This window comes from Rhinoderma darwinii, chromosome 4, assembly GCF_050947455.1.
Source record: "Rhinoderma darwinii isolate aRhiDar2 chromosome 4, aRhiDar2.hap1, whole genome shotgun sequence".
Lineage (NCBI taxonomy): Eukaryota > Metazoa > Chordata > Amphibia > Anura > Rhinodermatidae > Rhinoderma > Rhinoderma darwinii.
The window spans coordinates 404,538,830-404,683,008 of NC_134690.1; the positions used below are offsets into that span (position 1 = coordinate 404,538,830).

The 144,179-nt window shown below is 45.6% G+C and overlaps 3 protein-coding genes and 2 long non-coding RNA genes across 5 annotated transcripts in view; 3 read left to right on the forward strand and 2 right to left on the reverse strand.

Annotated features, from left to right (window-relative positions):
* Nucleotides 1–13,734: 13,734 nt before the first annotated feature.
* Nucleotides 13,735–92,180, forward strand: KIF6 (kinesin family member 6). Its single transcript, XM_075863486.1, has 9 exons — nt 13,735–13,837; nt 18,405–18,460; nt 72,876–72,926; nt 74,389–74,473; nt 74,715–74,850; nt 76,346–76,404; nt 84,772–84,840; nt 87,691–87,797; nt 91,098–92,180. The coding sequence occupies exons 1-9, from the start codon at nt 13,743–13,745 to the stop codon at nt 91,112–91,114; spliced, it is 675 nt and encodes a 224-aa protein (XP_075719601.1). The 5' UTR covers nt 13,735–13,742; the 3' UTR covers nt 91,115–92,180.
* A 5,749-nt stretch (nt 92,181–97,929) lies between these two features.
* Nucleotides 97,930–114,327, forward strand: LOC142760330 (potassium channel subfamily K member 16-like). The gene is made up of 5 exons (XM_075863487.1): nt 97,930–98,142; nt 109,553–109,667; nt 112,088–112,254; nt 112,558–112,723; nt 113,693–114,327. Exons 1-5 carry the CDS (start codon nt 97,930–97,932, stop codon nt 113,908–113,910), a joined length of 879 nt encoding a protein of 292 aa, XP_075719602.1. The 3' UTR covers nt 113,911–114,327.
* LOC142760331 (uncharacterized) lies at nt 99,236–107,479 on the reverse strand. Its single transcript, XR_012883298.1, has 3 exons — nt 107,313–107,479; nt 102,009–102,133; nt 99,236–99,304 (listed from the first exon to the last, which is right to left on the reverse strand). It is a non-coding gene; the product is annotated as an uncharacterized LOC142760331 (long non-coding RNA).
* On the reverse strand, nt 112,497–115,621 carry LOC142760332 (uncharacterized). Its single transcript, XR_012883299.1, has 3 exons — nt 115,557–115,621; nt 113,728–113,820; nt 112,497–112,655 (listed from the first exon to the last, which is right to left on the reverse strand). It is a non-coding gene; the product is annotated as an uncharacterized LOC142760332 (long non-coding RNA).
* Nucleotides 115,622–139,718: 24,097 nt separating this feature from the next.
* The window catches only part of KCNK5 (potassium two pore domain channel subfamily K member 5), a 45,305-nt gene continuing 40,844 nt past the window's right edge, over nt 139,719–144,179 (forward strand). Inside the window, exon 1 of the mRNA XM_075863772.1 lies at nt 139,719–140,754. Coding sequence (XP_075719887.1) covers nt 140,494–140,754 — 261 coding nt within the window. The 5' untranslated portion in view covers nt 139,719–140,493. The remainder of the gene's footprint in view (nt 140,755–144,179) is intronic.

Here is a 144,179-nt window from a genome sequence, read left to right on the forward strand (position 1 = left end):
AGCAGTATTATAGTAGTTATATTCTTGTATATAGGGTGCAGTATTATAGTAGTTATATTCTTGTATATAGGGGGCAGTATTATAGTAGTTATATTCCTGTATATAGGGGACAGTATTATAGTAGTTATATTCCTGTATATAGGGGGCAGTATTATAGTAGTTATATTCTTGTATATAGGAGACAGTATTATAGTAGTTATATTCTTGTATATATGGGGCAGTATTATAGTAGTTATATTCTTGTATATAGGGGCAGTATTATAGTAGTTATATTCTTGTATATAGAGGCAGTATTATAGTAGTTATATTCTTGTATATAGGGGGCAGTATTACAGTAGTTATATTCTTGTATATAGGGGCAGTATTATAGTAGTTATATTCTTGTATATAGGGGGCAGTATTATAGTAGTTATATTCTTGTATATAGGGGGCAGTATTATAGTAGTTATATTCTTGTATATAGGAGGCAGTATTATAGTAGTTATATTCCGAATCCTGTATATAGGGGCAGTATTATAGCAGTTATATTCTTGTATATAGGAGCAGTATTATAGTAGTTATATTCTTGTATATAGGGGGGCAGTACTATAGTAGTTATATTCTTGTATATAAAAGGGAGTATTATAGTAGTTATATTCTTGTATATAGGGGCAGTATTATAGTAGTTATATTCTTGAATATAGGGGGCAGTATTATAGTAGTTATATTCTTGAATATAGGGGGCAGTATTATAGTAGTTATATTCTTATATATAGGGGGCAGTATTATAGTAGTTAATCTTATATATAGGGGCAGTATTATAGTAGTTATATTCTTGTATATAGGAGCATTATTATAGTAGTTATAGTCTTGTATATAGGGAGCAGTATTATAGTAGTTATATTCTTGTACATAGGGGGCAGTATTATAGTAGTTATATTCTTGTATATAGAAGCAGTATTATAGTAGTTATATTCTTCTATATAGGAGCAGTTTTATAGTAGTTATATTCTTGTATATAGGGGGCAGTATTATAGTAGTTATATTCTTGTATATAGGGGGCAGTATTATAGTAGTTATATTCTTGTATATAGGGGCAGTATTATAGTAGTTATATTCTTGTATATAGGGGGCAGTATTATAGCAGTTATATTCTTGTATATAGGAGCAGTATTATAGTAGTTATATTCTTGTATACAGGAGACAGTATTATAATAGTTATATTCTTGTATATAGGGGGCAGTATTATAGTAGTTATATTCTTGTATATAGGAGCAGTATTATAGTAGCTATATTCTTGTATATAGGAGCAGTATTATAGTAGCTATATTCTTGTATATAGGGGCAGTATTATAGTAGTTATATTCTTGTATATAGGGGGCAGTATTATAGTAGTTATATTCCTGTATATAGGGGGCAGTATTATAGTAGTTATATTCTTATATATAGGAGACAGTATTATAATAGTTATATTCTTGTATATAGGGGGCAGTATTATAGTAGTTATATTCTTGTATATAGGAGCAGTATTATAGTAGTTATATTCTTGTATATAGGGGCAGTATTATAGTAGTTCTATTCTTGTATATAGGGGGCAGTATTATAGTAGTTATATTCTTGTATATAGGAGGCAGTATTATAGTAGTTATATTCCGAATCCTGTATATAGGGGCAGTATTATAGTAGTTATATTCTTGTATATAGGGGGCAGTATTATAGTAGTTATATTCTTGTATATAGGGGCAGTATTATAGTAGTTATATTCTTGTATATAGGAGCAGTAGTATAGTAGTTATATTCTTGTATATAGGAGCAGTATTATAGTAGTTATATTCTTGTATATAGGGGCAGTATTATAGTAGTTATATTCTTGTATATAGGAGCAGTATTATAATAGTTATATTCTTGTATATAGGGTCAGTATTATAGTATGTATATTCTTGTATATAGGGGCAGTATTATAGTAGTTATATTCTTGTATATAGGGGGCAGTATTATAGTAGTTATATTCTTGTATATAGGAGCAGTATTATAGTAGTTATATTCTTGTATATAGGAGCAGTATTATAGTAGTTATATTCTTGTATGTAGGAGCTGTATTATAGTAGTTATATTCTTGTATGTAGGAGCAGTATTATAGTAGTTATATTCTTGTATGTAGGAGCAGTATTATAGTAGTTATATTCTTGTATATAGGAGCAGTATTATAGTAGTTATATTCTTGTGTATAGGAGCAGTATTATAGTAGTTATATTCTTGTATGTAGGAGCAGTATTATAGTAGTTATATTCTTGTATATAGGGGCAGTATTATAGTAGTTATATTCTTGTATATAGGGGGCAGTATTATTGTAGTTATATTCTTGTATATAGGAGCAGTATTATAGTATTTATATTCTTGTATATAGGAGGCAGTATTATAGTAGTTATATTCTTGTATATAGGAGCAGTATTATAGTAGTTATATTCTTGTATGTAGGAGCAGTATTATAGTAGTTATATTCTTGTATGTAGGAGCAGTATTATAGTAGTTATATTCTTGTATATAGGAGCAGTATTATAGTAGTTATATTCTTGTATATAGGGGCAGTATTATAGTAGTTATATTCTTGTATATAGGGAGCAGTATTATAGTAGTTATATTCTTGTATATAGGAGCAGTATTATAGTAGTTAGATTCTTGTATATAGGAGCAGTATTATAGTAGTTATATTCTTGTATATAGGAGCAGTATTATAGTAGTTATATTCTCGTATGTAGGAGCAGTATTATAGTAGTTATATTCTTGTATGTAGGAGCAGTATTATAGTAGTTATATTCTTGTATATAGGAAAAATATTATAGTAGTTATATTCTTGTATGTAGGAGCAGTATTATAGTAGTTATATTCTTGTATATAGGAGCAGTATTATAGTAGTTATATTCTTGTATATAGGAGCAGTATTATAGTAGTTATATTCCTGTATATAGGGGGCAGTATTATAGTAGTTATATTCTTGTATATAGGAGACAGTATTATAGTAGTTATATTCCTGTATATAGGGGGCAGTATTATAGTAGTTATATTCTTGTATATAGGAGACAGTATTATAGTAGTTATATTCCTGTATATAGGGGGCAGTATTATAGTAGTTATATTCTTGTATGTAGGAGCAGTATTATAGTAGTTATATTCTTGTATATAGGAGCAGTATTATAGTAGTTATATTCTTGTATATAGGAGCAGTATTATAGTAGTTATATTCTTGTATATAGGGGGCAGTATTATAGTAGTTATATTCTTGTATATAGGGGGCAGTATTATAGTAGTTATATTCTTGTATATAGGAGGCAGTATTATAGTAGTTATATTCTTGTATATAGGGGCAGTATTATAGTAGTTATATTCTTGTATATAGGAGCAGTATTATGGTAGTTATATTCTTGTATATAGGGGCAGTATTATAGCAGTTATATTCTTGTATATAGGAGCAGTATTATAGTAGTTATATTCTTGTATATAAGAGGCAGTATTATAGTAGTTATAGTCTTGTATATAGGGGGCAGTATTATAGTAGTTATATTCCTGTATATAGGAGCAGTATTATAGTAGTTATATTCTTGTATATAGGAGCAGTATTATAGTAGTTATATTCTTGTATATAGGGGGCAGTATTATAGTAGTTATATTCTTGTATATAAGAGTCAGTATTCTAGTAGTTATATTCTTGTATATAAGAGGCAGTATTCTAGTAGTTATATTCTTGTATATAAGAGGCAGTATTCTAGTAGTTATATTCTTGTATATAGGAGGCAGTATTATAGTAGTGTATTCTTGTATATAGGAGCAGTATTATAGTAGTTATATTCTTGTATATAAGAGGCAGTATTCTAGTAGTTATATTCTTGTATATAAGAGGCAGTATTCTAGTAGTTATATTCTTGTATATAAGAGGCAGTATTCTAGTAGTTATATTCTTGTATATAGGAGCAGTATTATAGTAATTATATTCTTGTATATAGGGGCAGTATTATAGGAGTTATATTCTTGTATATAGGGGCAGTATTATAGTAGTTATATTCTTGTATATAGGGGGCAGTATTCTAGTAGTTATATTCTTGTATATAGCAGCAGTATTATAGTAGTTATATTCTTGTATATAGGAGCAGTATTATAGTAGTTATATTCTTGTGTATAGGGGCAGTATTATAGTAGTTATATTCTTGTATATAGGGGCAGTATTATAGTAGTTATATTCTTGTATATAGGAGCAGTATTATAGTAGTTATATTCTTGTATATAGGGGCAGTATTATAGTAGTTATATTCTTGTATATAGTGGGCAGTATTCTAGTAGTTATATTCTTGTATATAAGAGGCAGTATTATAGTAGTTATATTCTTGTATATAGGGGGCAGTATTCTAGTAGTTATATTCTTGTATATAGCAGCAGTATTATAGTAGTTATATTCTTGTATATAGGAGCAGTATTATAGTAGTTATATTCTTGTATATAAGAGGCAGTATTCTAGTAGTTATATTCTTGTATATAAGAGGCAGTATTATAGTAGTTATATTATTGTATATAGGAGCAGTATTATAGTAGTGATATTCTTGTATATAGCAGCAGTATTATAGTAGTTATATTCTTGTATATAGGGGCAGTATTATAGTAGTTATATTCTTGTATATAAGAGGCAGTATTCTAGTAGTTATATTCTTGTATATAAGAGGCAGTATTATAGTAGTTATATTCTTGTATATAGGGGCAGTATTATAGTAGTGATATTCTTGTATATAGGGGGCAGTATTCTAGTAGTTATATTCTTGTATATAAGAGGCAGTATTATAGTAGTTATATTCTTGTATATAGGGGGCAGTATTCTAGTAGTTATATTCTTGTATATAAGAGGCAGTATTCTAGTAGTTATATTCTTGTATATAGGGGCAGTATTATAGTAGTTATATTCTTGTATATAGGGGGCAGTATTATAGTAGTTATATTCTTGTATATAGGGGCAGTATTATAGTAGTTATATTCTTGTATATAGGTGGCAGTATTATAGTAGTTATATTCTTATATACAGGGGGCAGTATTATAGTAGTTATATTCTTGTATATAGGAGCAGTATTATAGTAGTTATATTCTTGTATATAGGGGGCAGTATTATAGTAGTTATATTCTTGTATATAGAGGGCTGTATTATAGTAGTTATATTCTTGTATATAGGGTCAGTATTATAGTAGTAATATTCTTGTATATAAGAGGCAGTATTCTAGTAGTTATATTCTTGTATATAGGGGGCAGTATTCTAGTAGTTATATTCTTGTATATAAGAGGCAGTATTCTAGTAGTTATATTCTTGTATATAGGGGGCTTTTTCCTTGTGTGTGGAGTTTGTTTGCCACCTGGAGAGCAGAAACCCCATACCCAGGGCTGAGAGACGCAGGCCGCCCCATGTACGTTACTCTACACCGGTTACGTCTGAGGTGGGTGACCCGTCCTGAGTGTTTTGACAGGAAGCTTCACCTGCGTCCTCTGAGGTGATCGCTGTGTCATGTACCAGGCTACTCGACCCAAAACTCTGCACCCCCTAATCCTTCTCACCCCAGTACGGACATACAGCCTGGTTTGCTTGTGCTACTATTTTTTATTATACTTGGGGGGAATTTATCATTCGCTTTGCACCAGTTTTTTGGCTTTAAGTCACAATTCATGGCGTTCAGTATATTTACGCCGCATTCGCTCATTTTCAAGTGGGGTTTACCGGGAGTGAACGTGGGCTCCACCTTTTCGATAATTTTTTTAATATCAAAGCCAGAAAATGGCAATTTATTTTGCGTCATTTTCTTTTCAGTTTCTGACTTTTAATTGCACCAATTACAGACCGACGTGTTTTCATAAATTTAGCGCAAATTGTTTCCAATACTTTTTGGGTTTTCTTGTCTGAAGGTTTGTTGCAGTGTTTTATTGTAGGAAAGCGCTGGAGCTCAGGATAGTAGAGAATTTTGTGCTGTGTTTGGAGGTTTATGTGAAGAGTCGTCTGAGATGATTGTTACCTACAGCGCCCCCGGTGGTCATCCGGAGCTTGTCACTCTGTTCGCTTTGCCTTTTTGCACATGAAATTGTGTATGAAGTGACGTCCCCTCAGATTTCCATCATCTTCAGCGGCCTGATGCTCTTTATACCTTGTTTAGCTTCATGTTTCTCTAGTTGGTGTCGGACTGTAAATACCATAATGCCCTCCTCATAGTTCATGTCATGGTCCGGGCATTGGACAGATAGTGCACCCTCTATATCACTATAATGGACCCTCTATATTACTATTAGATTTAGATTAAGGCTTTATTGGGGGTAGAGTCTAAGGGATTCTGCAATTTTCACGGGATCCCCAGGTTGTGTTCCCGGAGTATGCAGCTTGTTTTTCAGAAGCGAGGTACAATCATCGATCACACAGAAGAGTGGCCATACAAATCCTACGTCAGGGCTTTTAGAGTAAATTCAACTTAAGACAGGAGCAGGGCAGGCAGGCAGGCAAGCGGAGAGATGCAGGAGAGGGCAGGCAGGTAGACAAATGTACGGCAGGGCTGGCAGGTAGACGGCTGCTGGGGAGGGCAGGCAGGTGGACAGATTCAGGGGAGGGCAAGCGGGCGGAGAGATGCCAGGCAGGTAGATAGATGCAGGCGAGGGCACGCAGGTGGGCGGATGCAGGGGAGGGCAGGCAGGAGGACGGCTGCAGAGGAGGGCAGGCAGGTGGACAGCTGCAGGGGAGGGCTGGCAGGTGGACGGCTGCAGGGGAGGGCAGGCAGGTGGACGGCTGCAGGGGAGGGCTGGCAGGTGGACGGCTGCAGAGGAGGGCAGGCAGGTGGACGGACGCAGGGGAGGGCTGGCAGGTGGACGGACGCAGGGGAGGGCTGGCAGGTGGACGGATGCAGGGGAGGGCTGGCAGGTGGACGGCTGCAGGGGAGGGCTGGCACGTGGACGGCTGCAGGGGAGGGCAGGCAGGTGGACGGCTGCAGGGGAGGGCTGGCAGGTGGACGGATGCAGGGGAGGGCAGGCAGGTGGACGGCTGCAGGGGAGGGCAGGCAGGTGGACGGCTGCAGGGGAGGGTTGGCAGGTGGACGGCTGCAGGGGAGGGCTGGCAGGTTGACTGCTGCAGGGGAGGGCTGGCAGGTTGACTGCTGCAGGGGAGGGCTGGCAGGTGGACGGATGCAGGGGAGGGCTGGCAGGTGGACGGATGCAGGGCTGGCAGGTGGACGGATGCAGGGGAGGGCTGGCAGGTGGACGGCTGCAGGGGAGGGCTGGCAGGTGGACGGATGCAGGGGAGGGCTAGCAGGTGGACGGATGCAGGGCTGGCAGGTGGACGGATGCAGGGGAGGGCTGGCAGGTGGACGGCTACAGGGGAGGGCTGGCAGGTGGACGGCTGCAGGGGAGGGCTGGCAGGTGGACGGCTGCAGTGGAGGGCTGGCAGGTGGACGGATGCAGGGGAGGGCAGGCAGGTGGACGGATGCCGGGGAGGGCTGGCAGGTGGACGGATGCCGGGGAGGGCTGGCAGGTGGACGACTGCAGGGGAGGGCTGGCAGGTGGACGGCTGCAGGGGAGGGCTGGCAGGTGGACGGATGCAGGGGAGGGCAGGCAGGTGGACGGATGCCGGGGAGGGCTGGCAGGTGGACGGATGCCGGGGAGGGCTGGCAGGTGGACGACTGCAGGGGAGGGCTGGCAGGTGGACGACTGCAGGGGAGGGCTGGCAGGTGGACGGCTGCAGGGGAGGGCTGGCAGGTGGACGGCTGCAGGGGAGGGCTGGCAGGTGGACGGATGCAGGGCTGGCAGGTGGACGGATGCAGGGGAGGGCTGGCAGGTGGACGGATGCAGGGCTGGCAGGTGGACGGATGCAGGGGAGGGCTGGCAGGTGGACGGATGCAGGGGAGGGCTGGCAGGTGGACGGATGTAGGGGAGGGCTGGCAGGTGGACGGATGCAGGGGAGGGCTGGCAGGTGGACGGATGCAGGGGAGGGCTGGCAGGTGGATGGATGCAGGGGAGGGCTGGCAGGTGGACGGATGCAGGGGAGGGCTGGCAGGTGGACGGCTGCAGGGGAGGGCTGGCAGGTGGACGGATGCAGGGGAGGGCTGGCAGGTGGACGGATGCAGGGGAGGGCTGGCAGGTGGACGGATGCAGGGGAGGGCTGGCAGGTGGACGGATGCAGGGGAGGGCTGGCAGGTGGACGGATGCAGGGGAGGGCTGGCAGGTGGACGGATGCAGGGGAGGGCTGGCAGGTGGACGGATGCAGGGGAGGGCTGGCAGGTGGACGGATGCAGGGGAGGGCTGGCAGGTGGACGGATGCAGGGGAGGGCTGGCAGGTGGACGGATGCAGGGGAGGGCTGGCAGGTGGACGGCTGCTGGGGAGGGCTGGCAGGTGGACGGCTGCAGGGGAGGGCAGGCAGGTGGACGGCTGCAGGGGATGGCTGGCAGGTGGATGGCTGGCAGGTGGATGGCTGCAGGGGAGGGCTGGCAGGTGGACGGATGCAGGGGAGGGCAGGCAGGTGGACGGATGCCGGGGAGGGCTGGCAGGTGGACGGCTGCAGGGGAGGGCTGGCAGGTGGACGGCTGCAGGGGAGGGCTGGCAGGTGGACGGCTGCAGGGGAGGGCTGGCAGGTGGACGGATGCAGGGCTGGCAGGTGGACGGATGCAGGGGAGGGCTGGCAGGTGGACGGATGCAGGGGAGGGCTGGCAGGTGGACGGCTGCGGCGGAGGGCTGGCAGGTGGACGGCTGCAGGGGAGGGCTGGCAGGTGGACGGCTGCAGGGGAGGGCTGGCAGGTGGACGGATGCAGGGGAGGGCTGGCAGTTGGACGGATGCAGGGGAGGGCTGGCAGGTGGACGGATGCAGGGGAGGGCTGGCAGGTGGACGGCTGCAGGGGAGGGCTGGCAGGTGGACGGATGCAGGGGAGGGCTGGCAGGTGGACGGATGCAGGGGAGGGCTGGCAGGTGGACGGATGCAGGGGAGGGCTGGCAGGTGGACGGATGCAGGGGAGGGCTGGCAGGTGGACGGATGCAGGGGAGGGCTGGCAGGTGGACGGATGCAGGGGAGGGCTGGCAGGTGGACGGCTGCAGGGGAGGGCAGGCAGGTGGACGGCTGCAGGGGAGGGCTGGCAGGTGGACGGCTGCAGGGGAGGGCTGGCAGGTGAACGGATGCATTGGAGGGCTGGCAGGTGGACGGATGCAGGGCTGGCAGGTGGACGGATGCAGGGGAGGGCTGGCAGGTGGACGGATGCAGGGGAGGGCTGGCAGGTGGACGGCTGCAGGGGAGGGCTGGCAGGTGGACGGCTGCAGGGGAGGGCTGGCAGGTGAACGGATGCAGGGGAGGGCTGGCAGTTGGACGGATGTAGGGGAGGGCTGGCAGGTGGACGGCTGCAGGGGAGAGCTGGCAGGTGGACGGATGCAGGGGAGGGCTGGCAGGTGGACGGCTGCAGGGGAGGGCTGGCAGGTGGACGGATGCAGGGGAGGGCTGGCAGGTGGACGGATGCAGAGGAGGGCTGGCAGGTGGACGGATGCAGGGGAGGGCTGGCAGGTGGACGGATGCAGGGGAGGGCTGGCAGGTGGACGGATGCAGGGGAGGGCTGGCAGGTGGACGGATGCAGGGGAGGGCAGGCAGGTGGACGGATGCAGGGCTGGCAGGTGGACGGATGCAGGGGAGGGCTGGCAGGTGGACGGATGCAGAGGAGGGCTGGCAGGTGGACGGCTGCAGGGGAGGGCTGGCAGGTGGACGGATGCAGGGGAGGGCTGGCAGGTGGACGGATGCAGGGGAGGGCTGGCAGGTGGACGGATGCAGGGGAGGGCTGGCAGGTGGACGGCTGCAGGGGAGGGCTGGCAGGTGAACGGATGCAGGGGAGGGCTGGCAGGTGGACGGATGCAGGGCTGGCAGGTGGACGGATGCAGGGGAGGGTTGGCAGGTGGACGGATGCAGGGGAGGGCTGGCAGGTGGACGGCTGCAGGGGAGGGCTGGCAGGTGGACGGCTGCAGGGGAGGGCTGGCAGGTGAACGGATGCAGGGGAGGGCTGGCAGTTGGACGGATGCAGGGGAGGGCTGGCAGGTGGACGGATGCAGGGGAGGGCTGGCAGGTGGACGGATGCAGGGGAGGGCTGGCAGGTGGACGGCTGCAGGGGAGGGCTGGCAGGTGGACGGATGCAGGGGAGGGCTGGCAGGTGGACGGATGCAGGGGAGGGCTGGCAGGTGGACGGATGCAGGGGAGGGCTGGCAGGTGGACGGATGCAGGGGAGGGCTGGCAGGTGGACGGCTGCAGGGGAGGGCTGGCAGGTGGACGGATGCAGGGGAGGGCTGGCAGGTGGACGGATGCAGGGGATGGCTGGCAGGTGGACGGCTGCAGGGGATGGCTGGCAGGTGGACGGCTGCAGGGGAGGGCTGGCAGGTGGACGGCTGCAGGGGAGGGCTGGCAGGTGGACGGCTGCAGGGGAGGGCTGGCAGGTGGACGGCTGCAGGGGAGGGCTGGCAGGTGGACGGATGCAGGGGAGGGCTGGCAGGTGGACGGATGCAGGGGAGGGCTGGCAGGTGGACGGATGCAGGGGAGGGCTGGCAGGTGGACGGCTACAGGGGAGGGCTGGCAGGTGGACGGCTGCAGGGGAGGGCTGGCAGGTGGACGGCTGCAGTGGAGGGCTGGCAGGTGGACGGATGCAGGGGAGGGCAGGCAGGTGGACGGATGCCGGGGAGGGCTGGCAGGTGGACGGATGCCGGGGAGGGCTGGCAGGTGGACGGCTGCAGGGGAGGGCTGGCAGGTGGACGGCTGCAGGGGAGGGCTGGCAGGTGGACGGCTGCAGGGGAGGGCTGGCAGGTGGACGGATTCAGGGGAGGGCTGGCAGGTGGACGGATGCAGGGGAGGGCTGGCAGGTGAACGGATGCAGGGGAGGGCTGGCAGGTGGACGGATGCAGTGGAGGGCTGGCAGGTGGACGGATGCAGGGGAGGGCTGGCAGGTGGACGGATGCAGGGGAGGGCTGGCAGGTGGACGGCTGCAGGGGAGGGCTGGCAGGTGGACGGCTACAGGGGAGGGCTGGCAGGTGGACGGATGCAGGGGAGGGCAGGCAGGTGGACAGATGCAGGGCTGGCAGGTGGACGGCTGCAGGGGAGGGCTGGCAGGTGGACAGATGCAGGGCTGGCAGGTGGACGGATGCAGGGCTGGCAGGTGGACGGATGCAGGGGATGGCTGGCAGGTGGACGGATGCAGGGGAGGGCTGGCAGGTGGACGGCTGCAGGGGAGGGCAGGCAGGTGGACGGCTGCAGGGGAGGGCAGGCAGGTGGACGGCTGCAGGGGATGGCTGGCAGGTGGACGGCTGCAGGGGATGGCTGGCAGGTGGACGGCTGCAGGGGAGGGCTGGCAGGTGGACGGCTGCAGGGGAGGGCTGGCAGGTGGACGGATGCAGGGGAGGGCTGGCAGGTGGACGGATGCAGGGGAGGGCTGGCAGGTGGACGGCTGCAGGGGAGGGCAGGCAGGTGGACAGATGCAGGGCTGGCAGGTGGACGGCTGCAGGGGAGGGCTGGCAGTTGGACAGATGCAGGGCTGGCAGGTGGACGGCTGCAGGGGAGGGCAGGCAGGTGGACGGATGCAGGGCTGGCAGGTGGACGGATGCAGGGGAGGGCTGGCAGGTGGACGGCTGCAGGGGAGGGCAGGCAGGTGGACGGCTGCAGGGGAGGGCAGGCAGGTGGACGGCTGCAGGGGATGGCTGGCAGGTGGACGGCTGCAGGGGATGGCTGGCAGGTGGACGGCTGCAGGGGAGGGCTGGCAGGTGGACGGCTGCAGGGGATGGCTGGCAGGTGGACGGCTGCAGGGGAGGGCTGGCAGGTGGACGGCTGCAGGGGAGGGCTGGCAGGTGGACGGCTGCAGGGGAGGGCTGGCAGGTGGACGGCTGCAGGGGAGGGCTGGCAGGTGGACGGATGCAGGGGAGGGCTGGCAGGTGGACGGATGCAGGGGATGGCTGGCAGGTGGACGGCTGCAGGGGATGGCTGGCAGGTGGACGGCTGCAGGGGAGGGCTGGCAGGTGGACGGCTGCAGGGGAGGGCTGGCAGGTGGACGGATGCAGGGAGGGCTGGCAGGTGGACGGATGCAGGGGAGGGCTGGCAGGTGGACGGCTACAGGGGAGGGCTGGCAGGTGGACGGCTGCAGGGGAGGGCTGGCAGGTGGACGGCTGCAGTGGAGGGCTGGCAGGTGGACGGATGCAGGGGAGGGCAGGCAGGTGGACGGATGCCGGGGAGGGCTGGCAGGTGGACGGATGCCGGGGAGGGCTGGCAGGTGGACGGCTGCAGGGGAGGGCTGGCAGGTGGACGGCTGCAGGGGAGGGCTGGCAGGTGGACGGCTGCAGGGGAGGGCTGGCAGGTGGACGGCTGCAGGGGAGGGCTGGCAGGTGGACGGATGCAGGGGAGGGCTGGCAGGTGAACGGATGCAGGGGAGGGCTGGCAGGTGGACGGATGCAGTGGAGGGCTGGCAGGTGGACGGATGCAGGGGAGGGCTGGCAGGTGGACGGATGCAGGGGAGGGCTGGCAGGTGGACGGCTGCAGGGGAGGGCTGGCAGGTGGACGGCTACAGGGGAGGGCTGGCAGGTGGACGGATGCAGGGGAGGGCTGGCAGGTGGACGGATGCAGTGGAGGGCTGGCAGGTGGACGGATGCAGGGGAGGGCTGGCAGGTGGACGGATGCAGGGGAGGGCTGGCAGGTGGACGGCTACAGGGGAGGGCTGGCAGGTGGACGGCTGCAGGGGAGGGCTGGCAGGTGGACGGCTGCAGTGGAGGGCTGGCAGGTGGACGGATGCAGGGGAGGGCAGGCAGGTGGACGGATGCCGGGGAGGGCAGGCAGGTGGACGGATGCCGGGGAGGGCTGGCAGGTGGACGGCTGCAGGGGAGGGCTGGCAGGTGGACGGCTGCAGGGGAGGGCTGGCAGATGGACGGCTGCAGGGGAGGGCTGGCAGGTGGACGGCTGCAGGAGAGGGCTGGCAGGTGAACGGATGCAGGGGAGGGCTGGCAGGTGGACGGATGCAGGGCTGGCAGGTGGACGGATGCAGGGGAGGGCTGGCAGGTGGACGGATGCAGGGGAGGGCTGGCAGGTGGACGGATGCCGGGGAGGGCTGGCAGGTGGACGGCTGCAGGGGAGGGCTGGCAGGTGGACGGCTGCAGGGGAGGGCTGGCAGGTGGACGGCTGCAGGGGAGGGCTGGCAGGTGGACGGATGCAGGGGAGGGCTGGCAGGTGGACGGATGCAGGGGAGGGCTGGCAGGTGGACGGATGCAGGGGAGGGCTGGCAGGTGGACGGCTGCAGGGGAGGGCAGGCAGGTGGACGGCTGCAGGGGAGGGCTGGCAGGTGGACGGCTGCAGGGGAGGGCTGGCAGGTGGACGGCTGCAGGGGAGGGCTGGCAGGTGGACGGCTGCAGGGGAGGGCTGGCAGGTGGACGGCTGCAGGGGAGGGCTGGCAGGTGGACGGCTGCAGGGGAGGGCTGGCAGGTGGACGGCTGCAGGGGAGGGCTGGCAGTGAGTTCGAAAACAGACCAAGTCACATCCAAGACCACAAACAACTTCACAAATAGACTGAAACCGAGGTGTGGGAGTGCTGAGCAGGGTCATGTAAGGAGATCAGCTATAGGATGAATATCGACCATCTGATCAGCTCCTGGCCCTTTAAAATGATGCTCACCACTATAGAGAGCCTGGCATCAGAGGGGCAGTGAGGGGGGATATCAGCCGGAAAGGTAATCTGGTAAATTCCATCTATTGTCTCCAGCAGGGGAACAGATGTCGCTCGGCCGACAAGAAGCATTTGAAATTTTCAAGCGGGATTATCCGGACAGAGTCGGCATCGAAGACAACAAGGCGCTGCTGAAGCAGAGGTGGGTGGCATGAGCTGGCGAAGTGTTCAGTGCTGAAATGGTGCCAGGGATGGTGGTGCACCTGAGCTTTATATGGAGTCAATAGGATTAGAAGCGCACACTAAGGTATTGTCCTCTCCTGTCCTCGGATCCAGCGTCCTACTGGTAACACTTTCTTTCAGTCTATATGTAATATCGAACCCTTCAACTTACCCTATAGTGATGTGTTACATAATGTATTCTACTCCATTCACATCCAAAGCGGCACGTACAATTCTGCAGGTATCTTGTTGCCTCTGCTGGTTCGGAGCCTGCAATGATGCATTGTGCAATATGTCGTGTCCTCTCTAGATCTCCCGGGTCCTGCAGAGCTGCATTTACAGTTCTGCTTGTTTCCTAGTGCTGTATAGGGCCGAGCGCAGTAAAACTCTTACATCCTGTGTCTGATAAACCACAGTCTGTTTCCAAGGGCAACCTGAAGAATTGGGATTTGCAGCTTTATATGTAAATAAAAATATTTTTGTTCGGAATAATGGAAGAAGCGCGTGACTGGCAAATGTATTATTCGCATGGGGTAAGAAAAGGTGTGAGATCCAAAACTGCAACACCGTCATATCTCGTGGTTTCGGAGCCTAAATGTTTCATGTCGTCTGTTTCTGTATGTTGCGGCAATACAGACACAGTGGCCACTAGTGGGCGCCGTGAAGCTCTTATACCCCCAATACTGCACATAGGGACTGACCGGTTGAGGTGTTGCAGGTTTCGTCTTATGTGATATTCAGACGCTACAATAACGGACGCAATTTCTTGTGTAAATGTAAACATTTCATGAAAAAGTCTCACCTAGGGCTCGTCCACACGTAACGGAATTGCCACGTTTTTTCCGCCCGGAAAAAAACGCAGCAGAATACGGTAGCAGCAAAGTGGATGAGATTTAACAAATCCGCAATAGCGGCGAGGACTCGTCCATAGAAGTCAGTGCAAAATTGCGGACGGCTACGGATGTGCATCTTTAGCCGTCTGTAGCTGCGGAAGCGCTTCCGGATCCCTCCGATCACAACAAGTGCGGCTCCCGGATCCCTCCGATCACAACAAGTGCGGCTCCCGGATCCCTCCGATCACAACAAGTGCGGCTCCCGGATCCCTCCGATCACAACAAGTGCGGCTCCCGGATCCCTCCGATCACAACAAGTGCGGCTCCCGGATCCCTCCGATCACAACAAGTGCGGCTCCCGGATCCCTCCGATCACAACAAGTGCGGCTCCCGGATCCCTCCGATCACAACAAGTGCGGCTCCCGGATCCCTCCGATCACAACAAGTGCGGCTCCCGGATCCCTCCGATCACAACAAGTGCGGCTCCCGGATCCCTCCGATCACAACAAGTGCGGCTCCCGGATCCCTCCGATCACAACAAGTGCGGCTCCCGGATCCCTCCGATCACCACAAGTGCGGCTCCCGGATCCCTCCGATCACCACAAGTGCGGCTCCCGGATCCCTCCGATCACAACAAGTGCGGCTCCCGGATCCCTCCGATCACCACAAGTGCGGCTCCCGGATCCCTCCGATCACCACAAGTGCAGCTCCCGGATCCCTCCGATCACAAGTGCCACTTCAAAATATAATATTCAAATGTGTGGGGTCCTTCAGAGCTAAAATTGCATTCTTGCTCCATCTATTAACTTAGATTACCCTAATAGGGCATATAAAAGGGGAAGGTGGTGTAAACTAGACAGGCCCTTTAAAGGGATGGTACAGGATAAAAATACATGGTTGCTTTCTTCTAGAAACAGCGCCACATTTGTCCGCAGGTTGCCTGTGGTATTGCAGCTCAGCCTCATTCACATAAATGGAACTGAGCTGCAATACCAGACACAACCCATAGGCAGGTGAAGCGCTGTTTTTAAAAGACAGCAACCATGTTCATGTAATCCTTAGCAACCCCTTTAAGCACGATTATATACATCACAAATGTCCCCATGAACGCGGCTTTATATGCGTTCTTCTCCCAAATGTTGAATAAATTGTTCATTAACTTACAAGATGTCAGGAGGCTGAAAACCGCTGTGATGTCACCCTATAAGAATACATGCCGCCTCTCTGTAGGGGTAATTATGGGATCATGTATAATACAGGACATTCCGGGTGGAGCAGGAGAATGTGGAGGGTAGTAGTGGAAATGATTGCCTTTCTGGACATCGGACTCGTCAAGGTTTTTCCTGCATCCTCTCATTCTCATCTTGCTGTTTGCGGGTGGCGAGGATTAGCTGGCGCCAGTCACTATGATCCTGCACATGTATCGTACCTTTTACTAAAGCAATTCTTAGAACTTGAAGCCTGAGGCCGTGTTCACATCTGCGTCAGGGCTTCATTCCGTCAGAACGGAGGCCTGACTGACAAACTGAAACCGTAGGTTTCCGTTTCCATCACCATTGATGTCAATGGTGACTGATCCGGTGCCAATGGTTTCAGTTGGTCTCCGTTGTGCAAGGGCTCCATCGTTTTGACGGGATGAATAGCACAGTCGACTACGGTATTGATCCGGTCAAAACAACAGAACCCTTACACAACGGAGACCAACTGAAACCATTGGCACCGGATCCGTCACCACTGAAATCAATGGTAATGGAAACGGAAACCTACGGTTTCAGTTTGTCAGTCAGGGCTCTGTTCCGATGGAACGCAGATGTGAACGAAGCCTAAGTTCAGTGACCAACCTTGGACAGGATTTGCTCTATATAAAGCCTTCCCTGGGGGCGGCCATATTGGAGGCACACGTTCTTCCTGTATTGTCTCTATAGATAGTTCTTCAGGATGTCTGTGCGTTATGGCAGCTTCAATGAATGGGGGGCATTTAACAGAGTCAAGGTCATACATTATCAGACTAGGGCATCATGGTGGCTCGGCACTATGGCCTTGCAGCGCTGGGGTCCTGGGTTCAAATCCAACCAAGGACAACATCTGCATGGAGTTTTGTATATTCTCCCCGTGCTTGCGGGGGTTTCCTCCCACACCCCATAAACATACGGATGGGGAATTTAGATTGTGAGCCCCAATGGGGCACAGTAAGTGATCACCTCTGTACAGCGCTGCAGAATATGTTGTAATAAATAATAATAATTATCACAGTCTCCAGGAAGAGATGAAGTACAGCCCCTCACCCAAAAACCAAGGAGTGACAGGAGTGCTGTATATAGAGCCTTATTTGTGTATATAGTTACTGTCATGCCATAACAGCTTTTTTTTGTACTGCTGGAGTGCTAGATATTACATCCCTCTAGCGATGATGAGATGACTCTGCTCATGCTCTCCCAATCTACACAGCAAAGTTGAGCAGTGAGCTGTAGGATGCAGGTAGTGCCAGCCTATTGTGTCTGCTCTAGTGGTCAGTTTGAAAACTTCAATATTTCAATATATTCTTACGTGGAAAGTCACATAAATATTTTTAAAAAATGTAAATATTCATAATAAAAACCTGATTTAAATAATATGTAATTTCCGTTTTTCCTTAAAGCTACCGATGCACATTAGATGAAAGTCGGACAAACCCAATTTCAGCAGGACTGGCCACTATTTAATGTATATGGTGTTGTCCCGACTCCCCTCGATGGTAGATGCGGGGACAGGGATCGGGCATGTTGGATTTTAACATGCCTAATCCTTTGTTCCCGCAGGAGATAAGCGGCTACCTGAGGAGTCTGGAGGGGTCAGGGTGGCCTGGCAGCGGCTTAGTCCCCTCTCCCCATTGGAATTAAATAAATATATTTTAATTGTGGAGTCGGGTGGAATAGCTGTCCGCAAAAGCTTTAGGTCCAATATCTGACAGCTCTGGATGTGACTGGAGTATAAACGTCTGTTAACACTGGGCAATTAATGTCAGTCATTAGTTTTAGAACAATTATGACCAGAAGTGCTCAGAAAAAGATAAAAAGAGAACTAGCATTTATTGTCAGTCTCCATCGCTCGCGCCTACATAAAAATCATCGCCAACAAAACACGATATGACTGCAGCGTGTGAATAGATCCTTATAGCCCCCCCGAAGAGTGCTGGCGACATCAGTCCCTCCTATATAAAAGGGGCGTTGTTACCCCCCCCCCGTTTATCTTAACCCAAACAATCGTCGGTCTTGTTAACGCAAAAATGTCACCTGATATCTGTCCAAAACCGAAAAAAGCACTCGTCCAGGCCGAGGGGGAATCGTATGTTCTTGTGTCATGGTTAGTGGACGGTCGGATGACCAGCGCTTTAATGGCGGACATTAGTGGTTGTCTCCCAGTTACCCGTGTGGGAGAGCGAGAGAACTGAAGCGTCTGAACACTGGTATAAATTTGCCATTCAGGAGCCTCATAAAGCTGGGTGATCCCTGTTGTTGCTGTTTTGGGGAAATCATTACTTGAACTCCTTTATTCTCTATACCCTGACGTGCTCCTCGCCTTCTGGGGCCCATAACCCTGCCTCGCTGCCCACTCCGGGTAAAGGGTTTTACGGCCGTTATAAATGTTTAATATGGGTAGAAAATCTTAATATTCCCCTTTCATATTCATTCCGGGATCCGGGTCCTGATGGGTATTTTTCATTTCTCTCCGTAGATTCGCTGAAGCTAAATCTTTGGGAGAAGACGTGAATGAGGTGCGGCAGCGTATCAGTGAGTACAGGGGTGGTGGCCGCAGATGAGGGAACACAAGTTATTACCCCAAAACTTCACCTGATTTTATGCCAAAATGCCGGCCAATAACGGTCAAAGGTCAATGTGGCACGGGGGGGGGGCATAGGTGAATGCAGGGGGGCTATGAGAAGCTCACTGGTGACTCCCATAGGTGAATGCAGGGGGGCTATGAGAAGCTCACTGGTGACTCCCATAGGTGAATGCAGGGGGGCTATGAGAAGCTCACTGATGACTCCCATAGGTGAATGCAGGGGGGCTATGAGAAGCTCGCTGGTGACTCCCATAGGTGAATGCAGGGGGGCTATGAGAAGCTCACTGGTGACTCCCATAGGTGAATGCAGGGGGGCTATGAGAAGCTCACTGGTGACTCCCATAGGTGAATGCAGGGGGGCTATGAGAAGCTCGCTGGTGACTCCCATAGGTGAATGCAGGGGGGCTATGAGAAGCTCGCTGGTGACTCCCATAGGTGAATGCAGGGGGGCTATGAGAAGCTCGCTGGTGACTCCCTTAGGTGAATGCAGGGGGGCTATGAGAAGCTCGCTGGTGACTCCCTTAGGTGAATGCAGGGGGCTATGAGAAGCTCGCTGGTGACTCCCTTAGGTGAATGCAGGGGGGCTATGAGAAGCTCGCTGGTGACTCCCATAGGTGAATGCAGGGGGGCTATGAGAAGCTCGCTGGTGACTCCCATAGGTGAATGCAGGGGGGCTATGAGAAGCTCGCTGGTGACTCCCATAGGTGAATGCAGGGGGGCTATGAGAAGCTCGCTGGTGACTCCCATAGGTGAATGCAGGGGGGCTATGAGAAGCTCGCTGGTGACTCCCATAGGTGAATGCAGGGGGGCTATGAGAAGCTCGCTGGTGACTCCCATAGGTGAATGCAGGGGGGCTATGAGAAGCTCGCTGGTGACTCCCTTAGGTGAATGCAGGGGGGCTATGAGAAGCTCGCTGGTGACTCCCTTAGGTGAATGCAGGGGGCTATGAGAAGCTCGCTGGTGACTCCCTTAGGTGAATGCAGGGGGGCTATGAGAAGCTCGCTGGTGACTCCCATAGGTGAATGCAGGGGGGCTATGAGAAGCTCGCTGGTGACTCCCATAGGTGAATGCAGGGGGGCTATGAGAAGCTCGCTGGTGACTCCCATAGGTGAATGCAGGGGGGCTATGAGAAGCTCGCTGGTGACTCCCATAGGTGAATGCAGGGGGGCTATGAGAAGCTCGCTGGTGACTCCCATAGGTGAATGCAGGGGGGCTATGAGAAGCTCGCTGGTGACTCCCATAGGTGAATGCAGGGGGGCTATGAGAAGCTCGCTGGTGACTCCCATAGGTGAATGCAGGGGGCTATGAGAAGCTCACTGGTGACTCCCTTAGGTGAATGCAGGGGGCTATGAGAAGCTCGCTGGTGACTCCCTTAGGTGAATGCAGGGGGCTATGAGAAGCTCACTGGTGACTCCCTTAGGTGAATGCAGGGGGCTATGAGAAGCTCGCTGGTGACTCCCATAGGTGAATGCAGGGGGGCTATGAGAAGCTCGCTGGTGACTCCCATAGGTGAATGCAGGGGGGCTATGAGAAGCTCGCTGGTGACTCCCATAGGTGAATGCAGGGGGCTATGAGAAGCTCGCTGGTGACTCCCTTAGGTGAATGCAGGGGGGCTATGAGAAGCTCGCTGGTGACTCCCATAGGTGAATGCAGGGGGGCTATGAGAAGCTCGCTGGTGACTCCCATAGGTGAATGCAGGGGGGCTATGAGAAGCTCGCTGGTGACTCCCTTAGGTGAATGCAGGGGGGCTATGAGAAGCTCGCTGGTGACTCCCATAGGTGAATGCAGGGGGGCTATGAGAAGCTCGCTGGTGACTCCCATAGGTGAATGCAGGGGGGCTATGAGAAGCTCGCTGGTGACTCCCATAGGTGAATGCAGGGGGGCTATGAGAAGCTCGCTGGTGACTCCCATAGGTGAATGCAGGGGGGCTATGAGAAGTTCGCTGGTGACTCCCATAGGTGAATGCAGGGGGGCTATGAGAAGCTCGCTGGTGACTCCCATAGGTGAATGCAGGGGGGCTATGAGAAGCTCGCTGGTGACTCCCATAGGTGAATGCAGGGGGGCTATGAGAAGCTCGCTGGTGACTCCCATAGGTGAATGCAGGGGGGCTATGAGAAGTTCGCTGGTGACTCCCTTAGGTGAATGCAGGGGGCTATGAGAAGCTCGCTGGTGACTCCCTTAGGTGAATGCAGGGGGCTATGAGAAGCTCACTGGTGACTCCCTTAGGTGAATGCAGGGGGCTATGAGAAGCTCGCTGGTGACTCCCATAGGTGAATGCAGGGGGGCTATGAGAAGCTCGCTGGTGACTCCCATAGGTGAATGCAGGGGGGCTATGAGAAGCTCGCTGGTGACTCCCATAGGTGAATGCAGGGGGCTATGAGAAGCTCGCTGGTGACTCCCTTAGGTGAATGCAGGGGGGCTATGAGAAGCTCGCTGGTGACTCCCATAGGTGAATGCAGGGGGGCTATGAGAAGCTCGCTGGTGACTCCCATAGGTGAATGCAGGGGGGCTATGAGAAGCTCGCTGGTGACTCCCTTAGGTGAATGCAGGGGGGCTATGAGAAGCTCGCTGGTGACTCCCTTAGGTGAATGCAGGGGGGCTATGAGAAGCTCGCTGGTGACTCCCATAGGTGAATGCAGGGGGGCTATGAGAAGCTCGCTGGTGACTCCCATAGGTGAATGCAGGGGGGCTATGAGAAGCTCGCTGGTGACTCCCATAGGTGAATGCAGGGGGGCTATGAGAAGCTCGCTGGTGACTCCCATAGGTGAATGCAGGGGGGCTATGAGAAGTTCGCTGGTGACTCCCATAGGTGAATGCAGGGGGGCTATGAGAAGCTCGCTGGTGACTCCCATAGGTGAATGCAGGGGGGCTATGAGAAGCTCGCTGGTGACTCCCATAGGTGAATGCAGGGGGGCTATGAGAAGCTCGCTGGTGACTCCCATAGGTGAATGCAGGGGGGCTATGAGAAGTTCGCTGGTGACTCCCTTAGGTGAATGCAGGGGGCTATGAGAAGCTCGCTGGTGACTCCCTTAGGTGAATGCAGGGGGCTATGAGAAGCTCACTGGTGACTCCCTTAGGTGAATGCAGGGGGCTATGAGAAGCTCGCTGGTGACTCCCATAGGTGAATGCAGGGGGGCTATGAGAAGCTCGCTGGTGACTCCCATAGGTGAATGCAGGGGGGCTATGAGAAGCTCGCTGGTGACTCCCATAGGTGAATGCAGGGGGCTATGAGAAGCTCGCTGGTGACTCCCTTAGGTGAATGCAGGGGGGCTATGAGAAGCTCGCTGGTGACTCCCATAGGTGAATGCAGGGGGGCTATGAGAAGCTCGCTGGTGACTCCCATAGGTGAATGCAGGGGGGCTATGAGAAGCTCGCTGGTGACTCCCTTAGGTGAATGCAGGGGGGCTATGAGAAGCTCGCTGGTGACTCCCATAGGTGAATGCAGGGGGGCTATGAGAAGCTCGCTGGTGACTCCCATAGGTGAATGCAGGGGGGCTATGAGAAGCTCGCTGGTGACTCCCATAGGTGAATGCAGGGGGGCTATGAGAAGCTCGCTGGTGACTCCCATAGGTGAATGCAGGGGGGCTATGAGAAGTTCGCTGGTGACTCCCATAGGTGAATGCAGGGGGGCTATGAGAAGCTCGCTGGTGACTCCCATAGGTGAATGCAGGGGGGCTATGAGAAGCTCGCTGGTGACTCCCATAGGTGAATGCAGGGGGGCTATGAGAAGCTCGCTGGTGACTCCCATAGGTGAATGCAGGGGGGCTATGAGAAGTTCGCTGGTGACTCCCATAGGTGAATGCAGGGGGGCTATGAGAAGCTCGCTGGTGACTCCCATAGGTGAATGCAGGGGGCTATGAGAAGCTCACTGGTGACTCCCTTAGGTGAATGCAGGGGGCTATGAGAAGCTCGCTGGTGACTCCCTTAGGTGAATGCAGGGGGCTATGAGAAGCTCACTGGTGACTCCCTTAGGTGAATGCAGGGGGCTATGAGAAGCTCGCTGGTGACTCCCATAGGTGAATGCAGGGGGGCTATGAGAAGCTCGCTGGTGACTCCCATAGGTGAATGCAGGGGGGCTATGAGAAGCTCGCTGGTGACTCCCATAGGTGAATGCAGGGGGGCTATGAGAAGCTCGCTGGTGACTCCCATAGGTGAATGCAGGGGGGCTATGAGAAGCTCGCTGGTGACTCCCATAGGTGAATGCAGGGGGCTATGAGAAGCTCACTGGTGACTCCCTTAGGTGAATTCAGGGGGCTATGAGAAGCTCGCTGGTGACTCCCTTAGGTGAATGCAGGGGGCTATGAGAAGCTCACTGGTGACTCCCTTAGGTGAATGCAGGGGGCTATGAGAAGCTCGCTGGTGACTCCCATAGGTGAATGCAGGGGGGCTATGAGAAGCTCGCTGGTGACTCCCTTAGGCATAGAAATTATAGTGACCTACAGGTGTGAAAGAGCAACTGGAAAGAAGAAGCAGCAGGTTTTACCCCTAAACAACAATGCAGCTGTGTAAGGCTCTGTTCACACCGGCTGTAAATACGGAGCTTTTCAAGGGAAAACAGCCTCTGATTTTCAGCCGTCTTTTATGCATCAAACGTTTTTTTGATGTGTTTTTTACGTCCGTTTTTGGAGCTGTTTTTCTATTGACACAATGAAAAACGGCTCAAGAAATGACACGCACTTCTTTTTTACGGGGCATTTTTTTACGCGCCGTTTGTCAAAAAAATAAAAATAAACGCACCATGGGAACTAAATGTCGTTTTTCCCATTGATATCAAAGGGCAGATGTTTGGAGGCGCTCAGCCCCCGTATTTTCAGCCGTTTTTTGGGGCGTTCACAGCACGAAAAAACGTCTGAAAATAAACCGTTTGAACATAGCCTAAGAGTTTCAGAGCTGCAGGAAGCCGGTTCCCACGGTGTAGATGCAGCGTACATTGTGGCCTATAGCTCTGTTCATCCTGTGCCTCCTGGTTCATGCATTAGAATGGTAAAGCTACAGTGACTGCTGCCACCTATACATGCAGATCTGTAGGGATCAGGAAACACTGTAAAGGTGGATTTCTGACAGGTAACGATCGCCGCACGTCGATCGCCGCACGATTAGCTCCATTTACATGGAGCAATGGTCAAAATGTGCGGGGAATGTTAAAATGCTTGTTTATCCCCATACATTTCCATTTTGACAGTAACACCTCCCCTGTTAAGGGCTCTTACACATGACCGTGTGCGTCACCCGAGTCCCGTCCGTGATCCGTGGAAAGATAAGACCTGTTCATGGATCGGAGAGTCGGGTCACTTTTCACAGACCTGATTCAACCATCGGGTGAAAACTATTGGGTGCCACTCAGATGCCGGGGGAAAAAAGGCCCAAGTGGCACCTGGTCGTGTGCAAGAGTCCTAAAACCTGGATCTAATAAAAGCAGGTGATGCCGATTTAGATGCAGAATGTATTGTGATCTAGAGATTTGTTCATCCTGTGCTTCCTGGTTCATGAATAGAATGGCACAACTACAGTGAAGACTGACATACAGGCAGAGTAGTAAGTAAGAAAGAGCAGCAGGTCTGAAGCTCCGTATAACAGGGCAGATCGTGTGCATTGGGTGAGCACGGTGCCATGCGAGATCCAGATTTTGGGTGCAGTGAGTGGATATCTTAAAGAATATTTCCATCCAAACGGTAAAAAAATTGTTACATTTAGGAGTTAGTGCAATAATTATTCTTTCCTAATTATATAGTGTCCAGTCTGCACAAGCAGAGCTGTAATGTAAAGCATGGGGGAGGGACAGTGCAGCCATCCGAGCCTCTGATGAGAACATATATGTAATATACGGTCTTCACTGTATACAGCCCGCCTCTGTATTATTTACTGGGCGTCTGCCGTGATTTATCCTCCTGTCTTTAGATTCACCAGATTTTGCTTTCAGAAGGAAAATTTATTTCAAGTGCAAAATTTTTCTACTTTAATATTAAAAAAAATATCTGGAGGATTATTGTTGTGCTGAATCTGGGGGTGTTTGATTTCTGGTGCGATGAAAGGAGGAATGTGGTAGTGTTCAGCCAGCTGGCCGCCACGTGCATTAGTCAACACGCCCCCCGAGGCCAATGATTGTGTGCGGACATGGTTTATCCAATTAGATCCCAATAAATGAGACTCGCTGTCCGGAGATGGACGCCTCGTGATCGGCACCTCCGTCTTCTGCTCTGATCTTATATGATCTATATCATATAACCTGTGATTACCGCATACACAGACTTCTAGAGCAGGGACAGATCTCCATCCAGGACGGCTGCAGAGGCTTCCAGTTCACCCCAGAGTCCCTCTCCTGCTGCAGATTGGGGTGACCTGATGCAATGCTCGTCCCTGGGATTGTAACCCGGATTAGATCTGGAGTTTTATTTTATGAAACCATTGGTTTGATAGGATTTCCTGGGGCAGGCAGGGGAGGCACGGTTTGTCTCTCCTGCATTTTACTATGTATAGATCACTTACACCAGACAGGGTTTGTCACCGCGCAGCCAATCACGTGTTCTTGCCTACCAAAACCCACCATGCCCCCCTTCACTCTACAATGAAAGGAGCCTTCAACCCATCCTGATTTTGTCTCTTGTTTCTCTGTCCTATCTTTCTTTCTTTTTTTATCCCCATTTCATCCACAAAGTTTCCTCCTCAGTCTTTTTGTTTTTAAAAATGTAATTGACATATTCTCAAGGAATATATTATGGCAGAAATTGGTATGGAAGTGCTATTTGAGCTCCACACTTCTGGGATAGGAAGTAGCTGTGTGATATCAACCATATTCACTCTGATGGGGCTAGTTTCTCTGTCACCCGGTCACCCAGAGGATCCTCATCCCATCCCTCCCACTATAAAGAGACACGCTTGAGACAAGTTCTGGTATCCGTGACCAAATGTTTATTTGTCCATCTGAGATTATGCCCCACCGGACGAAGCCTCCATCCTCCTTTATAGCCTAGAAGGTATTGATGGAAAGTGTCATTTAATGGTGACCTCAGCGGCGGAGGAAGTAGCTATCTTCTCCTATTCAATAGAAACCCATATGGCTGCACCTTGGACATAACTGCGGAAAGGCCTAGGTCACATGTAGCAGTTTTATTGTCCATCCCAAGACTCGGACCCCAAACAGTTTTTGTTCAGATATTTTGGATAACATTTTTCCCTGTATACCTCTCTCAAAGACTTCTAAACCGGGGTATGTGGTAGACTATGGACCTGAATTGATTAATTATAAGAGATGAGACGATCTGCTGCTCCAATTTATTTTACAGAAACCCTAAATGCAGATATTAAGGGTTTCCGCCTGCAGGGGAGCAGACTTTGTTGACACAATCCACTGTCCTTGTCCGCTCCTCCTCCTCCTCCTCATCACTGCTATGTGACATACAGCTCCACTAGGTGATACTGGGGTCACCTCTCCATTTTATAAATTGCTTTATTAGGGGGGATCAGAGCCTGAATCTTTCCACCATTTACTTATTATTTTTTTTAAATAAATAAGTCCAATTTCTGTGCTGATTAATTTCCTAATTAAATCTTTTTTAACAGTCAGAACTTAGTTTTTCCGATACAGAGTTCCAAATACCCTACGTAGAATTAAATGAAGCTGCCTTAAGCCACCACTAGAGGGAGCTGACTGCATACTGCACTATTATTGAGCTCTATGTATAAACAGTATGCAGTCAGCTTCTAAGCTCCCTCTAGTGGTGGCTTCAGGCAGCTTAATCATTTAATTCTATGTCTATGCAGTGGATTTGGAGCTCTGTATCCGAGAAAAATAAGCCCTGACTGTTATAAAGATCTATTGAGAAATTAATCAGCACAAAATGTTGGACTCAAAACCCACGTGGTGTTAAAATGTGGACGTTCACTATAAGCTTGCGACGTCCCAGGCAGAGAGGAGTCCAACTCTACCGGTCATGTAACGGCTATGTAAACCTCGGAAAGGGATTATATATATATATTCGTGTGTTTGATGCAACTTTATAATTCATTTTTATTCATTATTTTCACTTTTTGAGATCCAGCAGCTGAATCCTGTACCTGTCAGATCTGCGGGACTGATGGGTTAAGTGTCAGCGGGTGCTGCGGGTCTCTGATCTGACTACTTTTTGAGAAACGTGAGACCCCCGAGTTATGCATGACCTCCCCTGACCAGCCACCCCACCTCGGGGTCTGATGTACACACCGCGCTGACACAGGACATACCTTCATAATCTAATCTGATGATTCACTGCGTCCAGTCTCAGTCCTAACCACTGTTTCTATTAACTTCCATCAGACGTCTTTACACAAGACCAGAAAATTCTTTATCTATTCTGGGAAAATCAACAGGACAGTTGGAGCAGGATTATTTGCAGCACTGAACATTCTTCTCCTCGTTAACATATTTGCTGATTGATTCAGTGGAAATTCAGTCAAGAAGGTTTTTTCTGTAATACTTGGGTTGGGCGTTTCATAACCAGGCTCACTGAGGGGCAGCTACATCTTGAAGAGGGTAGTGGCGGTGGCGGTGGCGGCGGCGTGCTTCAACCATCGAGGCGCACAGTATCCAGGACTTGGGGCTTTGGGTCTTCTACACTGACCGGAAAGAAGGACATGTGACACATAAGGAGGGGGACATGCTGCATCTATGATTTACTTTATTTGTGAGGCAGGAAGTAGCTTGCTTCTCCTCCTATTTGAATTTTCGATAGAAATGAATATACATGCAGCCTGGGACATAACTGCATGAAAGGAATAATAAGACGCACATTTTTTTTTATTCTTTACTGGTTTTCTTCAGCTTGTAAGTTAGTGAACCTCGAAAATAGGTATAAATGAAGAAATTGTTCTGTAAAAGGTTTTGTTTCTGGTTTCAGGTAAGTAAAGCTTACTGGGATATTCCAGCCATTTACATTTCTCCCTTATCCATGAGATGGGGGAAGGTACAACTTCTAGGACCCCACTGAACGCTCGGATAGAGGACCCCTGTCAGCTTTCCTGGGGTCCTGCACAGTGAGAAGGATATGGAGGGGTTCTCTCACTATGATTGACTGCTAGAAATAGCTGAGAGAGTGAGGAGGGGGATCTTATGGGTGACCAGGTGACAGAAAAAGCAGCCCCATGACAATCAATATGGCTGGCAGGATGTAGTTGTCATACAAAAAAAAAAAAAAAAAAAGGAAACTCCTCCTTCTATATAAAACCATTCTATAAGAGGCTTTATCTAGTTAGAGACTCCATTGTACGTGTGCTGGATTTTGGCTTTTTAAAAAAAAAAATATTTTAGTGTAGCAGAGTGCGCAGCGTGTGAGTATTAACTATTCCCCATTGTTTTACATGTAAGATTACTAGTGAATATTACAATGAACAAGTGTCATGATCTGAGCTCCTCTCCTGGCCGGGGGCCATAACGCTCCGCTGCTAATTGACTGAGGTGAACCCTTCGTGTTTATCCCGTCCCATTAAAATGCCACATAAGGACAGAGAAACCACAAGGAAGTCTATGGGATAATCAGTGTCAGTCTCCATGTCTCAGGCTGCGTATCATCTGCTTAATGAGAAACAGGATCTGTCTTCATGTGTGTAGACAGAGGTTATTAGAGAGAGCTCCGCTACTAACCACCAACTACCTGTACCGGAATAGTGAGTGCGCCGGAGTCTGCAGAGTAACACTCGCGGTACACGTCTCCGCTATACAGAGGGCCATGAACACTACTGGACATGACCATACAAGTTACACCCATGTATAATGCTCCGCAATTGCATCTTGTGCTGATTTACTGAGTTACACGTCATATACTTCAGCCCCAGCCAGAGCTGCAATTCTTATACACCAGTCACATCCAGAGCTGCATTCACAATTCTTACACTCCAAATTTATCCAAAGCTGCATCCACAATTCTTCAATATTTGAATCCTATTTAGAGCTGTAGTCGCAATTCTTATACACCAGTCACATTCACAATTCTTACTCTGTTTGCATCCAAAGCTGCATTTACATAGTATATATAGTTACATAGTTACATAGTTTGTACGGTTGAGAAAAGACACATGTCCATCAAGTTCAACCAAGGGATGGGAAAGGGGAAGTAAAAATTTCTACACATAGGAGCTAATATTTTTTTGTTCTAGGAAATGATCTAAGCCTTTTTTGCAGCATCTCCTGTCCCTGCTGTGACGGCTCCTGCGGTGTCTCCTGTCCCTGCTGTGACGGCTCCTGCGGTGGCTATTCCATAGATTCACAGTTCTCACAGTAAAGAAGGCTTGTCGCCGCTGCAGGTTGAACCTTTTTTTCTCCAGACGGAGGGAGCGCCCCCTTGTTTTTTGAGGGGGTTTTACATTGAGAAGGATTTCACCATATTTTTTGTATGTGCCATTAATATATTTATATAAGTTAATCATGCCCCCCCTTAGTCGTCTTTTTTCAAGACTAAATAGGTTTAATTCTTTTAATCTTTCCTCATAACTTAAATTCTCCGTGCCCCTTATTAGCTTTGTTGCTCTTCTTTGTATTTTTTGCTCCTTTCTATGAACTGGAGCCCAGAACTGAACTGCATATTCTAGATGAGGCCTCACTAATGCTTTGTAAAGTGGTAATATTACATCCCTGTCCCGTGAGTCCAGGCCTCTATAATACACGACAATATCCTGCTGGCCTTTGAAGCAGCTGATTGACACTGTGCTGTTATTTACGCTATGATGTACAAGTACACCCAGATCCTTCTCAACAAGTGTAGCTCCCTCGAAGGCCGAATTCACATGAAAAACTTCACAACTGAGGTGCAGCGGTGCTGTACACTGCGGGTCGCGTTATCACGCACCCTCCATAGACTAGAGTCTATGGTGGGATGCGCCAAGCGCAAAAAAATAGCACACGTCCTATTTTCTCACGGACCATTTACGCGCTCCGTTGAAACAACAACCGTGGGAACGGCCACATTGAATTATATAGGTCCGTGTGACGGCCGTTGTTTCAATGACCATCACACGGACCTATTGCACATTCCTGTGTGAATTAGGCCTAAGACATACGATGCTGCAGGTTGTTGGTACCCAGATGCAGAACTTTACATTTATCTACATTAAACCTTATTTGCCAAGTGGACGCCCAAACACTCAGTGCGTCCAAATCAGCTTGTAATTTACAAACCTCTTCCATAGACTGAACATTACTACATAACTCTGTGTCATCTGCAAAAATAGAAATAGTGCTATGAATCCCATTCTCTATAGTCCGGTCCAGAATTATTTGGACAGTGACACAAGTTTCGGCATTTTAGCTGTTTACCAAACATATTGAATATCCAGTTCTATAATGAATATGGGCTTAAAGTGCAGACTCTCAGCTTTAATTTGAGGGCATTCACATCCTAATTTGAGGTAGGGTTTAGGAATTACAGCTCTTTCATATGCAGCTGCTTCTTTCTCAAGTGACCAAAAGTAATTGGACAATTATCTCAAAAGCTATTTAATGGGCTGCATGGACTATCCCCTCATTAATCCATCATCAATTAAGCAGGTAAAATGTCTGGAGTTGATTCCAGGTGTGGCATTTGCATTTGGAAGCTGTTGCTGTGAACCCACAACATGAGGTCAGAGGAGCTCTCAATGCAAGTGACACCGACCATCGTCCGGCTGAAAAAAAAATGAAGAAATCCATCAGAGAGAAGCACAAATGTCAGGAGTGGCCACATCAACAGTCTGGCGCATTTTTATTTTTTTTAAACGCGCACTGGTGATATCGTGACCTCCAAAAGGCCTGGACGTCCACGGAAGACAACAGTGGTGGATGATCGCAGAATCCTTTCCATGGTGAAGAAAAACCCCTTCACAACATCTACCCCAGTGAAGAACACTCTCCTGGAAGTAGGTGGATCAGTATCTAAGTCTACCATAAAGAGAAGACTTCATGAGAGCAAATACAGAGTGTTCACCACAAGGTGCAAACCAATAATCAGCCTCAAAAATAGAAAGACCGGATTAGACTTTACCAAACAACATCTAAAGAAGCCGCCCAGTTCTGGAACAGCATGAAACTAAGATCAACCTGTCCCAGAATGATGGGAGGAAGAAAGTATGGAGAAGGCTTGGAACGGCTCATGGTCCAAAGCCACCACATCCTCTGTAACACATGGTGGGGGCGGTGTGATGGCACGGTGGAGGCGGTGTGATGGCACGGTGGAGGCGGTGTGATGGCACGGTGGGGGCGGTGTGATGGCACGGTGGAGGCGGTGTGATGGCACGGTGGAGGCGGTGTGATGGCACGGTGGAGGCGATGTGATGGCACGGTAAAGGCGGTGTGATGGCACGGTGGGGGCGGTGTGATGGCACGGTGGGGGTGGTGTGATGGCACGGTGGAGGCGGTGTGAGGGCACGGTGGAGGCGGTGTGATGGCACGGTGGGGGCAGTGTGATGGCATGGGCATGCTTGGCTGCCTGGCACTGGGTCACTAGTGTTTATTGATGATGTGACTGAGGACAGAAGCAGCCGGATGAATTCTGAAGTGTTCAGGGATTTACTTTCTGCTCAGATTCCACCACATGCAGCAGGTTGATTGGACGTCGCTTCACAGGACAGATGGACAATGATCCATAACATCATGCGAAAGCAACACAGGAGATTATAAGGAAAGAAGTGGAATATTTAGCAACGGCCGAGTCACCAGATCTCAACCCGATCCAGCATTTCACCCCGATCCAGCATTTCACCCCGATCCAGCATTTCACCCCCGATCCAGCATTTCACCCCCGATCCAGCATTTCACCCCCGATCCAGCATTTCACCCCCGATCCAGCATTTCACCTGCAGAAGACAAAACTTAAGGCAGAAAGAGCCACAAACAAGCAACAAGTGAAGTTGCCGCAGTAACGGCCTCACAAAGGAGGAAACCAGCGTGTGGTGATGTCCATGGGGTCCAGACTTCAGGCCGCCGTTGCTGCACAGGATTCTCTACAAAGTGTTAAAAAAAATACATTTTATGTATGGGAAAGTTCATTTGTCCAATTACTTTTGAGCCCCTGGAATGAGGCGGCCGTGTAGAAAAATGGCGGCAATTCCTAAACGTTTCACAGGAGATTTTTTGTTCAACCCCAAGAATCAAACCTGAAAGTCTAAACTTCAATTGTATCTCAGATGTTTCATTTCACATCCAATGCAGTGGCAGCAAAACCCAAATCATGAAGATTGTGTCACTGCCCAGATCATTCTGGACCTAACTGTATATCATTAATAAATAAGTTGAATAATAGTGGTCCCATCACAAATCCCTGGGGTCACCACTTACAACTGGGGACCATTCAGAGTAGGAATCATTGACCACAACTCTGGATACGTCCTGGAGACAATTCTCAATCCAATTACAAACTCTACTATCTAAACTTATATTCGCTTGCAGTTTCCTTCCTGAGTAGCTGACTAAGGGGGAGGGGTTAGCTGGTACCAGGTGGTATAAATCAGGCCTCAGTACTCTGTAGAGCCTGCTCTGTGGCTTGAAAAAACAAGTGGGTTGTAGATCAAGTGGAGTTCCAAAAACCGGAGTTCAAAAGAGGCGTTAAAGCCCCTGTAAGTGCTCTTCTACTTCTTTTTCTTTTTGATTAACACCTGTTCGCTGTTTTTTTTGTAACTGGGATAATGGATAGCAAGATTGAAGGTTTTCTTCAGTGCACAGTTTGCCATATGTATGCACGACTGGAGCCGGAGTTCCAGGGTGAGTATCTCTGTGGCAGATGTGAGCATGTTGTTCACCTGGAAGCTCGTATTAGAGATCTGGAGGAGCAGAATGCAACACTGAGGAGGATAGACAATCTTGAGCTGAGCTTGCTGCTCACGGAGCATGCAGTTAGTGGGTTAGAACTGGAGGGTGAAGACATGGGTGAGCAGGATCAGGTAAGTAGCTGGGTTAATGTAGTTAGGGGCAGTAGAAAGGGGTCAAAGACAAGGAAGGCCGATCCGGTTTCTGACATTCCAGGCAAAATTGCCAAGTTGGGTGATGATGCGAGGGTGTCAGTCTCAGAAATGGCAGCCCTAGTTTATACTAATCTCCCAAACAGCCGGGAGAACAGCCCAGCTAGTAGTCGGTGGGATGGTAATGCAGGTAAGCCAAGACAATTGATAGTTGTAGGGGATTCTATAATCAGGAAGACGGATAGAATAATTTTTCGCCAAGACCACCTCAACCGAATGGTTTGCTGTCTCCCTGGTGCCAGGGTTCGGCATGTGGTGGAACGGGTGGAGAAATTGCTGGGAGGGGCTGGTGATGATCCAGCTGTCGTGGTCCATGTCGGTACCAACGACAGAATAAATGGTAGGTGGAGGAGCCTTAAGAATAATTTTAAAGAACTAGGCTACAAGCTGAAGGGAAGGACCTCCAAGGTTGTATTCTCAGGAATACTGCCTGTGCCATGCGCATCACAGGAAAGACAGCGGGAGCTCAGGGAGGTAAATGCATGGCTGAAGTCTTGGTGTAGAGGAGAAGGATTTGGGTTCCTAGAGCACTGGGCTGACTTTTCATTGGGGTACAAACTGTATTCTGCAGATGATTTGCACCTAAATGGAAGGGGGTCCGCTGTGCTGGGGGAGAGAATTCTAGCTGGGGTGGCGGAGTATTTAAACTAGGGCTGAGGAGGGAGGTCAATGTAGAAAAAAAAGGGGTAGCCACGTTAGAGAGGGGTCAGACTATATTGGTGGGGGGAGAAACAATGTGGGGAGAGGACTAGGCAACAAGATAAGGAGATCCTTTGGTTACAAAACATCAGTGTAAATAAAAAGGCCCAATTTATGTCAAATCACATTTCTGATAATAAAAGTGAAAAACTGACAGGCAAGTTAAAGTGTATGTTCACAAATGCCAGAAGTCTAGCAAGCAAAATGGGGGAGCTGGAGGCCTTTATACTGGAAGAAGATATCGATATAGTTGGTGTTGCTGAAACATGGCTGGACTCTTCACATGACTGGGCTGTAAATCTACAGGGTTTTACACTGTTTCGGAAAGACAGGACAAATAGGAAAGGCGGTGGTGTATGTCTGTATGTGAGAAGTGATATGAAGGCGGTGGTGTATGTCTGTATGTGAGAAGTGATATGAAGGCGGTGGTGTATGTCTGTATGTGAGAAGTGATATGAAGGCGGTGGTGTATGTCTATGTGAGAAGTGATATGAAGGCGGTGGTGTATGTCTGTATGTGAGAAGCGATATGAAGGCGAGTGTGAAAGAGACAATAGTGGGTGAAGACTGTGAGGAGGTTGAAACCTTGTGGGTGGAATTAGAAAGGGAGGTAAACACTGAAAAAATTACTTTTGGTGTAATCTATAGACCCCCCAATATAACTGAGGAGATGGAAGGTCAAATATATAAACAGATGGAGCGGGCTGCACAGGCGGGTACTGTAGTGATAATGGGAGATTTTAATTTCCGGGATATTAATTGGTGTCAGGGTTCAGCTTCAACTGCAAAGGGGAGACATTTCCTCAACCTGTTGCAGGAAAATTTTATGGGCCAGTTGGTGGAAGACCCGACTAGAGGTGAAGCTCTGTTGGATCTGGTGATTTCTAATAATGCAGATCTTGTTGGGAATGTCAATGTTCGTGAAAACCTCGGTAACAGTGATCATAATATAGTTACATTTTACCTATACTGTAAATAACAAACGCAGGCTGGGAGGGTAAAAACATTTAATTTTAAGAAAGCCAATTTCCCCAGGATGAGGGCGGCAATTCAGGATATAGACTGGGAAGAACTAATGTCAAATAATGGGACAAATGATAAATGGGAGATTTTCAAATCTACTTTGAGTAATTATAGTGCAAAATGTATTCCTATAGGTAACAAGTATAAACGACTCAAATTAAACCCCACATGGCTTACACCTTCTGTGAAAAGGGCAATACATGACAAAAAAAGGGCATTTAAAAAATACAAATCTGAGGGTACAGCTGTAGCCTTTGTAAAATATAAAGAGCTTAATAAAATCTGTAAAAATGTAATAAAATTAGCAAAAATACAAAATGAAAGGCAGGTGGCCAAGGATAGTAAAACAAATCCTAAAAAATTCTTCAAGCATATAAATGCAAAAAAGTCCAGGTCTGAACATGTAGGACCCCTAGATAGTGGTAATGAGGAGTTGATCACAGGGGATCAAGAGAAGGCAGAGTTACTAAATGGGTTCTTCAGCTCTGTATATACAACAGAAGAAAGAGCAGCTGATGTAGCCGCTGCCGGTGCTGAGGAGCTGATGTAGCCGGTGCCAGTGCTGAGGAGCTGATGTAGCCGGTGCCAGTGCTGAGGAGCTGATGTAGCCGCTGCCAGTGCTGTTAATACATCAGTTGATATACTGAATTGGATGAATGTAGATATGGTCCAAGCTAAATTAAATAAAATAAATGTGCACAAGGCCCCGGGACCAGATGGGTTACACCCTAGAGTTCTTAAAGAGCTTAGTCCAGTTATTTCTGTCCCCCTTTTCATAATATTCAGAGAATCTCTAGTGACTGGTATAGTGCCAAGGGACTGGCGCAGGGCAAATGTGGTGCCTATTTTCAAAAAGGGCTCTAGGTCTTCCCCGGGTAATTATAGACCAGTAAGCTTAACATCCATCGTGGGGAAAATGTTTGAGGGGCTATTGAGGGACTATATACAGGATTATGTGACAATAAATAGCATTATAAGTGACAGTCAGCACCGTTTTACTAAGGACAGAAGTTGTCAAACTAACCTAATCTGTTTTTATGAAGAGGTGAGCAGAAGTCTAGACAGAGGGGCCGCTGTGGATTTAGTGTTTTTGGACTTTGCAAAGGCATTTGACACTGTCCCCCATAGACGCCTAATGGGTAAATTAAGGACTATAGGTTTAGAAAATATAGTTTGTAATTGGATTGAGAATTGGCTCAAGGACCGTATCCAGAGAGTTGTGGTCAATGATTCCTACTCTGAATGGTCCCCGGTTATAAGTGGTGTACCCCGGGGTTCAGTGCTGGGACCACTATTCAACTTATTTATTAATGATATAGAGGATGGGATTAATAGCACTATTTCTATTTTTGCAGATGACACCGAGCTATGTAATATAGTTCAGACTATGGAAGATGTTCATGAATTGCAGGCAGATTTAAACAAACTAAGTGTTTGGGCGTCCACTTGGCAGATGAAGTTTAATGTAGATAAATGTAAAGTTATGCATCTGGGTACCAACAACCTGCATGCATCATATGTCCTCGGGGGAGCTACACTGGCGGATTCACTTGTTGAGAAGGATCTGGGTGTAATAATCTGCAGCATCATATGTCCTAGGGGGCGCTACACTGGGGGAGTCACTTGTTGAGAAGGATCTGGGTGTAATAATCTGCAGCATCATATGTCCTAGGGGGCGCTACACTGGGGGAGTCACTTGTTGAGAAGGATCTGGGTGTAATAATCTGCAGCATCATATGTCCTAGGGGGAGCTACACTGGGGGAGTCACATGTTGAGAAGGATCTGGGTTTACTTGTAAATCATAAACTCAATAACAGCATGCAGTGTCAATCAGCTGCTTCAAAGGCCAGCAGGATATTGTCGTGTATTAAAAGAGGCCTGGACTCGCGGGACAGGGATGTAATATTGCCACTTTACAAAGCATTAGTGAGGCCTCATCTAGAATATGCAGTCCAGTTCTGGGCTCCAGTTCAGGCCTCATTTACACGAGCGTGTGCGTTTTGCGCGCGCAAAAAACGCAGCGTTTTGCGCGCGCAAAAGGCACTTGGCAGCTCCGTGTGTCATCCGTGTATGATGCGCGGCTGCGTGATTTTCGCGCAGCCGCCATCATAGAGATGAGGCTAGTCGACGCCCGTCACTGTCCAAGGTGCTGAAAGAGCTAACTGATCGGCAGTAACTCTTTCAGCACCCTCGACAGTGAATGCCGAACACAATATACACCAACCTGTGAATAAAAAAAGACTTTCATACTTACCAAGAACTTCCTGCTTCCCCCAGTCCGGGCTCCCGGCCGTTGCCTTGGTGACGCGTCCCTCTCTTGTCATCCGGCCCCACCTCCCAGGATGACGCCGCAGTCCATGAGACCGCTGCAGCCTGTGATTGGCTGCAGCCTGTGCTTGGCCTGTGATTGGCTGCAGCTGTCATTTGGACTGAACTGTCATCCCGGGAGGTCGGACCGGAGTTATCGGTAAGTCAGAACGTCTTTTTTTTTTTACAGGTTCATGGATTTTCGGAGCGGAAGTCACTGTCCATGGTGCTGAACCAGTTTAACGCTTTCAGCACCGTGGACAGTGACTGTCTCCTGACGTCGCGTACCCGAACATTTTTTACCGGTTTCGGTCAAAACGAGTTTGGCCGAACCCGGTGAAGTTCGGTGCGCTCATCTCGAATTTGACACTCCGTTTGGATGTTTGTAAACAGAAAAGCACGTGGTGCTTTTCTGTTTACATTCAGGAGTTTGACAGCTCTTGCGCGAATCACGCAGTTCGCACGGAAGTGCTTCCGTGCGGCATGCGTGGTTTTCACGCACCCATTGACTTCAATGGGTGCGTGAGTGCGCGAAAAACGCACGATTATAGAACATGTCGTGAGTTTTTGTCTGCGCACACGCGCTGAGCGCAATTCACGCATCGTCTAAACTGCCCCATTGACTAATATAGGTGCGTACGACATGCGTGCAAAGCACGCGCGTCGCACGCGCGTATAATACGTTCGTGTAAATGATGCCTCATAGAAAGGATGCCCTGGAGTTGGAAAAAATACAAAGAAGAGCAACGAAGCTAATAAGGGGCATGGAGAATTTAAGTTATGAGGAAAGATTAAAAGAACTAAACCTATTTAGCCTTGAGAAAAGACGACTAAGGGGGGACATGATTAACTTATATAAATATATTAATGGCACATACAAAAAATATGGTGAAATCCTGTTCCATGTAAAACCCCCTCAAAAAACAAGGGGGCACTCCCTCCGTCTGGAGAAAAAAAGGTTCAACCTGCAGAGGCGACAAGTCTTCTTTACTGTGAGAACTGTGAATCTATGGAATAGTCACCGCAGGAGCCGTCACAGCAGGGACAGTAGACACCGCAGGAGCCGTCACCGCAGGGACAGTAGACACCGCAGGAGCCGTCACCGCAGGGACAGTAGACACCGCAGGAGCCGTCACAGCAGGGACAGGAGATGGCTTTAAAAAAGGGTTAGATAATTTCCTAGAACAAAAAAATATTAGCTCCTATGTGTAGAAATTTTTCCTTCCCTTTTCCCGTCCCTTGGTTGAACTTGATGGACATGTGTCTTTTTTCAGCCGTACTAACTATGTAACTATATATTCCTTAATTTAGACGTCTATGAGGGACAGTGTCAATATACAATTCTAATACATCAGTTCCATCCAGAGCTGCATTCACAATTCTTACACTACTATCACATCCAGAGCTGCATTCACAATTCTTACACTACTATCACATCCAGAGCTGCATTCACAATTCTTATACACAGTCATATCAAAATCTGCATCTACGATTCTGCTGGTTGGTAATTAGAATCGAACTCCCTCATAACCGGAGCCGTTGTCCTGTGCAGATTCCACTTGGCGATGGATCCAGATATCGGATACATCGCAGTTCTGTCCTCTGGCGCTGAGGGTCCTTGAGCCGCCGATCACCTCCATTCGTTCACTATTGTATAACCTGTACAGTGTGGGTGCTGGGTTACAGCAGGGTGAAGCTTAGGGGTGCAGGCTGCAGTTTCACCCTAGTGTATGAGCCCCTCTGCCACATATACAGACCGCAGTCCTATAAATGTCCAGTAGAGGCCGGTTCACGTCTGGGACTGATTCCTCGGCTGTTTCCATAACTCCCTTAGTAGTCAGTGTAGAGCGCTGCACGCCCGCCCACCTCCCCATTCATTCTCTGCCTGGATATGGCAGCCGCCTCAGCGGGCAGCTTGGATGCCCCCCTCATTGTTCCTGGAGCTCGGACCTGCATCTATAAGACATTTATGACATTCATGTTCCCGTCTACATGGAAAGATCGGAAACACTTGCAGCAGAGCGGGCGGCGGGCAATGTACGGCATCATCCAGGAGTAGATACAGCAGCGGCCTATAGTGACGGACGAGGCACGACCCTCTACTACATGAGTGCCACGCTAATAGAATGCAAGCCCTGTGGACCAGCTCCTATATACAGTGTGTGTGTGTATATATATATATTACTGAATTGCCACTTTAAGAGATACCAGTCCTTTCACGATTGGCTCTTCCGTGTACATATCAGACACGTGACCCCGGACGCAGCAGAAAAGCAATGTGATCAAGTTTTCCGTGGATCAGTTTCAGTGGGACCCACATTAAAATGGGAAAATCCAGTGATCTGAGCGGCTTGGAATGAGGCCCGGTCATCGGTGCTCATCTAGTCGGGGGCAGTATTTAAAAAACGGACGACCTCGTGAGCTTTTCTCGTGCAGCGGTGTGGGTGGGGGGGGGGGGGTTTACTGAGAATAGTGTGATCGAGGAGAAACATCCAGCGAGAGGGGATCCTGCGGACGTCACCAACTTGTCAATGACGGGTCAGAGGAGGATGTCAGGAATCGTTCTCCGAGACAGGCGGTGCAGCCGAATACAGCGCTGACTCTCCAACTAACGTGTCCGAACGCACAACTCCCCGCTCCTCAGCGCGGATGACCGAAATCACAGACGACCAGTGCCGGTTTCACTGAGCAGTGGACTGGAGACACATCGCCTGGTCAGATGCTGATGGGAGGGTCAGAATTTGGCGCGGGAGGCATGAAGCGATCAACACGTCCTGTCAGGTGTGAACAGTTCCGGCTGGTGGAGGTGGAGTAATGGGGTGGGGGGAGGATTTCTTGGCACCTCGGCTCCTCTGATACCTGTGGATGGACGGGCTGAGCAGTGGGACTTACCTAAGCATTGTGACCACGTTCATCCCTTCCTGGCGGCCGTTTACCCCATGGCAGAAGGAAACTTTACCGTGAGAAGCGATCCTGTCCGCATGGCCGATATTCCTGCAGAACGATGTCATCACCTGGTGGAGTCCATGTCACGGCGAATTGCTGCGATTCTGAAGGGCAAAGGACGACTAGATGGCGGTCAATAATAAAGGGGCCATACGGTGTGGATTTTGATTAGAGAACGTTGATGCGCCAGGAGTGGGGATAATTGGGAACATTTACTGCGTTTTATAGAAAAGCTCCGAACATCTGTAGATGACATCAGCGGGAGCCGCACGTGTTCCTCGCTCCTACAGTATCTAGAACCCTGGAGACGAGCGCGGCCGCAGTGATGTCATCTCACCGGGGAGGGATCATAATAGACTTATTGTGATAGAAGGAAAGACCGAGGCCGACAGCCCTAAACAATGCTCCATTATAACGTTATAATGACTCCAGCCCCCGCACGTCACATTATATTCACCTATACGAGATCATCAGTGCAAATATGTCAGACGTGATGTGTACAATCTGATATCACGCAATCCGACAAAACATCATACAATCAGATCAGACCTTATACAATCTTTGATTTCTCAAGAATCGATTAATCTGAAATTCATCGCTCGCACTTTCCCAGGAGACTATTATGTAATGAGATTTAGCAACTGTAAATGATGGGGGGTGTAGTGCCGTGTGCTCATGTTGAAACAATATGACACAGAAAAGGCTTAGATACAGCGGCTCAGCAGCCAGTAACACACATGATAGGATTAGATACACAGCTCAGCAGACAGTATCACATATGATAGGATTAGATACAGCAGCTCAGCAGACCGTATCACCCATGATAGGATTAGATACAGCTCAGCAGACAGTATCACACATGATAGGATTAGATACAGCTCAGCAGACAGTATCACACATGATAGGATTAGATACACGGCTCAGCAGACAGTATCACACATGATAGGATTAGATACAGTGGCTTAGCAGACAGTATCACATGATAGGATTAGATACAGTGGATCAGCAGACTGTATCACACATGATAGGATTAGATACACAGCTCAACGGGCAGTATCACACATGATAGGATTAGATACAGTGGCTCAGCAGACTGTATCACACATGATAGGATTAGATACACAGCTCAGCAGACAGTATCACAAATAATAGGATTAGATACAGCAGCCCTGCAGACAGTATCACCCATGATAAGATTAGATACAGTGGTTCAGCAGCTTCTGGTGGACGATGCGGTTGTGTCCTTGCAGCAGCCTCCTCGTCTCTGGTAACAGGAGGGCAGTTCCTATATTTATTTTGGATTTGCACATTCTGCGTCAATCTTTCCTGATACTTTAAAGATCTGATTCCCAAGAACACAGTGACTCACCGCGCGGCCCACACGCTTTACTGCATGTCATGATGGGATGTGGCAAGTGTAGCAGCAGTCACTATTCCCGGAGGGGGGTGCTGGGGCTCATGTATACAAATGTCCAGAACAGGTTACTGTCCTTCTAGAGTGTTACCACTAGGGGGAGCTGGCTGAAGACTTTAATGGGAGCTTTTATAATCTGTTTGCAGTGAGCTCCCCCTAGTGGCGGCTGGAGACAGAATTTTATTACTAAGGGCTCATTTGCATCACGATTATTGGCCTGCGTTTGACATAAGCTCCCAATGTACAGTTTATGTTAAACGTAGGATGTGGCGGATGTCTAACAGTAAATGAAATCAGCGGTGCTGGATAAAAGATGAGGTGACGCCGCGTAGAGCTCGATCCAACAATAATAATCAATAGAGACAGAGGCAGCACTCCAAATTGTCATCTTTTTAATAATCCTTGCAATGTTTCAACCCTCTGTGGGATCTGAGGATTTTTATAAGGTTGTCTGACAGTGTCATCCCTCCCCCATAGACTATTATGGCATCCGTTTAACGTTTGCATCATGGAAAGCCCATGACATATATGATTAACAGATGCCTGGGACGTATGTCATACTGTGGCATATGTCACCTATAGGCTCTCATGTTAAAAAAAAACGTATACCGTGTGGTCTGATTTTTTGCGGGATCATTGTATGGAATAGTGTCGTCTAGTACGCTACTCAATACCTCCGAAAAAAAGCAAAGATATACTGACGTATAATAGCCCGATGGAACCGTATGGACACGTTTAGTGTGTACGCTGAACGAAGGGCAAAAACGTAATGTGAACAGGGCCTTAACTTTATGCTGAAGGGAAGGAGAGGATTTTTATTATAAATATTGAGCACCGGCCCCTGTATAGAAATATTCTGAAGTTCAGCACACATGTTGGACCTTTAAACGGAAGGAGATTCAGAGATAAAAAGTTCTGTTTTTTAATTTCTCACCTCTCACAGATCTTTCCTTGCTGTCATTGAATGGGAACATTCTTACTTACATCCAGATACTGAGAACCCATTCTGACCTAGTCCTGCTCACACAGCTGGGCTTGTCACATTGTATTAGTGTAGGTGATGAGTCTGGACACCCGGCCAATCAACTTTACCTGCACCTACAGTGTGAAGAAGTGGCAGAACCTTTCATTATACGATGATTATACGCAGCGGAGTCCCGTTATTATGAGCAGCAGGTAATATCCAGAGTAACCGCCGTGTGCAGCCCGGACAGCAGTAGACGGGCGGGCAGTGACTCTATAAGGTGCTGGTCAGTGGTCTCCGGAATCTGGCGGTCGCGGACTGCAGAACATCGCTTATTTGCTGGAAGGTGCGCAGGGGAGGATCCACAGAGCGAACAAGATGATCGAGGTCCCACAGATGCTGAATTGGGTTCAGGTCTGGAGAATTAGGGGCCAGGGAAGTACTTGGAGGTCTTGGTCGGCTCTTCCTGTCGGACATTTCTAGCCGTGTGACATGTCGCATTGTCTCGCTAGAAGATTCCACCTACCCCAGGGAAGACAGTCAGCATGTAGGGGGGACGTGACCTGCGACCATGGATTCATATCCAAATCTCTTCAGAGCCGTCCACATGGATGAGGGGCCCAGAGAACGCCATGAGACATCCCCCGACCATAACGCTGCCGCCACCGGCTCGTGTTCTTCCAGCAATGATTTTCACGATGAGCTGCTCCACTGTAGCGTCGTCCGATCCTCGCAGCCGACCTTCACCTCTCACATCGATGGCGCGTGGTGCTCCGCAGTTTCCACGTCAGTTATTCCCAATGGCGCCATTTGTCCGCTCACGATACACTGTCCCCACAGCAGCACGCGAACAGTGAGAAATACCGCCACCCGTGGCCCGAAAGCCGATAATTATCCCTCGGCAACTCTGATAAATCGCCCCTTTTACCCAGGACAACGAGTGATGTGATCAGACAGCCGATCACCCACCTTATATACCCACCGAGCCCCTGACACATCACTTCCTGCATCGGATGTGCTCATAATAATGTGACTCCAGCGTTTATACCTATTGTGGCGGCCTCAGTTACCGGCGCTCTATACTCACCTCCAGGCGTCTTCTGCGGCATCGCTCCTCTCCTCCCTGCTCGGCTTCTGACGGCCGCTCCAGCCGCCGCTTACTCCACTGGGTCGTAGTGGCGCTGACCCTTGTGTTCCTAAAGGACCAGCGGGCACCAATTTTTATATCTCCCACTACTCTGCCAGCTCTGGTGCTCCCTGCCAGATTGATTTGGTTCCCCTGCTGTCTAGTTTCTGATTTATTAGACTCCACTCCCCAGAGTCCAATCTCTTGGCGTCCAGGAGGGTTCACATCGCCCCCTGCTGGCCCAGTTACAGACCATATCTTGGGCTTCGTCGCACCATTTTTTTTATGCAGGTCCCCATCAGTCCTGCAGTCATCCTTGATAGGCTGATAATAGGGGACAATAGCTTGTATTCACCTGTCCTACTGTCAGCCTCTCTGCAGCAAGAAATGTCTGATAACAGAGAACAATAGATTGTAATTCCATCAGTAAAGGGAGAGGGGATAGCCTGCAGGGTGACATGGACTGACCACAGCGTACACATTGCTGTCCATAATTTGGGGGGTGATGAGAATTGTACCCGCGTGTGGAGGAGCACAGATCTACATCGGAGGATCGGTTATAACGCGCCCTCTCTCTGCCTCATCAGCGCCAACAATAACGCGCGGTCACTGTACGAAACCGATGTCAGAATCCCCCACTTTCCTGTGAGTAATCTGAAATATCTCCCGGCACAGCTGCACCTCCAGATCTGCGCGCGCTCTCCTCAGGAATGTCCCGCGGATCGTTATTTTCAGAATTAATAAATATTTGTACGGCGTTTTTTTTATTTTTTTATTCCACCCTCATTATCAATGTGGAAACAGACAGTAAACAGCGCACGGGCCGTGGAGCGATCACCACGCGACTCGTGTGTTCTGCACCAAAAAAGGAGTCTCGGCCAAGGCTGTTTTTCTTGGGAAGCTTCTCGCACTTTTCAGTCTGATGATTCCAGAGAAAAATACGAGACCCCTGGTAATTGCAAACCCAAAAGAGAAGGAAATATGTGGTGTTTTCTCTGTGCGCAGCTGCTCTTCTTAGTATTTAGCAAAGTCCAAAGGACAAGTCCGAGGCTTTCAGCCTGGGCGCGGTGGTGCAGGAGGCGGGGGTCACATGACGGGACCCCCGGGGGGGCGACCACATCTAAGATGGTTTGCTCTTATGTGTAGGTGGATTTCTACGCGCGGAATATATTGTGATCCACAGCTGTGTTCATCCTGAGACTCCCGATTCATGAATAGAATTCCAGAACTAAAGTGACACCTGCACATTTTTACCTATTTTACTTATAGGACCGGTCACCTCTCCTGACACGTCTGGTTTACTTGTATTCCTCATAAAATATAAATTCTGGATCATCTTTTCTCAGAATACTACATTTTGTTCCTCCGTTATTCCTCCTAGAAATTTATGAACAAATTGACAGCTAGCTTTTACTAGTTGGGGGTGTGTCCTACACAGTCCGACACTGTCCAATCAGGGCTGAGACTAGGGGCACACCCCTTTGACGAGGGGAATGGTAACACATTTGTCAATTTATTCATACATTTCTAGGAGGAACAACAGAGGAATGAAAGAATGTTGAATAGAAATGTAGTGTTCTAAGTGAAGTTAGGTGACTGGTGTTTTGAGTATTGTAATATTGGCCATTTATTTTTTTGTTGATATCCCTAGTCACGTTTCAAGGCTCTGTTTAATCGGTCGCACATGATAGTCGCCTATAGGTGGCACTAGGGAGACCGTTTTCTGCAGATTTGCTCGCCTTTGTTCCAGCAAACAGTTTTATCGCCTTTCCACTTTTGGTTTTATGTAAGTGAAGCTTTACAATATAAATAAAAAGTCCACAACTTTCTAATATACTTTTGTGTTTCAATTCTGCACCGTTTTCCAGCTCTTTGCTTACTGTCAATGAATGGAAACTTTACAAGGGGCTGAAAACCATCGGCTGGGTTCACAGAGTCCAGTATTTATAATCTGGGGATTCGGACAGTGCCTCTAAGGGGTTAAATAGTGACAGATATCAGTGTCCCTTGGCCCCTGTTTTGGTCGGGTGCAGAGGAGCCTCGTTCCTTGTAGGTGGTTTCCATCAGAACTGCACAAATCTCGCTCCCCTCTTCTACGTTTTGCCCTCACGTTTACCAAAGTTTACATTTTTTGGGGTGGAAAAATCCGCTATTTACATCCCATAATCACAAGCATGCCCCCATCCGAGCCGCCATGCCTGCAGACCTTCCTGCACTGGTCCTGCCAAGAGGGGTTTTTGTTTTTGTTTAAAAGGAAATGTTCCCCAGATGGCGTCAGGGAGCGTCCAATCTATTTCTCCGTTCACCTCTTATATTTATGTTGAATTCTCCACGGAGATTTGTTTATAACAATATTTTGTCTGCAGAGGAGACGATGTATGCAGCTCCCAGGAAGGCAAATACAGCCGAATATATATATATATCTACTATGTAAACTGGTGTTGGGGAGAAATCTGTGGGATTTATACATTTATCAGCGGTGCCCTCTAGTGGTCAAAATCATGAAAATATTAATTCTGGGAAAACTACGCCATATGGCTGCATCGGGTAAATATACCCAGAATCTTAAACTACTCCAGTGACTTCTATCATTACCCCTCTGATTGCAGTTAATATAGAAAATGCAGAGTCACTGTGTACATACATTACATTACTTATCCTGTACTGATCCTGAGTTATATCCTGTATTATACTCCAGAGCTGCACTCACTATTCTGCTGGTGGAATCACTGTGTACATACATTACATTACTTATCCTGTACTGATCCTGAGTTATATCCTGTATTATACTCCAGAGCTGCACTCACTATTCTGCTGGTGGAGTCCCTGTGTACATACATTACATTACTTATCCTGTACTGATCCTGAGTTATATCCTGTATTATACTCCAGAGCTGCACTCACTATTCTGCTGGTGGAGTCACTGTGTACATACATGACATTACTTATCCTGTACTGATCCTGAGTTACATCCTGTATTATACTCCAGAGCTGCACTCACTATTCTGCTGGTGGAGTCACAGTGTACATACATTACTTATCCTGTACTGATCCTGAGTTACATCCTGTATTATACTCCAGAGCTGGACTCACTATTCTGCTGGTGGAGTCCCTGTGTACATACATTACATTACTTATCCTGTACTGATCCTGAGTTACATCCTGCATTATACTCCAGAGCTGCACTCACTATTCTGCTGGTGGAGTCACTGTGTACATACATTACATTATTTATCCTGTACTGATCCTGAGTTATATCCTGTATTATACTCCAGAGCTGCACTCACTATTCTGCTGGTGGAGTCACTGTGTACATACATTACTTATCCTGTACTGATCCTGAGTTATATCCTGTATTATACTCCAGAGCTGCATTCACTATTCTGCTGGTGGAGTCACTGTGTACATACATGACATTACTTATCCTGTACTGATCCTGAGTTACATCCTGTATTATACTCCAGAGCTGCACTCACTATTCTGCTGGTGGAGTCACTGTGTACATACATTACATTATTTATCCTGTACTGATCCTGAGTTATATACTGTATTATACTCCAGAGCTGCACTCACTATTCTGCTGGTGGAGTCACTGTGTACATACATTACATTACTTATCCTGTACTGATCCTGAGTTATATCCTGTATTATACTCCAGAGCTGCACTCACTATTCTGCTGGTGGAGTCACTGTGTACATACATTACTTATCCTGTACTGATCCTGAGTTACATCCTGTATAATACTCCAGACCTGCACTCACTATTCTGCTGGTGGAGTCACTGTGTACATACATTACATTACTTATCCTGTACTGATCCTGAGTTATATCCTATATTATACTCCAGAGCTGCACTCACTATTCTGCTGGTGGAGTCACTGTGTACACACATTACATTACTGATCCTGTACTGATCCTGAGTTACATCCTGTATTATACTCCAGAGCTGCACTCACTATTCTGCTGGTGGAGTCACTGTGTACATACATTACATTACTTATCCTGTACTGATCCTGAGTTATATCCTGTATTATACTCCAGAGCTACACTCACTATTCTGCTGGTGGAGTCACTGTGTACATACATTACATTATTTATCCTGTACTGATCCTGAGTTATATCCTGTATTATACTCCAGAGCTGCACTCACTATTCTGCTGGTGGAGTCACTGTGTATATACATTATATTACTTATCCTGTACTGATCCTGAGTTACATCCTGTATTATACTCCAGAGCTGCACTCACTATTCTGCTGGAGGAGTCACTGTGTACATACATTACATTACTTCTCCTGTACTGATCCTGAGTTACATTATGTAGTATACTCCAAAGCTGCACTGTGAAGGATTTGCCTGACACAGCTTCTGTGTCGTCGCCGGTTAATCAGCCTGCATCTGTTCCTAGGTCTGCTAGAGTAACTCTTTCTGCTACCACTCAGGCTAGTAGGCTGAGGAGTGGGAAAGCCTATCGCAGCCTGGCCAGACGGTTCTAGTTCCCGCCCTTAGTCCACTTATACCTTCATTTGCTGCTTGTCCTTTTTTCCTGTGATTCTCCTGTTTCTTGGCTCTGCTGTTCCTGCTGTTACTATTGACCTCTGCTTCATATTGACCCTGGCTTGACTGACTATTCTCCTGCTCTGCATTTGTTACCACGTACACTCCTGGCTTGACTCGGCTCGTCCACTACTCTGCCCCACATTCCTTAGCTTTTGTGTTCCCTTGTCTTGTTTGTCTGTTGTGCACATATTGAGTGTAGGGACCGTCGCCCAGTTGTACGCCGTCGCCTAGGACGGGCTGTGCAAGTAGGCAGGGACTGAGTGGCGGGTAGATTAGGGCTCACCTGTCTGTCTCCCTATCCTGACATTACATGCACTCACTATTCTGCTGGTGGAGTCACTGTGTACATACATTACTTATCCTGTACTGATCCTGAGTTACATCCTGTATTATACTCCAGAGCTGCACTCACTATTCTGCTGGTGGAGTCACTGTGTACATACATTACTTATCCTGAGTTACATCCTGTATTATACTCCAGAGCTGTACTCCCTATTCCGCTGGTGGAGTCACTGTGTACATACATTACTTATCCTGTACTGATCATGAGTTATATCATATATTATACTCCAGAGCTGCACTCACTATTCTGCTGGTGGAGTCACTGTGTACATGCATTACATTACTTATCCTGTACTGATCCTGAGTTATACCCTGTATTATACTCCAGAGCTGCACTCACTATTCTGCTGGTGGAGTCACTGTGTACATACATTACATTACTTATCCTATACTGATCCTGAGTTATATCCTGTATTATACTTCAGAGCTGCACTCACTATTCTGCTGGTGGAGTCACTGTGTACATTCATTACATTACTTATCCTGTACTGATCCTGAGTTATATCCTGTATTATACTCCAGAGCTGCACTCACTATTCTGCTGGTGGGGTCACTGTGTACATTACATTACTTATCCTGTACTGATCCTGAGTTACATCCTGTATTATACTCCAGAGCTGCACTCACTATTCTGCTGGAGGAGTCACTGTGTACATACATTACATTACTTATCCTGTACTGATCCTGAGTTACATCCTGTATTATACTCCAGAGCTGCACTCACTATTCTGCTGGTGGGGTCACTGTGTACATTACATTACTTATCCTGTACTGATCCTGAGTTACATCCTGTATTATACTCCAGAGCTGCACTCACTATTCTGCTGGTGGAGTCACTGTGTACATACATTACATTACTTATCCTGTACTGATCCTGAGTTGCATCCTGTATTATACTCCAGAGCTGCACTCACTATTCTGCTGGTGGAGTCACTGTGTACATACATTACTTATCCTGTACTGATCCTGAGTTGCATCCTGTATTATACTCCAGAGCTGCACTCACTATTCTGCTGGTGGAGTCACTGTGTACATACATTATGTTACTTATCCTGTACTGATCCTGAGTTACATCCTGTATTATACTCCAGAGCTGCACTCAGTATTCTGCTGGTGGAGTCACTGTGTACATACATTACATTACTTATCCTGTACTGATCCTGAGTTACATCCTGTATTATACCCCAGAGCTGTACTCACTATTCTTCTGGTGGAGTCACTGTGTACATACATTACATTACTTCTCCTGTACTGATCCTGAGTTATATCCTGTATTATACTCCAGAGCTGCACTCACTATTCTGCTGGTGGAGTCACTGTGTACATACATTACATTACTTATCCTGTACTGATCCTGAGTTACATCCTGTATTATACTCCAGAGCTGCACTCACTATTCTGCTGGTGGAGTCACTGTGTACATACATTACATTACTTATCCTGTACTGATCCGGAGTTACATCCTGTATTATACTCCAGAGCTGCACTCACTATTCTGCTGGTGGAGTCACTGTGTACATACAGTACATAACAATACTTTATCCGGTTCTCCCAAGGGCAATAAATAGAATTGTTTCTGATTCTTTGAATGTGACTAGAGTATAAAAATATGATGTTGAACTGAACAGCATGATTTTTTGTTTTCTCCTGTTGCAGTTGTACGTGATCCGGCTCGGTGTTTATGGTATTTTGGCGTGCAGTGATTAGTTGATGGTTTGGCGGGCGGGCGCTGTCTGTGGTAGGAGTGCAGGAGGCCCGGGCCAATCACCCACAAAACTTGTTTGTTTTGTCAGTCTCGCTCACGGAGAGAACATCGTGTTTACTGTTTCTGTAGTTTTTTTTCTCCCGCATTTCTATTTAGCAAACAAGAATGGGCGGTCGTCCGGGCTGCGTCTATCCTCTCCTCACCCCAGCGTCTAAAAACGTACACGCAGCAATGACTTTCAAGCCTCTCTGGCCCTCTGCCTGGAAGACCAACCAGTCTCCATCTGACCCACTGGTTCTGCTCTATAATAAAGCCGAGATGCTTTAAAGGGCCAACACCTTGAATTCTGGCCATCATTCCAAGATGGCTGGAAATCCTTCCACCCGCTGCCATTAATTCCTTGGCTCGCTAATTTGGCAATCAGAGGCCGAAAATAGATTTCAGATGTGTTTGTTTTGGAAGAACTGTGTACGATGCTAGAAATAGCTGCAAAGACGGTCAATAAAAAGGATATTACAGAGAATGATACGCATGAGCGGACACCGAGCCATGCTATAAAAGAGACGGCTGCCGCACCATTGGATGGCTGATCCCTGATCGCCTACTTTAAGGAGTAGTAAGGCCGGTGATGTGACTATAGAACACTGCAGCCCAGATCAGCGCAATGCATTGTGGGTATAATTGTAGCCAGCACTGGGTACACGTAAAGTTGAAGTAAAAAATTTAATCTCCTGCAAGATCACCCCTGTTGTATACAGACTAAACCAGCAGGGGGCGACAGACATGTGAGATCCTGTGCCCTGAGTGGGAAGCGAAATTGTAAATGCAGCTCTGGATGTGGCTGGAGTAGAAGTCAAAATGTGCTTAGTAAGTACAGCAAAGTATTGACCAAGTCACTTATTATATCTGGACTTTACCCGTATAATATTCCCGCTGCTGCAATTGTGCTGTGACAACTTGGAATCACTTGAGACAGGCCGCAGATCATCCTATTGAAGTAATTTAAAGGGAAACTCCTGTAATAAACTTACCTCACCGTGCTCCAGTGACGTCCTTCTTTCCCAGCCACCACAGCACTCCCCTTGTTTCCACGGCCAATCCCATTAGGGGGCCCAAGAGACTGGTTAGGTTTTTGACGCTGCCATATACTAGCAGAGACCCATGTATAGTCAGGAGTTTTCTCATCTATATACACAGTATATTTTTTTCTACTACTTGGTGTCTTTCTTGGACTCCGCTATTACCTCTAGAGTGTGACTCTGGGTCCTTGCAATGGATCAAACCCCCACCCTCCTCTTACACTGGATAATGGCACCTAGATCACCCGCCAAGCAGGACCGAGGTCACCGACTGCTGTGTCTATTCCAGTGAATGGGGTAGTGCTGCAGTTCCCTGCACAGCCAGTAGTCAGTAGTGCTGCTGTGTGGGGAAAACCTTTGAAGGATCGGTGGGGTTCCCAGCAGTCGGACCCTCATCAATGTTGATATGGTGTATCCTAGTAATATGCCGTCACTTTGTGATTGGATTTACCATTTATCCAGACCAGATTTCCGTTCCATCACACACTATGCGTATCGGCCTCTACTTTGAGCGGTCCACCCCTCTAGATGAAGGATATTTCAATGCAATTTTGAGTGGTCGTCTCAAAGAGGTTTCACTGTATTCAAGTTTACAGCGATGGTGTATGGCCCATAACTATTCACTTATTTGGGACAGACTCTGTTAAAGGTCCTACGGGACACATTGGGAAGATGCACCATTCTCTTGTGGAAGGAAGAAAACTGCCTCTCTAGTGCCACCGATATGTGACTACCCTGTAAGTCAGTGTCTGACCCATTATAGAGCCTTGAAGCAAGACTCGGCTATAGGTGGCAGTAGGGAGACAGTGTTCTTCCTTCTGGAGGAAAGCTATTTTGCATATTTATTCCCAGGAAGCATTGCCCCAGCTGGATCTCCACAAGGAGAACCAGGACCTTCCAAGAGCTGAGCCAAAAGGAGTAAATAATTATAACGGTTATAAGAAGAGCGTTCCTGCATTACTCATTTTGGAGATACTGTTGATAGCGCTCCCATGACTCTCCAGACAGAAGATTGTCCGGAGCTGCAGGAGTCCGTGCACCAAATGTTCCTGCAGTGAAGGCGAAATGAGGTGCAAAGTATTATAATGCAGGTGGTCCTATTATCGTACATGGTCCTTGTGGTTCCTCACTGGAAGACATAATGTGATGAGTTATCGGATCTTAAGACTAGAGTTAATCGCACGTCTCATTCAGACTTTTTAGGGGGTATGCAAATTATAAAGGGGGAGTCTGCAACTCGGGACTATTTGCCTCTAGAGGATCTCCATTCTCATTAAAGATTATTTGTGCCATAGACAGTGTAGAGGAAATGAGTAGATCCTTCTGATGTCGGCTTCCAGCTAGACCCCTCACCATCAGTGAGATACAATGAGAGGGGGGCTTGTCCAGAATTTGTGATTACATTACCTGACTGGACATTAGGAAATAAGGCACAGTTTGAAGAACCTAGATTTTAACAATGATACATTAATTAAAACAATATTAAGGTGAAGCTCCTCCTCCTTATTGAGGCTCCTCCCCTCGGTCTGTGTGTGGCAGTTTCTCTTCTTTTCTCAATGGAGATTTATTTGCTTGTAGTTTATAATCATTCTGTCCTTACTGTAATGGAAATCATCTCTTCATTTACTGACTTTCTGCTGAGCTTGTTCTTTTACACACCAGCCAATCAGAACATGCAGAGCTGCAGTGTAAAGCATAGGGGAGAAAATGAGCAGCAGTTTCAGCCCCTGATGATACAATGCAGCTTACCTGGAAAATATCCAGAGGTGGAACTTTTAAAACCACCACTAGACATTGGACCACAGATCTTTTATCTTGATCTATACTTGAGATACAAATTGTTGTGATGTTCTGCAGCATCCGTGGTTTGAGCACGTACCCTGCAGCTATACAGTTCTGGAGGTTCAGCCTGGGTAATAGCGGCTCGCAGGTTGCAGTCCCCGGGCACTTGGCATATTTTATATTCTTTACCACATATGGAAATAGTTCTGTCCGAAGGTGCTGAGCTCCTCATCCTTGGACACGGTACCCACATCCGAGGGCCAAGGTCCGCCAGTCCTGCCAGACATTGTAATCAGAAATGTTCTTATTTATCATAGAAAATCCATTCCTGGAATAGTTGTGTATGATGAGAACCATCCGCGAGGAAACAGCGTTACGCCACCCCACGCTCCGCACCCGCAGTCTTCCCTCTCCTCACTGCTCGTACTTATTTTATTCTTCCCATGTACATTTCTGACTACATATATAATAATAGATTGCCGGGTCACAACCACTAATGGCTGCCATCGTGGGGTTATCACCCATCCCCCAAAGACCCTTGAGTGGCGTATACCTCTACATTGTTGTATACAGTTTCATCTCTCCGCACTTCGTTACTCCTACTGCATACCTCCCAACCGCCCCGGATACAGCGGCACAGTCCCACATTATGGGTGGTGTCCCGGACAGCCTGTGGCATGTTCCGGATTTAACTGTATCTGCGTCCTCAGGATGGAGATACAGTTATATCCAATGCTGGAGCAGGGTGCTGTCAGCTCCCTGCTCCACCATTCACTATGTAACGCTGGTCATGAGTGGCTCGGCACATACAGGCGTGATACAGTGACGCCATCGCGCCTGTTTACGGTGAGCCGCACAATGCACAGCATGGAGGAGAGGGATCTCCTCGAATAGGTGCGTTTTTTTTTTGTTTGTTTTTGTATTAGGCACTATGGGGGCATTATACTGAGGGGAGGCACTATGGGAGCATGATACTTTGTAGACTGAACTGGGTGTGTATGGGCGGGGATTGGGCAGGGCTAGAGATGTGGCTTAAAAGGGAAAAATATTGCCACGGCTCTTACCTGCAGTCCTATGTAACACCACAGATAACACAGTGATAACTCTCTGAGTACAGATAATGTAGTAGATGTTACCTGCAGTCCTATGTAACACCACAGATAACACAGTGATAACTCCCTGAGTACAGATAATGTAGTAGATGTTACCTGCAGTCCTATGTAACACCACAGATAACACAGTGATAACTCTCTGATTACAGATAATGTAGTAGATGTTACCTGCAGTCCTATGTAACACCATAGATAACACAGTGATAACTCCCTGATTACAGATAATGTAGTAGATGTTACCTGCAGTCCTATGTAACACCACAGTGATAACTCTCTGAGTACAGATAATGTAGTAGATGTTACCTGCAGTCCTATGTAACACCACAGATAACACAGTGATAACTCTCTGAGTACAGATAATGTAGTAGATGTTACCTGCAGTCCTATGTAACACCACAGATAATACAGTGATAACTCTCTGAGTACAGATAATGTAGTAGATGTTACCTGCAGTCCTATGTAACACAGATAACACAGTGATAACTCTCTGAGTACAGATAATGTAGTAGATGTTACCTGCAGTCCTATGTAACACCACAGATAACACAGTGATAACTCCCTGATTACAGATAATGTAGTAGATGTTACCTGCAGTCCTATGTAACACCACAGATAACACAGTGATAACTCTCTGAGTACAGATAATGTAGTAGGTGTTACCTGCAGTCCTATGTAACACCACAGATAACACAGTGATAACTCTCTGAGTACAGATAATGTAGTAGGTGTTACCTGCAGTCCTATGTAACACCACAGATAATGCAGTGATAACTCTCTGAGTACAGATAATGTAGTAGATGTTACCTGCAGTCCTATGTAATACCACAGATAACACAGTGATAACTCTCTGAGTACAGATAATGTAGTAGATGTTACCTGCAGTCCTATGTAACACCACAGATAACACAGTGATAACTTTCTGAGTACAGATAATGTAGTAGTGGTACCTGCAGTCCTATGTAACACCACAGATAACACACAGTGATAACTCTCTGATTACAGATAATGTAGTAGATGTTACCTGCAGTCCTATGTAACACCACAGATAACACAGTGATAACTTTCTGAGTACAGATAATGTAGTAGTGGTACCTGCAGTCCTATGTAACACCACAGATAACACACAGTGATAACTCTCTGAGTACAGATAATGTAGTAGATGTTACCTGCAGTCCTATGTAACACCACAGATAACACAGTGATAACTCTCTGAGTACAGATAATGTAGTAGATGTTACCTGCAGTCCTATGTAACACCACAGATAACACAGTGATAACTCTCTGAGTACAGATAATGTAGTAGATGTTACCTGCAGTCCTATGTAACACCATAGATAACACAGTGATAACTCTCTGAGTACAGATAATGTAGTAGATGTTACCTGCAGTCCTATGTAACACCACAGATAACACACAGTGAGAACTCTCTGAGTACAGATAATGTAGTAGATGTTTCCTGCAGTCCTATGTAACACCACAGATAACACAGTTATAACTCCCTGATTACAGATAATGTAGTAGATGTTACATGCAGTCCTATGTAACACCACAGATAACACAGTGATAACTATCTGAGTACAGATAATGTAGTAGATGTTACCTGCAGTCCTATGTAACACCACAGATAACACAGTGATAACTCTCTGAGTACAGATGATGTTGTAGATGTCCCCTGCAGTCCTATGTAACACCACAGATAACACAGTTATAACTCCCTGATTAAAGATAATGTAGTAGATGTTACCTGCAGTCCTATGTAACACCACAGATAATACGTGATAACTCTCTGAGTACAGATAATGTAGTAGATGTTACCTGCAGTCCTATGTAACACCGCAGATAACACAGTGATTACTCTCTGAGTACAGATAATGTAGTAGATGTTACCTGCAGTCCTATGTAACACCGCAGATAACACAGTGATTACTCTCTGAGTACAGATAATGTAGTAGATGTTACCTGCAGTCCTATGTAACACCACAGATAACACAGCGATAACTCTCTGAGTACAGATAATGTAGTAGATGTTACCTGCAGTCCTATGTAACACCACAGATAACACAGTGATAACTCTCTGAGTACAGATAATGTAGTAGATGTTACCTGCATTCCTATGTAACACCACAGATAACACAGTGCTAACTCTCTGAGTACAGATAATGTAGTAGTGTTACCTGCAGTCCTATGTAACACCATAGATAACACAGTGATAACTCTCTGATTACAGATAATGTAGTAGATGTTACCTGCAGTCCTATGTAACACCACAGATAACACAGTGCTAACTCTCTGAGTACAGATAATGTAGTAGATGTTACCTGCAGTCCTATGTAACACCACAGATAACACAGTGATAACTCTGAGTACATATAATGTAGTAGTGTTACCTGCAGTCCTATGTAACACCACAGATAACACAGTGCTAACTCTCTGAGTACAGATAATGTAGTAGATGTTACCTGCAGTCCTATGTAACACCAGAGGTAACACACAGTGATAACTCTCTGAGTACAGATAATGTAGTAGTGTCACCTGCAGTCCTATGTAACACCACAGATAACACAGTGATAATTCTCTGAGTACAGATAATGTAGTAGATGTTACCTGCAGTCCTATATAACACCACAGATAACACAGTGATAACTCTCTGAGTACAGATAATGTAGTAGATGTTACCTGCAGTCCTATGTAACACCACAGATAACACAGTGATAACTCTCTGAGTACAGATAATGTAGTAGATGTTACCTGCAGTCCTATGTAACACCACAGATAACACAGTGATTACTCTCCGAGTACAGATAATGTAGTATGTGTTACCCGCAGTCCTATATAACACCACAGATAACACAGTGATAACTCTCTGAGTACAGATAATGTAGTAGATGTTACCTGCAGTCCTATGTAACACCACAGATAACACAGTGATAACTCCCTGATTACAGATAATGTAGTAGATGTTACCTGCAGTCCTATGTAACACCACAGATAACACAGTGCTAACTCTCTGAGTACAGATAATGTAGTAGATGTTACCTGCAGTCCTATGTAACACCAGAGGTAACACACAGTGATAACTCTCTGAGTACAGATAATGTAGTAGTGTCACCTGCAGTCCTATGTAACACCACAGATAACACAGTGATAATTCTCTGAGTACAGATAATGTAGTAGATGTTACCTGCAGTCCTATATAACACCACAGATAACACAGTGATAACTCTCTGAGTACAGATAATGTAGTAGGTGTTACCTGCAGTCCTATGTAACACCACAGATAACACAGTGATAACTCTCTGAGTACAGATAATGTAGTAGGTGTTACCTGCAGTCCTATGTAACACCACAGATAATGCAGTGATAACTCTCTGAGTACAGATAATGTAGTAGATGTTACCTGCAGTCCTATGTAATACCACAGATAACACAGTGATAACTCTCTGAGTACAGATAATGTAGTAGATGTTACCTGCAGTCCTATGTAACACCACAGATAACACAGTGATAACTTTCTGAGTACAGATAATGTAGTAGTGGTACCTGCAGTCCTATGTAACACCACAGATAACACACAGTGATAACTCTCTGATTACAGATAATGTAGTAGATGTTACCTGCAGTCCTATGTAACACCACAGATAACACAGTGATAACTTTCTGAGTACAGATAATGTAGTAGTGGTACCTGCAGTCCTATGTAACACCACAGATAACACACAGTGATAACTCTCTGAGTACAGATAATGTAGTAGATGTTACCTGCAGTCCTATGTAACACCACAGATAACACAGTGATAACTCTCTGAGTACAGATAATGTAGTAGATGTTACCTGCAGTCCTATGTAACACCACAGATAACACAGTGATAACTCTCTGAGTACAGATAATGTAGTAGATGTTACCTGCAGTCCTATGTAACACCATAGATAACACAGTGATAACTCTCTGAGTACAGATAATGTAGTAGATGTTACCTGCAGTCCTATGTAACACCACAGATAACACACAGTGAGAACTCTCTGAGTACAGATAATGTAGTAGATGTTTCCTGCAGTCCTATGTAACACCACAGATAACACAGTTATAACTCCCTGATTACAGATAATGTAGTAGATGTTACATGCAGTCCTATGTAACACCACAGATAACACAGTGATAACTATCTGAGTACAGATAATGTAGTAGATGTTACCTGCAGTCCTATGTAACACCGCAGATAACACAGTGATTACTCTCTGAGTACAGATAATGTAGTAGATGTTACCTGCAGTCCTATGTAACACCGCAGATAACACAGTGATTACTCTCTGAGTACAGATAATGTAGTAGATGTTACCTGCAGTCCTATGTAACACCACAGATAACACAGCGATAACTCTCTGAGTACAGATAATGTAGTAGATGTTACCTGCAGTCCTATGTAACACCACAGATAACACAGTGATAACTCTCTGAGTACAGATAATGTAGTAGATGTTACCTGCATTCCTATGTAACACCACAGATAACACAGTGATAACTCTCTGATTACAGATAATGTAGTAGATGTTACCTGCAGTCCTATGTAACACCACAGATAACACAGTGCTAACTCTCTGAGTACAGATAATGTAGTAGATGTTACCTGCAGTCCTATGTAACACCACAGATAACACAGTGATAACTCTGAGTACAGATAATGTAGTAGATGTTACCTGCAGTCCTATATAACACCACAGATAACACAGTGATAACTCTCTGAGTACAGATAATGTAGTAGATGTTACCTGCAGTCCTATGTAACACCACAGATAACACAGTGATAACTCCCTGATTACAGATAATGTAGTAGATGTTACCTGCAGTCCTATGTAACACCACAGATAACACAGTGCTAACTCTCTGAGTACAGATAATGTAGTAGATGTTACCTGCAGTCCTATGTAACACCAGAGGTAACACACAGTGATAACTCTCTGAGTACAGATAATGTAGTAGTGTCACCTGCAGTCCTATGTAACACCACAGATAACACAGTGATAATTCTCTGAGTACAGATAATGTAGTAGATGTTACCTGCAGTCCTATATAACACCACAGATAATACAGTGATAACTCTCTGAGTACAGATAATGTAGTAGATGTTACCTGCAGTCCTATGTAACACCACAGATAACACAGTGATAACTCCCTGATTACAGATAATGTAGTAGATGTTACCTGCAGTCCTATGTAACACCACAGATAACACAGTGCTAACTCTCTGAGTACAGATAATGTAGTAGATGTTACCTGCAGTCCTATGTAACACCACAGATAACACACAGTGATAACTCTCTGAGTACAGATAATGTAGTAGATGTTTCCTGCAGTCCTATGTAACACCACAGATATCACAGTGATAACTCTCTGAGTACAGATAATGTAGTAGATGTTACCTGCAGTCCTATGTAACACCACAGATAACAGTGATAACCCTCTGAGTACAGATAATGTAGTAGTGTTACCTGCAGTCCTATGTAACATCACAGATAACACGGTGATAACTCTCTGAGTACAGATAATGTAGTAGATGTTACCTGCAGTCCTATGTAACACCATAGATAACACAGTGATAACTCTCTGAGTACAGATAATGTAGTAGATGTTACCTGCAGTCCTATGTAACACCACAGATAACACACAGTGATAACTCTCTGAGTACAGATAATGTAGTAGATGTTACCTGCAATCCTATATAACACCACAGATAACACAGTGATAACTCTCTGAGTACACATAATGTAGTAGTGTTACCTGCAGTCCTATGTAACACCACAGATAACACAGTGATAACTCTCTGAGTGCAGATAATGTAGTAGATTTTACATGCAGTCCTATGTAACACCACAGATAACACAGTGATAACTCTCCGAGTACAGATAATGTAGTAGATGTTACCTGCAGTCCTATGTAACACCACAGATAACACAGTTATAACTCCCTGATTACAGATAATGTAGTAGATGTTACCTGCAGTCCTATGTAACACCACAGATAATACGTGATAACTCTCTGAGTACAGATAATGTAGTAGATGTTACCTGCAGTCCTATGTAACACCGCAGATAACACAGTGATTACTCTCTGAGTACAGATAATGTAGTAGATGTTACCTGCAGTCCTATGTAACACCACAGATAACACAGCGATAACTCTCTGAGTACAGATAATGTAGTAGTGTTACCTGCAGTCCTATGTAACACCACAGATAACACAGTGATAACTCTCTGAGTACAGATAATGTAGTAGATGTTACCTGCAGTCCTATGTAACCACAGATAACACAGTGATAACTCTCTGAGTACAGATAATGTAGTAGATGTTACCTGCAGTCCTATATAACACCACAGATAACATAGTCATATCTCTCTGAGTACAGATAATGTAGTAGATGTTACCTGCAGTCCTATGTAACACCACAGATAACACAGTGATAACTCTCTGAGTACAGATAATGTAGTAGATGTTACCTGCAGTCCTATGTAACACCACAGATAACAGTGATAACCCTCTGAGTACAGATAATGTAGTAGTGTTACCTGCAGTCCTATGTAACACCACAGATAACACAGTGATAACTCTCTGAGTACAGATAATGTAGTAGATGTTACCTGCAGTCCTATGTAACACCATAGATAACACAGTGATAACTCTCTGAGTACAGATAATGTAGTAGATGTTACCTGCAGTCCTATGTAACACCACAGATAACACACAGTGATAACTCTCTGAGTACAGATAATGTAGTAGATGTTACCTGCAGTCCTATGTAACACCACAGATAACACAGTGATAACTCCCTGATTACAGATAATGTAGTAGATGTTACCTGCAGTCCTATGTAACACCACAGATAACACAGTGCTAACTCTCTGAGTACAGATAATGTAGTAGATGTTACCTGCAGTCCTATGTAACACCAGAGGTAACACACAGTGATAACTCTCTGAGTACAGATAATGTAGTAGTGTCACCTGCAGTCCTATGTAACACCACAGATAACACAGTGATAATTCTCTGAGTACAGATAATGTAGTAGATGTTACCTGCAGTCCTATGTAACACCACAGATAATACAGTGATAACTCTCTGAGTACAGATAATGTAGTAGATGTTACCTGCAGTCCTATGTAACACCACAGATAACACAGTGATAACTCCCTGATTACAGATAATGTAGTAGATGTTACCTGCAGTCCTATGTAACACCACAGATAACACAGTGCTAACTCTCTGAGTACAGATAATGTAGTAGATGTTACCTGCAGTCCTATGTAACACCACAGATAACACACAGTGATAACTCTCTGAGTACAGATAATGTAGTAGATGTTTCCTGCAGTCCTATGTAACACCACAGATATCACAGTGATAACTCTCTGAGTACAGATAATGTAGTAGATGTTACCTGCAGTCCTATGTAACACCACAGATAACAGTGATAACCCTCTGAGTACAGATAATGTAGTAGTGTTACCTGCAGTCCTATGTAACATCACAGATAACACGGTGATAACTCTCTGAGTACAGATAATGTAGTAGATGTTACCTGCAGTCCTATGTAACACCATAGATAACACAGTGATAACTCTCTGAGTACAGATAATGTAGTAGATGTTACCTGCAGTCCTATGTAACACCACAGATAACACACAGTGATAACTCTCTGAGTACAGATAATGTAGTAGATGTTACCTGCAATCCTATATAACACCACAGATAACACAGTGATAACTCTCTGAGTACACATAATGTAGTAGTGTTACCTGCAGTCCTATGTAACACCACAGATAACACAGTGATAACTCTCTGAGTGCAGATAATGTAGTAGATTTTACATGCAGTCCTATGTAACACCACAGATAACACAGTGATAACTCTCCGAGTACAGATAATGTAGTAGATGTTACCTGCAGTCCTATGTAACACCACAGATAACACAGTTATAACTCCCTGATTACAGATAATGTAGTAGATGTTACCTGCAGTCCTATGTAACACCACAGATAATACGTGATAACTCTCTGAGTACAGATAATGTAGTAGATGTTACCTGCAGTCCTATGTAACACCGCAGATAACACAGTGATTACTCTCTGAGTACAGATAATGTAGTAGATGTTACCTGCAGTCCTATGTAACACCACAGATAACACAGCGATAACTCTCTGAGTACAGATAATGTAGTAGTGTTACCTGCAGTCCTATGTAACACCACAGATAACACAGTGATAACTCTCTGAGTACAGATAATGTAGTAGATGTTACCTGCAGTCCTATGTAACCACAGATAACACAGTGATAACTCTCTGAGTACAGATAATGTAGTAGATGTTACCTGCAGTCCTATATAACACCACAGATAACAGTCATATCTCTCTGAGTACAGATAATGTAGTAGATGTTACCTGCAGTCCTATGTAACACCACAGATAACACAGTGATAACTCTCTGAGTACAGATAATGTAGTAGATGTTACCTGCAGTCCTATGTAACACCACAGATAACAGTGATAACCCTCTGAGTACAGATAATGTAGTAGTGTTACCTGCAGTCCTATGTAACACCACAGATAACACAGTGATAACTCTCTGAGTACAGATAATGTAGTAGATGTTACCTGCAGTCCTATGTAACACCATAGATAACACAGTGATAACTCTCTGAGTACAGATAATGTAGTAGATGTTACCTGCAGTCCTATGTAACACCACAGATAACACACAGTGATAACTCTCTGAGTACAGATAATGTAGTAGTGTTACCTGCAATCCTATGTAACACCACAGATAACACAGTGATAACTCTGTGAGTACAGATAATGTAGTAGATGTTACCTGCAGTCCTATGTAACACCACAGATAACACACAGTGATAACTCTCTGAGTACAGATAATGTAGTAGTGTTACCTGCAATCCTATATAACACCACAGATAACACAGTGATAACTCTCTGAGTGCAGATAATGTAGTAGATTTTACATGCAGTCCTATGTAACACCACAGATAACACAGTGATAACTCTCCGAGTACAGATAATGTAGTAGATGTTACCTGCAGTCCTATGTAACACCACAGATAACACAGTGATAACTCCCTGATTACAGATAATGTAGCAGATGTTACCTGCAGTCCTATGTAACACCACAGATAATACGTGATAACTCTCTGAGTACAGATAATGTAGTAGATGTTACCTGCAGTCCTATGTAACACCGCAGATAACACAGTGATTACTCTCTGAGTACAGATAATGTAGTAGATGTTACCTGCAGTCCTATGTAACACCACAGATAACACAGCGATAACTCTCTGAGTACAGATAATGTAGTAGTGTTACCTGCAGTCCTATGTAACACCACAGATAACACAGTGATAACTCTCTGAGTACAGATAATGTAGTAGATGTTACCTGCAGTCCTATGTAACACCACAGATAACACAGTGATAACTCTCTGAGTACAGATAATGTAGTAGTGTTACCTGCAGTCCTATGTAACACCACAGATAACATAGTCATATCTCTCTGAGTACAGATAATGTAGTAGATGTTACCTGCAGTCCTATGTAACACCACAGATAACACCACAGTGATAACAGTTGAGTACAGATAATGTAGTAGATGTTACCTGCAGTCCTATGTAACACCACAGATAACACCACAGTGATAACTCTCTGAGTACAGATAATGTAGTAGATGTTACCTGCAGTCCTATGTAACACCACAGATAACACAGTGATAACTCTCTGAGTACAGATAATGTAGTAGATGTTTCCTGCAGTCCTATGTAACACCACAGATATCACAGTGATAACTCTCTGAGTACAGATAATGTAGTAGATGTTACCTGCAGTCCTATGTAACACCACAGATAACAGTGATAACCCCCTGAGTACAGATAATGTAGTAGTGTTACCCGCAGTCCTATGTAACACCACAGATAACACAGTGATAACTCTCTGAGTACAGATAATGTAGTAGTGTTACCTGCAGTCCTATGTAACACCACAGATAACACAGTGATAACTCTCTGAGTACAGATAATGTAGTAGATGTTACCTGCAGTCCTATGTAACACCACAGATAACACAGTTATAACTCCCTGATTACAGATAATGTAGTATATGTTACCTGCAGTCCTATGTAACACCACAGATAATACGTGATAACTCTCTGAGTACAGATAATGTAGTAGATGTTACCTGCAGTCCTATGTAACACCGCAGATAACACAGTGATTACTCTCTGAGTACAGATAATGTAGTAGATGTTACCTGCAGTCCTATGTAACACCACAGATAACACAGCGATAACTCTCTGAGTACAGATAATGTAGTAGTGTTACCTGCAGTCCTATGTAACACCACAGATAACACAGTGATAACTCTCTGAGTACAGATAATGTAGTAGATGTTACCTGCAGTCCTATATAACACCACAGATAACATAGTCATATCTCTCTGAGTACAGATAATGTAGTAGATGTTACCTGCAGTCCTATGTAACACCACAGATAACACAGCGATAACTCTCTGAGTACAGATAATGTAGTAGTGTTACCTGCAGTCCTATGTAACACCACAGATAACACAGTGATAACTCTCTGAGTACAGATAATGTAGTAGATGTTACCTGCAGTCCTATATAACACCACAGATAACATAGTCATATCTCTCTGAGTACAGATAATGTAGTAGATGTTACCTGCAGTCCTATGTAACACCACAGATAACACAGTGATAACAGTTGAGTACAGATAATGTAGTAGATGTTACCTGCAGTCCTATGTAACACCACAGATAACACAGTGATAACTCTCTGAGTACAGATAATGTAGTAGATGTTACCTGCAGTCCTATGTAACACCACAGATAACACAGTGATAAATCTCTGATGACAGATAATGTAGTAGATGTTACTTGCAGTCCTATGTAACACCACAGATAATACAGTGATAACTCTCTGATTACAGATAATGTAGTAGATGTTACTTGCAGTCCTATGTAACACCACAGATAACAGTGATAACTCTCTGATTACAGATAATGTAGTAGATGTTACCTGCAGTCCTATGTAACACCACAGATAACACAGTGATAACTCTCTGAGTACAGATAATGTAGTAGATGTTTCCTGCAGTCCTATGTAACACCACAGATATCACAGTGATAACTCTCTGAGTACAGATAATGTAGTAGATGTTACCTGCAGTCCTATGTAACACCACAGATAACAGTGATAACCCCCTGAGTACAGATAATGTAGTAGTGTTACCTGCAGTCCTATGTAACACCACAGATAACACAGTGATAACTCTCTGAGTACAGATAATGTAGTAGTGTTACCTGCAGTCCTATGTAACACCACAGATAATACAGTGATAACTCTGAGTACAGATAATGTAGTAGATGTTACCTGCAGTCCTATGTAACACTACAGATAACACAGTGATAACTCTCTGAGTACAGATAATGTAGTAGATGTTACCTGCAGTCCTATGTAACACCACAGATAACACAGTGATAACTCTCTGAGTACAGATAATGTAGTAGTGTTACCTGCAGTCCTATGTAACACCAGAGATAATACATTGATAACTCTCTGAGTACAAATAATGTAGTAGATGTTACCTGCAGTCCTATGTAATACCACAGATAACACACAGTGATAACTCTCTGAGCATGGATAATGTAGTAGATGTTACCTGCAGTCCTATGTAACGCCACTCAGAGCTCTGCCACTTGTATTACACGTTTATATCCAGCATTCCGTGTTTCTATCCTGCGCTGATATTCTTATTATATATCTGTATACGGAAGATCTGGTTTTCTGACCTGATAAATGTTCTAATTCTCACTGCCTGCAGCCACCACTAGGGGGAGCTACCTGCTTGTGGATTTGTACTGCTAGTACTGGGAGTTGCAGGTATCTGCTATGACCGTGTCATGACAAGCAGAGAAAGTAATCCAGTGCTGGGCCCTTCCCACAAAGGGCCCCATAGCAGTCGTGTGCCCTGACTCTACGATAGATAAGCCATTGACCACAGATTACACAGGGTGATATCGTTTCGTGCCAAATGACAAACTCCGTGCTGCTATGTCTGTATATTGTAATACTAAAGAGCTGTGCTAGACGTGGGGCTGGGGTGTTCCTGTGATAATGTTCGACACAGCGCAATGTAAATCCTAGAAGTGTCCGTGGCAGCGCTCCACATTCCTTCAGTAAGTCCAGGAAAAGCGCTGGCGACGACACAAACATTTACGAGCTCGTGGTGTTTTTATATCAGCTCGTTAGTTTTACTACTGAACATTTCCAGCGGATTGTTCCCCTGCAGCAATGGTTAAGTCCACGGCCGCGTGTCAGTGTAATTACATATGACATCCTGACATGTGTCTGCGTCTTGTAAATGTGATGTGTGTGACCGGTCACGAGATATGTCATATAGCGAGCTGCGGACATGATGCGTCATACCACAACTCTCAACATCCAGATAATGTCTGCACCACTAGTCAGAGCCATGGAAACAGACACTATGATGGGAGGAAATGTGAAATGTCTGTCTATCCACCTGATACATACATATATATATATATATATATATATATATATATATATATATATATATATATATATATATACACATATACAAAGATACAGATGTAGCCGTCTTTATCTTGACTTTTTCAATGACTTATCAATGGCTTTTGTTGTGTGATATCACGCTGCAGCAAGTTATCAGAGGCATGATAAAGATGGTTACAACCGTGTGTGTGTGTGTGTGTGTGTGTGTGTGTGTGTGTGTGTATATATACTGTGCAAAAGTTTTAGGCAGTTGTGGAAAAATGCTGGAAAGTAAAAATGCTTTAAAAAATAGAAGTGTTGATTTAGTTTTTCTTTTATCATTAACAAAATAAAAATCTAAAGCAAATCAATATTTGGTGTGACCACCCTTTGCCTTCAAAACAGCATCAATTCTTTGAGGTGCACTTGCACAAAGTCATGGCTTTTGTAGGATTATAGTCAGGTGTTGATTAACCAATTATACCAAACAGGTGATAATGATCATTTTTATATGTAGGTTGAAACACATTCATTAACTGTAACAGAAACAGCTGTGTAGGAGGCTTAAAACAGGATGAGGAACAGCCAAACTCTGCTACAAAGATGAGGTTGTGGAAGACAGTTTTATGTCACAGGTCCATCATGGCAAGAATGAGCAGAACAACAAGACACAATGTGGTTATACTGCATTAGCAGGGTCTCTCCCAGGTAAAGATTTCACAGCAGACTGGAGTATCAAGATGTGCTGCTCAAGCTCTACTGAAGAAGCACAAAGAAACGGGCCACGTTGAGGACTGTAGACGCAGTGGTCGGTAAGGAAGCGGCAGATCAAAGACACAACATTGCTTCGAAATCGGAAGATGTCCAGAAGTGCCATCAGCTCAGAACTGGCAGAAACCGGTGGGACCCAGGTACATCCATCTACTGCTTGGAGAAGTCTGTCCAGAAATGCTCTACATGGAAGAATTGCATCTAAAAAGCCAAACCTTCCACATGGAAACAAGGCCAACAGACTCAACTATGCACGAAAACATAGGAACTGAGGTGCAGAAAAATGGCAGTCATCTGCAGTCATGTAATATCTTCTGGAGAATGTTTGATCGGGAAAATAATTTACTCTACATCAAGTTGGTGACCTCAAGAAAACGAGGACTTATCAAAACTTGGAGCTGCCGATGTCCTCAGAACAATGGAGCCGCCACCCGAGAGCCCGGACCTCGCCATCATTCATGGAGAGATCAGGAGGAGCAGAAACCTCTGTGACTGAGCCCTGGAGGTGTTTACAAGATACACGGAAGAAATATCCCTGCACAAGCAAATCTTCCGAGAAGCATGGACGCCAAGGGCGACTGCGTTTCCTGTTTTTACTTTGGGACTCTGAAGAATTAAGAAGGATCACGGCTCTACAAAGGGTCGGACAGTGACTTACCGGGCAGTCACCTATAGGCGGCACTAGGAAGGCCTTCCTTTCTATTTTGCATATTTATTCCCAGGGACCATTGCTCCATAGACTCCTTTACCAGCTGCATCTCCACAAGGTGAATCAGGACCTTCCAAGGACTCTGGAGTATGAATAACTTGTAGACTGGTTTTACAGGGAATTGAATGTGTTTTCTGGGATATATGGATGTATTATTCTTAGGTTGGGCCATAAGATCTTTGTAGGTCTTACCCCTGGGACCCATGGCACTTGCTGGGCCTCTAGATTCTGCTGATCGGTGGGGATCTGGGAGGTCTAACCAACACAGATCATACATCAGTGGGCTATCCCAAAAATAGGGGATCCATGTTATCCATCCCGGAGAATTCTCCATATGGGAGCTCAGCTGATCGTTGCGGGTCCGGCCCGCAGGACATTTCCTCTGTAGCGACCACTGCAGGGGCAATGTAGTATTACGTGTTGGCCATTCATAAAGCTGGGGATGACATATTCTTATACGGCACATGGACCGGGATCATCTTCATGAGACCAAACCATGACAACAAATGAATGGGGGTCTCTGGCTTTCCCCCCTATTTACATTGAACCCCGCCCTGAAACTGACGACTTTTCTGACTCCATAGCACCAAAAAAAAAGATCTCACTGAAACCTACGTGATGTTACGTCCGGTCCGTTGCCTACGAATTATAGTCTGAAGCTAAATATGGCCGCATTATTAAAACAAACGTCCAATAGTGCGGACAATCTGATAATCTGCCAGCAGAACAGAAGAAGAAAGTGAGGACTCCGGGGCCGGGACGTACACGAGAGGACCTGCTGGCATGTTCAGCGTTTGGCAGGGGTCCACCCCTCCCCCCACTAATGGTGACCCGTCAAACCCTCCCATCAATCATCCGCTCAGCGGATACATGTGGAAAAATATTATTTTACTATAAAATGACAGTCAAAAAGTTATTGAGAGCAGAAAAGGAAATGTCAGCGGAGCAGTAATGGTGGAGGACGCCATAACTATAGAGAAGGGGGCGAAAGTCAAGAGAGGGAGGGGCAATCACTGCGCAAAAGCTGATACATTGTATATAACAGCATGATTTAAAGGGAACTTGTTACTGGCAGGTCCTCTATGATTCTTACTCATCCTGTAGGTAGCTGTTCCTTTAAGGAGACCCCTCCCCATTATCTTACAATGACCAGTATATATAATCTATAGGTCTTCCTCCTTCTGTCACGTCATCACTTCGCTGTTATACCTGGGACAGCTATGTGACGTATGGCCGTCACTACAGCCGCATCGAGGGTTTGCACCCAGCTTTCCTAGAAGCCTGAATGTTAAATCCTCCTGGTTATTTAGTGATGTCTCTGATTGTTATATATATCTCCGTTATTATATGGTTACCCCCATCCTTCTACTGCTCTGTGTCAGTCTTTACTGTAGTTCTAGCATTTTATTCATGATTTAAGAAGCTCATGGTCAGAGGGTCCTGCCCTGTGGTTGGGATCTATGGGACCACAGCGTCCTCTCCACCACTCATCATCATCAGTCGTCACCCGCTTCATTCATTGCCTCTCATGTATGAGAAAGTTGACACCAGTTTTTGGTGTAAAATGTGGAGCAAAAATTTTGCAGATGATGAGGTGCGAGATTTTAGCAGCAAAATGTTCTACTTTTCTCGTCACTCGCTAAAATTGGAAAGTGATGAGGAAAGTGGGCGTGGTCTACAAAGAGACGTCGTTTACGCCAGATTCATAAAGTAGAAAAGGTGGAAATGGCGCAAATCTAGGTCTGTTCATAGCAGGACTTATACCGTGACGGATCCGTAATCTCGCCAGCAGGAACATCTATTCCTTCCGCAGCCGCTGCTCCTCGTTTTCTGCATTCCTGGATATTAATCAAGGTGAAAACCTCATCACTCCTGTCCGGAAGCCAAGTCACTGCGCGGAGGCCGGGATTCCCTGCCCTCCCACCTCATCGTATTTGGTTTGACAACCTGATTTATTGCTTTACGTCCAATTGTACCCCAATTTATATGAGACACCTCCGAATATAATCCCATAGAGATACTGGAGGTATTTAAAGGGCCACACCAGACAATCATATGATTTTTCGCGGGACTGTCCAGTGAAGCAGGAAGGGTTGGGATTTATGTCAATTTGTGTAAAAGGAGCCTCTCTGTGCTTTTTTGGGGGCTTAAAATGTCCCCAAATTTGGGATTGAAATGTTAGAAATTAGCCACAAAATATTTGCTATAGTTACTGGTTTTACCGTTTACCACATTTTTTAATGCACCCGGCTCCGCATAAACGGCTCTCCCCATTGGCTATTGTGATAGGAGGAGTCGGCATAGCTCCTCCCTCCGTGATGTCCGCACTGAACTACATTACCCAGTGTGCTCAGCTTTCATTGCCTGTCTGTATATTACTCAGTGTGTTCTCTCCATGGTCACATATATGATTTATAAGCTTTGTATATATTTAACCATTTGTAGGTCTGTAACTTGTTGATTTCATAGCAGTCTGCAGCTTTCATGGGATGCTGGGAGTTGTAGTTTCACAACAGCTGGAGAGTGACTGGGTGTAAAACGTTGAGGTGAATGTGTAAGGAATATACATTCCTATTTTTGGAATCTGGATTTAGCTTAAACACACAAATATAGATATATATATTTAGATTAATTTCCGCATGTTCCAGCATAGTGAGACGGATGACAGGGAGAGGACAGTCTAAGGCTCTGTTCACACGCAAACACAAAATCGTCTGAAAATACGGAGCTGTTTTCAAGGGAAAACAGCTCCTGATTTTCAGACGTTTTTTCAGCCACTCGCGATTTTCGCAACGTTTTTTTTTTACGGCCGTTTTTGGAGCTGTTTTCTATAGAGTCTATGAAAGACTGCTCCGAAAACGTCCCAAGAAGTGACCTGCACTTCTTTTTCGCGGCCGCTTTGAAAAACAGTCGCGTGAAAAAACGACCCATCGGAACAGAACTCCGTTTTTCCCATTGCAGTGAATGGGCAGATGTTTGGAGGCGTTCTGCTTCCGATTTTTCGGGCGTTTACGGCCCGAAAAATGTCCGAAAATAGGCCGTGTGAACATACCCTTACAGTTATTGCTTGCCAGGGAGAGCTGACAGAGGGAGGAGGAGAATAAGGAGTGATTACATATAGACACAGACTTGTAGGTTTTGTCCTTGGCCGGGTGACAGGTATAATGAGAATATAAAATGGCTGACAGGAAGAAGCTTCTTCAGAAACCGCAGGCAGGAGGAAACTGGACACAAACAGCGGAGCTTATGAGAGTCCGACAAACCATATGTGCAACCTGTACAGCTGCCCGGGGGCTCTACAAGCAAGGGGGCTCATTACTACCTTAAGTTAAAAAATAAAATACGGTCTATAAGATTGTACATAAGGGTCTACAGTCCAGGGGTCAGCAACTTTCGGCACACCAGCTGTTGTAAAACTACAATTCCCAGCATGCCTTTGGCTGTCAAGGCATGCTGGGAGTTGTAGTTTCACAGCAGCTGGAGGTTGCTGACCACTGGTGGTCAGTGACTAGCTAGGGGCCCATATACAGGCATTGTACAGGGACCTTCTGCCGTCCATGTCCGCCCTGGGACTGCACACCATAACCGCACAGGAGTCGGCAGCGTCGGCAGGCTTCCATCTTTGTCTGGAGTAATTTATCTTCTGAACTTCACATCTCCATTACGCTATTAATCAGCCGGTACTTTGTGCAGCACCAAATGGTCCATCTCCTGCACCTTAATCCCGCTAATAAAAGCTGCCTGGATGAAGATGGACGTCCTGGCGCGGCTGTAATATCTCATGGCTCTGACCCAGCGCAGTCTTATGCTCAGAGCCGTCAGGTTATAGTTCATGTACAGGTAACGGGGAGATGACATCATCGTTCAGTCAATTCAGGAACTAACACGGGGAGAGCGAGGAAAATCGTCCCAGTAATAAAATAAATGTGGGACTGTGATACACGTGTCTGCTTTACTTTAAGGCTATGTTCACACGCAGAGTCAAAAACGTCTCAAAATACAGAGCTGTTTTCAAGGGAAAACAGACGCTGATTTTCAGACGTTTTTTTTTGTGCCACTCGCGATTTTCGCGGCCGTTTTTGGAGCTTTTTTCAATAGAGTCTATGGAAAACCGTTCCAAAAACGTCCCGAGAAGTGTCCTGCACTTCTTTTTCGCAGCCATTTTTTTTTTACGCGGCCGTTTTAAAAAACGGACGTGTAAAAAAAACGGCCGAGGACTGGAAAATGGCGCGCAATTGAAAACAATTTAGACATATACTGCACCCTTGTGATGATGTCACTGCACCCTTGTGATGATGTCACTGCACCCTAGTGATGATGTCACTGCACCCTTGTGATGATGTCACTAATTCTTCCCAGGAGCCCAGAGACCCGAGAGGTTCAGCAGTGATTATACGATGCTTAGATGAAGCTGTAGAAAGACTGTGGGGACATTTTTATTTTTGGCTTGGACATGATTTCCTCCGGCCGGTCAGTTTCACATCATTATTAGTAAGCGATCGTCTTCATTATCTGCCTCCTCTCCCCGTCCAGCTGATCACAAGTCTCGGATGCCTCAAATCTGGCCAAAGCGAAGAGATTTTATCAGGAGGTTCCATGACAGCGAGCGGCAGGCTGAGCGTTCACCTCCCCGGAGTCACATTAATCCAATCCATTATCTATGTGAACAGGGGCTCAACCAAGTGATCCATCTACTTAAAGGGATACAATGTATCAGTCTGGAGTCCGGAGCTCACAGAGCATTGTCTACACTGGATACAATTGTATCCACCCCTCAGCTGTGTGAGCTGGACTAGATCAGAAGGAGTTCTCAGCCACTAGGTATGAACAAGAATGTTTTCATTCATTGACTGCAAGTAGAGATGTTAACAATGGTGATGAATTGGAACTCAAAGTCTTTTAGAAAGCAGCAGAACTATTCATTGTACAAAACTCGATGTCCGATGATTTGATACGTACCTGCTGCTTCTCAGAGTGGAGTAGAGAACAGTTACCCCACTATTAGTCCTATATCCTGGCGTCTTCCTCTTCTGTCATGATTGTTCTTCAGGTGTCCAGGAAAGCTGGGTGATAAACCCCTGGAGTCTGTAATGGCAGCTGCACCGGTTGTCACTCTCCTATAAATAGATGGAACTAGGGAATAGATGTTTTACATAACCGGAGCCTCAGGGACTGATATTTATTGGGGATGTCTTGATATTTTACTGTTCTGTGAAGCTGATAGTGAAAATATAAGATCCTGATCTAATGAAATCGATTTTTCCCCGTGTCTCCCCTGACAGATCATGTGAAGGCGGCAGTGGAGCAGCGGAGGATGCAGCGGGCAGCACTAGGTCAGCACTTTGTGTATTCTGCACGCCACTTATGACGCAGCAATGGCGCCGCGCGGAGTAACAGAAATTCTCTCACATGATGTTATTTTCAGAATCATTTCTTAGACCTACAGAACGGACCCGACAATGACCTTACAGGGTTACACGGAGCTTCACATCCCCTATCATCATATCCTCACTGACGCTACAGAAGACAGCAGTCAAGTCTAATCTAGTCATGAACTTCAGACTCAGGCCCTGCACTGCACAGCGTACAGGCCGCCACACACATCATACGGGCCGCCACACACATCATACGGGCCGCCACACACATCATACGGGCCGCCACACACATCATACGGGCCGCCACACACAGCGTACAGGCCGCCACACACATCATACGGGCCGCCACACACAGCGTACGGGCCGCCACACACAGCGTACAGGCCGCCACACACATCATACGGGCCGCCACACACAGCGTACAGGCCGCCACACACATCATACGGGCCGCCACACACATCATACGGGCCGCCACACACAGCGTACAGGCCGCCACACACATCATACGGGCCGCCACACACAGCGTACGGGCCGCCACACACATCATACGGGCCGCCACACACAGCGTACGGGCCGCCACACACAGCGTACAGGCCGCCACACACAGCGTACGGGCCGCCACACACAGCATACGGGCCGCCACACACAGCATACGGGCCGCCACACACAGCATACAGGCTGCCACACACAGCGTACGGGCCGCCACACACAGCATACAGGCCGCCACACACAGTATACGGGCCGCCACACACAGCGTGGTGCTCAACCTGCTGTAATAGGACGACTGCAACTACAGGATCAGGGGACCTGACATCACACACACAGGGCCGGGACAGGGGTAGACATAGAACACATATATGAGACAGTGCCCCCAAATAAGAGCCAACCACAGTGCCCCTATAAAAGAACGAACCACAGTGGCACCATAAAAGAACGAACCACAGTGGCACCATAAAACAGCCAACCACAGTGCTCCTATAAAACAGCCAACCACAGTGCTCCTATAAAACAGCCAACCACAGTGCCCCCATAAAACAGCCAACCACAGTGACCCTATAAAATCGCCAGTCACAGTGCTCCCATAAATGAGCCAGATACACTGCCCCCATAAAAGAGCCAAGTACAGTGCTCCCATAAGAGCCAGCCACAGATCCCCCATAAAAGAGCCAATTACAGTGCTCCCATAAAAGAGTGAGCCACAGTGCCCCCCTAAATACATTTTTTTACAGGGATCTACTCTGTGATGATCTCCAGATCTAGGGATGATTATTCTAGGTTAGGTGCCGCTGCTCTTGAATGACCCCCGCTGCTTTCTTATTCTCTGACTTTGCTCCAAGATGTTTTGTGCTCCCTGGAATCTCTGCCAAGATGGAAATCACGTCTTCGCCAAAGTATTTATCATTTCACAAACATCCCCTAGGTGTTTCCAGCGCCGATGATGAAGCGAACAAGTACGATCCAGCAGAGGAGGAGCTACGGAATCAGATGGAAGCGGAAAAGAAGCGGTATGCCGCCGTGAGGGGGAGGGGCGATGTGGAGGAGGGGGCAAAATAAGCCATCTGGTTGTAGAATAAGATGTCTGTGATAAAGTCTAGCGACGGGGGAGGGAAAAATATATATATGTATATGACACCTGCTGCACCGATCCTACACTCCACCCTCATTACTGATGTATACGGCTCAGGGCTATGCCACTATATATCTAACCTAATTCCCATGAACTAACTGTTCACCATCATGTCTTAGATATAAAACACGTTTCAGTCGACTCAAAAGCCTGAAGACGGAGATCGAACACCTGCAGCTTCTACTAGAGAAGGCGAAGGTCAAACTGCAGAAAGATTTTGAGGACTGGTGGTCTCAGGAGGCCTCGAACTTACAGGTAAAACGTGAAGTCATCATCCCATTACTAGAAATAAGCTGCTCTAATGACTGGATAGGCTTCATTCTCAGTGATGTCACCGCTGCTCTCTAGTGAATGGATAGGCTGCATTCTCAGTGATGTCCCCGCTGCTCTAATGACTGGATAGGCTTCATTCTCAGTGATGTCACCGCTGCTCTCTAGTGAATGGATAGGCTGCATTCTCAGTGATGTCCCCGCTGCTCTAATGACTGGATAGGCTTCATTCTCAGTGATGTCACCGCTGCTCTAATGACTGGATAGGCTTCATTCTCAGTGATGTCACCGCTGCTCTCTAGTGAATGGATAGGCTGCATTCTCAGTGATGTCCCCGCTGCTCTAATGACTGGATAGGCTTCATTCTCAGTGATGTCACCGCTGCTCTCTAGTGAATGGATAGGCTGCATTCTCAGTGATGTCACCGCTGCTCTCTAGTGAATGGATAGGCTGCATTCTCAGTGATGTCACCGCTGCTCTCTAGTGAATGGATAGGCTGCATTCTCAGTGATGTCACCGCTGCTCTCTAGTGAATGGATAGGCTGCATTCTCAGTGATGTCACCGCTGCTCTCTAGTGAATGCATAGGCTGCATTCTCAGTGATGTCACCGCTGCTCTCTAGTGAATGGATAGGCTGCATTCTCAGTGATGTCACGGCTGCTCTCTAGTGAATGGATATTCTGCATTCTCAGTGCTGTCACCGCTGCTCTCTCGTGAATGGATATTCTGCATTCTCAGTGATGTCACCGCTGCTCTCTAGTGAATGGATAGGCTGCATTCTCAGTGATGTCACCGCTGCTCTCTAGTGAATGGATAGGCTGCATTCTCAGTGATGTCACCGCTGCTCCCTAGTGAATGGATAGGCTGTATTTTCAGTGATGTCACCGCTGCTCTCTAGTGAATGGATAGGCTGTATTCTCAGTGATGTCATTGCTGCTCTCTAGTGAATGGATAGGCTGCATTCTCAGTGATGTCACCGCTGCTCTCTAGTGAATGGATAGGCTGCATTCTCAGTGATGTCACCGCTGCTCTCTAGTGAATGGATAGGCTGCATTCTCAGTGATGTCACCGCTGCTCTCTAGTGAATGGATAGGCTGCATTCTCAGTGAGGTCACTACTGCTCTCTAGTGAATGGATAGGCTGCATTCTCAGTGAGGTCACTACTGCTCTCTAGTGAATGAATAGGCTGCACTCTCAGTGATGTCACCGCTGCTCTCTAGTGAATGGATAGGCTGCATTCTCAGTGATGTCACCGCTGCTCTCTAGTGAATGGATAGGCTGCATTCTCAGTGATGTCACCGCTGCTCTCTAGTGAATGGATAGGCTGCATTCTCAGTGATGTCACCGCTGCTCTCTAGTGAATGGATAGGCTGCATTCTCAGTGATGTCACCGCTGCTCTCTAGTGAATGGATAGGCTGCATTCTCAGTGTTTTCACATTTTTCAGGGGACTCATTTTTTGTTTGTTTTACTTCCTGCAGACTCCGCAAGAAGTAGATGTGCGCGGTTCCTCGTCACTTTCCTTGCAGCACCAACACAGGTAAGAGCAGCATATACTATGGGCTATATATCATCAGTAACAATACTAGTATATATTATTTCTTAAACCTCCGACCACACTCAATGTCTTATTACCATTACAGGCTAAGAAGGAGACAATTTGTTGCCAGAGGCTGAAAATTTGATCAAACAGTGGCAACCAAGGTGGCAGCAGACGCAGTCAGGACTAATGTCAAAAATAACAAACAGCCATTGCTCTCATCTCTGATTTACTAATATTTGAACCTCAGAGTCCTGTAAACATTGCTAAGTGATTATAATTATTAGAGCAATGCAGAAGTATTAGACCCCCACGGCAATAGATTTCCTTTGTGCAGTTGTAACAAATTTACTTTGCATTCCAACGAAACCACAAATCCTTCAAACACTTTATTTCTCTTCCCTCCACCCTGATAAAAGGCAATGTCCCCGGGGCCCGGTTCATTCACTTCAGTGGGGGGGGAGCCCTGAGCGCCGCAGAGAACACGAGATTCAGTTACCCATTCCATGGAATATAATCATAATAAGAAACTTATCACCTGCTCAGCGTTTAGGGATCGGGGTAAATCTGAGGTTCTGCACGTTTTCCCTCTTGACCCCTGATTCAACATTATACAGAAAGACGAGATGGCACAGCTGGCGCGGCTTGTGATGGTGCCAGCCTGTACATCCATGTCCAATAAATACTGATAGGAACAGCTGTTTCCAACACAGCCTGGAAAAGACATAATTTCTTATAATCCCATTTCCACAATCCTGCAACAAAAATTAGGCATATATAAAGTATACAGGACGACTGAGAACTGTGCACATGCAAGTGAATATTTACCATGACACAAATACAAATGTGAATTTAGATATTTCATAAAAATGTAGATAAATTACTTTAACCTATATACAGAGATATACTCAAAAAGAGACTAAAGTGACTGATATTTAACAGCAGTGTAGTAAATAACAATATATCTACTATAATACTGCCCCCTATATACAAGAATATAACTACTATAATACTGCCCCCTATATACAAGAATATAACTACTATAATACTGCTCCCTATATACAAGAATATAACTACTATAATACTGCTCCTATATACAAGAATATAACTACTATAATGCCCCTATATACAAGAATATAACTACTATAATACTGCCCCCTATATACAAGATTATAACTACTATAATACTGCCCCTATATACAAGAATATAACTACTATAATACTGCCCCCTATATACAAGAATATAACTACTATAATACTGCTCCCTATATACAAGAATATAACTACTATAATGCCCCTATATACAAGAATATAACTACTATAATACTGCTCCTATATACAAGAATATAACTACTATAATACTGCCCCCTATATACAAGAATATAACTGCTATAATACTGCCCTATATACAAGAATATAACTACTATAATACTGCTCCTATATACAAGAATATAACTACTATAATACTGCCCCCTATAAACAAGAATATAACTACTATAATACTGCCCTATATACAAGAATATAACTACTATAATACTGCTCCTATATACAAGACTATAACTACTATAATACTGCCCCCTATATACAAGAATATAACCACTATAATACTGCTCCTATATACAAGAATATAACTACTATAATACTACCCCTATATACAAGAATATAACCACTATAATACTGCTCCTATACACAAGAATATAACTACTATAATACTGCTCCCTATATACAAGAATATAACTACTATAATACTGCTCCTATATACAAGAATATAACTACTATAATACTGCTCCTATATACAAGAATATAACTACTATAATACTGCCCCTATATACAAGAATATAACTACTATAATACTGCTCCTATATACAAGAATATAACTACTATAATACTGCCCCTATATACAAGAATATAACTACTATAATACTGCCCCCTATATACAAGAATATAACTACTATAATACTGCTCCTATATACAAGAATATAACTACTATAATACTGCCCCCTATATACAAGAATATAACTACTATAATACTGCCTCCTATATACAAGAATATAACTACTATAATACTGCTCCTATATACAAGAATATAACTACTATAATGCCCCTATATACAAGAATATAACTACTATAATACTGCTCCTATATACAAGAATATAACTACTATAATACTGCCCCCTATATACAAGAATATAACTACTATAATACTGCTCCTATATACAAGAATATAACTACTATAATACTACCCCTATATACAAGAATATAACTACTATAATACTGCCCCTATATACAAGAATATAACTACTATAATACTGCTCCTATATACAAGAATATAACTACTATAATACTGCCCCCTATATACAAGAATATAACTACTATAATACTGTCCCCTATATACAAGAATATAACTAATATAATACTGCCCTCTATATACAAGAATATAACTACTATAATACTGCTCCCTATATACAAGAATGTAACTACTATAATACTGCTCCTATATACAAGAATATAACTACTATAATACTGCCCCTATATACAAGAATATAACTACTATAATACTGCCCCTATATACAAGAATATAACTACTATAATACTGCTCCTATATACAAGAATATAACTACTATAATACTGCCCCCTATATACAAGAATATAACTACTATAATACTGTCCCCTATATACAAGAATATAACTAATATAATACTGCCCTCTATATACAAGAATATAACTACTATAATACTGCTCCCTATATACAAGAATGTAACTACTATAAAACTGCTCCTATATACAAGAATATAACTACTATAATACTGCCCCTATATACAAGAATATGACTACTATAATACTGCTCCTATATACAAGAATATAACTACTATAATACTGCCCCTATATACAAGAATATAACTACTATAATACTGCCCCCTATATACAAGAATATAACTACTACAATACTGCTCCTATATACAAGAATATAACTACTATAATACTGCCCCTATATACAAGAATATAACTACTATAATACTGCCCCCTATATACAAGAATATAACTACTATAATACTGCCCCCTATATACAAGAATATAACTACTATAATACTGCTCCTATATACAAGAATATAACTACTATAATACTGCCCCTATATACAAGAATATAACTACTATAATACTGCCCCCTATATACAAGAATAGAACTACTATAATACTGCTCCTATATACAAGAATATAACTACTATAATACTGCCCCTATATACAAGAATATAACTACTATAATACTGATCTCTATATACAAGAATATAACTACTATAATACTGCCCCCTATATACAGGAATATAACTACTATAATACTGCCCCCTATATACAAGAATATAACTACTATAATACTGCCCCCATATACAAGAATATAACTACTATAATACTGCCCCCTATATACAAGAATATAACTACTATAATACTGCCTCCTATATACAAGAATATAACTACTATAATACTGCCCCCTATATACAAGAATATAACTACTATAATACAGCTCCTATATACAAGAATATAACTACTATAATACTGCCACTATATACAGGAATATAACTACTATAATACTGCCCCCTATATACAAGAATATAACTACTATAATACTGCCCCTATATACAAGAATATAACTACTATAATACTGCCCCCTACATACAAGAATATAACTACTATAATACTGACCCCTATGTACAAGAATATAACTACTATAATACTGCCACTATATACAGGAATATAACTACTATAATACTGCCCCCTATATACAAGAATATAACTACTATAATACTGCCCCTATATACAAGAATATAACTACTATAATACTGCCCCCTATATACAAGAATATAACTACTATAATACTGCCCCTATATACAAGAATATAACTACTATAATACTGCCCCCTATATACAAGAATATAACTACTATAATACAGCTCCTATATACAAGAATATAACTACTATAATACTGCCACTATATACAGGAATATAACTACTATAATACTGCCCCCTATATACAAGAATATAACTACTATAATACTGCCCCTATATACAAGAATATAACTACTATAATACTGCCCCCTATATACAAGAATATAACTACTATAATACTGACCCCTATGTACAAGAATATATCTACTATAATACTGCCCCTATATACAGGAATATAACTACTATAATACTGCCCCCTATATACAAGAATATAACTACTATAATACTGCCCCCTATATACAAGAATATAACTACTATAATACTGCCCCCTATATACAAGACTATAACTACTATAATACTGGTCCTATATACAAGAATATAACTAATATAATACTGCCCTCTATATACAAGAATATAACTACTATAATACTGCCCCTATATACAGGAATATAACTGCTATAATACTGCCTCCTATATACAAGAATATAACTACTATAATACTGCCCCCTATATACAAGAATATAACTACTATAATACTGCCCCTATATACAAGAATATAACTACTATAATACTGCTCCTATATACAAGAATAGAACTACTATAATACTGCCCCTATATACAAGAATATAACTACTATAATACTGCCCCTATATACAAGAATATAACTACTATAATACTGCCCCTATATACAGGAATATAACTGCTATAATACTGCCTCCTATATACAAGAATATAACTACTATAATACTGCCCCCTATATACAAGAATATAACTACTATAATACTTCTCCTATATACAAGAATATAACTACTATAATACTGCCCCCTATATACAAGAATATAACTACTATAATACTGCCCCTATATGCAAGAATATAACTACTATAATACTGCCCCCTATATACAAGAATATAACTACTATAATACTGCCCTCTATATACAAGAATATAACTACTATAATACTGCCCCTATATACAAGAATATAACTACTATAATACTGCCCCCTATACACAAGAATATAACTACTATAATACTGCTCCTATATACAAGAATATAACTACTATAATACTGCTCCTATATACAAGAATATAACTACTATAATACTGCTCCTATATACAAGAATATAACTACTATAATACTACTCCCTATATACAAGAATATAACTACTATAATACTACTCCTATATACAAGAATATAACTACTATAATACTGCTCCTATATACAAGAATATAACTACTATAATACTGCTCCTATATACAAGAATATAACTACTATAATACTGCTCCTATATACAAGAATATAACTACTATAATACTGCCCTCTATATACAAGAATATAACTACTATAATACTGCTCCCTATATACAAGAATATAACTACTATAATACTGCCCCTATATACAAGAATATAACTACTGTAATACTGCCCTCTATATACAAGAATATAACTACTATAATACTGCTCCCTATATACAAGAATATAACTACTATAATACTGCTCCTATATACAAGAATATAACTACTATAATACTGCCCCCTATATACAAGAATATAACTACTATAATACTGCCCCCTATATACAAGAATATAACTACTATAATACTGCCCCCTATATACAAGAATATAACTACTATAATACTGCCCCCTATATACAAGAATATAACTACTATAATACTGCCCCCTATATACAAGAATATAACTACTATAATACTGCTCCTATACATACAAGAATATAACTACTATAATACTGCTCCCTATATACAAGAATATAACTACTATAATACTGCCCCCTATATACAAGAATATAACTACTATAATACTGCTCCTATATACAAGAATATAACTACTATAATACTGCTCCTACATACAAGAATATAACGACTATAATACTGCTCCTATATACAAGAATATAACTACTATAATACTGCCCCTATATACAAGAATATAACTACTATAATACTACTCCTATATACAAGAATATAACTACTATAATACTGCCCCCTATATACAAGAATATAACAACTATAATACTGCCTCCTATATACAAGAATATAACTACTATACTACTGCCCCTATATACAAGAATATAACTACTATAATACTGCCCCTATATACAAGAATATAACTACTATTAGGGTATGTGCACACACACTAATTACGTCCGTAATTGACGGACGTATTTCGGCCGCAAGTACCGGACCGAACACAGTGCAGGGAGCCGGCTCCTAGCATCATACTTATGTACGATGCTAGGAGTCCCTGCCTCGCTGCAGGACAACTGTCCCGTACTGTAAACATGTTTTTAGTACGGGACAGTTGTCCTGCAGAGAGGCAGGGACTCCTAGCATCGTACATAAGTATGATGCTAGGAGCCCGGCTCCCTGAACTGTGTTCGGTCCGGTACTTGCGGACGAAATACGTCCGTCAATTACGGACGTAATTAGTGTGTGTGCACATACCCTAATACTGCCCCCTATATACAAGAATATATTCAGTACAAGTGAGCAGAGTTGGTGAGGCGGCTCGGTCACTATACAGGCTGTGTATTAGGTTTATCACGTTTTATTTAGTAGATATGTTGGAGTGAGAGGAATCGTCCACTGTCAGTGCAGCGGGGGAGGGATGACTTATAATAAAGGTACAGGTAGTTGTTTAGAGGTGTGGCTTCTAGAAGGGGGTGGGGCTTATAATTCCGCCGATCCTGTGCTCACAGACTGTAGTGGTTTGGGCTTTTCTCCGGAGTCACACATGGAATATTTACACTATTTGTGGGAATGTTGGGGGATCGGCATCCTCATGGATGTGCTGGGGGAGGGGGATGTGCCGTTACATGACTGGTCGGTGACTGCGTGACACATCGGTAGCGCTGCTGCTGCGGCGTTGACTTTCCTTGCGGTACCGCATCAGATGTTCTTTGCTCCCTTGCGGTCGATTCCAGCGGTTTTGATTTTGTGCGGTTTTCTTTTAAGCGATTGTCTAATCATCTCTGCAGAGTATCCTCAGTCCTGAGCAACGGACTTCGCGCATTCTTCGCCTCTTCACGGTAAGAAATCTAGACCGCGGGGAACCGTCCAGCGCCGCCCGCAGGGGGGACGATGAAGCGAATCGGTTCGCGCTATCTGCTGCGCTTCCCACATGTTACAGAAATGTCTAATCTGCTGCTCTCGTCATGGCGGAGATTAGAGCGCGACTGTTCACACCGGAGCCGCCTCCACATCCCCCTCACCTCAGCAGATGAACCTAACAGATGTGGAGTAAAACCCTCAGCGGAGCTCAGGGGAGTCCACAGGAAAGTGTTGCTGCTCGCTTCCAGTTGCGGTGTTAATTAGCTGACATTTCATAGCGTCCTTACGCTTTATCCGTATAATCCGGCAGCGGCTGCTCTCCTGTTGAGCGCCAAACTCACGTCTCACATATCAAGTTCTTTCATTGAAATTAAGATCTTTCTTATGTGCTACTTCGGCTGCTTGATGCAGAGCTCCACATCTGAACGTGACCACAATCCGGAGTTACATCTCATTTTATACTCCAGTTACATCCAAAGCTCATTTTATACTCCAGTTACATCCAAAGCTCATTTTATACTCCTGTTACATCCAAAGCTGCATTAGCAAGTCATAGTCGTCAGTCACAAAAGCTACTTTTATAAGGCTTATACACCAAACGCATCCAGCACTGCATTTACAGGTCTTATACTCCTGTCGCAACCAGAGCTGCATTAACAAGTCATATAGTCCAGTGACATCCAGAGATGCTTTCAGAAGTCTTATACTGATGTCACAACCGGAGCTGCATTCAGAAGTCATACAATCCAGGGACATCTAGAGCTGCATTCACAAGTTTTATTCTCCTGTCACAACCAGAGCTGCATTCACACAAGTCATACAATCCAGTCACATCCATCGTCAAATGCACAGTTCTGCTAGCTGCTGCATTGAGCTGACACTGACACACATCTAACAGCTTATATTGTTCTCACTCAGACAATACCTGGTATACACAACATCTCTCGCAATGCAGCACAGCAGAGTTCTGTGAATACACTGAACAAGCTGGAGCTGCAGTGAACGTGAAGTCAGGGCTAAGAGGAAACCACCGGGATAAACCTCACCCCAGCCCAATTTTGCAAAATGTGATCACCTCAGAAGGGAGACTTGTGTCCCAGAGGAGCCTGGGAGCTTCTCGCTGCGTCCACGAGACTCACAATCATTACACAAAAAATGCAGAACCTCCTGAGTTAGGATGGAGCTCTGCTGCCACCTAGTGGAAAATGTCAGACACTGCAACTGGAGACTATTGACAATAAACTGATACAACGTAACCAGAAGGAAATCAGATATTCATAATTCTAAAGATATTGAAATCTGATGAGTTATTTATTCCACATGAGATGTTTCAGACCCTTTAACTATTCACCTTCCTTCTACAGAATTTCAAGTAACGTTGATCCTGCCATCTCCAGCAGCCCCAGGAGCAGCGTACAGAGGCCGGCATCCAGGTAACATCAGACTCCACTCCATGTGCCCAGATATAATGCAGATGATCCCCTCCTCCTACTGTACACTCAGGATCTGCTCCCCAACATCCACTCTGACCACAAATACAATTTGGGCCTGATCTTAACCTTTCCTTATGATCATTCAGTCCTCCCTTTACTTATAGAGAAGTTTAGAAACACCCCCCTCCTATTTACTATGCTGGGGACACTGCTGACAGCATGGGGGATGTGTGTAGGAACGGAAGACGTTCCTCTGACTGGTGTCGGTGAGATCCACGACAAGTAGGTGAACCAGAGAATCCCACAGAGGCATAGGTTCTGCTACAACACTACAACGTCCAGCAGAAGACAACCCTATATGAAGGTGGAGCAGATACTTTAGAGTTTATGCCTTTTTTAAGTGAACAGTGGATGTTGCGGTGCAGTTTCCTCTGTCGTTCTTGTGTTCTTCATAGCTGTCAGGGGCGCACTCAGGAATGATAGGGCACATAGCAGTGGCGTGGTCTGCCACTAAGACATGTATGCCACTGGCTGTAGCGTGGAGCCCAAGGTACCTCCGTCCCATCCACCTGACCATACAGAACTCACACTCCGCTCACAACCTATAAATTCAGCTGTTAGTGGAGATGAAGAATGTCATATGTAAAGTGAATCTCCACTTTTAACACTATTTCGTTTTTAGATCCAAAATTCGGTGCCGATGAATTTCAGTATTTATTTTTATAGGGATCCAATTCCATAGAATTACATGATAAAATGTAATCTACCTGCAGCCACCACTAGGGGGAGCGCAATGTATACAGCTCACATTGAACTCAATAATAAATCTGAATGCAGTAAGCTCCCCCTAGTGGTGTCTGCAGGCAACAGATTGTTATCTTGTAACTCTATGGGAGCTGTGCGTATGTATATATATAAAAATCTCCATGGCAGTGTGGAGAGAATCGGGGGAATTAACTTATAAACAAAGCCCCTCGCTCTATAAAGATCTATTATGTAATTACTCAGTGGAGGAGTGACATGCGGCCGACATCCCACTGCAATAGCCGCGTTCTGTACCCGGCTGTATAACCCCTTAGATGTGACGTCAATAGCGACTGCAGCATCTAAGCCAGGGGTCTCAAACTCGGCCGGGTAAGTGGGCCACATATAGAAAAAATGGGAAGTTGACGGGCCGCATTACTTTCAAATTTGATACAATACAAAATTATTGTTAATCAATTTAGTTATTTGATCTACTATAATAATAATAATAATACTACACTACTATAATAATACATTACTATAATAATAGCGCTAGGTTTAAAATTTGAGATATTTCTCCACGTGCTTATTTCAACAATCCAGTTTTCCAATTTAAGTGTCGCTAAATGCAGTCCGGTGGCTCAGTTGGCAGTATTTGGCAGACACACATGTCAAGATTGGGCAGCCCCTTTTTAGATCGTGCCACAGTGCCCTCCGCGGATGCAGCCACAGTGCCCTCTGCAGATAATGCCACACACCTCCCAAGTAGATAGCTCCATTGGGGCTCTCTCTAGGAGTGGAATCCCCAGCCAGAGCGTTGCCGACGCTTTGGCTGGGGATTCCTCTACTGTTGGAGCCCCTGACGTCACTGTCCATACACAGTGACATCAGAGGATCCTCTTGGACCAGAATGTGATATCAGGGGCAACCCCAGAGCCGGAGTCCCAGAGCAGGGCACTAGTATAGGCTCTGCGCTAGACCTCTGGGGAAGCCATTAACATCAGTGTCCATATATGGACAGTGATGTCAGGGGCTTGCCCAGAGCTGGAGTCCCAGAGCAGAGCTGTTTCTAGCACTCTGCCTGGGTTTCCAGTTCTGCTCCTGACATCACTATCCATATATGGACATGGATGTCAGGGGCAACCCCAGAGCTGGAGTCCTTGGCAGAGCGCTAGTAGGCTTTTCCTGGCACTCCAGCTGTGCTCCTGACATCACTGGGACTCCTCCTCTGGGGAAGCCCCTCACATCACAGTCTATGTATGGACAGCGATGTCAGAGGCTTCCCCAGAGTTCCGGAGCAGAGCCGATACTAGCGCTCTGCCCGAGACTCCAGCTCTGGGGAAGACCCTGACACACTGTCCATATATGGACAGCGATGTCAGGGAATTCCACAGAGTCCCAGAGCAGAGCCTGTACTAGCGCTCTGCCCGGGACTCCGGCTCTGGGGAAGCCCCAGACTTCGCTGTCCATATATGGACAGCGATGTCAGGGAATTCCAGAGTGCCGGAGCAGAGTCTGTACTAGCGGCTCTGTGTCCCGCGGGCCGCGTGCTTGAGACCCCTGATCTAAGCGGTCAGACAGACTCTATGGGCATCCTGATGGTTTTCCATGGCAGCCGGGGGCCTAATAAAGACCCCCAGGCCGGCCATGACTATTGTGAAGTCCTCTGGTGGGACTAGAAACAAATCTATTAAATTAAATGAAGATTTTTTTTAAAATAAAAAATCACTTACGTATTTGGTCTCTGCAATCATAACTCCCGGTATAATAAAGATAAGACGCCGTGTGAACCGCCCGGTGAACGATATCAATTCTATTTTATATTTTCAATAAAAATTAAAGTTTAACAATAAGTTTTATATAACAAAAATGGTGGCACTAAAAAGTAGGATCTGTTCGGCAAAAACCAGGCGCTAACACGGCGACGTCACCGGAACAATGAAAGTTCTGGATCTCAGAATCCAACGACACAAAAAAAAATTCTGTGGTCCTTAACGCCAAAATTGTCCGGTCCTTAAGGGGTTAAATGTGATAATTCACGTAAAATGTACACATTCTATGTATAATGAATCCTCTATTATAACGTTGTGTAATTCTCCATTTCAGGGCGTCCCGGGGGGCAGACACCCCGATTCCGCTCACAGGCGACAGCCAGACGGACGCCGATATCATGGCCTTTGTCAGAGCGCGACAGAATCTGCTGAACAGAAAAGGTAAAGTCAGAGAAGTCGCCCCCCTCACGTGCAGCGCAGGGGGGGGGCTTTATTTGGGACCCCCTTCTATTAGCCAAAGAGGAGAGACTGTACAAACATCATCTCACGTTCCGCTGCCCCATCCTGGTATTAGACAGACCCCAGAGGTCACCGGGTAGTCACGAGCCAGACAACATCTCCCGGTAAGGGACCTCACATCCTAATGGGGGCGTCTCCATGTCCCCTCCTCAGGCCGTATCTGTGCCTGATGCAGCAGAGCCCGTCCTGCTCCCATCACCACACACTAGCCCGATTTGGTCTTCGGGCGGCTGGAAAAGTTGTGTGACTGATATTGTTTTGCATTCTTAAAGGGGTCGTCCCTCCACAACAAAGTGGGACTGCCGGAGGTCCCGAGCGCTGCACCCGGCTGTCCCATAGAGAATGAATGGAGCGGCAGGTTCATAAGGAGATTCAGGACCCTGTTCTCTTGATCGGTGGGGGTCCCAGAGAACAACCACTCATCTCCTATACTCTGGATAGGTAATAAGTTGTTGTGGTGAGACAACCCCTTTAAATGTCACCCAACTTTTCTAAACGCCTGAATGGTAAATCATTTTTCCGCATGGCTATTGGATCATTACCCTATTGGTTGTCACCCAGCTTTCCCAGGACCAGATATGAGCTATGAAAACAATTTGGCAGCTGCTCTGTAACCCTGCCGGTCCAAAGAGTGACGCTGTTTCTGTAATAAGATGGCGGCGCTCCATAACTGCGTTATACGCTTGAAAAGTCCTTGTTATTTTGGCGGTAGAAGGGCCGCTCCTCGCCCCGTGCGGTCATCACTTATCTCAGGCTCAGATAAAACAGTCAGGATTCTGCGTTTCTGCCTCCATAATTTTCCATCAGCGCGGCAGAGGCAGCATATGGCGTCCGTGTGACGGATTATCTGGCAGCTTATCAGGAGCGGCTGTCGTGTAAACACAGAGAGGAGCAGGTAAATACGGGGGGCACTCAGGCCCCTTCTCCTCTTATCTTAATTCCCTGATGTGTTCACTCCGCAGTGTAAGAAATGGACTAATAATAGCCAGCGCCGCGCAGTCCTATGACCTCGATGAACTCCGGAATGATACCGACATGACTCTTCCTCCTACACATCACCATCAGCAATACCTGTTATTTTATTATAATTGCCTGCAGCCACCACTAGGGGGAGCTCCTATGGATCTATAAAGCTCCCATTTGTGAACTCAATAAATCAGTCTGCATTGAGCTCCCCCTAGTGGTGGCTGCAGAGAGACAGATTTGTATTATTTGGCGGGAGATCCCAGGACGTCCTCAGTTCTCGGAATACACAGCGGTCCCACATTGATCACCTGTCCCGGGATTAAGGACTTAAGATGATTAACATGTGCGGTGATACAATGTAACAACGTGCAGGGCGCGGCGGAGCGCAGTGTAATATGGCGTGCTATCACCGGTAATCATTTTATATAGGGAGCGTGACATCACATGTCCGTATGCTGTTTCATTCACCCGTGATCTCGGAACAAAAATTCGGACAATTCTACAAGCAGCAAAAATCCCACCGTTCTCTAGAACCTCAGCGCTCGCCGTCCCTCGCCGTTTTACCTTCGACTTTTCATAAATTAACTTCAATAGAAATCACGTAACGACAATAAAAACTCCAAGCAAGAAGGATCTGCATCTATAGACACACGCAGAAAATTTCTGTAACCTCATGACATCATAGGCTGGGCCTGATTACATCATCATGACGTAGAAGAGCCGTGGAAACTGCGCCGCCTATCGCTCACGCTTCTCTTTGTGGTCACCATTATGGTTGATACATTGTGGAGGAGATTGATCAAAACTAGTGCAAAGGAAATGTGGAGTAGTTCTCAACCAATCATAAAACTTCTTTCATTTTAAAAAATGAGAGGTGGAATCTGATTGGTCGCTTTAGGTAACGGCTCCATTTTTCCTTTGCACTAGTTTTGATAAATCTTCCCATATGTCTGAGGTAGAAGATCAGACAACGAGCGGGAGGAGAAGCCGCCACCTGGTAATTAATATTCTCCGGCTCATTACTCTGATGTCACCGGCTCATCACCCCTCCCCCCCCTCGTTAATACAGGGCATTTATCATTGTGCCCACGGATTATACTGAAGGCTCAGCGATACGGCTGAGCCGGGCAAAGTGTTTTTCCACTGCTGCGAAATACATCAGACCGGAATCACACCGGACCGCGCTAATAAATCTACCAAACCGCTCTGCGAAACATCAGATAATCCTCAGATATTGGCTCTCAGTGTCAGAGACCTCGTTACCTCGAAGCTCCTGCCGTATTAATATAAGATTAATCTGCTTATGATGATCGGTGACTTTGTGAATACTTTGTTTTACTCATCAGGTATATATCTTCTACTCCAGTCACATCCAGAGCTGCATTTACAATTCTGCAGTTACATCTTATACTCAGTTCACATCCAGAGCTGCATTCCCAATACTACCGTTATACTCTAGTCACATCTAGCGCTGCATTCATAATCCTACCGTTATACTCTAATCTCATCCAGAGCTGTATTTAAAATTCTGCTGTTAAATCATATCTTATGCGCCTCTCGCATCCAGAGCTGCAGTCACAATTCTCCTGTTGCATCACGTCGTATACTCCAGTCACATCCAGATCTGCGTTCACAGTTCTGCCAGTGTAAATAGAAGTCAGGTAACCCCCGAAACTTTTTTTGCGAGGCTGTTTGGAAAACTATAGCAGCGACTTTATTGGCTGCCATGGACAACTGCTCCACTTTTGCTTTGCTTTTAATTATTCGATTAAGGCCTTATTCACATGAACGTGTCCGTTTTGCGCGCGCAAAAGCTCAGCGTGTCATCAGCATATGGTGCGCGGCTACTGTAGCACGAATCAAGTGCTTCCGTGTGCCGAGCGCGATTTGCACCCACCCCCGATTCCTGGCAACCCCCCCCCCCCCCCAATAGCTGAAGGGGCTTCCCCTTATTGTTTACAATGAATAGCGCCGTACAGTTGGTAGTGGTTGTGGCTGGTACTGCAGTTCAGTAACATTCAAGTGAATAGGATTGAGCTGCAGTACCAGGCACAACCACTCCCAAATGTACGGCGCTGTTCATAGTAAACAATGAAGGGGACGTACCGCTCGCTGGAGCTGATGATCAGGGTTTTTAGAGTCGGACCGTCTTCGATCTGATATTGATGGCCTGTCCTACGGATATATATTCAATATTTGCTGCTCTGTTTATGTGACGTGTTTGGTTAATGCGCCATATGTCGCTGTTATCCGCAGGCTCCGGGCACCAGTGACGACACAAAACCCATTGAGTTCTCATCACCTGCAGAGCGTCGCACCTGCCCAGCGCCCGGATACAACAGTCGCGTCTTTAGCACCAGCGGGTCCTCGTCTCCCTGTGCCGGGGGGCCACTGATCACAACACCATGAAACGAAGTGCGATCTCCGGTGCCGGCTGAGGATGGAGCCGAACAGTCTCAGGATATGATCACAATGGCGGCCACCAGTACTGCACCGTAAAAACTGCGGCAAGACCGTTTTTTTTATATCTCATACACTACAAACATACACCTGGCCGCCGCAATAAAACCGGGGGGGAAAAGACAGTTCATGTGAACATTCCCTGAAGGTTAAAACCACCGAACCCGTCTCCTCTTCCCCAACACTTTCTATGGATCCAGGGAGCTGAGGTTTGGGGGGCTGTTTGCACTGTCCTCACATTGAGACCCTGTTCTTGTCTATATTGTAAATCTGGAAATAAGAATCCAACCAGACGGTCAGTGCAGGGTCAGCCAAAGACCCTGCAAACAGCACCTTATATCTCAGCTTCCCGGCAATGTCGCCCCCTCTGAATTGTATATAATGTTTTTTTGTACAACAGATATTTATTGTCGATAAACTTTATGAAAACGTCTGCGTTTGCTTTGGCTGTGACTTGTGCAGTTTGTCAGGACAGGGCAGGGGTCTGCGGTTCTCTCTCCTCTGTCTGGATTATGTAAGATTATCTCCGGCTGCAGTAACTACGCTTGCTTGACGGATGATCTCCATTCATTGATTATAGATGCAGATCAGCAATTCCTGTCTGTGCGATGCTCCTGCCCGAGTATCTGCATTTCTCTGTGTCCACCATTGGGTGGCGCATGTGAGGCGGATTAAAAACAGTTTCGGGTAATATTAGTCTAGTAGCAAAGGCACAAGATGGGGATAATATCGTGCAGAATGCAAATTACCAGAAGAAATGATTGATCGTCAGCACACAGAGGTCTCCCATGATGCTTTGCGGTGCAGGATCCTTTCAGCTACATAGACGCAGAGCTGCTGGAAATGCAGAGAACCCATAAACTATTCAATTTAAGTAATAAAATATGTTTTATGTACAAGTAATCATTGTAAATATCTTTTCTAAATTGTATTCCTCACAATTGTCAAGATTTCTGCTTGCTGTCAGTGAATATGAACATTCTTGTTTAAAAACAGATGCTTAAATGTTTTTCCCAGATTGTAATATGGATGTCCTAGCCTTAAAATACACTATTAATATCTGATCGGTGGGGGTCCATCTCCCGACACCCCCGCAGATCCCCTTAATGAAGTGTTAAAGACGCTCTAGCAATCGCTGTGTCTCCTTCATTGTTTACCAGGCACAGCGCCTTACATTTCTTAGTGGTTATCCCTGGTACTGCAGTTTGGTCCCATTCAAATGCTGTAGCAGACACGTCCACAACTGGAGCGCCGCAGCCTCTTCATTCACACAGGAATGTGTACTCTTATCTGACCCTTGACATTCCTCATCGCTACTATTATTTTTTCAAATAATTTCCAATGCCTAAACTCTATGATGTTCGGAGTATCACCCACACATGACATCAGAGTGACAGAAATGCTGCTGTCTATAAACCCTGATGTGTATAATGTACCTGCAGTAAATATGTCTACCACTAGGTGGTACTGCACGTAGCTCAATGATAGATCCTTTTTCCTGCGTGTTGCTCCGAGACATGTTTATGCGTAACAGCGCTCCATGTGGTCAGGCTTGGTATTACAAGTATTTTTTTGTTACCTGTTTCAGGTGGCAGAACTGTGAATCTTCAAATAGAAACCGATCAAAGATACAAATTTGTGTTCCTGGAAAGCAAAATTACCCATTTTTTCTGATAAAGACATTAGTATATATGGCTGCCTTCAGCTGCGGATGCCCCGTTGTCTGACTCCATGTGACAGACCTCTAAATTTGCGTTCTTCAGTGGCATTAGTCAGACCAGAGAGAAATGATCACCTGAAAATGTAGATCATTCTAACAGTGTCTTGCGAGTTTCTTTCTAAATTTACATCCAGTTATTTTCTTTATTCCAGATTAGTTGTTATAATCTATAATCTCCTGTAATATGATCATTTTCCAAGTAATAATAATGTTTTACATTAACTCTACTGGTCATTTTACTTTCAATACCACTCCTGACCACATGGAGTGCTATTTAGGAGAAATGTGTCCATGTGCAATAGGAAGCCCAACCCACATCCATTCAGGCACATGCAGCACCAGCAACACCTAGTGGTAACATTGTTTAGTGCAGTCACCTACAATAAAAACAAATGACACAGAATGTAGGAAATAAATATCCTCTTCACAGGACGGCGCTGCACACACCACGGGGTTAATGTAACGTTATTCTTCACACCTCCGTGCTGCACTTTTCCTCCTTGCTGGTCCTTCTAGTTCTCCAAAACAAAGCCGCCGGTAAAATCCAAGAGCCCTTCTGTCCACGAGTTTTCAAGATGGCGGAAGCAGCTGGTCGACGTGTAAAACCGCAACGAGGGGAATGACAATCACAGCGATCAGGAATAAAGCAACGCATCACAGACTTAGTAACACGCGGCGCCCCCTGTCTGCCGGAGCCGGGGCTTGGTCTTCTCGGCTTCTTCTATATGAGACGTGACCTCTTCTTCCTCTTATACAGCGGCTGATGTTATCAATGATCTTCTCTTATACGGAAATACAAGAGCAGAAAACGCAACCGACGTCTCTATGACTCCACGTATATTGTCCACTCCCCGAACACCGCGACACGTATTTCCACATCTTCCATATATCAGAACTAGCTTTTATACCCGGCGTTGCTCGGGAGGTTGACTTACGGTATGGATAGAGCAAAAGCTCACTATTTAAATACCCAATTATGTGTTGTAAGGCCCCAAGCAAACGACCATAGGATTCGTCCGTAATTACGGACCCACTCACTTCTATTGCCCATGGACACCCGTATATTTACAGGAAGGTGTCCGTGCCGTAGAAAGGCTCCGCAAAAGATAGGACATGTCTATAGGACTTTATATGGGAGCACGACCCGCATAATAATTACAGAGTATTAAAAGTTAATTACCTGCTTCTTCCTCCAGTCCGGCCTCCCGGGATGATGTTTTATCCCATGTGACCGATGCAGCCAATCACAGGCTGCAGCGGTCACATGGACTGCCGCGTCATCCAGGGAGGTCGGACTGGATGTCAAGAGGGACGCGTCACCAAGACAACGGTACGTATGAACTTCTTTTACATTCAATCGCTGCGGAAACTCTGCCCGAAAGGGCTGCCCCTTCTCTCTATCCAGCACTGATAGAGAGAAGGGGCTGCCGATTGGTGCAGGGAAAACTAGTCCGTAAGTACGGGTGGAATACGGGTGACACCGGACCCAATGTTATTGGAAGCACCATTAAATATCCTTAACACTACGATCACATGATCAAATTTTTTTTATTCCCTTTAGGATATAAAAGTCCTAAGCCGGTGCTCCAAGACTAAACTACGGAGTGGTGGATGAGCGGCGGGGACTTCTGATTCATGCCCATTTGGCATCGATGTTTTATATTCCAGTTATATTGTGTTTTATATTCCAGTTATGTATCATTATATACCAGTTATTCTATATTTCACTTATGTTATAAACGTCATCACCTTATATATTTTTTTCATTCTTAATAAATCGAGTTTTTGCATTCCTGTCACTGTATTTCTGGTCTCTACGGGTGGTGCGGCCGCATGCTGGGAGTTGTAGTTTCACACGATACAGACGACGTGTCTATTTAATAGATGAGCAACTCTGCACCTGAGGAGGTACTACAACCCTCAGCATGCCCTCAGTGAGAGGATACATAGAGGACTGCTGCACTTCGGGTAACCACTACTCCCCCTATTAATCCTTTCCTCCGGGATTCACCGTCCAGACCGCGTTCTGCAGTGATATGACATTCACCGGCAGTGGAGCCCCCGCTGTAACTCAAACTTCACACATAATGTGACCCCAAAACTCAGGCGGCGGGCGCTCACCCGCTTCCTGTGAGGACGCGACAGCGCGGGAAACTGGGGACGTCACGTGGTATCGATGTATATATAAACATGCCAGTGAAGGAGAATACACTGTGATTGGTCCAGTGTCACAGTCATTGATTGGTTTAATTACATCACGTGACAGCTACAGTAAGTTTGCAGAAATGGGATATTAACCTGTTATTGACCGCCCATTAGTGTTTTTACGGCGCTGCATCGGGATAAATAAACAGCGCCGGGAGCAGGTAAATCTCCCCACTCTCAGCTACCAGGGGAAGCTGCGGGCTGGGATCAGACCTGCTGGAGCGGGTGGGATCGATATCAGTATCGATCCAGCACGCTTAACCCCTCAGAGCGCTGCATCTGAGTGGTTTTAGAGGGAGAAAGGGGGCTCCCTCTCCCAACCCACCAGCACCCCGCTATACAATCGAAGGGGGTCGGTGGTTTCTAGGTCTGCCTCTAGTTAATGCCTGCCAGTGACATGACCTAACAGGTGCCAGTCCGTTATACACAGACAGTAATACACTGCAATACAGAATCAGATGATCGCATAGTGAAGTCCCCTAGTGAGACTAAAGAAAAAAGTTTATAATAAATAAAAATCCCAAGTAAAAAAAAATTAAAAACCCCCTTTTTGGTACCAATAAAAACTACAAGTCGTCCCGCAAAAAAAAAAAAGCCCTCAAACATCTGTCAGCAGAAAAAGAAAAAAGTTATGGCTTCTAAAATACGGCGACACAAAAACAAATTATTTTGAAAAATAATGTGTAAAAGTAGTCAATTTGGTATTGTCGCAATTGTAACGACCCGCTGAATACATTTCTTATGTTTACACCACACGGTAAACGGCGTAGATTTAGGACGCATTGCTGATTTTTTTTCTGTTCCCCCTAAAAAAAAAAGTTTATAAAAGTTAATCAATAATCTGTATGTACCCGAAAATGGTGCTATTAAAAAATACAACTTGTCCCGCAAACAACATGACCTTATACAGCGATGTCGATGCCAAAATATAGAAGTTGTAGCTCATGGGATGCGACGATGGAAAAACGTAAAAAAAAAAATCAGCTTAGTCATTAAGGTCTGAAATAGGCCGGTCACTAAGGGGTTAATAGTGACGTATATACAAACAAGTCAGTGGATGAGCGTGCTCTGTGATTGGCCGGCCGTCACACTCGCTGATTGGTCCCATTGTACCACATGATATTGTATTTTATAGACACGTGTGAGCGGTAAATTTGAATATTCGGCTGATAGGATTAGACTTGAGGAGAATCACACTGAATATATAGGGGATCATACATATCAGGGGAGAGTATATACTACGAGGTCACAACAATATATACAGTTATGAGAGTAATTCTGATATATGGAAGATGTGGAAATACGTGTCGCGGTGTTCGGGGAGTGGACAATATACGTGGAGTCATAGAGACGTCGGTTGCGTTTTCTGCTCTTGTATTTCCGTATAAGAGAAGATCATTGATAACATCAGCCGCTGTATAAGAGGAAGAAGAGGTCACGTCTCATATAGAAGAAGCCGAGAAGACCAAGCCCCGGCTCCGGCAGACAGGGGGCGCCGCGTGTTACTAAGTCTGTGATGCGTTGCTTTATTCCTGATCGCTGTGAGTGTCATTCGCCTCGTTGCCGTTTTACACATCGTCCAGCTGCTTCCGCCATCTTGAAAACTCGTGGACAGAAGGGCTCTTGGATTTTCCCGACACCTTTGAGTTGGAGAACTAGAAGGACCAGCAAGGTGGAAAAGTGCAGCACGGAGGTGTGAAGAATAACGGTTACATTAACCCCGTGGTGTGTGCAGTGCCGTCCTGTGAAGAGGATATCGGATATTGCCGGTTTCTCGTACCCATATTGCGGATACAAACTTCTTTCGAGCGGTGAGGCGCAGTTTTGATATCATAAAGAAATTTCTTCAGAGACTGCAAGTTAGACTTTTTAACCCATTGATATGAATGGACACTGTGTAATGCTTAATTTCTCCTGTGGTGGCGCTGCAGGGAAACTGAACACTTACTGCCAGGTTTCCCCACAGATTAAAGGTGATCGCTGAGGATCCCGGCAGGGGGAGACTTTGTGATCTACTTATTGTCAAGGGGCTCTTCTAATAAGTAGGGATTGTCTAAAGTGGAGACCCCCTTTAAGTAATTCCCTAGTATATTTTAAAGTACGGGTTGAATCTGACTCCGGCCCTAAAAATGAGTCAGGAAAGTGTCCTCCTGCTACACACATCTACTAATGGATCCCTGGATGTCACCCTGGCCGTGGATGTTCCCCCTTTATCTATTGAATGCGCATTACTTATACTCCCGGTGACAACTCTTACCTAGGCTGATCTATATGCCATGACTTTTAGTAGCTAAAAATTAACCAGCTTCCTTCCTGATGATCAGCTGAGTGGTGCAGTAGGACGTCTGTTATCTTCTTGGGCATATGATTCTCCCCATTATCAGCAGAACACTTGTGAGGTCAGGCAAGCAGAAGAAGAAGAAGACACCAACCTGCATTAGGCTCATCTTCTGGGGTAGAAGACACAAGACGTGGTCATGACGGTCCATGGCGAGACCCTGAAGAACGTCTTGAAGCAGCTTCTTGGGTTTCATGTCAACTCCTAAAGAGGGACCTTGGGATGAGGAGGTAACGGAAGTTCTTCAGGACTCCTCGCGTTCAGTCCTCGTATGTGGAATAGACTCACCATCTCCGAGGAGTGCCGGAACGATGGTTCTCTAGGTTATGATCTACCATACGGGTGGTGGTCTATAGTCCGCAGTCATGTCTCAGCTCTTCTGGTGCAGCCGGCAGACCCTGCTGGCGATCGTCTTGTCCTTGGGATATTTCATGTACCTGTTTATGGGAGCGATGATGTTCCAAATGCTAGAGAAACAAGCCGAGGCCAACTCCAGGGACAAGTTCCAGCTGGCCAAATTAGGGTTCCTCCAGAACTATACCTGCTTAGATGCTGGAGCCATTGAACAATTTGTACAGGTATGATGACGAAAGCACCAGTCCAATCCTCCTCTATCTTGTATGTTTATTGTCTAACTACATTCAATCACAGTCGTTTGGGGTTTTTAATACTAATCAATGGAAAAAAAAAACTCAAAATGTAAAAGTCAACGCATATCTCTAAATTCATGGCAGTTTATTGAACAAAAAATTGCCAAATTTGTAACTGTTCACCCCCCCCCCCCCCCCCCCCCCCCCCCCCGCGTCAGTAATTAGCAGATATATCTATTCCAGTTTTGAGCCTTGTAGACCGGTCTCGAACAGCTTTGCACATCTGGACGCCGCACTTTTTCCTCATTCTTCCGTGCAAAATTGTTCAAGTTGCATGAGGACGGTGAGTGAGCAGCTACTTTCACGTCATCCAGGTATTCAATTGAATTGAGTTCCGGACTCAAATTTGGCCTCTACAGGAGCTTGAGCATTGCTGTTTTTAAGCCTGTGTAGTGTTGGCTTTATATTGGGGTCATTGTCTTGCTGGAAAATCAATTTCCAAAGTGGCAGTTCTCTTGCAGACTGCAGCAGGTTTTCCTCCAGGATTTCTCTTTTTTTTTTTGCTTACTCATTTCACTCTTTGCCTTCACAAGCCTTCTAGGGCCAGCAGCAGAGACCATTCCACACAATCAGGGGGCTTTAGCTTTACTGCACGGCTCGTGTGTTTTGGGGGATTTGTTACCAGAATGCTAAGTTCTGGTCCGATCCCGCCATAGAACGGAGTTTACCACTTGGTCTAGCCAAGATGTCATATGAGTTGTGTTAACATTGGCGTTCTCCCTGCCAATCCCCAATAAATCTGTTATTAGTGAAACACCCAGGACCAGTTGTTGTATGCAGAGTCCCCCCCTTCTCAGCCCCAGGAGCTCGTAGCCCCTTCAGAGTTGTCATAGGTCCTCTCGTCTGATCACTTGGTCTTTGAGGATAGTCAACCCTGGGCAGACTTCCAGCTGAGCCATAGTCTTCCACTTTTCATTGATTGACTTCTCTGTACTTCAGTTTTCTTGTATCCGTCCCGACTGGCACTTCTTTTATAACCTGGTCACTTTTATCTTCTTGATGTTCATTTTGCCAAGAACTGACGGACCTTGATGTGTTCTCCATTTCATTAATTATGTGACTTCTTTTACCTATTGACTGTCGGGGTGTCCTAGTAATGGGGGTGAATATTTATGCATTCAGTTATTTCGTTTTTAATCATTAAGATTTTTTTGTTGATGTCGAGAAAACTCAACGTAGAAAGGTCCAGAGGGTGATGAATATTTTTTTATATTTCCCGACACTGTGTATATATATATATATATATAGAGAGAGGGGGTTTTTTTTATTTTATTTTTTTTCAACCAAGGTATTGTATCCCCAATGGAACGATTCTGTAAAGGGCAGGTCGTCACCACTAAAATCCTCTACAGAGAAGCGAAACATTCAGAGCTTTACTGATGTCAGACCCCATAATATCTTGTGAGTTTATTACATTCACTTTCATGGTCCCTACTGCTGGGACCCATCCAATGGCAGGTCCCTGATATTTAAGGAGTGACTCCACCTGGAAGTAATACTGACCACAATGGTCGCCTGCAGTAGATGTGTCAATGCTGTCTATGATATTATTTGCTGACATCACACCCTGGATACCTATAGTGACGTATATTAGTACATTATTGTGTGATGTCAGGAGGCATTAGGCCAAGTTAATACAATGACGCGGCTGCGCTGCAGCTTTCAGACCCCTCAGCGGGACAATCCCGCATGGTCAGCACTGCACCATTGCCCTTATATTGGCAGCTCATCTGTAGCCGCCTCCTAGTGGAAGAGAAGGGCAGCAAGTTACTGTATTAATGTGTCTGGCACTGCTGTGGAGACACTCAGGCCGCACTATTCTATGGCCAAGGGGTATCCGAAACAGGATCATTTTGCTACAAAGGTCAAATATGTCTGTTTTCAAAACTTGTGAGGTCTCGTTATTTCCACTACAACTAGGAAGTCGCTGCTGTCACAGTGAGATGCTCAATGACGGGAGCTGCTCAGTGTCTACGTGGGATGGGTTTAAAGCCTCTGCACAACTTTGAAAAAGTTTTTTTTTTTTTTTTAAAGTTAAGAACTTAGATGTGATGGGTAACAGCTCGATGCTGCGTGTTTGAGGCACAGGAAACGCTGTCACTGAACCCGTCAGTCCCGATGACCTGACGGATACAGGTTTCAGCGCTAGATATAGCTGCTCTGTATACAGGATACAAAGCAGCTGTATCTCAAAAAGTAAAAATAATAATAAAAAAAAAATAATTACAAAGTTGCACCAATCACACTGATACATTGTTTTATTAGAAAAAAAAAACAACGATTTCAAAGGTGTACATAGGCTTTAATGTAGACATGTAGGCCAAAGTTTACATTTTATTTTCTGATCTGGTGAACGGCAATTTGCTCTGTCAAACAAGTGAACTGATTGGAAGCTAAGACATTAGAATGCAGGATATTCTCACCCCGGACATTCTCACAAACATATTTTCACTTCATACATTCTATACATTCTTACAATAGAAATTCTAACTTCAAACATTTTCACACGATACATTATCACTCTAGACATTCTTACCTGCGATATTCTTGCTCCATACATTTTCACACTAAACATTCTCATCTTAGATATTCTCACTCCATAGATTCTCATCTCAGATATTCTTGCTCCAAAATTCTCACACTAGACATTTTTTTATCTCAGATATTCTCAGATATTTTCATTCGTGCTTCAGATATTCTCACCTCAGATATTCTCACTCCATACATTCTTACCTCGGATATTATCAGTGAATTCATTCTCACCTCGGATATTCTCAGTATATTCATTCCCACCTCAAATATTCTTGCTCCATACATTCTGACACTAGACTTTCTCACTCCATTCGTTCATACCTCAGATATTTTCGCTCTAGACATTCTCACTTGTGATATTCTCACTTAATACGTTCTCACACTAGACATTCTCACATCAGATATTCTCGCACCATACATTCTCATACTAGACAATCTCACCTCAGATATTCTCGCACCATACATTCTCATACTAGACATTCTTACCTCAGATATTCTTGCTACATACATTCTCACACTAGACTCACTAGACATTCTCACTCCATTCATTCATATCTTAGATATTTCTGCTCTAGACATTCTCACTTCTGATATTCTCGCTCAATATATTCTTACACTAGAGATTAACACCTCAGATATTCTCGCATCATACATTTTCACACTAGACATTCTCACCTAAAATATTCTCACTCCATTCATTCTCACCTTAGATATTTCCGCTCCATACATTCTCACACTAGACATTGTCACCTTAGATATTCTTGCTCCACACATTCTCACGCTAGACATTTTGTCACCTCAGTTATTCTCACACTAGATGTTCTCCTCTCAGGTATTGGCATCTCTGATATTCTCACTCAATTCATTCTCACCTCCCATATTCTCGCTCCATACATTGTCACACTACACATTTTTTAACCTCAGATACTCGCCTTCCAGACATTCTCATCTCAGATATACTCGCTCCAGACATTCTCACCTCAGATATTCTCGCTCCATACATTCTCACACTACACATTTTTTAACCTCAGATACTCGCTCCATACATTCTCACCTCAGATATTCTTGCTCTATACATTTTCACACTAGACCTTTTCTCTCCTCAGATATTTGGGCTCCACACATTCTCACCTAAGATATTCTTGACCTTTTCATTCTCACCTCAGATATATTTGCTGTAGACATTCTCACTTCAGATAGTCTCACTCAATACATTCTCACACTAGATATTTTCATCTCAGATATTTCCACTTTATACTTACGCACTGTAGAAATTCTCACTTTAGATATTCTTGTTCCATATATTCTCACAAAGGCATTTTATGCTTAGGCAATCCTTGGATATTCTCACTCAGAACATTCTCGCACCAGGCATTTGAAAGCAAGTCTAAATATAGAAAACACATACATAAAAACTAAAAAAGTCTCAGCCAACTCCTCCACTCCCTTAATCCTATTTTTATTTTACTTTGCAATCAAAACTGTAATATATATATATAAAGAAAGAAAGAATAAGCCTTGCCCATCAGCTAAGCACCCCCCCCCCCCCCCCATTAACCATCTGCCTGGTGAAAATGGAAGGGATCAAAACTAAATGAACACGCGTGTGCCCTACAAAATTTCGACATGAGCCTTTGCTGCAGGAAGGCTGACAAACACTGCCGGAGAATTCTGGATTTAGTGTTCCCTCAACCCCAGACATTCCTTAGATATTCTCACCTGCATATTTCTATACTGCAAACTCTAACAATTGTTGATGTTCATTGTATACTCCCCTATATCGCTCATCAGGCCGCTATAGAATCAATGCTTGTGAAACCTTGTTGCAGCCGTGCTATATTGATATCCTTTCCCTTAAGTAGCCTAGGATACAGTTACATTAATATAGAAATTCTCTCATTGGCTTCGATTCATGTCAATCCCTTGCTGATTTATTTAATTGCTGTATGTACGGCGGTCTTCACCCCTGGAAGCTTGCATAAAAATTGGCAGTGTTGCCCCCGTATCTAGCGTACACAGATCGCTGCCCTGCTGCGGTGACTGGCGAAAAGCACAGCCCACCGGGACGGTGTTCCCGGCTATTCCACCAACAGTGCCATGTGACTGTGCCGCAGCACTTACCTAATGCTCTGATACTGTACAATACTACAGCAAAACTGTCACCGGATGCTGAGAGTGTATAATTATGAGAAGGGGCATATATATATCTGTGGCTGGCAATCTTGGTATGATAAACCAAGTGCAAAATTTATTCCTGTAGGTAACAAGTATAAACGACTCAAATTAAACCCCACATGGCTTACACCTTCTGTGAAAGGGGCAATACACGACAAAAAAAGGGCATTTAAAAAATACAAATCTGAGGGTACATCTGCAGCCTTTGTAAAATATAAAGAGCTTAATAAAATCTGTAAAAATGTAATAAAATTAGCAAAAATACAAAATGAAAGGCAGGTGGCCAAGGATAGTAAAACAAATCCTAAAAAATTCTTCAAGCATATAAATGCTAAAAAGCCAAGGTCTGAACATGTGGGACCCCTAGATAATGGTAATGGGGAGTTGATCACAGGGGATCAAGAGAAGGCAGAGTTACTAAATGGGTTCTTTAGCTCTGTATATACAACTGAAGAAGGAGCAGCTGATGTAGCCGGTGCCAGTGCTGAGGAGCTGATGTAGCCGGTGCCAGTGCTGAGGAGCTGATGTAGCCGGTGCCAGTGCTGAGGAGCTGATGTAGCCGGTGCCAGTGCTGAGGAGCTGATGTAGCCAGTGCCAGTGCTGAGGAGCTGATGTAGCCGGTGCCAGTGCTGTTAATATATCAGTTGATATACTGAATTAGATGAATGTAGATATGGTCCAAGCTAAATTAAATAAAATAAATGTGCACAAGGCTCCGGGACCTGATGGGTTACACCCTAGAATTCTTAAAGAGCTTAGTTCAGTTATTTCTGTCCCCATTTTCATAATATTCAGAGATTCTCTAGTGACTGGTATAGTGCCAAGGGACTGGCGCAGCGCAAATGTGGTTGTAAAGGATCTGCCAGGTACTACGTCTGGGTATACTCCCGGGATTAATCAGTCGACACCTGAGGCCAGACCTCTTAGACTGACACCGGCTCCCACCAACCAGGGTGGCAGGCTCAGGAGTGGGAGAGCCTATCGCAGCCTGGTCAGTCGGAGTTAGCTCCGCCCCCTGTCCATTTATACCTGCCGTGTTCTCTTCCTCAGTGCTTGTTACTCTTCTTGGATTCCTGGCCCCACTGCTGCCTTGCTCCAGCCTGCTTCTGCCTTGCTTCAGTTCCGTTTATCCTGCTTCGCTTTGCCCCTGGCTTGCTTCCTGCTCCGTGCTCTCGTTGGTATACTCCACTTCATCCTGATCCTGACTGACTCATTCACCGCTCCGTTTCCTCGCGGCGTTCCGTGGGCTACTGCCCCTTCCCTTGCGTGTTCCCTGTTTGTACTCCCTTGCACTTAGACAGCGTAGGGACCGCCGCCAAGTTGTACCCCGTCGCCTAGGGCGGGTCGTTGCAAGTAGGCAGGGACAGGGCGGTGGGTAGATTAGGGCTCACTTGTTCCCTTCACCTCCTTCCTGCCATTATAGTGGTGCCTATTTTCAAAAAGGGCTCTAGGTCTTCCCCGGGTAATTATAGACCAGTAAGCTTAACATCCATCGTGGGGAAAATGTTTGAGGGGCTATTGAGGGACTATATACAGGATTATGTGACAATAAATAGCATTATAAGTGACAGCCAGCACGGTTTTACTAAGGACAGAAGTTGTCAAACTAACCTAATCTGTTTTTATGAAGAGGTGAGCAGAAGTCTAGACAGAGGGGCCGCTGTGGATATAGTGTTTATATGAGGGGTGAGTAGAAGCCTAGACAGAGGGGCCGCTGTGGATATAGTGTTTATATGAGAGGTGAGCAGAAGCCTAGACAGAGGGGCCGCTGTGGATATAGTGTTTATATGAGAGGTGAGCAGAAGCCTAGACAGAGGGGCCGCTGTGGATATAGTGTTTTTATGAAGAGGTGAGCAGAAGTCTAGACAGAGGGGCCGCTGTGGATATAGTGTTTATATGAGGGGTGAGTAGAAGCCTAGACAGAGGGGCCGCTGTGGATATAGTGTTTATATGAGAGGTGAGCAGAAGCCTAGACAGAGGGGCCGCTGTGGATTTAGTGTTTTTGGACTTTGCAAAGGCATTTGACACTGTCCCCCATAGACGCCTAATGGGTAAATTAAGGACTATAGGTTTAGAAAATATAGTTTGTAATTGGATTGAGAATTGGCTCAAGGACCGTATCCAGAGAGTTGTGGTCAATGATTCCTACTCTGAATGGTCCCCGGTAATAAGTGGTGTACCCCAGGGTTCAGTGCTGGGACCACTATTATTCAACTTATTTATTAATGATATAGAAGATGGGATTAATAGCACTATTTCTATTTTTGCAGATGACACCAAGCTATGTAGTAATGTTCAGTGTTTGGGCGTCCACTTGGCAGATGAAGTTTAATGTAGATAAATGTAAAGTTATGCATCTGGGTACCAACAACCTGCAGCATCATATGTCCTAGGGGGCGCTACACTGGGGGAGTCACTTGTTGAGAAGGATCTGGGTGTAATAATCTGCAGCATCATATGTCCTAGGGGGCGCTACACTGGCGGATTCACTTGTGAGAAGGATCTGGGTGTAATAATCTGCAGCATCATATGTCCTAGGGGGAGCTACACTGGCGGATTCACTTGTTGAGAAGGATCTGGGTGTAATAATCTGCAGGCATCATATGTCCTAGGGGGAGCTACACTGGCGGATTCACTTGTTGAGAAGGATCTGGGTGTAATAATCTGCAGGCATCATATGTCCTAGGGGGCGCTACACTGGCGGATTCACTTGTTGAGAAGGATCTGGGTGTACTTGTAAATCATAAACTCAATAACAGCATGCAGTGTCAATCAGCTGCTTCAAAGGCCAGCAGAATATTGTCGTGTATTAAAAGAGGCATGGACTCGCGGGACAGGGATGTAATATTACCACTTTACAAAGCATTAGTGAGGCCTCATCTAGAATATGCAGTTCAGTTCTGGGCTCCAGTTAATAGAAAGGATGCCCTGGAGTTGGAAAAAATACAAAGAAGAGCAACGAAGCTAATTAGGGGCATGGAGAATTTAAGTTATGAGGAAAGATTGAAAGAATTAAACCTATTTAGCCTTGAAAAAAGACGACTAAGGGGGGACATGATTAACTTATATAAATATATGAATGGCGCATACAAAAAATATGGTGAAATCCTGTTCCATGTAAAACCCCCTCAAAAAACAAGGGGGCGCTCCCTCCGTCTGGAGAAAAAAAGGTTCAACCTGCAGAGGCGACAAGGCTTCTTTACCGTGAGAACTGTGAATCTATGGAATAGCTGAGCGCAGGAGCCGTCACAGCAGGGACAGTAGACACCGCAGGAGCCGTCACAGCAGGGACAGGAGATGCTGCAAAAATGGGTTAGATAATTTTCTAGAACAAAAAAGTATTCGCTCCTATGTGTAGAAATTTTTCCTTCCCTTTTCCCGTCCCTTGGTTGAACTTGATGGACATGTGTCTTTTTTCAGCCGTACTAACTATGTAACTATGTAACTATGTAACTATGTAACTATGTAACCCCACTTAACCGTTATCTGTATAGTCAGTGCCGATTTAATAAAAGACACTGCTGGATACTGAGCCTATATAGGTCCTACCTATGGTACCGCTCATAATTCAATAGTGCATTAGGGCACCTGCTCAGGCCCCATGCACACGACCGTGCCTGTAATCAAGGCCCGCGATTGCGGGCATGGCCATCTGCTGACGGCCGCCCGCATTTTCGGGCCGTGCTCCCATACAAAGTATTTTGGGGGTCACTCACATTATTCCTGATCCACCATTGCAGGAGACTTAGAAATATTTTGATATGTATTAATTCCCTTTATTCCTTGTCCCTTCTTGGGTTATTTATTGGTGGTTTTCACCTGATGTGGGTCTTTCAATTATTTACTTACTATTTGACTAATTAAAACCAGATAGTGAAACATATTTTTTTTCTAATCAGTTTTTTTATTTTAATTTTATTGTAGGGCTGCTGTTGACAGCATTTAGAGATATGCTTTACAGCAGCCACATGGACCATAGGGACCTGTAGTCTGGAGCTGACTTCTACGGGAGAGTATTATAGGCTTGCTCTGTGACCTGTGCAGGGAGGGGGAGGAGGGGAGATGTGTCCATCACCTATTGTCAATGGTGGTCCTTTGTTATCTATATATAGGTGTTACCTGTCAGTGTAATCATACCTGTGTTGATAATGAGATGATGCTGAGAAGTGATCTCTACAGAACAGGAAGGGTCAGTCTATTATGAATGGTGGATCCTGTGTTATGTATATATAGGTGTTACCTGTCAGTGTAATCCTTCCTGTGAACATAATAGGATGGCTGCTGAGATGTGGTCTGTACAGAATGGTCAGTTTATTGTGAGGCTCAGTAGGTCATTTTCTGCCACGTTCCCTTTAAGAAGGTTTACAACCCAATTTTAACAATATACTCACCCATTTCCTTGCACACTTAGCGTTCCTGCCACAAAATTCTGCTTTCTGTGACATTTTCCTGCAGAATCTTCGCAAAGGTCAATCAGATAAACATGAATAATAGCTGTCGGTAGACTCGGCCGGGTGCTAGGAGATATTTACCGGCGACTAGAAGAAATCAGGAGACAAATCTGTAAACATCAAAGACAAATAAGATTTCAGACCAGAATAAACACAATGTTCACATTTATCACAAGTGGCGACATTTTAGCCAATGTCTAAATTGAAGCTCGGCTACTTTATTGACATATGTTGCGCCAAATTTATTATTGCATTTTTTCGCTTTGATAAACTTGTCACAACAAACATCGCTGCCATTAACTTTCACACTGGCTAAAATGTATCCACCTCTTTACACCAGGATGGAAAGGCGGCTTTTAAAAAAGTCAGATTTTATAAAGTGTCTGAATCCTGATCACGCGGTAAGCCACGGCCACTTTCACGCCATTTTTACAAGCTGGTGTGCAGGGCGCAAGTGACTCTAAATAATGGAGCAAATAGTTTATAAATATGGCGCACAGCAGGTTAGACGCTATTTTTAAATAAAATATACCGCAAAAATTGAGAAAATACATTGATAAATGTGGAGTCAGTGCTGATCCCGGCCATAAGCTGCAGTCTACAAAATAATAATGACCCTGAAATATCAGCCCCCGATTTGCCCCCCTGTGTGGAGACTATTAATATTCTAATCAGCTGTGGCTGGCACTAATATGGAGACACTGAGGCTGACACTGCTATGGAGACTATAAATGGCACTGTTTCGGGGGACACTGAGGCTGGCCCTGCTATGGGGAGCTATGGATATAAGTATTATGATATGATAAGATACTGTGTCTGGCTCTGCTGGTCTTTGGCTTCTTCACAGGTAACAGACCCTGGGGTACAACCACGATTAGAAGCCATCACAGTGCCCGTAAGGGTTATCACCCATCTTTCCACAGACCCTGAGGGACATAAAAATCTGCAGTCACTTTGCACCAGTTTCTGCTTTTCCTATGTAAAGTTCAGTCTTTACTGTAATTCTGGCATTTCATTCATGAACAAGGGGGATCAGGATGAACAGAGTTCTAGATGTCTCTCCGAGAGGAACTGCAGTTCAGGACATCATGGGCGATCACTAAACAGAAATGATAAGATGAGTCCATAATATAGAATAAACCCTGCGCTTATCATCAGTGACGAAGCTGCATCTGTGGCTGGATCTCGGAGGTTTCTGCGCTGTCATTGGGGGACCCAGTGCTCCAGTTTGATGACATACAGAAGATTGCGTTTAATCCCTAGCACATTCCCTATAAAATTACATATATGAACCAGGACTGGAAGTACTGATGTAGCAGAGGCGGCAGGGTGATGTATCAAAACTGGTGCAAAGGAAAAGTGGAGCAGTTGTCTATGGCAACCAATCAGATTCCACCTGATTAGTGATGTCACTTCCCACCAGGGGACCCCGAGATGTACTGGGGAGATAGGGGTGCAGCGGGGCTCCGTCCATGAGGCAAAGTGAGAGCGAAAAGAAGAGCCCAGAACTTGCAAATCCAGAGACAAAACTCTGGCAACTTTTTTAGCTCCAACTTTTTTTTGAGAAAAAGCCTCAGATGCCCCCAACAGTTCTGCCACTGATGTGCTGTACCCAGATGTTTCCATGCCCAGCTGTTCTTACCTCCTGTGCCGGGCACCGGGTCACTCAGCTACTGACATTGGCGCTGGCGTCAGTTATAGTGAATAGAGATTCTGCTTAATTAGGGAAAACATTACAAGAGGTTCCAGGATTGCTGCCCATATACTTCTACCATTAGTCCGCTTGGAGGGGTGCATAGACCCTAGAGATACCCCCACCCGGGAGCATTGGGACCTGTGGAGAGAGGTGGCAGCTCAGGTCAGCCCGATACCCCTCTCCATATGGGTGTTATAAGGCCCCGCTCTCCACAGGCATCACACTGACCTGGTTTAGGGGTAACGACCTTCAGTGGATATTGGGGGGCACAATTAAAGATTGGGACATCCTATCTTTGTATAGGGAATGGGGGCATAAAGCAGCACCAGAAGAGGGGTGCTCTATATACACCCCTGTTATTAAGCCCGCTAGGACCCAGCTGCTCCACCAGATCCATTTGGTCCCAGCAGGGGGATTGATGAGTCTCATGTTCATCATTTAAAGGAACGGATCGCCCTGGTGACGTGTCTTTTCCTTGTTACAGATCATCATGGAAGCCTGGGAGAAGGGTCTGAACCCTAAAGGGAACGCGTCGAACCCCAGTAACTGGGACTTCAGCAACTCCTTCTTCTTTGCTGGAACTGTCATCACTACAATAGGTAAAGCCACCCTGTTACCTGAGAGTGGGAAGCTGGACGCAACAGTCCCAGATAATAGCGGGACATGCGCAAGAAAAGACATTTCACGAGTTTCCGTCCTTTTATTTTCTTCCTTTGTTTTAGAATTGAGGACTCGGCGTTCTTGGCTCTAAAACAAAGAGGAAAAAGAAGAATAAAAGGAGCGAAACTCATCCAAGTGAACGTCTCGCGTGTGAGCTCATTATTTCAATTCCTAACGCCCGGAATACGGTGTTTGGGTTGTTCATGTGCTGCTATAGCGGATTGCTGTGCTGGGTATACGGGAGGAGCGGAGCGAGGCTCCTGTTTGCAGGTGTGCGTCTAAGTGCAATCTACGGCTACGACCACTCATCCGTTTTTGTTGACCCAGCTAATAGCGGTCACTTAAAGGGTTGTTCTACTTTTAAACTTCTTTCACTAAATATATAGAGAATTGGTTAAATAACATTTTACTCATATGCTTCAATTACCCATAATGCTCAGAATGGTCTCTTGCGCCATTTAAAGGGGTTGTCAAAGGTTAGAAAAACAGTGTCACACCTGTCCATGCGTTGTGTCTGGTACTACTGCTCAGCTCCAATGAACTGAATCGACTGAGCACCAACACCACATACAACCTGTAGACAGGTGTAGTGTTATTTATAAAGGGCTCAGAGCTCCATTTTCTGAGAAAGAGCTCCGAATCCCCTACTTCCATTCACGCTCCCATAGAGTTACATGATAACATTCTTCACCCTGCAGTCACCACTAGGGGGAGCTCACCACATACAGATATATACAGCTCCCATAGAGTTACATGATAACATTCTACTGCCTGCAGCCACCACTAGGGGGAGCTCACTACAGACAGATATAAACAGCTCCCATAAAGTTACATGATAATGTTCTGCTGCCTGATACCACCAGTAGGGGTCGCTCACTACATACAGATATATACGCTCCCATAGAGATACATGATAACATTCTGCTCCCTGCAGTCACCACTAGGGGGAGCTCACTACATACATATATATACGCTCCCATAGAGTTACATGATAACATTCTTCTCCCTGCAGTCACCACTAGGGGGAGCTCACTACATACAGATATATACGCTCCCATAGAGTTACATGATAACATTCTTCTCTCTGCAGTCACCACTAGGGGGAGCTCACTACATACAGATATATACTCTCCCATAGAGTTACATGATAACATTATTCTCCCTGCAGTCACCACTAGGGGGAACTCACTACATACACATATATACAGCTCCCATAGAGATACATGATAACATTCTGCTCCCTGCAGCCACCACTAGGGGGAGCTCATTACATACAGATATATACAGCTCCCATAGAGATACATGATAAAATTCTGCTCCCTGCAGTCACCACTAGGGGGAGCTCACTACATACAGATATATACAGCTCCCATAGAGTTACATGATAACATTCTGCTTCCTGCAGTCACCACTAGGTGGAGCCCACTACATACAGATATATACAACTCCCATAGAGTTACATGATAACATTCTGCTCCCTGCAGTCACCACTAGAGGGAGCTCACTACACACAGATATATACAGCTCCCATAGAGTTACATGATAACATTCTGCTTCCTGCAGTCACCACTAGGTGGAGCTCACTGCATAGGTATTCGTTATTATGTTCAATGGATTGAGTTCAAATTTGTATTCAGTGAGCTCCCCCATAGCGTTGGCTGCATACAGACAGAGGTGGGACCAACAGACAGATATATACTTTCCCATAGAGTTACATGATAACATTCTGCTGCCTGCAGCCACCACTAGGGGGAGCTCACTACACACTGATATATACAGCAGACAGAGCTGGAACCAACAGCTATCAGACATTCACAGGATGTGTCATAAATGTAAGAGATGGGAATACAGATTTATTGTAAAAACTTACAGGGACACTGTCAGCAATTGTGGTAGAACTCTCCCTTTGAGAAACATCGGCTTTATAGTGAACATCGAGGTAAAATCTTCATTAAATTTTTTATTAACTTTTCTCTGTTTAGTGCAGAAAACAAAATAAGAATAATAGATCGGTCAACAGCTTCTTGCTGACAGTTTCCACGTGCCGCATTCCTGGCATCATGGCGCCCATAGCCTAAAGTTCATTCCAGGAATACGGCACATGACCACTGAGACCTCTGATTGGCTGTAGCAGTCACAAGCTGGCTGCATGTAAACGACCACCAGGAGGACCGTCAGAGTGTCAGCGCTGGATCGGCAGAGAAAGAATAGGTGAGTACTGATTGTTTTTTTCTTTTCGGACATTTGCAGATGTTTCTAGAAAATGTTAACAAGTTTAATAAGCCCTTTATTACCCCAATAGCGGAAGACTCATTGATGTTGACGTTCAGTAATAATCTCTTACACTTGTGATCTGCAGGTTACGGGAACTTGTACCCGAGCACGATGGCCGGCCAGGTGTTCTGCGTGTTCTACGCTCTCTTTGGCATCCCCCTCAATGTGGCGTTCCTGAACCAGATCGGCAAAGGGTTAAACGCCCATGTCATCGCCCTCGGCAGGTGCACGCAGGAACCACGCGGCTCCGGGGTAAATTGTCTGTCCTTGTCCAGATCCTGCAGCCATGTGTTACTCCACGCTCCTCCACCTCCTCTTCCTGAAAACTTACAGAAAGTAGAAGAGAGTAACATCTGACTGCAGGATCAGGGTTTATTTGTAGTCTGTCACCATAGAAACACATAATTCTGCATAGGAGCTGTATACACAAAACAGAACATTTTCAGTAAAGACTATTTGCAAAGTTGTTTTATTTTTTTTAATGATTGCATAAGTATACACACCCAAATGTACAGTGACCTGCGGTGATAATGACCGTATGTTTCTGCCCCCCAGGTGATGAAAGTGATGATAATGGGCTTGTTCCTCACCACCGGCTCGCTGCTCTTCCTCGTCTTTCCTCCCATGATCTTCAGCTACGTGGAAGGCTGGAGCTACGGAGAGGGATTCTACTTTGCATTTATTACGCTCAGCACCATTGGGTTTGGAGACTACGTATTAGGTAAATATCAGGGATGAAGTCGTTTTGATTTTAATCAGATGGATGACTCGGAAAAACTAGAAAAAAAAAAATCTGACCTCCAATTAACTACTGGTCTGGCGTTAAGACTGCACTAAAGACTACTACTACAGCACAGACAACTCTGATGAGACACTGAGCCAGCAGGGATTGCTAGGAGATGTTTTCTTACAGATTTGCAGATTCTTGCAGCTTTGGATGTGACTGGAGTATAAGATTTAGCAGGCATAAGGGGTTTCTAGTATATAATGAAATAGTTCTGCAACTTTCTAATACACTTTGTGCTTCAATTCCTTACCATTTTCAAGATCTCTGTTTGCTGTCAGTGAATGAGAACATTCTATTTTGCACCCAGAGGCTGAAAAACTAATACTTCTCACAGCTGATGGTTTGTTACAATGTATCCAGTCCAGACAATCCTCTGTGAGATAAATAGGTTGCACTCGAGACTTGTGCTGTTGGCGTACGGAGCTCACAGAAGATTGGTCAGGAAAGCTCAGCTCAACTTTCATGTGTTGATAATTACGTGAGTTACTTTGTCTCAGGTCCTGTACTCCAGTCACATCCAGAGCTGCATAAACAATCTTGTTGGTTTCCACTTGGAATCCGTCGGCACTGTGCTGACAGGCACACTCCTATAATGCTCTGTGTACTTTGGTGCCTTGCATTATGGAAAATGTAGCTTTTAATGATACAGCGCCTTGTGAGAACACTTCATCTGCCACATTGCAGCATCGCCTATGTAGACACTGAACCAGTGGAATAGTTGAGAGATGTGGGATGAGAGTTGCACCATAATAACCTAAAAGCTAAAAGAAAATGGGCATTGTGAGTGCAGCCTTGGATGTGATTGGAGTATGAGACATGATGTAAAGTAAAGCTTAGTATTACTACCACATTATTTGTAGATTTACATATGAACATTAAATGACGTCTTCCCATCGTTACCAGGAACCGATCCCAACAAGCATTACATCACTATCTACCGGAGCCTGGCGGCGCTGTGGATCATTTTCGGCTTGGCTTGGCTCGCCATGGTCTTTAACCTGGCTGCAGAGATGGTGGAGAAGATAATCCACCTGAGGATGCACAAAACTCACGTCATTAAGGAGGAAGCGGCCGTACAGAAGACGGAGGAGCTTAGCGTCCAGCGCAGGGTGCCGATCTAGCGTCTACGGAGGACAATCTGACTTTATTAGGGACTCATTAGAGTCTATGGCGGTCATATAGCGACACAGGAGGACAATGCTATGTATCAATATACAGAACCAGACTGGACCATGTGTCATAGAGGAGGGACTGGAGGTGCCCCTCCCCAACAGTGACATCATCGATACGCCATAGTTGATGACATCACACCATATAGGTTCTATATTCACTGCGGTGATGGAGTCCTAATTTGCATAGTGGGACGGATTCATCTACTATGGAACCATCCAGAATACATCATGGCTCCACCCTCACGGAGCAGCAAATATTGCAGACGACCATTTGTCCATCCCCCTACCGGACTGCATCACCGATTACTGAACCAATGGGATCCACAGGCCCCAGGAATTATAGTGATACAGAAGGTCTCTGCAGGACGATCCTTGTTGCACTTGGGGTGTGAGTGGTGTCTAAGGAGTTGAAGGTTGGGGCTCACTTTTTGGGGCCCCGGATTGGCATTTCTTGACGCCCTTTAGTTTGCTCACATATTGCCACTCTTAAAGGGAACCTGTCAGGGGAGATGATAGATGAACGCTCAATTACAGGTCACAATGACACCCCTCCGGACTAAATGCCCACCAGTAATGCCCATCAGGGCTGGAGAAGAGCCTCTCCCAGCCAATCAGCAGTCACAATTGGTCACATGACCTTCTTAAACTTCTGACCCCTGAAGCAAGAAGAGCCTCGGGTCTAAGACATGGAGGGGGGTTAAGAGACTCTTCTCATTGCTTTTGTTGCCCCCTATTGACATTTTAGGTGCATTCACCCCCTTTAATCTTTTATAGTTCATCGTAGCAACACATGTAATAAAACTTTGCATATTTTGCAAAAATTTCACAGATTTTGCATTGTTTCCATGGCTTAAAGCCGCGAGCGTTTCATTGTCCGCCTTATGGTCTTAGCAGCGGTTGGACGCATTTCTCCGTAGGGTCACAGGGCAGGATGTGTGCTGTGCTCTGGAAAATATCCTCCCCCTCGCATTCATAACCTAATTTCATATCTCCTTATAAGATCAAGACTCCGTACACATACACGGTCTTTATATATATTTATACAGTCTTATGCAAAAGTTTAGGCACCCCTTGCAAATTGAACTCTGTAGGGAACGTACTTAAAGGAACACGCTGTGTTCTGTCACTGCTGTGTAGTGCAGGGCCTGAGGGGGAGGAGCATGACACAGGGATTAAAGAGGCTCTGTCACCAGATTATCAAACCCCTATCTCCTATTGCATGTGATCGGCGCTGCAATGTAGATAACAGCAACGTTTTTTGTTTTTTTTAAAACGATCATTTTTGCCCAAGTTATGAGCAATTTTATATTTATGCAAATGAGCTTTGAAATGGACAACTGGGCGTGTCTTGTGTTTGTAACATCTGGGCGTGTTTACTTGTTTTACTAACTGGGCGTTGTGAATAGAAGTGTATGATGCTGACTAATCAGCATCATACACTTCTCATCATTCCCACCCAGCTTCTTTCACTAAAGACACACAGCGTGACGTCACCCACAGGTCCTTCAACCTTGTCGTCGGACAAAGAAGATACATCGGCTGAAAGGCGTCCAAAAGGTTAATATGCTCGTCTCTAGGGAGTTTACTATGCTTACCTGCACATGGTGATGCTGCTGCAAATTCAACTGTACGCCTGGGGCTGTGGTGTCTTCTCTCTTCCAACGCCAAGGTTGAAGGACCTGTGGGTGACGTCACGCTGTGTCTGCAGTGAAAGAAGCTGGCTGGGAGTGATGACGTCACCCACAGGTCCTTCAACCTTGGCGTCGGAAGAGAGAAGACACCACAGCTCCAGGCGTACAGTTGAATTTGCAGCAGCATCACCATGTGCAGGTAAGTATAGTAAACTCCCTAGAGACGAGCATATTAACCTTTTGGACGCCTTTCAGCCGATGTATCTTCTTTGTCCGACGACAAGGTTGAAGGACCTGTGGGTGACGTCACGCTGTGTCTTTAGTGAAAGAAGCTGGGTGGGAACGATGAGAAGTGTATGATGCTGATTTGTCAGCATCATACACTTCTATTCCCAACGCCCAGTTAGTAAAACAAGTAAACACGCCCAGTTGTTAAAAACACAATACACGCCCAGTTGGAAATACGAAAAAAAAACACGCCCAGTTGTCCATTTTAAAGCTCATTTGCATAAATATAAAATTGCTCATAACTTGGCCAAAAATGATCGTTTAAAAAAAACCAAAAAAAAGACGTTACTGTTATCTACGTTGCAGCGCCGATCACATGCAATATTGTAAATATTGAAGTCAAGACAAACATGGGAAAATTTCTATAATTTTTCCCACTAAAACACATCTGAAGTCATAAATATCCCCTTCATAAAGGGGTTGTTCAGTGTAACTAATTTTTATATTTTCTATTTCAATTCCTCAAACTTTCCGCAATCTCTGCTTTCTGAAATAGAATAGAAACCTTTACTTTTTATTTTGAGACACTAAAAACCCGTCCTAGTCACCGCTGATGAGCATGTTACAATGTATCAGACTAGACAATCCTCTGTGAGCTAAACGCAGCATCAGCACAAATGTAACTCCTGTCCAGACTGATAGCTCTTACTACACTGATCCATTGTAACAACCTTCAGCAGTAGGAACAATGCTACACCAGGAAAGAGTTTTAGCTTCTGGATATACAATAGTGTTTCTATTCACTGACAGCTAGCAGAGATCTTAGCGAAAACGGTGAGGAAATAAAACAAAGTATATTAGAAAGTTCTTCCCAACTGTGTGACACCTCATATGTGGTCAACAACTGCACAGTGACGTGTCGTCCTTGTTACCTGGTCACGACGCCGCATAATCGTCAGCTCAGGGCAGGGACGGGGCGGCGTGGTTGTTGTAAAATAAATATTGTGTATGTGTAGTCAGCAACGAGCTCCATAACATAGAACTGACACAGTACAATATGGAGTCACGGTCAAATGAGCAAGACGCAAAGCTGCTGCTGCCTCTCCTCCCTCTGCTGCCTCTCCTTCCTCTGCTGCCTCTGCTGCCTCTCCTCCCTCTGCTGCCCCTCCTGCCTCTACTGCCTCTCCTTCCTCTGCTGCCTCTCCTGCCTCTCCTCCCTCTGCTGCCTCTCCTTCCTCTACTGCCTCTACTGCCTCTCCTTCCTCTACTGCCTCTACTGCCTCTCCTTCTTCTGCTGCCTCTGCTGCCTCTCCTGTCTCTCCTGCTGCTGCCTCTACTGCCTCTCCTTCCTCTGCTGCCTCTCCTGTCTCTCCTGCTGCTGCCTCTACTGCCTCTCCTGTAATGGCAGGAAGGAGGTGAAGGGAAAGTGAGCCCTAATCTACCCACCGCCCTGTCCCTGCCTACTTGCAACGACCCGCCCTAGGCGACGAGGTACAACTGGGCGGCGGTCCCTACGCTGTCTAAGTGCACAGGAAAACAAACAGGGAACACGCAAGGGAAGGGGCAGTAGCCACGAAACGCCACGAGGAAACGGAGCGGCGAACGAACAGTCAGGACCAGGACGAAGTGAGTACACCCAAGCGGGCACGGAGACAGAAGCAAGCCAGGGGCAAAGCAAAGCAGGTCAAGCAGAACTGCAGCAAGGCAGAAGCACGGCAGAAGCAGGCTGGAGCAAGCAGCAGTGGGGCCAGGAATCCAAAAGAATTACAAGCGCTGAGGGAGAGAACAGGGCAGGTAATAAAGGACAGGGGGCGGAGCTAACTCCGACAGACCAGGCCGCGATAGGCTCTCCCACTCCTGAGCCTGCCACCCTGGTTGGTGGGAGATGGTGTCAGTCGAACAGGTCTGGCCTCAGGTGTGGATTGATTAATCCCAGGAGTATACCTAGATGAAGTACCTGGCAGATCCCTAACAGTACTCCCCCTTTTATGAGGGGCCACCGGACCCTTACTAAGGGGACCCGGTTTAGTGGGGAAGAGAAGGTGGAACCTCCTGATCAATACCCCAGCGTGAACATCACGGGCAGGTACCCAAGTCCTCTCCTCCGGCCCGTATCCTCTCCAATGGACCAGGTACTGGAGGGAGCCCTGGACCATCCTACTGTCCATAATCTTGGCCACCTCGAATTCCACCCCCTCAGGGGTGAGAACGGGAACAGGAGGTATCCTCGAGGGGGACCAGGACGGGGAGCAGCGTTTAAGGAGGGAGGCATGGAAGACGTCATGTATGCGAAAGGATGGGGGAGCTCCAGACGGAAGGATACAGGGTTGAGGACTTCAATGATCTTATAAGGTCCAATAAATCGGGGAGCAAACTTCCTGGACGGGACCTTAAGGCGCAAGTTCCTGGACGACAACCAGACCAAATCCCCGACGACAAACCGGGGGTTAGCAGAACGTCTACTATCCGCCTGAATCTTTTGTGCGCTCTGGGACGCCTCTAGGTTCTTCTGAACCTGGGCCCAGACAGTGCACAGTTCCCGATGAACCTCCTCTACCTCAGGATTATTGGAACAACCAGGGGAGACGGAGGAGAACCTTGGGTTAAACCCGAAATTACAGAAAAACGGGGAGACCCCTGACGAGTTACTGACCCGGTTATTCAGGGAAAATTCAGCAAGGGGAAGGAATGAGACCCAATCGAATTGACAGTCAGAGATGAAACACCTTAAATATTGTTCCAGGGATTGATTAGTCCTTTCCGTTTGGCCATTAGTTTCGGGGTGGAAGGCGGAGGAGAAGGACAGATCAATCTCCAACTTTTTACAAAAAGCTCTCCAAAATAAGGAAACAAATTGTACCCCTCTGTCAGAAACGATATTGACTGGGGCCCCATGGAGACGCAGGATGTGTTTCACAAACAAAGAAGCTAACGTCTTGGCGTTAGGTAGCTTCTTAAGGGGCACAAAGTGGCACATCTTGCTGAAGCGGTCGACTACCACCCACACCACCGACTTGCCCTGAGATGGAGGCAAATCGGTGATAAAATCCATGGAGATATGGGTCCAAGGTCTCTGGGGAATGGGCAAGGAACGTAGTAGGCCCGCAGGTCGGGACCTAGGGGTTTTGGACCTAGCGCAAACCTCACAAGCGGCGACGTAAGCCCTAACGTCTTTAGGCAACCCAGGCCACCAATAGTTTCTGGTAATGAGGTGTTTGGTGCCCAAGATGCCAGGATGACCAGATAGAGCGGAGTCATGGTTTTCCCTGAGTACCCTCAGCCGGTATTGCAGGGGAACAAACAGTTTGTCCCCAGGGACGTTCCCGGGAGCTGCACCCTGATCAGCCGCGATATCAGAAGCTAAATCAGAATCCGTGGCAGAGACGATTATACCAGGGGGTAAAATACAAGCAGGATCCTTCTCGGAAGGAGGATTGGCCATGAAACTACGTGACAGAGCATCAGCCTTAATATTCTTGGACCCAGCCCTATAGGTAACCAAGAAATTAAATCTGGTAAAGAATAGTGCCCACCGAGCTTGTCTAGGATTAAGCCTCCGGGCCGATTCTAGGAAAACCAGATTCTTGTGATCCGTAAGGACCGTTACCTGGTGTCTGGCCCCCTTCAGGAAGTGCCGCCACTCCTCAAAAGCCCATTTAATGGCTAGAAGTTCGCGGTTGCCAATATCATAGTTACTCTCCGTGGGCGAAAACTTCCTAGAGAAGTAAGCACAGGGGCGGAGATGGGTGAGGGAGCTGGTACCCTGGGACAAGACAGCCCCCACTCCCACCTCGGAAGCGTCAACCTCCACAATAAATGGCTCCTCTTGGTTGGGCTGAATCAGCACGGGGGCCGAGATAAAGCACTTCTTGAGAGTCTCAAAGGCCTGGACGGCCTCAGGGGGCCAATGGAGGACATCAGCACCCTTGCGGGTAAGGTCCGTAAGAGGCTTAGCGACGACCGAGAAGTTGGCAATAAATCTCCTGTAATAGTTGGCGAACCCTAAAAAACACTGTAACGCCTTAAGGGAGGCAGGTTGGACCCATTCCGCCACAGCCTGAACCTTGGCAGGGTCCATGCGGAATTCATGAGGAGTGAGGATTTGCCTAAAAATGGTATCTCCTGTACCCCAAAGACACATTTTTCAGTCTTAGCAAACAGATTATTCTCCCGAAGGACCTGGAGCACCTTCCTGACATGCTCCACGTGGGAGGACCAGTCCTTGGAAAACACCAGTATGTCATCAAGGTACACAACAAGAAAATTACCCAGGTACTCTCTCAGGATTTCATTAATAAAATTCTGGAAGACAGCAGGGGCATTACACAACCCAAAGGGCATGACCAGGTATTCGAAATGACCCTCGGGTGTGTTGAACGCAGTTTTCCACTCATCCCCCTCTTTGATGCGGATAAGGTTATATGCCCCCCGTAGATCGAACTTAGAAAACCATTGGGCTCCCTGAACTTGATTAAAAAGATCCGGAATCAAAGGAAGTGGGTACTGGTTCCTTACGGTGACCTTATTCAGGTTACGATAATCAATGCACGGCCTAAGACCACCATCCTTCTTCCCCACGAAGAAGAAGCCAGCACCTACAGGAGAAGTCGAGGGGCGAATGAAACCCTTGGCCAGGCATTCTTGGATATACACCCTCATAGCTTCACGTTCAGGACATGAAAGATTAAATATCCTACCCTTAGGAAGCTTGGCACCTGGCACCAAATCGATGGCGCAATCGTAATCTCTATGGGGGGGCAACACCTCGGAGGCCTCCTTAGAAAACACATCGGCGAAGTCCTGAACAAACTCAGGAAGCGTGTTTACCTCCTCCCGGGGAGAAATAGAGTTAACAGAAAGACATGACATCAGACATTCATTACCCCATTTGGTGAGATCCCCAGTATTCCAATCAAACGTGGGATTATGCAACTGCAACCAGGGAAGACCTAATACCAGATCAGACGATAATCCCTGCATCACCAGTACAGAGCACTGCTCCAAATGCATGGAGCCAACCAGGAGTTCAAAAACAGGAGTATGCTGAGTAAAATAACCATTAGCAAGGGGGGTTGAGTCGATTCCTACTACAGGGATAGGATAAGGTAAATCAATACAAGGCATCTTTAGAGACATAGCAAATTCCACAGACATGATGTTAGCAGATGAGCCAGAATCCACGAAACCACTGCCCGTGGCAGACCGGCCAGCAAACGAGACCTGAAAGGGAAGCAAAATTTTATTGCGTTTCACATTAACGGGAAATACCTGTGCGCCCAAGTGACCTCCCCGATGATCACTTAGGCGCGGAAGTTTTCCGGCTTCTTATTCTTGCGCCTGGGACAGGTGTTCAGTAGATGCTTGTCGTCCCCACAGTAGAAGCAGAGACCATTCATTCTGCGAAACTCCCTACGTTGTCGAGGGGACATGGAGGCCCCGAGTTGCATAGGTATCTCCGAGTCCTCCGTGGAGGGGCGAGGAGACGGGACCTCGGGGGGGATCGCAGAAAAGTCAGAGGGGAGCACACTGAAGCGTTCAAGCTGACGTTCCCTGAGACGTCGGTCAAGTCGTACTTGTAATGGCCGGAAGGAGGTGAAGGGAAAGTGAGCCCTAATCTACCCACCGCCCTGTCCCTGCCTACTTGCAACGACTCGCCCTAGGCGACGAGGTACAACTGGGCGGCGGTCCCTACGCTGTCTAAGTGCACAGGAAAACAAACAGGGAACATGCAAGGGAAGGGGCAGTAGCCACGGAACGCCACGAGGAAACGGAGCGGCGAACGGACAGTCAGGACCAGGACGAAGTGAGTACACCCAAGCGGGCAAGGAGACAGAAGCAAGCCAGGGGCAAAGCAAAGCAGGTCAAGCAGAACTGCAGCAAGGCAGAAGCACGGCAGAAGCAGGCTGGAGCAAGCAGCAGTGGGGCCAGGAATCCAAAAGAATTACAAGCACTGAGGGAGAGAACAGGGCAGGTAATAAAGGACAGGGGGCGGAGCTAACTCCGACAGACCAGGCCGCGATAGGCTCTCCCACTCCTGAGCCTGCCACCCTGGTTGGTGGGAGATGGTGTCAGTCGAACAGGTCTGGCCTCAGGTGTGGATTGATTAATCCCAGGAGTATACCTAGATGAAGTACCTGGCAGATCCCTAACAGTACTGCTAGGGCCATAACCTGGTCAAGGGAGTCAGAAGAGGGGTAGCTAACCAGCAGATCCTTCAGGGCGTCAGATAATCCTAACCTAAACTGGCACCTTAGGGCCGGATCGTTCCACTGAGAAGCTACGCACCACTTCCTAAAATCAGAACAGTATTCCTCAACCGGTCTCCTACCCTGACGTAAGGTCACCAGCTGACTCTCGGCTAAGGCAGTCCTGTCAGTCTCGTCGTAAATGAGTCCGAGGGCAGAGAAAAAACGATCAACAGAGGAAAGTTCAGGGGCGTCAGGAGCCAAGGAGAAGGCCCACTCTTGGGGCCCTTCCTGGAGTCGGGATATGATGATACCCACCCGCTGGTTCTCGGAACCTGAGGAGTGGGGCTTTAGGCGGAAATACAGTCTGCAACTCTCCCGGAAGGAGAGAAACGTCTTACGGTCCCCTGAGAACCGGTCAGGTAACTTGAGGTCAGGTTCTAGAGGAGAGGTGAGGGGTACTACTAAAGCAGCGTCACCCTGATTGACCCTTTGGGCCAGGGCCTGGACCTGTAGGGAGAGGCCCTGCATCTGCTGGGTCAGGGTCTCAAGGGGGTCCATGATAGCGTCAGCGTAGGAGAAATGGTAGACTAGGTAAGGGCTTGTAATTATGTAATGGCAGGAAGGAGGTGAAGGGAAAGTGAGCCCTAATCTACCCACCGCCCTGTCCCTGCCTACTTGCAACGACCCGCCCTAGGCGACGAGGTACAACTGGGCGGCGGTCCCTACGCTGTCTAAGTGCACAGGAAAACAAACAGGGAACACGCAAGGGAAGGGGCAGTAGCCACGAAACGCCACGAGGAAACGGAGCGGCGAACGAACAGTCAGGACCAGGACGAAGTGAGTACACCCAAGCGGGCACGGAGACAGAAGCAAGCCAGGGGCAAAGCAAAGCAGGTCAAGCAGAACTGCAGCAAGGCAGAAGCACGGCAGAAGCAGGCTGGAGCAAGCAGCAGTGGGGCCAGGAATCCAAAATAATTACAAGCACTGAGGGAGAGCACAGGGCAGGTAATAAAGGGCAGGGGGCGGAGCTAACTCCGAGAGACCAGGCCGCGATAGGCTCTCCCACTCCTGAGCCTGCCACCCTGGTTGGTGGGAGATGGTGTCAGTCGAACAGGTCTGGCCTCAGGTGTGGATTGATTAATCCCAGGAGTATACCTAGATGAAGTACCTGGCAGATCCCTAACATCTCCTTCCTCTGCTGCCTCTCCTGTCTCTCCTGTCTCTGCTGCCTCTCCTGTCTCTCCTGCTGCTGCCTCTCCTGCCTCTGCTGCCTCTGCTTCCTCTGCTGCCTTTCCTTCCTCTGCTGCCTCTCCTGTCTCTGCTGCCTCTCCTGCCTCTGCTACCTCTCCTGACTCTGCTGCCTCTGCTGTCTCTTCTGCCTCTGCTGCCTCTCCTGCCTCTGCTGCCTCTCCTGCCTCTGCTACCTCTCCTGACTCTGCTGCCTCTGCTGTCTCTTCTGCCTCTGCTGTCTCTCCTGCTTCTGATGCCTCTCCTGTCTCTCCTGTCTCTCCTGCCTTTGCTGCCTCTGCTGTCTCTGCTGTCTCTCCTGCCTCTGCTGTCTCTCCTGCTTCTGCTGCCTCTCCTGTCTCTCCTGCCTCTCCTGCCTCTGCTGCCTCTGCTGCCTCTCCTGCCTCTGCTCTTCTTATCTAGAGATTTGTGAAAATGAATAAACTCATAAGCAAGGATTCTCCTTGTTTCATTCTGGATCTGAGTCTCAAGCAGCTGTTTCTTATAAGGTGTTGGAGGGAAGGGGTTAAAAGAGAGCGTTCAGCCCATGGAATTAAATGGAAAGGTAAAGCAATCTATTGTGAGATAAGAGAGAGACAAACATTACTAGACATCTGCTAATACCGGATAATCTACCTCCTGATTGCCTCCTATTTGTCTTGTAGCACATTCATTCCAATTATACTGAACACCCATCAGAGGATTCATGGAACTGACCCCAATCAATCACAGCGGGGGGCAGCACGTGGGGGCTACTAATACTGAACTGTGGGCAACTACACTGCTGCTCCCCAACACCTACTACTCCAGAAACATAGTCCAAACCAACAATGTAATAGAAGAACAATGACACGCGGACACTTGGGGTACAGGATAATGATACACTGACACTTGGGGTACAGGATAATGACACTGACACTTGGGGTACAGGATAACGACGCACTGACACTTGTGGTACAGAATAATGACACTGACACTTTGGGAACAGGATAATGATACACTGAAACTTGGGGTACAGGATAATGACGCACTGACACGGGGTACAGGATAATGATACACTGATACATGGGGTACAGGATAATAATGCACTGACACTTGGGGTACAGGATAATGATACACTGACACTTGGGGTACAGGATGACACTGACACTTGGGGTACAGGATAATGGCACACTAACACTTGGGATAGAGGATAACGATGCACTGACACTTGGGGTACAGAATAATGAAACTGACACTTGGGGTACAGGATAATGATACACTGACACATGGGGTACAGGATAATGGCGCACTGACATGGGGTAAAGGATAATGATACACCGACACTTGGGGGACAGGATAACTACGCACTGAAATTTGGGGTACAGAATAATGACACTGACACTTGGGGTAAAGGATAATGGCACTGACACTTGGGGTAAAGGATAATGGCTCTGACACTTGGGGTACAGGATAATGACACTGACACTTGGGGTACAGGATAATGACACACTGACACTTGGGGTACAGGATGACAATGCACTGACAGTTGGGGTACAGGATAATGACACTGACACTTGGGGTACAGGATAATGATACACTGACACTTGGGGTACAGGATAATGACACACTGACACTTGGGGTACAGGATAATGAGGCACTGACACTTCGGGTACAGGATAATGACACTGACACTTGGGGTACAGGATTATGATACCCTGACACTTGGGGTACAGGATAATGACACACTGACACTTGGGTTACAGGATAACGACACACTGACACTTGGGGTACAGAATAATGACACTGACACTTGGGGGAGAGGATAACGACGCACTGACACTTGGGGTACAGAATAATGACACTGACACTTGGGGTACAGGATAATGATACACTGACATTTGGGGTACAGGATAATGACGCACTGACACTTGGGGTACAGGATAATGATACACTGACACTTGGGGTACAGGATAATGATGCACTGACACTTTGGGTACAGGATAATGATACACTGACACTTGGAGGACAGGATAACGACGCACTGACATTTGGGGTACACAATAATGACACTGACACTTGGGGTACAGGATAATGATACACTGACACTTGGGGTACAGGATAAACACTGATATTTGGGGTACAGGATAATGTCACTGACACTTGGGGTACAGGATAATAACACTGACACTTGGGGTACAGGATAATAACACTGACACTTGGGGTACAAGTTAATGTCACACTGACACTTGGGGTACAGAACAATGATACACTGACACTTGGGGTGCATGATAAGGACACACTGACACTTTGGGTGCCGGATAATAATACATTGGCACTTGGAGTACAGGATAATGATACACTGACACTGGGGGTACAGGATAATGACACTAACACTTGGGGTACAGGATAATGACACTTGGGGTACAGGATAATGACACACTGACACTTGGGGGTACAGAACAATGATACACCGACACGGGGTGCAAGATAATGAATCACTGACACTTTGGGTGCCGGATAATGACACTGACACTTGGGGTACAGGATAATGACACACTGACACTTGGGGTACAGGATAATGACACTGACACTTGGGGTACAGGATAATGACACTGACACTTTGGGTACAGGATAATGATACACTGACACTTTGGGTACAGGATAATGACACACTGACACTTGGGGTGCAGGATAATGACACACTGACACTTGGGGTACAGGATAATGATACACTGACACTTGGGGTGCATGATAAGGATACACTGACACTTGGGGTGCCGGATAATGACACACTGCCACTTGGGGTACACGATTATGACACACTGAAACTTGGGGTACAGGATAATGACTCTAACACTTGGCGTACAGGTAATGACACACTGACACTTGGGGTACAGGGCAATGACACTGACACTTGGGGTACAGGGCAATGACACTGACACTTGGGGGACAGTATAATGACACTGACCTTTGGGGTACAGGACAATGACACACTGACACTTGGTGTACAGGATAATGATACACTGACACTTGGGGGACAGGACAATGATACATGGACACTTGGGGTACAGGATAATTATACACTGACTTGGGGTACAGGATAATGATACACTGACACTTGGGGGACAGGAAAATGATACACTGACACTTGGAGTACAGGATAATAACACTGACACTTGGGGGACAGTATTATGACACTGACACTTTGGGTAAATGATAATGATACACAGACACTTGGGGTACAAGACAATGATGCACTGACACTTGGGGTACAGGATAATTATACACTGACACTTGAGGGACAGGATAATGATATACTGACACTTGGGGTACAGGATAATTCAATACTGACACTTGGGGTAAAGGAGAATTAAACAATGACGCTTAGGGTACAGGATAATGACACACTTATTATTAACCCCCTAGAAACCAGGATTATTATTATTAACCCACTAGACACCAGGGATATTATTTTTAACCCACTAGACACCAGGATATTATTATTATTATTAACCCACTAGACACCAGGGATATTAATATTATTATTATTATTATTATTAACCCACTAGACACCAGGATATTATTATTATTATTATTATTATTATTAACCCACTAGACACCAGGGATATTATTTTTAACCCACTAGACACCAGGATATTATTATTAAACCCCTAGACACCAGGGATATTATTATTAACCCATTAGACACCAGAGAGATAATTATTAACCCACTGGACACCAGGGATATTATTAACCCACTAGACACCAGGGATATTATTAACCCACTACGCACCAGAGATATTATTATTAACCCACTACGCAGCAGAAATATTATTATTAACCCACTAGACACCAGGGATATTATTATTAACCCACTACGCACCAGAGATATTATTATTAACCCACTAGACACCAGGGATATTATTATTAACCCACTACACACCAGAGATATTATTATTATTCCCACAGACATCAGGGATATTATTATTAACCCACTAGACACCAGGGATATTATTATTAACCCACTAGACACCAGGGATATCATTATTGACCCACTACACACCAGGGATATTATTATTAACCCATTACACACCAGGGATTTTATTATTAACCCACTAGACACCAGGGATATTACTATTAACACACTAGACACCAGGGATATTATTATTAACCCACTAGACACCAGAGATATTATTATTTACCCACTAGACACCAGGGAGATGTTTTATGGCTCACTAAAACCTGGGATGATGTTATTAACCCACTCAATACTAGAGATAAAATGACACATTAACTGTCATGTGGACCTGGCTAGCAAGAAGCGTGCAGTCATTTCCGGATAGTTATGGACTCAGTCCACTGATGTTCTATGTATGTATAATGTATGTGTAATGTATGTATAATGTATGTATAGTGTATGTATAATGTATATATAATGTATGTATAGTGTATGTATACTGTATGTAGTGTATGTATAATGTATATATAATATGTATGTATAGTGTATATGTATGTATAATGTATGTAGTGTATGTATAATTTATGTATAGTGTATGTATAATGTATGTATAGTGTATGTATAGTGTATGTATAATGTATGGATAGTGTATGTATGGTGTATGTATAGTGTATGTATAATGTATGTAGTGTATGTATAGTGTATGTATGGTGTATGTATATACGGTGTATATATGGTGTATATATAGTGTATATATAGTGTATGTAGTGTATGTATAGTGTATGTATGGTGTATGTATAGTCTATGTATACTGTATGTAGTGTATGTATAACGTATGTATAATGTATGTATAGTGTATATGTATGTATAATGTATGTAGTGTATGTATAATGTATGTATAGTGTATGTATAATGTATGCATAGTGTATGTATAATGCATGTATAATGTATGTATGATGTATGCATAGTGTATGTATAATGTATGTATAGTATAGTGTATGTATAGTGTATGTATAATGCATGTATAATGTATGTATAATGTATGTATAGTATATGTGTAATGTATGGATAGTGTATGGATAGTGTATGTATGACGTATGTATTTATGTATAGTGTATGTATAATGTATACATAGTGTATGTATAATGTATGTATAATGTATGTATAGTGTATGTGTATGTGTAGTGTATGTATGTATGTATGTATAATGTATGTGTAGTGTATGTATAGTGTATGTATAATGTATGTATAGTGGATGTATAATGTATGTATAGTGGATGTATAATGTATGTATAGTGTATTTATAATGGATGTGTAGTGTATGTATAGTGTATGTATAATGTATGTATAGTGTATGTATAATGCATGTATAGTGTATGTGTAATGTATGTATAGTGTATGTATAATGTATGTATGATGCATGTATAATGCATGTATGATGTATGTATAATGTATGTATAGTGTATGTATAATGTATGTATAATGTATGTATAGTGGATGTATAATGTATGTATAGTGGATGTATAATGTATGTATAGTGTATGTATAATGTATGTATAGTGTATTTATAATGGATGTGTAGTGTATGTATAGTGTATGTATAATGTATGTATAGTGTATGTATAATGCATGTATAGTGTATGTGTAATGTATGTATAGTGTATGTATAATGTATGTATGATGCATGTATAATGCATGTATGATGTATGTATAATGTATGTATAGTGGATGTATAATGTATGTATAGTGGATGTATAATGTATGTATAGTGTATTTATAATGGATGTGTAGTGTATGAATAGTGTATGTATAATGTATGTATAGTGTATGTATAATGCATGTATAGTGTATGTGTAATGTATGTATAGTGTATGTATAATGTATGTATGATGCATGTATAATGCATGTATGATGTATGTATAATGCATGTATGATGTATGTATAATGTATGTATAATGTATGTATAATGTATGCATGATGTATGTATAGTGTATGTATAATGTATGCATGATGTATGTATAGTGTATGTATAATTTATGTATAATGTATGCATGATGTATGTATAGTGTATGTATAATTTATGTATAATGTATGCATGATGTATGTATAGTGTATGTATAGTGTATGTATAACGTATGTATAGTAAACCTAAAAAACGGAGTCCGACACACCAAGAATTAATTAAAAGTAACAAGTTTTATTAAGACAAATAACAGAACACCAATTAAAAGTTAAAGATGATTGCCACAGTATGAAAAGGATACCAGACACTGATACATGCAATATAGAAGAAATTGAAGAGCAGACTATCACTGTATAAGTAACAATTGTGAGTATAGGTGGAGCCGTGATATATGACATCCAGCATTGAATATTAACATGTAAAGACCACAAAACGTGGTACATAATAATCATGAACAGATGCAGGAGTCAAGACACGGCAAGCAACCACTCACACAAATAAACACCAAAAGGTGTATGCATGGAAGTGACAATAGAAAAGGTCAAATAAAAGCTCTGAAATAGAGCAAAACACCTTACCCATGACACAGTCAGCACTGTCTGGCATCAACCCCGACGCGCGTTTCGGCCCTCGAGCCTTCGTATATAATGAGCTATCACCAGTGGTTGCACTATCTACGTGTCTTCCTGCACATTATCGCTGAGTACCGGGACCGCCGGCGAGCTGTTTATATAAGCAGGATGCACAGTTTAGAGAAGCAGAAGAGGGGGTTGTAGTGTGACATAGACGTCTTGTGAGAAGTGAAGAGAAGAGGATGTGGCTCCTCAGATTCCTCTTATTGAACATGTCATAGCACGCTCCTCGTCACATACCGCCAACCCTGTACATTAAACACCAAATTCCTTCATCTCTGTTCTGTTATTGTGAGGTCCCGGACTGCAGAGACATAGAAGAAACGTGTACACTAAAACAAGATCTCAATATCAATTCAATATCTTCCTTCTAGGCCGAGATCTTAATTCTTGAAATGATAGTCCCAAAGCCTGAGGCTGCACTACTGAGATATTCAGATGACATGTCCCCTATAGATCTCTGTCAGGTGCTGCGGTATTATGGAAAACTTGTGTGGAATTAAATCACCATCCACATCAATGTCCACACACATTAGGGCACGGCCAGACGTGGCGGATTTCCTCCGCAGCTGTCCGCATCAATGCCGCACCTAATCCGGGTTGCGGATTACGGCTGCGGATCTGCCCAAAATGTGCAGTAAATTGATGCGGACTAGCTGCTGCGGACTGCGGAAAAAGTGCTTCCCTTCTCTCTATCAGTGCAGGATAGAGAGAAGGGCCAGCACTTTCCCTAGTGAAAGTAAACGAATTTCATACTTACCGGCCGTTGTCTTGGTGACGCGTCCCTCTTTCGGCATCCAGCCCGACCTCCCTGGATGACGCGGCAGTCCATGTGACCGCTGCAGCCTGTTATTGGCCTGTGATTGGCTGCAGCCGTCACTTAGACTGAAACGTCATCCTGGGAGGCCGGACTGGAGACAGAAGCAGGGAGTTCTCGGTAAGTATGAACTTATTTTTTTTTACAGATACATGTATATTGGGATCGGTAGTCACTGTCCCGGGTGCAGAAACAGTTACTGCCGATCGCTTAACTCTTTCAGCACCCTGGACAGTGACTATTTACTGACGTCTCCTAGCAACGCTCCCGTCATTCCGGGAGCCCCATTGACTTCCTCAGTCTGGCTGTAGACCTAGAAATACATAGGTCCAGCCAGAATGAAGAAATGTCATGCCAAAAAAGCAAGACGGATCCGCAGCACACATAACATGTGCATGACAGCTGCGGACTTCATTGCGGAATTTAGAATCTCCATTGAAGTCAATGGAGAAATTCCGCCATGAGTCCGCAACCAGTCCGCCACTGGTCCGCAGCAGACAGAGCATGCTGCGGACACCACATTCCGCACCGCAGCCTATGCTCCGCAGCGGAATTTTACGCATCGTCTAAACGAACACTTCTAAATTTAAGTGGAAGTCAATGGAGAAACGGCTCCGCTGCGGATTAACGCTGCGGAGTGTCCGCAGCGGAATTCAAGTGAAATTCCGCCACGTGTGAACCCAGCCTTATTGTCACTATTCTACTCAGGATGTAGATATTGGTATAAAGAAAGACATTGAAAAGATTTTTTTATATTATTTTCCTTTATTTTAGGGTAATTCATCTCCCAGACCACCAAGAACCCGATCTTCAGACATGTGTCTATGATATATTAGAAGATAAAGTGCAGCCTTGCCAAGTCTACGAGAAAAGGGAGAACTCCCGGAAGAGAAGGCAAATCTCCCCGGTGCCCCGCGTCCCCACAATATACTCAGCTCCCCCCCCCCCCAATCCTAAAGTCCGCTTCACTCCCGGGCGTTACTGCAGAAAACATCCTTAGGGTATGTTCACACGGCCTATTTACGGACGTAATTCGGGCGTTTTTGCCCCGAATTACGTCTGAAAATAGCGCCTCAATAGCGCTGACAAACATCTGCCCATTGAAAGCAATGGGCTGACGTTTGTCTGTTCACACGAGGCGTATATTTAGGCGCCGCTGTCAAATGACGGCGCGTAAATAGACGCCCGCGTCAAAAAAGTGACCTGTCACTTCTTTGGCCGTAATTGGAGCCGTTACTCATTGACTCCAATGAATAGCAGCGCCAATTACGTCCCTAATTGACGCGGCGTTCAAGCGCCTGCACATGCCGTTACGGCTGAAATTACGGGGATGTTTTCAGGCTGAAACATCCCCGTAATTTCAGCTGTAACGGACGCCCTCGTGTGAACATACCCTTACACTGGTGCCCACATCAAGACGTCCGGGAGTGAAGAGGAGTGAAGAGGACTGCAGGGGGAGGGGAGTAGCTGCACTTCTGGTCCAGGGTCTGTATTAGTCTAGGAGGTCTGGTCTGGAGTCTGGTCTGGGTTCTGTATTAGTCTAGGAGGTCTGGTCTGGGCTCTGTATTAGTTTAGGGGTCTGGTCTGGGGTCTGTATTAGTTTAGGGGTCTGGTCTGGGCTCTGTATTAGTTTAGGAGGTCTGGTCTGGGGTCTGTATTTGTTTAGGGGTCTGGTGTGGGGTCTGTATTAGTCTAGGAGGTCTGGTCTGGGGTCTGTATTTGTTTAGGGGTCTGGTGTGGGGTCTGTATTAGTCTAGGAGGTCTGGTCTGGGGTCTGTATTTGTTTAGGGGTCTGGTGTGGGGTCTGTATTAGTCTAGGAGGTCTGGTCTGGGGTCTGTATTTGTTTAGGGGTCTGGTGTGGGGTCTGTATTAGTCTAGGAGGTCTGGTCTGGGGTCTGTATTAGTTTATGGGTCTGGTCTGGGGTCTGTATTTGTTTAGGAGTTTTAGGGTCTGTATTAGTTTAGGGGTCTGGTCTGGGCTCTGTATTAGTTTAGGGGTCTGGTCTGGGCTCTGTATTAGTTTAGGGGTCTGGTCTGGGGTCTGTATTAGTTTAGGGGTCTGGTCTGGGGTCTGTATTTTTTTAGGGGTCTGGTCTGGGGTCTGTATTAGTTTATGGGTCTGGTCTGGGGTCTGTATTTATTTAGGAGTTTTAGGGTCTGTATTCATCTTAGGGTGTGTTGTACGGAGTTATTTGCACTATGTGTGATTCAGATTAAGTTTAGTGGGGGGGGGGGGGTCCTATATTAATGGGCATCTCCTTCTGTGATAAAACTCTCTTAAAGGGAAATTCTTCATGCTAGTTGGCCGGATATGGAACAGACAGGAATGAACAGACATGGACCCCCATATATAGGGATCACGTCCTCACTAGATGTTCCTTCGGTCCATATGCAGCAATTCAGTAATGGAAAACAACGTATGACATTTCAGGTACAAACACAGAAGCACTAAGACAATGTCGGCCCGGGGTACAGTGGGGCAAGTCACTATCTACATAGGCCGGTCCAGTCGTCTGTAAATATATCTTATACTGACCACACTCTGCAACTTTCTGATGTGTTTCAATTCTTCCCCATTTTCAAGATCTCTGCTTGTTGTCAGGTGTCTTGGTTACGTCCAGAGGCTGAACCCCTATCCTGGGTTGTTACAATGTATCAGTTTAGGTAAGAGCTATCAGCATGGAGTCCATTTAGTGCTGCTGCTGTGTTCAGCTCACTGAGGATTGTCTGATACATTGTATCATTGTAAAGTCCAGAATTCTGTGCTGATTAATGTATCTTTATAGGGGGCCAGAGCTTTGTTTTTCTGATACAAAGCTCCAAATCCTCTGCTTCCACAGTCATAGAGTTATATAATAAAATTCCACCTGCAGCCACCACTAGGTCATAGAGTTATGTGGATGGAGCTCGGTCCCAGTGGAGGTTTCCTCAGAACCACTTTGGGGCAGTCTGACGATCGGTGCCGTGGTCTAGGGGGGGCATTGCCCCATCTCCACCCCCCTAAATCCGCCGCTGACTGCGCTCGCCATTCAGTCAGATATCAGACCCCACATGTGACGCAGTTACATTCTCTACACAATCACATCCATGTATTAATATGAGGACCGAACTATATCATCCGCTATAAAGGAGACCTCCAGCTCCGCTTTACTCCCGTCTGCATGTGGGGTCCACAGGTTTATGAAGTGCGGCCTCCTTATAAGACGTCTCCATTCAGCGGACAGGAGAGGTGTCGTGTCACTGGGTTACAGTTCAGTTCATTGTGGTTTTACTTCCGTTGCCACAACTTGTATATCAGTCAACTGAAAAGCGACAACCTGCAGATCTCACGCTGTCACGACTACATCAGCGAGCGGCCTGAACACATAAACCCGCACATCTCACGCAGTCACGACTCCATCAGCGAGTGGCCTGAACACATAAACCTGCATATCTAACACTGTCACGACTCCATCAGCGAGCGGCCTGAACACATAAACCTGCAGATCTCACGCAGTCACGACTCCATCAGCGAGCGGCCTGAACACATAAACCTGCAGATCTCACGCAGTCACGACTCCATCAGTGAGCGGCCTGAACACATAAACCTGCAGATCTCATGCAGTCACGACTCCATCAGCGAGCGGCCTGAACACATAAACCTGCATATCTTACACTGTCACGACTCCATCAGCGAGCGGCCTGAACACATAAACCTGCAGATCTCACGCAGTCACGACTCCATCAGCGAGCGGCCTGAACACATAAACCTGCAGATCTCACGCAGTCACGACTCCATCAGCGAGCGGCCTGAACACATAAACCTGCAGATCTCATGCAGTCACGACTCCATCAGCGAGCGGGCTGAACACATAAACCTGCAGATCTCACGTAGTCACGACTCCATCAGCGAGTGGCCTGAACACATAAACCCGCAGATCTCACGCTGTCACGACTCCATCAGCGAGTGGCCTGAACACATAAACCCGCAGATCTCACGCTGTCACGACTCCATCAGCGAGTGGCCTGAACACATAAACCTGCAGATCTCACGCAGTCACGACTCCATCAGCGAGTGGCCTGAACACATAAACCCGCAGATCTCACGCTGTCACGACTCCATCAGCGAGCGGCCTGAACACATAAACCTCCAGATCTCACACTGTCACGAGTCCATCAGCGAGCGGCCTGAACACATAAACCTGCAGATCTCACACTGTCACGAGTCCATCAGCGAGCGGCCTGAACACATAAACCTGCAGATCTCACGCTGTCACGACTCCATCAGCGAGCCGGCTGAAAACATAAACCCGCAGATCTCACGCAGTCACGACTCCATCGGCGAGCGGCCTGAACACATAAACCTGCAGATCTCACACTGTCACGACTCCATCAGCGAGCGGCCTGAACACATAAACCTGCAGATCTCACACTGTCACGACTCCATCAGTGAGCGGGCTGAACACATAAACCCGCAGATCTCACACTGTCACGACTCCATCAGCGAGCGGGCTGAACACATAAACCCGCAGATCTCACACTGTCACGACTCCATCAGCGAGCGGCCTGAACACATAAACCCTCAGATCTCACACTGTCACGAGTCCATCAGCGAGTGGCCTGAACACATAAACCTGCAGATCTCACGCAGTCACGAGTCCATCAGTGAGCGGCCTGAACACATAAACCCGCACATCTCACACTGTCACGACTCCATCAGCGAGCGGGCTGAACACATAAACCCGCAGATCTCACACTGTCACGAGTCCATCAGCGAGCGGGCTGAACACATAAACCCGCAGATCTCACGCAGTCACGAGTCCATCAGTGAGCGGCCTGAACACATAAACCCGCAGATCTCACACTGTCACGACTCCATCAGCGAGCGGCCAGAACACATACACCCGCAGATCTCACACTGTCACGACTCCATCAGCGAGCGGCCTGAACACATAAACCTGCAGATCTCAAGCTGTCACGACTCCATCATCGAGCGGGCTGAACACATAAACCCGCAGATCTCACACTGTCACGACTCCATCAGCGAGCGGCCTGAACACATAAACCTGCAGATCTCAAGCTGTCACGACTCCATCAGTGAGCGGGCTGAACACATAAACCCGCAGATCTCACACTGTCACGACTCCATCAGCGAGCGGCCTGAACACATAAACCTGCAGATCTCACACTGTCACGACTCCATCAGCGAGTGGCCTGAACACATAAACCCGCAGAGTGGCTGAGAACTCATATCAAGAATGTAGAGCGGCGTTACTTCATGCGGAGAGTGCGGAGAGTGCGCTGCTGTCAGCCATACAATATGTGCGTGAAATGCGATAACGCCAATTATTCTTCGCATCGTGGTTACATTTTGGCGTAAACCCCGTTACTCGCGGTCCGTTGTCTGTATCAATAATTCTAAAATCTTCTAAATTCTAAATTTCTTCCTGGATCTCGTAGTACGGGCGGCAGCGTCTCCTAATGCCGGGATTTAGTGATCACTTATTGGGACTGAGCGTTCAGTGTCTTCTGGTCCCAGTTGTGGATGGAGATTATTTCGTTACAAATCGGTGGCCGGGATCCACGGACTTCTCTGTCGCAATGAGATTGAAGCAAATATGAAAACACTGAACAGCTCTTGGGGGCGAACATTTGGCGTTTCGGAGCGTTCTCTGCCCCTTCTTTAGTAGCGGATGATCATTGATAAGATCACTCATAGGCTGTATAAGGAGGAATGAACTTTTAAAACGTTGAGACCAGAACCATTTTTTTTCTTTTTCCGCTTCGCATTCTGGCCAACCAAGAGGCGGTATAAGGAAGAGAAAGTGCTGAAAGTCCTATGTAAACCTTTGAAAACTTAAAAAAAAAAAAAAATGTGTACCATTGTGATTGGTGGAACAGGTCTCAGCATCAGATACAGCTGCTCTATATACAGGATACAAAGCAGCTGTATCTCAAAAAGTACAAAACATTTATAATAAAATGTTATTACAAAGTTGCACCAAAAACAATGATAGACATTTTTATAAAAAAAAAAGTTTTTAAAGGTAATCATAGCCTTTCACGGTATGTTCACACGCAAAACGAAAAACGGCTGTAAAATACGGAGCTGTTTTCAAGGGAAAGGAGCCTCTAATTTTCAGACGTTTTTTAAACCACAAACGTTCTTTGAGGCGTTTTTTGCGGCCATTTAGTGACATGCACTTCTTTTTGCGGGGCCCCGCCAGAATGAAATGCTATTTTTCCAATTGAAATCAATGGGCAGATGTTCAGCTTCCGTTTTTTCAGCCGTTTTGCAAGGGGCATCTGAGGCAGACACTATATGGGGGGCATCTGAGGCAGACACTATATGGGGGGCATCTGAGACAGACACTATTTTGGGGCATCTGAGGCAGGCACTTTATGGGGGCATCTGAGGCAGACACTATATGGGGGGCATCTGAGACAGACACTATTTTGGGGCATCTGAGGCAGGCACTTTATGGGGGCATCTGAGGCAGACTCTATATGGGGGGCATCTGAGGCAGACATTATATAGAGGGAATCTGAGGGTGGCACTGTATGGGAGGCATCTGAGGCAGGCACTATATGGGTCGATCTGAGGCAGGCACTATATGGGGGGCATCTGAGGGTGGCACTGTATGTTGGCATCTGAGGCAGACACTATATGGGGGATTTGAGGCAGACACTATATGGAGGCATCTGAGGCAGACATAATATGGAGGGCATCTGAGGCAGGCACTATATGGGGGGCATCTGAGGCAGGCACTATATGGAGGCAGACACTATATGGGGGGCATCTGAGGCAGGCACTATATGGGGGGCATCTGAGGGTGGCACTGTATGGGGCATCTGAGGCAGACACTAAATGGGGGGCATCTGAGGCAGGCACTATATGGAGGCAGACACTATATGGGGGGCATCTGAGGTAGATACAACATGGGGGCATCTGAGGCAGAAACTAAATGGAGGCAGACACTATATGGGGGCATTTGAGGCAGACACTATATGGAGGCAGACACTATTTGGGGGCATCTGAGGCAGACACTATATGGAGGCAGACACTATATGGGGGCATGTGAGGCAGACACTATATGGGGGCATCTGAGGCAGACACTATATGGAGGCAGACACTATATGGGGGCATGTGAGGCAGACACTATATGGGGGCATCTGAGGCAGACACTATATGGGGGCATCTGAGGCAGACACTATATGGGGCATCTGAGGCAGACACTATATGGGGCATCTGAGGCAGACATTATATGGGGGCATCTGAGGCAGACACTTTATGGGGGGCATCTGGTTGGTGCATCAGTTGTTGGCTTTCAGGTGTCATGATATTTTGGGAATTTTCTGCGGTATAGTTTGGACTGTAGGGGGCGCTCCTCTCCACTCCCTGTGAAGGATTGTAGTGCAGTGAGTTAGGAGAAACATTGTGACGACACACACCCTCTACACACAACCCCAGAAAACACAGCCATTAGTCATGAGCTGAACTAATAAGCCACCATTCAGTCCGGGGTCATCGAGGTCATCATATGCTGATAAATGTCATTATACAACTCCACCCATCATTGTCTACAAAATACCACTGCATTATGAATGCAAGGAAATGACTCTCCCCTTCACTGCCTGTAAAGATACCAATGCACCTGTTACTATTGATAGAAACACTACTACACCCATCATTCTCTAATGTCTGTAAAGACAACCGTCCCTATGAGGATTATTCTACACCAATCATTCTATGAAAACAATACTACACCTATTATGCTCCATAAAGGCACTGACACACTCATTATACTCTATTATGCACACCACAACAACAACAACAACAACAACAACAACAACACTACTTTCCCCATCATTCTATAGAAAGACAATACTACACCCATAATGATCTATAAACTCACGACTATATAGATAACTCTCTAAAAAGACAAAACTAGATCCATAAATCTCAAAGAAACTACCACACCCATCATTCTATATGCAGACACTTCTACACCCATTATTTCCTATAAAGACACTACTGCACCCATTATTCTATAATAAAACACCACTATACCCATCATTGCTAGCAGACATAATACCACATCCATCAATGTCAATGCACTTATAGCGATACCCATCAGTGTCTATAAACCTACTACTACACCCATCATTATAAGCATTCTTCATGCATCATTCTCTATAAACACACTACCATACCCATCAGTGTATATGAACATATGACTACACCTGTCAGCGTCTGTAAATATACTACTACACCTATTACTGACTATGGAGATACTACTACACCTATTACTGCAGTGTGTATATACTATTACACCCATCAGTTTATATAAAGACACTCATAGAAGCAATCCCTGTATATTAGGAGCAGTCTCTGTATATTAGGAGCAGTCTCTATATTAGGAGCAGTCTCTCTGTATTTGGAGCAGTCTCTGTATATTAGGAGCAGTCTCTATATTAGGACCAGTCTCTGTATATTAGGAGCAGTCTCTATATTAGGAGAAGTCTCTCTGTATTTGGAGCAGTCTTTGTATCATAAGGTCAGTCTGTATATTAGGAGCAGTCTCTATATTAGGAGAAGTCTCTCTGTATTTGGAGCAGTCTCTGTATATTAGGAGCAGTCTCTATATTAGGACCAGTCTCTGTATATTAGGAGCAGTCTCTATATTAGAAGTCTCTCTGTATTTGGAGCAGTCTTTCTATCATAAGGTCAGTCTGTATATTAGGAGCAGTCTCTGTATATTAGGAGCAGTCTCTATATTAGGAGCAGTCTCTCTGTATTTGGAGCAGTCTCTGTATCATAAGGCCAGTCTGTATATTAGGAGCAGTCTCTGTATATTAGGAGCAGTCTCTATATTAGGAGCAGTCTCTCTGTATTTGGAGCAGTCTTTGTATCATAAGGTCAGTCTGTATATTAGGAGCAGTTTAGTATATTACAATGTATCCAGTTTAGCCAATCCTCGGTGAGATAAACATCCTGGACTCCAGACTGATACATTGTAACAAGCTCAGGACAGGGGAGAGATTATTTGCGCTGCTGATGTGGAGGATTGTCAGGATTTTATACATTTGTACAATAATAAGTTTTAGCTGGAAAAGTCAATTTACTTCTACACAAGACAGTAAATGCCAATTCCCATGCCCGGGACCGGTGGGCACATTTCTACAGCAGCAGAATTATTCTCCGACTCCTCCCTCTTCCGGGCGGCTCCGCCCTGTTCTGAGCTCCAGACATCCCCGCAGCTGCTCTCAGTCACTATGTGACTCCTGGACCCTGAACTTGTGGAGCCGGAGACTTGTGGGGAATCTCAGGACTAAAACTGCTGGAGGGTCTGTATGTGGAGCAGTCTATATTGGGAGCAGTCTCTCTATATCAGCAGCAGTCTCTATATCAGCAGCAGTCTCTATATTAGGAGCAGTCTCTGTATATCAGCAGCAGTCTCTCTATATCAGGAGCAGTCTCTGTATATCAGGAGCAGTCTCTGTATATTAAGGGAGTCTATATTTGGAGCAGTGTCTTTGTATATCAGGAGCAGTCTCTCTATATCAGGAGCAGTCTCTCTATATCAGGAGCAGTCTCTGTATATTAAGGGAGTCTCTATATTTGGAGCAGGGTCTCTGTATATTAGGAGAAGTCTCTGTATATTAAGGTCAGTCTATATTAGGAACAGTATCTGCATATTAGGAGCAATGTCTGTATATAAGGGTGAGTCTCTATACTAAAAGCAGTCTCTGTCAGTCTCTATAATAGGAGCAGTCTCTGTATATTGGGAGCAGTGTCTTTAAATTAGGGCATCTATAATAGAAGAAGTCCCTGTCAGTTTCTATATTTGGAGCAGTCTCTGTATAGTTGGAGCAGTCTCAGTCAGACTATGATGTTTCTGCCCCCACAATGACCCGGGACCACCATGCCCTGCTGCAGTAAGCTATGCCACTGCCGGGTGCCAGTCACCCTGATCTTGCTGATTATTTACTTCTGTTACCTGCTGCTCGGGGCCACGGTGTTCTGGGCGCTGGAGAGTGAAGCTGAGCAGGACCTGACCTACAACTTCCAGCATGACAAGTGGGAGCTGCTGAAGAACCACACATGTATGGACAACCGGACCCTGGAAATGTTTATCACGGTTAGTACAAGATGGGCTGGGGCACCAGGGTCTCACTATACAGGGGTAAGACTGACTAACACTATACAGGGGTAAGACTGACTAACACTATACAGGGGTCAGATGGACTACCACTATACAGGGGTCAGACGGACTACCACTATACAGGGATCAGACGGACTATCACTATACAGGGATCAGATGGACTATCACTATACAGGGGTCAGACGGACTATCACTATCCAGGGGTCAGACTGACTATCACTATACAGAGTACACACTGACTAACACTATCCAGGGGTCAGACTAACTATCACTATCCAGGGGACAGACTGACTATCACTATATTGGGGACAGACTGACTATCACTATACTGGGGACAGTCGGACTAACACTATCCAGGGGTCAGACGGACTAACACTGTCCAGGGTTCAGACGGTCTAATACTATCCAGGGGTCAGACTGACTATCACTATACAGGGGTCAAACTGACTATAACAATACAGGGGTCAGACTGACTAACATTATACAGGGGTCAGACTGACTACTAACATTATACAGGGGTCAGACTGACTACTAACATTATACAGGGGTCAGACTGACTACTAACATTATACAGGGGTCAGACTGACAACTAACATTATATAGGGGTCAGACTGACTAACATTAAACAGGGGTGAGACTGATTCACACTATATACATGGGTCGACACTATACATGGGTCAGACTGAGACGATCGAGGGGTCAGACTGACTACTAACATTACAGAGGGATTAAACTGATTGACACTGTACAGGGGTCAGACTGACTAACGCTATACAGGGGTGTGACTGACTAATACTATACAGGGGTCAGACTGATTGACACTATACAGGGGTCAGACTGACTACTAACACTATATAGTTATCAGACTGATTGACACTACATGGATCAGACTAACACTATACAGATGTCAGACTGACTAATACTAAACAAGGGTCTGACTGACTAAAGGTCCTCTTACACGGACTTCCTGAGCCCTATAAACGAGCGCCGATACATGAGACAGCTCGATGATCGGCACTCGTTTGCTCCTTTCACAAGGAGCTACGTATGGGGACGAGCACTCGTTACTCCGATCATTCGTCCCCATCCATTATTATGATGTTGGCAGCGCAACTCCCTGTTTACACACCAAGATGTGCTGCCGACAACGATACAATTTTAGGCAGCTAAAACGATAGGATCAGCGAATGAACGAGCGTTTGCCCGATAATTGGCCTGTGTAAAAGGGCCTTTACACTATCCAGGGGTTAGACCAATTGACACTATCAAGGGGTCAGACTGATTGACACTATAGAAGGGTCAGACTGTTTGACACTATACAGGGGTCAAACTGTTTGACACTGTACAGGGGTCAGACTGTTTGACACTATCCAGGGGTCAGACTGATTGACACTATCCAGGGGTCAGACTGATTGACACTATCCAGGGGTCAGACTGATTGACACTATCCAGGGGTCAGACAGAATGATTGACACTATCCAAGGGTCAGACTAATTGACACTATCCAGGGGTCAGAATGATTGACACTGTCCAGGGGTCAGACTGATTGACACTGTCCAGGGGTCAGACTGATTGACACTGTCCAGGGGTCAGACTGATTGACACTGTCCAGGGGTCAGACTGATTGACACTGTCCAGGGGTCAGACTGATTGACACTGTCCAGGGGTCAGACTGATTGACACTATAGAAGGGTCAGACTGTTTGACACTATCCAGGGGTCAGAATGATTGACACTGTCCAGGGGTCAGACTGATTGACACTGTCCAGGGGTCAGACTGATTGACACTATACAGGGCTCAGACTCTTTGACACTATCCAGGGGTCAGACTGTTTGACACTATCCAGGGGTCAGACTGATTGACACTATCCAGGGGTCAGACTGATTGACACTATCCAGGGGTCAGACATAATGATTGACACTATCCAGGGGTCAGACTGATTGACACTATCCAGGGGTCAGAATGATTGACACTATCCAGGGGTCAGAATGATTGACACTATACAGGGGTCAGACTGATTGACACTATCCAGGGGTCAGAATGATTGACACTATACAAGGGTAAGACTGATTGACACTATACAGGGCTCAGACTCTTTGACACTATCCAGGGGTCAGACTGATTGACACTGTCCAGGGGTCAGACTGATTGACACTATACACGGGTCAGACTGATTGACACTATTCAGGGGTCAGACTGATTGACACTATCCAGGGATCAGACTGACTGACACTATACAGGGGTCACGATGTATAATGCACACACTGTTATCCCTATTTACATATATACTGCTGAGGCCCCACAGTCTGGACACGGCTTCTCTGCTGTTTTTGATTGGATCGTGCCAGTGACAGATGACTGCGCTCCTGTGCATGGTGTTTGTCTTATCTGATTATCCTCTTTATCTTAAGTAATTTTGTCAGGAGTGACAGTGGAATCCTCTGCTATTTACATTAGATAATTATAAGTTAGAGAAAGCTTGAGGACGATGGAGAAGCTGCTCAGTAAGGGCTCGTCCACACGTAGCGGAATTGCTGCGTTTTTTCCGTCCGGAATTGCGGGTGGAAAATCCGCAGCAGAATACCGTAGCAGCAAAGTCACTGAGATTCAACAAATCTCATCCACACGCTGCATAAATATTCAGAACAGAAATTTACCTGCGGTGCGTATTTTTCGGAGCGCAGCATGACAATTCCTGCTACGGAAAGTGTTCAGAATTGCTGCGTTTTTCAGAGGAGCCGTCACCATCCCCAACATTGAGAATAACGCAGCAAAATCCGCACCATTTTCTGCAGCAGCTCGTGACATGTGGACAAGCCCTTAATGTTGCGTAGTAAGAACAGCTCCACTCCCACAAATTGTCTACTCCACAAATACAACGCCAAAGTCAACACCCGTGATCTGGAGGGGTTTCCCTACTGCTGGTCTTCAGAAGGTCCTCACTTCTACATGCTTCGCTCTATTCTCTACAGAGTCAGGCCCCATGCACACGACCGTAAAAACTCCCGTAATTACGGGCCCATAGACTTCTATTGGCCACGGGTACCTCCCCGTATGATTACGGGAAGGTGCCCGTGCCGTTGAAAAAGATAGAACGTGTCCTATTTCAGGCCGTAATTACGGCACGGACAGCCCATAGAAGTCTATGGGGCTCCCGTAATTATGGGTGACTACGTGTGTGCACCCGTAATTACAGGAGCGTTGCTAGGCGACGTCAGTAAATAGTCACTGTCCAAGGTGCTGAAAGAGTTAAGCGATCGGCAGTAACTGTTTCAGCACCCTGGACAGTGACTACCGATCACAATATACAGCAACATGTAACAAAAATAGAAGTTCATACTTACCGAGAACTCCCTGCTTCTTTCTCCAGTCCGGCCTCCCGGGATGACGTTTCAGTCTAAGTGACGGCTGCAGCCAATCACAGGCCAATCACAGGCTGCAGCCAA

Bases quoted from the DNA above. Each gene is read 5' to 3' on its own strand.
- LOC142760330 (XM_075863487.1), top strand. From the start codon at position 97,930: ATGTCTCAGCTCTTCTGGTGCAGCCGGCAGACCCTGCTGGCGATCGTC. The intron at 112,255-112,557 runs GTAAATTGTCTG...TCTGCCCCCCAG, and splicing joins AGGAACCACGCGGCTCCGGG to GTGATGAAAGTGATGATAAT. The intron at 112,724-113,692 runs GTAAATATCAGG...CATCGTTACCAG, and splicing joins GTTTGGAGACTACGTATTAG to GAACCGATCCCAACAAGCAT.
- KIF6 (XM_075863486.1), top strand. From the start codon at position 13,743: ATGTCGCTCGGCCGACAAGAAGCATTTGAAATTTTCAAGCGGGATTAT. The intron at 74,474-74,714 runs GTATGCCGCCGT...ATCATGTCTTAG, and splicing joins ATGGAAGCGGAAAAGAAGCG to ATATAAAACACGTTTCAGTC. The intron at 84,841-87,690 runs GTAACATCAGAC...TCTCCATTTCAG, and splicing joins GTACAGAGGCCGGCATCCAG to GGCGTCCCGGGGGGCAGACA.